Consider the following 144,179-nt stretch of genomic DNA (forward strand, 5'->3'; position numbering starts at 1 on the left):
TTAGATGTTAGGTGCAGATTCTGGCCAGACAGAAAATATGTTAGGCGCAGTATTTTCATACCTGCACAATATTTTTGTACTCCCTTCGTTCCTAAATATAAGTCTTTTTTTAGGGATTCCAATATAAACTACATACGGAGCAACATGAGTGAATCTACACTACTCTAAAATAAGTCTATATACATCCGTATATAGTTCATATAGAAATTTCTAAAAAGACTTGAATTTAGAAACGGAGGGAGTAGCATGTAACAGAGTATGATTACACTGTCAGAACTTCATGTTGATTCCCAAATGTTTAAGATGCTAACTCTTGTCTGATATGCTCATCATGTGTGGCCCTTTGTTTGATACATAATGAAAGTGGTAAAATCAAATGCGCCGCTCCGTGTTTATAAGCAAGTGTTTGCTGAAGTTAAGTAAAATGTTCGGTTAGCAGGGCCGTTGGGCAGGGAGTTGGGAGTTGGGAGTTGGGACCCATCTATTTCAGCTGTATCATGTCGTCTGTACCACTTTGTAGTGATGTCAATTATCATGTGCAATATTTTTCATATGTGCAGAATTTTGTAACAAGCACAGGATAACTGGCACGTTATTTTGATTTCCTTATGATTAGGAAGCTATTTTTTGCTTTTACTTTCTAATATGTTTCATGGCAGTGCTGCCTCTTGGTCGATAACTAACAAATGTGAAACGAACACTACATGTGTACTGTTCTGTTTCGGTGGTGATGTCAAATGGGAGTGTAATTTCCGTGTTGAACAAATTCTCAGACGGTAGCGTAAGATGATTACTGCTTACTTGTTAAAAAAATAGAAACAAGTTCAATTTAAGGACGCAAGCTACTAAAGTAGAACATCATCTGATGACCGTTGAAGAACACAAAGTACAGAACAGAACCATCCTTGTGGAATCTCATAACAGAAAGTGTGGACTGCTTGTTCCCACTTCAGAACAATCTTATAACACCGTGATGCTAGCTGGTTGCACCGTTCAAGCCTTTCCTGACCTGCTCAACGCTGTATCAAAGCAGCAAGCATGAGCGCCCCAGTTCGTGCAGATTAGTTCGCTGCCCTGCGCTTCCCGGTTCCCTCGACCTCTCAGTCCCACACGTACATGCTCAAACATGACAATACATAAGTAACGGACAATTGAACATCTAGTACAAGAAAGACTGGGTTGATCATATAGTGTATAGTGAAGCCAAACAATTAAGTACATCAAGCTAAGCTGGAAAGCTAATCCGCACGAAGAAGGGCGACATGTGCTGATGTCCCAAAAGTGTTGATACTGAAAAACTGGAAGAATTTTATAAAGGCACTCCTCTTCGGACAGGTCCATGTGCTCATATCCAAGGGTACTGGTCATCCTGACAAGGAAATCAAATGCTGAGTAGTGCTACTTTAGTGCATACTGATGGCGCTGTTAGAAAGTTGGTGAGTTCTGTTTCTAGAAGAGCTATATCCATGTTAGTCGCGAGCGTAGCCTTACGTTTGAAACCATACAAAAAAAATAAGAGTTTGTTGAAATGACACATTAACACTTAAATTGGATTCATTACTATACTGGGCCATGAAAGCAATATTGCAACTGAAAAAAAAAGTCAAGTCATCTCATCTTTGTCACAAAACAACATGGTTTGCTACATGGTCGTTTAATAAGATTGTCTTTTGTAACCTTTTGCAAGATAATATATGAAGATCTTGTTTTTGAGTGACACTTTTAGTTTCCTAAGATTTTTGTGCTGAAAGGTGGTCACGTTCAAGAGAACTTGCTCGACAAAATTGTTCCCCATTCTGATGTTGCTCCCAAGATAATGTATCATGTGTACTTGAAAACAGTTCAAGGACATAAAATGTGTGTATTACTATTAATACCCATATAATGATCAACGAATTTTTTTAATTTTGTCCTGACACCAAAAACTATTAGGCTTGTTTCAGTACAACCGTCCTCACAAACCGTATAAAGGTAGTATGGTCATTTAACCATAAAGTGTACCCACCTCTGTATATGAGTTGTAAGTATACGTACACAAACGGTCCGCCAGCCCGTCTTGGGCATGTGGCGTTGAACACATACAGTTAACGCAAACAAAAAAAAAATGCAAGAGGTGAGCATGTTTCAGTAAATGAATGAAGGAAACGTTCGCATGCACAAGATGGATGGATGATTCATTCCGTGTTCTTTGTCTGCCTAATGCACAGGTTCTCGTTGCATGAGTCACCTTGTCAGTCCTCAAAATAACTTAAATTAAACGCAAAAAAATGAGTCACGTTTCATGGAACGAACGAAACATACGCCGACTGATCCACGCATGGTTTCAATGAGTAGCTACCTGCACTCCGTTTTAAATAATAATTCAAAGAAAAACTACGTACACTGTTTTCTTTTTGATTTTCTTAATTTCATGAACATTTTGATAAATTCATGAATATTTTACAAATCCATGAACTTATTTTTTGATTTCGTAAACTTTTTTCAAATGAATGAATGTTTTTACTTTGTAAACTTTTTTCAATTTCGTAAACTACTTTGTCAAATCCGTGAAGTTTTTTTTCAAATCAACAATTTTTCATGAACCTTTTCCAATTTCATGAACTTTTTTTGTCACATTCGTTTACCTTTTTCAAATACATTATATTCAACCAGGACCCACTACTAGGGAAAGCCTAGTAGTAGCGCGGGTTTTTGGTCTACCAGTAGCGCGGGTGACCGCACTGCTGATACGGTGCTACAACTAAAGGTTAGCAATAGCGTTGATTTACCCGCGTACTGCTGTATCCACTTAGCAGTAGCGCTTCCTGCGAAAGGCGCTACTGGTAATTAGTAGTAGAGCTTCTCATTGCCCGCGCTACTACTATTATTCCATATTATATTTCTTTTTTATTTCATGTCGTATTAATACACCTTTATACAAGTTTTCATATAGTAGCAATTTAGAGATTATTTTTACATCATAATGAGTTATTACATCACTGGATGAAAGAACCGTGGACTAGTTTCAAGTGGATGGACATCCACTTGAAACTAATTCGCGGTTCTTTCACCTAATGATATCATCATCATCATCATCATCATATCATTAACAACTTATCATCATAATACATCATTGTCATATAACACCTCCTCATGATCATCATTTTCATCAATGAGACATCATATATCAAAGTGGTCACTAGTCATAATCACAACTCCTCCGCCTCATCATCGACTCTAACAAATTGTAGCACATAATAACACATTGTACCTAGGACCTACTTCTCTCTCATAGGACCTACTACCCTCTCATAGGTAAAATAGCATATATCAAGATAGGCCCTGACTCTCCATTATGGAGAATGGAGATTATCCTGTCTTCAATTCTTGCGCTTCGCACAATGTTGCTTCCAAGTAGCTCCCTACGATTGACCATACATTTTTTTTCCAATCTTTGATTGTCATGTCTTCATTGGTTTCAGAAATCCGGTATGAACATGAGTGATTCCTAGGATGACTTGGCCGTAAGTTAAAAACATCAAGGTGACCTTTCTGAAACATCAGATGAGGCACACAATCCTTCGGGATTTTCTGTTGAAAAACATAGTAATAACTTCGTAGTTAGCAATGTAGTTGAGTTTTAGTAGAATTTATGTAAAAGATGCACGGATGTCGTAATAGTAAAAAAATCTTACCATGATATCTCCGTGGATGTTACCGTAGTTCAACAAATGAACTAGTGGCACATATTGGTCATAATGTGGAGGAGTTTGATAATAGATATTGTAATTCTCAAGATCAGTTATAAATGAGATCAGATGATTTTTCTCCTGATAAGTTAATTCCGTGCCATCGGTGTAGTAGGTTCTGTCTACCATCTTCCGCACATTCTTTGAAGAATGAAAATAAGCTATCAACTATTTTGAAATAAACAATATAACTTACTTAATAACTATGTTTGAGAAACTCACATAGAGGTAGAATTGGAAGCGTATCAACAAGGACCCAAATGTCCATATTGACTTGGGCGATGTCAGCATCACCAAGATCCATGGTGACAAGCATACCCTCGTGAAAATCATACATCTTGCAAAGTGCTTCCCAATTCGGGCAACCAAAATGGGATACACTCTATTTATTGTGTAGATTTACATCAAAATCCATACCATGATGGGTCCTTAGGTGAATTTTCTTTGTTTCCATACTTTCACGATCATCAATCCATCTTCTCAAAGACATAGTGTCTTGCATGGCATGGGATAAGCTAGTCAAATTGTAAAAGACGAAAATTACACGTTGAAGTAGTAGAAGTCGTGCTTAATTACGAAAAAACACTTGTCGTCGTTGCGTACCGTTTCAACATCGAAGGTGAAAGGATCGATATGGTTGACTAGAGGGGGGGGGTGAATAGGCAACTAACAATTTTAGCTTTTCTTTAACAATTTAAACTTTGCATCAAAGTAGGTTGTCTAGATATGCAACTAGGTGAGCAACCTATATGATGCAACAAGGAGAGGAACACAAGCAAGCAAGAGATAAGAAACAAATAAGCTTCCTCAAATAAAGGCACGAGATAACCAAGAGTGGAGACGAGGATGTGTTGCCGAAGTTCCTTCCCTTTGAGAGGAAGTACGTCTCTGTTGGAGTGGTGTGGAGGCACAATGCTCCCCAAGAAGCCACTAGGGCCACCGTATTCTCCTCACGCCCTCACACAATGCGAGATGCCGTGATTCCACTATTGGTGCCCTTGAAGGCGGCGACCGAACCTTTACAAACAAGGTTGGGGCTCTCTCCACAACTTAATTGGAGGCTCCCAACAAAACCACGAAGCTTCACCACAATGGAATATGGCTCCGAGGTGACCTCAACCGTCTAGGGTGCTCAAACACCCAAGAGTAACAAAATCCACACAAGAAAGTATGGGGAAGCAAAAATCCTTTGGTGGAAGTGTAGATCTAGGTCTCCTCCTTCAATCCCTAGCAAATCAACAAGTTTGAGTGGCTAGAGAGAGAGATCGGGCAAGAGAGCTTGAGGTGCATTAATGGTGGAGTGGGAGAGGTCAAAGGTAAGAGTGGTAGGTGGGAGAAGCTCTCTTAAATACCAACCCTCTAAATGCAGCCGTTGCTGCGCTTTCAGCCCCGCAGCAGTACAACCGGTCCTTGTCCCGGTACAACCGGGACTCACGGTGTAGCTGCAGAACCCTACCAGGCGGTACAACCGGGCCACTAGGCGGTGGTACCGGTTTAAGAGAATGACCGGACCAACCACCCAGCCACCGCACAACTACCGCCTCGAAACAGAGACGAGACCGGTACTTGAGCGGTGCAAGACCGGAACAACCGCATGGCCTTGAGCTCTTGGGCGGCGAAGTTCTGAGCGGAAGAACCGCTCAGACCACCGGTGATACCGGTCTACGAGGATCGACCAGATCAACCGGGCCACCACCGCACAACTACCGCCTCGGAACAGAGACGAGACCGGTACTTGAGCGGTGCATGGCCGGAACCACCGTCCTAGCCTTTGTTGAGCAAGGTGGCGGTACCACCGCCCGGGGGCAGCGGTACAACCGCTCGGTCAAAGTAGGAGAGCGTCAAGGTCCAGCGGTACAACCGCTGTGAAGAGCAGAAACACGAAGGAAAGACAGGGGGATCTCTCTCTCACAACTGAGGAAGACAAAGGAGGGGTGAGGAAAGTGTACATGAACTGATTCCCCAGAGCTTCCTAATGAGGATTCCCTCTTGATAGTACGGGAACTCTACGACCAAAGAAAATAAAAGCGTAGAGGACACGTCTTTGATCTTTTCCTACGAGAGGCAATAGCAATCCGATGTAAGCCTAAGCATCGAGAACCTGGAACATATAGCACACGATTAGACCACAAAGGATTGTCATCATCATCCAAAACATAAAGTAGTGAAATGCCCTTTCAATCTCCCCCTTTTTGGTGGATGATGACAACAACACGATTTGCAAGAGACAAGTCAAAGAATTCTAGACGGAACTCCCCCTGAATGTGTGCCCCAATAGGAACTAGCTGTTAGAAAGCATGGGCACACTTACAGGACTAGACTCCCCCTAGATTTTATAGACTCACCACCCTGAGCACAAAAAGGAGAGACAATATAATACTTAGAGTGCAATAATAACGAAAAAGACCGACACTAAAACACGAGAAAAAGGGAAAAACCCATGCAAATCCCCGAGACCTATAGAACCCTCTCCCCCTTTGGCATCAAAACACCAAAAAGGAAAAGAGCGAAGCTAGCGTCCCAAAGCTCAGGCGTCCTCCTTTGACTCCTCGCTCGCATACGGATCCTCATCATCAGAGTCGTCATCGTCGTCGTGATCGGATTCTTCCATGGCATTGTCAGCTGCTACAAACGAGGAGGATGGCTGGGGAGGGGCTTCATCTCATCAGTCCAGGTGCTATGGGTGGAAATCCAACGCTCCTCTGGGGTGATGCTCTTCTCAGATCCACTCTGAACCGGCATGTTGAGGTGCTTCATCATTGCAATTTGGCGACGTCGTGCAAGCTTCTCATTGACATGTGCCTCATACATCTTCTTCTGGATGTCAGCCTGGAGACAAAAGGTCTTCTTCACCTTGGCAGTGAGTTTGGCCACCCACAAAGGCTTGGCCCCTAGCTCCAGCTCAAAGTCCTCATCGTTAGAAGTAACATAGACATCCTCAGGAGCATTTTCAGGGAAGCGAGGCTCGGCATGCTTCTTCTTCTTAAGGAGCTTGACCTCATGAACAGTGAGGTTGTCTGGAGACGTGAGGAGCTCTCCAGGACGACGAACAGCCCACACAGAGTTCAGAAAGCACATGACAAACGGGGCATAGATTGGGACTTTACGGTAGATGACCATGTTGTACATCTCATGCCACATCCAATTTGACACATCAAACGTTGCTCCTGTCCCCACCGTGGTCTTCATAGAAACCATCAAATCAACCAGATAACCATGAATCTCATCTTGATTGCCCACCTTGGGCAAGAGCACATTGCGGAACACTCGGTGCATGATGTCATAGACCTTCTCCAAATCCTTGGATTCTCCAATAATCCCACGGCCCCGAATGTACAGAGGGGCAAGCTTCTCCTTAAGCATGGACTCAGGAAAGTCATGAGGACGAATGCCACCCCTTCCTTCCAGACTGGTATCCTCGTACCCAATAGCATTGCAAAATGCCCTCCAGGGAACGTGAAATAGTTCATCGCGACACATGAAGGTGAGAGTGCGCACATCATCTTCCCCAAAATGAACTGTGGCATAGAACTGATGGATGAGTTGAACATCAAAGTCACAGTTGACTGACATGAGCTTGATAAGATCAAACTCCTCGCAGAGAGCCAACGCCTCACCAAAATACTCCATGTTGTTCCTCCAATGGTCAAGATCAATTGTCCACTGCTTGGCATATCTGTTCTTGTTGTGCTCAAAGAGTTCATGAACAATCCGCACTTGCATCTCATTCTGGAACTGAACGGTGGTCCAGTGGGGAGCAATGGGAACCTCATACGGATTGTTTGATCGGTAGGCTTCCCAATCCTTGGCTTTCCAACGATGCAACGACATAACCACACGTTGCTTAGCAGCTGCAGACTTTTCACGACGAGTGGGCTTGGTGGGAATCACAACTTCTTCTTCATCATCAGACACAACCGGGCGCAGGGTCCTTCGTGCCCTCTTCTTGGTCTTGCGAGGAGCAGAGCGAGAACTAGAGCCACCTGAACACACACACGAAAAGAACACACAAAAACCCAACATGAATGAGAGGATTGCACCCACCAGCAGAAAAGGAACAAGTTGCAACAACAGAGAAGATAGAACAGTGCTTTGTGGTTGATATACTCCGGTTGTACCGGATCTTCCGCCGGTAGTACCGCTCCAGCGGTTGTACCGCCCGGAGGGGCGGTAGAACCGCTGACAGTGGCACCACCAGGAAAGATAGATCTAACTGAGGCATACGAATCACACAAGTAATATTCCGAATTCTATGTGCTGCAAACAAGACAGGAGGCAACCAAAGATCTCTTCTACTCCATAGTTCAACCACTAATCGCGGAAAGTTAAGTAATGCCCTAGACAAGGAAGAACCCTAGAAAGAACTAGGAGCAAAGAACACGAGGCATTACCACCATCCATGGGAAGAGATCGGGAGGCCTCCACGGAGAGAATCCACGAAGAGCCAAGGATCTGAAGCGCGAGACGCACTCCGGGGCAGGGGTAGAGATGGCCGGCGGCTAGGGCAAAGAGAAGAGGAACGAGGATAAAGGGAAAAAGACAACCCTTTAGCCCCGTCGAGTATATATAGGCCCGTAGACACGCCCCGGTAGAACTGCTAAGGGGAGCGGTTGTACCGATCGTCTAGTGCAGACCGGTGGTTGGAGGCGATACTTCCGGTGCCTGGGAGGCAGCGGTAGTACCGGACGTAGGTTACCGTGGGTTGGGCGGTGGAACCACCCAAGCACCGATCCATTGGGAGGACACAACTCGGTACCAGCGGTAGAACCGCCCGTGATACCGGTTGTACCGCCCGACCACCTATACCCAAGCCAAGATCAAATGAGTGCAATCCGAAGGGAGGAAGAAAGAGCACAAAAGCAACACCCAAGGAGAACCCAACACAAAGAGCAAAGAAGGAACGAGAGAAAACAACACGAGGACAACAAGGCTAACTCCAACCTCTCGAAGAGAGGACGGCGGCCGAGGCGACCTATGTTTGAGTCCATTGGTATGGCACCGCGAAGAATTATCCTTGGGTCCATGACCAAAACTCGTCTTTGAAGCACAAGTACCATCAAACATGGCTAATGTGAAAGACTCGATCAATTTATGCATAATAGGGGGAGGGAGAGTTCATTGAGAGAACATCGCTCCCCCTATGTTCATGCCTACATCTAAACAAGACAACATGTTGAGTACGGTGGGGTGTGCAAGAGTTCAAGCAACATTGCTTGAATCAATGATATTTAGCTCATGCCTTAACTCGCGAAATCTTGCTTCATCCAAGGGCTTCGTGAAGATATCTGCAAGGTTATCATGAGTGTTGACATAGTTGAGCTCGATCTCTCCTTGCCTAATGTGATCCCGGATGAAGTGATACCGGATCTCAATATGCTTCGTCTTGAAGTGTTGCACCGGGTTGAGAGAGATCTTGATGGCACTTTCATTATCACACCAAAGGGGCACTTTGTCACAAATGACACCGTAATCCTTTAGGGTTTGCCTCATCCATAAGAGTTGTGCACAACAACTCCCGGCTGCAACATACTCCGCCTCGGTGGACGAGAGAGACACACAACTTTGCTTTTTGGAAGACCAACTTACCAAAGAGCAACCAAGGAATTGGCACCCTCCGGAAGTGGACTTCCTATCCACTTTGTCTCCCGCCCAATCGGAATCTGAGTACCCTACAAGCTTGAAGTTTGATCCTCTTGGATACCATAAGCCAAAGTTTGGGGTATGAGCCAAATATAGAAAGATTTGTTTGACCGCCACATAGTGACTTTCCTGAGGTGCGGCTTGAAACCGTGCACAAATTCCCACACTCAACATGATATCCGGTCTAGATGCACAAAGGTAAAGCAAGGAACCAATCATGGAGCGATATACCTTTTGATCCACCACTTTACCATTGGGATCTAAGTCAAGTTGGCACTTGGTGGGCATTGGAGTGGAAGCCGGCTTGACGTCAGTTAGTTTGAATATCTTGAGCATGTCTTGAGTGTATTTGGATTGATTGATGAAGGTTCCTTCTCTTCTTTGCTTCACTTCGAACCCTAGAAAGAACTTCAACTCTCCCATGGAGGACATCTCGAACTTTGAGGTCATGAGAGCGGCAAATTCCTCATTGAAAGCTTTGTTAGGAGAACCAAAGATAATGTCATCAACATATAATTGGCACACAAACAACTCCCCTTTGACCTTCTTAGTAAAAAGAGTGGGGTCGATTAGCCCAACTTCAAAACCACGATCTTGTAGCAATTCGGTAAGGTGGTCATACCACGCACGTGGGGCTTGTTTAAGGCCATAGAGTGCCTTATCGAGTTGATACACATGATCGGGAAGGTAGGGATCCTCGAACTCGGGGGGTTGCTTGACGTAAACCAATTCATTAATAGGACCATTAAGAAAAGCACTCTTCACATCCATTTGTTGTAACTTAAAGTTATGATGAGAAGCATATGCAATCAACATGCGAATGGATTCAAGACGAGCAACGGGAGCAAAGGTTTCACCGTAGTCGATACCCTCGACTTGGGAGTAGCCTTGTGCTACCAAACGAGCCTTGTTGCGAATGATCATCCCATGGGCATCTTGCTTGTTCTTGAATATCCACTTGGTTCCAATGACATTGTGGTTCCTCGTTGGCCTTGGCACCAATCTCCACACTTTGTTGCGCTCGAAGTTGTTGAGTTCTTCATGCATGGCATTGAGCCAATCCGGATCTTCTAGCGCCTCATAGACCTTGTGGGGTTCCACACAAGAGACAAACACGTGATGCTCACAATAATTTGCTAATTGTCTACGAGTGCTTACCCCCTTTCTTAAGCTTCCAAGCACATTCGTCATGAGATGATCCTTGGTGGAGAGCTTGGATGCAATCTTGGCGGCACGACGCTCTAATTCCTCCTCAGTGGTGAGCTGAGGAGCGGTTACTTGATCATCTTGAGCGCCGTCATGAACTTGTTCTTGATCTTGAACTTGCTCGGGGGAGAGAACTTGACCTTGGGCATCACTTGGTGTGTCAACACCGTCTTGAGTATGATCTTGCCCTTGGTCTTGTTCATGAGGTTGAGGGCCTTCACTTTGTTCTTCGGAAGCGTGTGGGCCTTGGTTTGGTGATGGCTCCACTTGAGTGGAGCATTGTCCTTCTCCTTCGGCCACAAGGGGTTCCTCAATGGGTAGGATAAAACCAACACCCATTCTTCTTATGGCTTGAGGAGGAATTTCATCACCTACATCACAAGTGCCACTTTGCTCCACTTGGGAGCCGTTATTCTCATCAAACTCCATGTTACATGTCTCCTCAATAAGTCCCGTGGATTTATTGAGGACACAGTAAGCATGAGAGTTTGTAGCATAACCAACAAATATGCCCTCATAAGCTCTAGCCTCAAATTTAGACAACCAAACACCTTTCTTGAGAATGAAACACTTACACCCGAATACCCGGAAGTACTTGAGGTTGGTCTTGTTACCGGTGAGTATCTCATATGGAGTCTTGTTCAAGCCCTTGCGGAGGTAGAGCCGATTGGATGCATGACACGCGGTGTTGATGGCTTCGGCCCAAAAGTTGTACGGAGACTTGAACTCCGCCATCATGGTCCTTGCCGCATCCATCAACATCCGGTTCTTCCTCTCCGCAAAACCGTTTTGTTGAGGGGTGTAGGGTGCGGAATATTGATGCTTGATTCCCTCATCACTAAGAAACTCATCCAAGGTGTAGTTCTTGAACTTGGTGCCATTGTCACTTCTTATTGTCAAGATCTTTGCATTGTGTTGACATTGTGCTTCATTTGCAAAGTCAACGACAGTTTGTTGGGTCTCGCTCTTCCTCTTGAAGAAATACACCCACGTGTACCTTGAGTAGTCATCCACCATCACCAAGCAATACTTCCTACCTCCAAGACTATCGAAGGATGGAGGCCCAAAGAGATCCATGTGAAGGAGCTCCAAAGGCCTCTTTGAATAAATGATAGTCGTGGGAGGGTGAGCCTTCTCATGTAGCTTTCCTTTGATACAGGCACTGCAAGCACGATCTTTAGCAAAACTAACATTCGTTAGTCGACGGACATGGTCCCCTTGAGGAGACTTTGCAAAGATCTCATATTGACATGGGCTAAACGGCGATGCCAAAGCCATCCCACATCAACTTTAGCCATTAGGCATGTCGCGGTCTTAGTGGGTCGCTCCGAAAAGTTAATCACATATAGACCGTTCTCGACATGCCCAACAAAGGCTACTTTAAAAGTCTTGCTCCACAAGAGGGCCACGGTATCGATACCAAAGAAAGTGGCAAAGCCCATGATTGCAAGTTGACGAACCAAAAGTAAATTGTATGCAAGGGACTCAACAAGCATGACCTTCTCGATCGTGAGATCATGAGAGATGACCACCTTGCCAAGTCCCAATACCTTAGAAGATGAGGCGTCACCCCACTCGACATTGGTGGGCATAGATGGAACCTTGTGCACGTCCACCACCAAGTCCTTGCTTCCGGTCATATGATTTGTAGCTCCGCTATCGAGCAACCATGATCCACCACCGGAAGCAAACACCTACAAGAGATCAATGCTTGGTTTTAGGTACCCATTTTGTAATGGGTCCTTTGATGTTAGTAACAAGGGTCTTTGGAACCCAAATAGACCATTCAATGTACTCATGAAGAGAACCAACAAATTTGGCATAAACATGCCCATCACTAGCACGGCATAACACATAAGAAGGATTAAAATCGCCAGCTTTGTTGGGAGGGGTGACATTGCCCTTCTTGACATTTTTCTTCTTCTCCTCGGAGGCACTCTCTCCCTCCTTCACAAAGGTTTGCATGAGAGGAGGAGGTTGTTTGGTCTTGTCATTCTTGTTCTTGTTCTTGGAGTCGGGCACGTACCTAACCCCTTCCTTGGCCACAACCCCCTTTTGGTTGATCAAGAGATCGTTGAGGTTCTTCTTGCCTTGTATGCAAGTTGCAAGACCTCTCTCAAGTTGTCCCTTTAGCTTAGCGTTCTCCTCAACGAGATGCACATGCTCACAACATGGGTTAGTAGCATTTGCATTATCAATTAACATCATACGAGGGAAAGTGGCTTTTTCCTTGGTTAGCTTTACTTGAAGTTGATCATGAGACTCTTTGAGGCTAGCATGAGCACCCTTCAAGACCTTGTGAGCCTTGTCAAGTAGATCAAACTCCCCTTTGAGTCTAGCAAGATCAACCTCAAGTTCGGCCTTCTCGGAATTTAGCACATGAGAAACTATGAGGACATGATCATAATATTTCTTTAACTTAGCATGATCAACATTGTGTGACTCCTCAAGAGACAAACGTAGACCACGCTCTTCCTCAAGAGCATTGGAAAGATCCGAAATCTCATCGGCATAGTCACGACTATACCCTTCCATCTTAGTGATGGTGTCTTCATGAACCTCGATCATGTCATTGGCTTCACCAAGTTGTTCCAAGAGAGAAACAAAGTGCTTCTTGGATTTTCCCTTGAGTTTGCCCATAAAGGCCTCAAACTCGTTAGCCTCCACATTAGCTCCCTCAAGTTCATTAATGCTATCCATCGGAGAAGGATGATTAATGATGGTAGTTTTGATGTTGGGGGTTACCTTGTTAGTGGCTTTAGCCATGAGGCACTTGGCGATGATGCTCTCATTGGGTGAGTCGAAGAGAGACACCCGTGACGTCGTCGCAATGGCAACGGAGGCCATGGCAACCGACTCATCATATTCATCATCGTCATCATCCTCATTGTACTCTTCTTGCACAACCAAACCCTTGGGAGGAGTCTTCCTGGTGAAGTTGTTCTTGTTGGGGAACGACTTGGCCTTGTCCTTTCGGATGAGCTTGCCACCATTGTCTTCCCTCTTCTCATACGGGCATTCCGCAACGAAATGACTCACGTTGCCACAATTGTAGCAAGTCCTTATATGTTTCTTGCCCCTCATGCCACTCGAGTTGTTTTTGCTAAAGTTTGGCCTCGAGTTTTTCTTGCTCCAAAATTGCCTTGAAGCAAGTGCCATGTGTTCATGATATGCATACTTCGTATCTTCGGGGTTGCTCTCCTCTTCTTCCTCTTCTTCTTCTTCCACGGTGAGCTTGGCCTTTAATGCAAGGTTAGGCTTCTTTGCTCGTTGAGAACGGAGCACCGCATTGTCGGCGGTCTTGTCCAAAATGCTCATGGCCACAAACTCATCCAACACTTCGCTTGAGGTCAAAGTGTGGAAGTACGGTCTTTGACGAATGACAGAGGACATGGCCTTATGATAGGGCATCATTGCCTTGAGGAATTTGCGCTTGATCCAATTGTCATCCGTGTCCTTGCTCCCGTGATGTCGTAGTGAGACCGCGAGTTTGGTTACTCTCCGGTAAAGCTCACAAGGTTCTTCATCTTCTTTCATTGCATACTCATCGGCCTCATCTTGTACCACTTCATAGTTGGAGCGTTGAATGCTTGCGCTTCCCCGGTAGAGAGAGACAACACAATGCCATGCATCTTTGGCCAAGGCGAAGGGACGAAGATGAGGTAGGTCTTCGGGTGGAATTGCATCTTGAATGATGAAGAGAGCATTCTCATTGAATTGATTGTCCGCGGCTTCTCGAGGAGTGAAGTTGCTTGGATCATGTGGATAGAAACCTTCTTCAATGATTCTCCAAAGGTTAGTGTTCACATGATTTAAATGAGGTTTAAAGCGGTAAACCCAAGAATCAAAATCCTCATTTTCCACAATCTTAGGGGGAGGACCGGCATGATTCAAATGAGTGGAAGGAACCGGTCCACCATAAACAAGTGGTGGTTCCACATGGGCAAAGATGCCAGTGCCATTCTTACCACTAGAAGAAGGAGCCTTTTCACTACTAGCTCCCCCCTTGTCGGGGATAGCATCCGTCACCTTGTTGGCAGGGTCACCCACTTTCAACAGTGCGGTGGATAGTTTAAGCCCCTCAAGAAATTTAGTAAACATGCTTTCAACTTCGGTCGTCATGGAGGTTTTCAATGTCTCCAAGGCCACATTGAACTCCTCACGAGAGACCGAGGTTCCCCCATCGCCCGTAGACGAGATCGGATTCACACCGGAGTGTTCCTCCACACCATCTACGGTATCAACCATACTCTTTGGACGGTAAAGTCCTTAATAAAGAGACGAGGCTCTGATACCAATTGAAAGGATCAGTATGGTTGACTAGAGGGGGGGGTGAATAGGCAACTAACAATTTTATCTTTTCTTTAACAATTTAAACTTTGCATCAAAGTAGGTTGTCTAGATATGCAACTAGGTGAGCAACCTATATGATGCAACAAGGAGAGGAACACAAGCAAGCAAGAGATAAGAAACAAATAAGCTTCCTCAAATAAAGGCACGAGATAACCAAGAGTGGAGACGAGGATGTGTTGCCGAAGTTCCTTCCCTTTGAGAGGAAGTACGTCTCTGTTGGAGTGGTGTGGAGGCACAATGCTCCCCAAGAAGCCACTAGGGCCACCGTATTCTCCTCACGCCCTCACACAATGCGAGATGCCGTGATTCCACTATTGGTGCCCTTGAAGGCGGCGACCGAACCTTTACAAACAAGGTTGGGGCTCTCTCCACAACTTAATTGGAGGCTCCCAACAAAATCACGAAGCTTCACCACAATGGAATATGGCTCCGAGATGACCTCAACCGTCTAGGGTGCTCAAACACCCAAGAGTAACAAAATCCACACAAGAAAGTATGGGGGAAGCAAAAATCCTTTGGTGGAAGTGTAGATCTAGGTCTCCTCCTTCAATCCCTAGCAAATCAACAAGTTTGAGTGGTTAGAGAGAGAGATCGGGCAAGAGAGCTTGAGGTGCATTAATGGTGGAGTGGAAGAGGTCAAAGGTAAGAGTGGTAGGTGGGAGAAGCTCTCTTAAATACCAACCCTCTAAATCCAGCCGTTGCTGCATTTTCAGCCCTGCAGCGGTACAACCGGTCCTTGTCCCGGTACAACCGGGACTCACGGTGTAGCTGCAGAACCCTACCAGGCGGTACAACCGGGCCACTAGGCGGTGGTACCGGTTTAAGAGAATGACCGGACCAACCGCCCAGCCACCGCACAACTACCGCCTCGAAACAGAGACGAGACCGGTACTTGAGCGGTGCAAGACCGGAACAACCGCATGGCCTTGAGCTCTTGGGCGGCGAAGTTCTGAGCGAAAGAACCGCTCAGACCACCGGTGGTACCGGTCTACGAGGATCGACCGGATCAACCGGGCCACCACCGCACAGCTACCGCCTCCGAACAGAGACGAGACCGGTACTTGAGCGGTGCATGGCTGGAACCACCGTCCTAGCCTTTGTTGAGAAAGGTGGCGGTACCACCGCCCGGAGGCAGCGGTACAACCGCTCGGTCAAAGTAGGAGAGCGTCAAGGTCCAGCAGTACAACTGCTCTATGGAGCAGTACAACCACTGGGAAGAGCAGAAACACGAAGGAAAGACAGGGGGATCTCTCTCTCACAACTGAGGAAGACAAAGGAGGGGTGAGGAAAGTGTACGTGAACTGATTCCCCAGAGCTTCCTAATGAGGATTCCCTCTTGATAGTACGGGAACTCTACAACCAAAGAAAATAAAAGCGTAGAGGACACGTCTTCGATCTTTTCCTACGAGAGGCAATAGCAATCCGATGTAAGCCTAAGCATGGAGAACCTGGAACATATAGCACACGATTAGACCACAAAGGGTTGTCATCATCATCCAAAACATAAAGTAGGGAAATGCCCTTTCAGAAGGTCTCCTGGAGCTTAATACTGAAGCATCGACCTTCTTCCAGGTGAGGCCTGTCGCATAGACCCCTGTCATCATTGCACCAGTCACACTCCCTCGGGAGACTTTTGTCGTAAGATGACGACATTTCCTAGGTTCATAATTCAAAGATTAAACTTGTACAATTAAATATATGAACTACAAAAACTAAATTAGATCATTATTATTCATCACGGGTTGATTATTGGTCTGCCTTGTCTTTTCTTGAAAACTCTCAGCTCACTTGGTGTATACATTCGACCGTTGGTGATGATCGCTCCTCCTTTCGTCCCCGAGTGCATTACACCAAAATGTCTAGCACACGGGAACGAAGGAGAAGCGACCCCCACGACAACAATCGAGATTTTTTGTCTTCTCATATATGATGGAGACTCTCCCTCACCGATTTGCGACTGTCGGTTATAGTCGTTTCTCCTCCTCCCCCTAGTGCATAACAAAGGTCTAGCACAAGGAGAAGAAGGAGAAACGGCCCCCACGACAACAGTTGGTATTCTTCTTCCTCTCTCATATATGGTGGACACACTCCCTCACTGATTTTTCGACCGTCGGTGATGGTCGTTATTCCTCCTTCCCCTAGTGCATAACAAAGGTCTAGCACAAGGAGAAGAAGGAAAAACGACCCCCACGCCAATAGTCAGGATTCTTCCTCTCTCATATATGGTGCATACTTTCTCCCTTACTCATTTGTTGACTGTCATATATGGAGCCTCGATAGACTTAAAGTCAACCTGAAATGTCGTTTAATTATCTTTCTAGAAAATCCAGACCACTCGATATTTCCTACATATTCTAGCACAAGTCATGCCAATAATCACGGAAAAATTCGGCATGACATTTGCTAAAAAAGGACATACTGAGCACTTGAAATTTGCCGGAACAGAAATTAATCAACACTCCGGCAAAACATTGTTGACTATAACTTGCAAACATGGTCGGCCACGTGGGCAAACACATATCCTATTTGAGCAACACAAGATATACATGTTTATGTCTACATTATATGAGCATTAACTTGATGATCATTGCATTTCAATGGTTGAAAATATGAACAAAAACATTTCAAAATATCTTATAGGACTCATATTGACATGAAGATTTGGCTCGTCTCACCTCGAGGTTGGAGGGGGTCGGTGACAGGGACGGCGGCGGGGGTGATGGAGGGGATTCTTGATTTATGCAAAAACAAAAACACTATAAGCTATCAACTAATAAATGCATACGCCTTGCATAGTGCTCTCCAATTTGAGCATTCAATAAGCAAAACCAAATCTTAAAATAAATTAGTATTCAAATTAGCATGCATTCAATAAGCAAAACTAAATCATCTCTTGCGTCTGTATATCGTCAAATATTATCAGTAATACATCTCGAATAGTATCATATATATAACATCACTAATACAGCTAAAACCCTAGAGAACAACGGGTATCGGTGCAGGGGGTGGACACCCAAAGAGAAGGAATCATCACATTATCATAGCTCCAATGAGATCCCTGAAGAACCTGCCAGGTATTGGATATCCTTCCCTCCAACACAACCATGTAGCGACGGACGTGCTCGTCCTCCTCGCTGACACAGTGACGTACCACCTCCGCGGGGTCCTCAAGCCTCCGCGCCGTCACTGGCCGACGCGACCGCCACCAAAGAAGGTTCGCGTCAATGATGGGTTGGCTCCTCACCAAGATGCGCCCCCGGAAGGTAGCACCTCCCAGTACCAGCCCGGCGGAGCCCAGTCGCGGACATGGCCCCTCTGATCACGCATGTCTCCTCCTTCGACTTGACGACGAGGATGCAGGATAGGCATCATCGACGTCGATGCGGGGATAATTGCTTTAACTAAAAAATAAAAACAAATGTCACATGTTCAAAATATGACATGTCCACTTCAAAACGAATCAACCTAGAATTCTGTTAAATACACCCAAAAATAAACTAGTTCTATTAATTTTCTTACTAAAAATAAACTAGTTGTATAGTTAAATTTTAATTAAACTAGTTCTATTAATTCAACTAGTTCAACTAAGCACTTACTATAAATAAAAATAAACTATTTCTTACTAAAAATAAACTAGTTCAACTAGTTCTATTAATTTTCTTACTAATTCTATTAAACACTTAGTAAAAAAGGTAAAAAATTACATTATACAATAGTAAAAAAACTATAGTAAAAACAGAAAAAATAGAGATGGAGGGAGGAGGGGGTAGGAGGAGGGAGGTGGAGGAGGGAGGAGGGGGAGGATGGCGGTGGGATCAGAGGAGGGAGGAAGGAGGGGGTGGGAGGAGGGAGGAGAGAGGAGGGGGAGGGAGCGGTGGGAGGAGGGCTGTCGGCGGAGGAGGGAGGAGGGAGGAGGGGGTGAACGGAGGAGGAGGGAGGAGAGCGCGGTGGGAGGAGGAGGGAGGGGAGGAGGAAGGAGGGAGGAGGGGGATGGAGGGAGTACTTCGGTGGAGGAGGAGCAGCGCGGCGGCGGCGGCATACGACGGGGCATGCGGGGGAGAGTGACTGAGAGGGAGAGTGAGAGGGTCGGCCGCATGGGGACGATAAGGTAGGGTTAGTAGTAGCGCGGATTCGAGAAAGGCGCTACTGCTACGGAGCATAGCAGTAGCGCTGGGTACGGATACACGCTGCTGCTAAGTGGGGCTAGCCATGTGTGCCGAGTTCAAGTTTAGCAACAACGTGTTTTGGTAATACGCGCTACTGCTCAAAGGATAGCAGTAGCGCCGTTTACTTACACGCGCTACTCCTAAGTAGCAGTAGCGCCTCATTTTGTCCACCGCTACTACTACGATGCTGTGTATAAGGTTTTCCCTAGTAGTGACCATTTGGGTCTCCCGGTAAGGCAAGTCTCAAAGCACTCTTTTTTCACCTCCACTGAACATACCCAAAAAATTTCCACTCAACGGCGACACCATGGCAAGCATGCATGCCAAGTTTGTTGGTTTCCGACATTTCATGCATTTTCTAGTGTTTTCACGGGAAAAAAAACCTAAAACACAGGCAGGACATGATGCAACACACGTTTGGTGTCTGAATTCGTTCAAAATTTGTGTGAGGGGCTATGATGGGTCTACCCACCCACTGGCAAAATTCCGGATTTTATGCATGGCACCAAGCACACCATGTACAACCTAAACCTTTGGGGTATGCCGGTCAGGCAAGTGTTGAAGCGCTTTTTTTACCTCCACCAAAGATACCCAATTCTTTTTCACACTACGGAAACATCATGGCAAGCACATATGCCAAATTTTCTTGTTTTTTCGATATTTCATGCATTTTCTATGTTCCCGTTAAAAAAACCCTAAAACACATGCCGGACGTGACGCACGAGCGTTTGGTGTCCGGATTCATTCAAATTTTGCGTGGGGGACTTCCCTGGCCATGACCACATGTTGGAAAAATTGGTGTCATTTCCTGCATGGCAAGCAATACACTATTTTTAACTGGAACCATTCGGGTCTGCCGTTGGACAAGTCTCGAAGAACTTTTTTTACCTCCACCAAAATTGGTCCAATTGTTTTTCACACAACGAAAACATCACGATAAGCATGCATGCCAAGTTTTGTTGATTTCCGACATTTCATGCATTTTCTAGGATTTTCCCATTGAAAAAACCCTAAAACACATGCCAAACGTGACGCAACGTGCGTTTGGTGTCCGAATTCGCTCAAATTTTGCATGAGGGATACCATGGGCATGCCCAGCGGCTGACAAAATTTGATGTCATTTCATGCATGGCAGCAAATTCACCATGTACAACCCAGACCTTTTGGGTATGCTGGTAGGGCAGTCTCAAAGCACTTTTTTCACCTCCACCAAATAGACCCAATTTTTTCACACAATAGAAACATCATGGCAAGCATGCATGCCATGTTTTGTTGGTTTCCGACATTTCATGTACTTTTTAGGGCTTCATGTTGAAATAACCCTACATCACAAGCCGGACGTGACGCAACTTGCGTTCGGTCTCCGAGTTTGCTCAATTTTTGCATGAGGGACTGCCGCGGGCTTGCACACATGCTGGCAGATTTTGATGTTCAACCGGGACCGTTCGGGTCTACTTGTAGGGCAAGTCTCGAAGCACTTCTTTTCTCATCTCCAAAAAATGTACCCAAATTTATCCACATAATGGCATCACCATGGCGAACATGCATACCAAGTTTCTTTCATTTCTGGAGTTCTATGCATTTTCTACAGATTACCCGGTGAAAAAACCCTAAAACACATGCCGGACGTCACACAACGTACGTTTGGTGTCCAAATTTGTTAAATTTTTGCATGGGGGACTGCCATGGGCATGCCCATATGCTCAAAAATTTTGGTACCATTTCGTGCATGGTAACAATTACGCCATGTTCAACCGGGACTGTTCGGGTCTGTTGGTAAGGCAAGTTTGAAGCACTTTTTTTCATCTCCACAAAACGTACACAATTATTTTCCACACAATGGATTCACCATGGCCAGCATGCACGCCAAGTTCCGTTTATTTCTAACATTCCATGCATTTTCTAGAGTTTTTCCGATGAAAACCCCCTAAAACATAGGGCGGACATGACACAACATGCGTTCAGTGTCTGAATTTGTCTAATTTTTAAATGGGGGACTGCCATGAGCATGCCCACTTACTGGCAAATTGTGGTGTCATTTCATGCATGGCAATAAATACACCATGTTCAACCGGGACGTTCGGGTGTACCGGTAGGGCAAGTCTCGAATCACTTTGTTTTCACCTCCACCAAAATGTACCCAATTTTTTTCCACATAATGGCATCACATGACTAGCATGCACGCCAAGTTTCTTTCATTTCTGGCATTCTATGCATTTCTATGGTTGTCTCGTGAAAAAAACCTTAAAACACATGCCGGACATGACACAACGTGTGGTTGGTGTCTGAATTTGTTCAATTTTGCGTGAGGGACCGCCATGGGCATGCCCACATGCTTGAAAAATTTGGTACCATTTCGTGCATGGGAACAACTACACCATGTTCAACTGGGACCATTCGGGTCTACAAGTAAGAAAAGTCCTGAATCACTCTTTTTCACCTCTATAAAACATACCCAATTTGTTTCCACGCAATGCCATCACCATGCCTAGCATGGAGGCCAAGTTTCGTTTATTTCTCGCATACTATGCATTTTTATGCTTTTCTCGGTGAAAAATCCCTAAAAACACAGGGCGGACGTGACACACCATGTGTTTGGTGTCCCAATTTGTTTAATTTTTGTGGGGGGCTTCCATGGGCATGCCCACATGCTAGCAAACTTTGGTGGAATTTCGTGCTTTGCAACAAAATACACCATGTTCAAGCAGGATCATTCGGGTTTGCCGGTAGGGCAAGTCTCAAAGCACGTTTTTCACCTTAACCAAACGTACCCAAATTTTTTCAACACAATGGCATCCCCATGGCCAGCATGCATGCCAATTTTCGTTCATTGGAGCGAATGATCCTGCTTCGGTGTTCGAATTCGTTCATTTTTGCATGGGAGCGGACCTACTTCGGTGTTGCGACATGGCCCAACATTGCGCATCTGTCTGGGGTGATAAGCCGCTCCTTTGTCAATGGCGTCGCCCGTGGAATGAGCATCCCAATGTGGAGCAACTTTTTGCCACAAGAGAGTCGACGACTAGGATCATCTGTCGCCGCTGTCGGATCCGGAGCTCGCCATGGAGAAGAGTAGGGGCGGCCGGGACCGAGGAGGAGGAGGGGGCGACATGCAATGGCTGGCCAGCCACAATTTTTATAGCTAAGGACTGCAGGGGGAAGGGGGTTGAAGGCGCCGCATCGTTGTGAATGCGGGGGCAGGCGGCGCGGCACGACGACTTAATGGCGGGGCGGGCGAGGAGGCATCCAGCAGCGGCACGTGAGGCGACATGTGGCACAACATCAGAAGTGGCATGACAGACGAGGTTGTAGTGGCAGGTGGCAAGGATGCAGCCGTTACTGTCGGACGATCACGTTGGACCGTCCCGCGTGCCCCGACGCGTCACTTAATACAAATATCACGGCCCTGACGCAGATGAAAATAAAAAATAAATCACAACTGCCCCCGTGGATGAAAAAGAAAACGCTTAGAACCTGTCATACTCTGCTCGCCCGTCGTAGTCGCTAGTTCAAATTTTAGTTATGAGCTCCTAAGCAGGAAGTCACAAGTTCGATTCTGCCTGCGCCACCTTTTTTGACTTTCTCAGAAACAAATCAGGGCTGACGCTGACGAAGTACAAATATGTATGGACACGTCTAGGGAGCGTTCGTTGGTTCCGTAGCGGTACCGATTGTCCTCGTAGATATGGTAAGTTTCTGTCCCCACTCTATCCAAAAAGGAAATGAGGAGATGGCAACCCCCCATGTGATGCACACAAAAACAACCCGATCCCCAGCGCCCCAGTCTGGTCCTGAACACACGTGATTCTGGCCCCCTCTTTTTCTTCTTCCTTCCTAGTCTCACGAATCATGTGATTCTGACCTCTCCTTTCTCTTCCTCCTTCCTAGTCTCACCAATCACGTGACCCACACCAACCTATCTCCAACTGCATCGCCCACCATCTTCTTCCCCACTCCAGGAACACACCATGGGAGCCTTCCCTATCCTGTCATGGAAGATTTGTCAAGGTGAAGAACAAGAAGATCCGATCTACGTAGTTTTTGAAAAGAAATTAAAATACAAGGAGAGAAGGGGAAAGGGGCATACCACGTGACATGTTCCTTCTCTTCTTCTTCACCTTGAATTCAACTTCTCCCATCCTTCTTCATGTTGACTGCAACTGCTCCCAAAATAGTTCAACCAAATTTGTGAAAAAACACACATAAAACCTCAGGAACACACAACCATGGAATTGCATATTGTGCAACTGTTGTGTTGGTTGCGACCAACTATTTCAGCTAATCCAACCAACTTTTGTTTCATATTGTGCAACTCATACACAAATACAGGAAACAAACTTACATACTGCTTTACAAAAAGAAAATGTAGCGAATATATGCCATATGTTCTGTTTTGTTGCACATAGTCTGCTAGATATATCTATAATGCAGTAAAGTTTCAGTTCAAAAGGCAAACAATGGCTAAAAAGTAAAAAAAGGCATAGTAGCAGCTTGCTTCTTGGTGATCACTTGTTCTATGCAATATTTGTTTGTTAGAAGCTCATCCACTCAACACCTGGTTGGCAGAAAAAAGAGAAGAAAAAGCAGATGTGTTACTACTTGTAAGATAGCTGATGCATGAAATAAAATTCATGAGAAGACATGGGACCATGCCATCTTGGCCAAAATTGAAAGTATCCCTTGTGTGAAACTATGGAAAAATAGAAAACATGTATGTGGCGGCAAACCTGATAACATATTAGAACTAGATAGGTTGGTGGTGTGCAACTTATAGCTCCCTTTTGTGCAACTTAAAAAAGGAATTGTGCAACTAACATAAGTAGTTTGGATTGTTTTGATACGAATAAAAGTACTTCCATATATATAACAGTGTCCATCATGTGTGCTATTTGCGCAACTGATTAGACCCATGTATGCAACTGAGAGAATTTACTTGGATGTTTTGTTTGATAAAAAAAGTGCTGCGAAAATATGATTTGTTTGTTTCAAACTCATGCTGATTTATTTGTTTGTTCCCGTTCCACTATCTTTTAGACAAAAACACATAAGCATCTATGCAACTAGCATGGGTAGTTGTGCTAGACTAGTATGCCTGGTTGTGCAACTACCATAACGAACATCTTGAATTAAAAACATGAGATGTATTCAAAAACAAAAAAGGGGAGCAAAAAGGTTTACTCACTTGTAGCTTGCCAAACACACCAGGTGCCTTCTATGTCCATCTTAATGACTCTGGCGATTAGATTGCTATCCCATGCCATTGGTTGGATGGGGCAAATGGCTTGAAATAAGGTATTTTAAAAGATGACAACTAGTATCAGGTTCATGTGCAACTATGCCTTATATGGATGCCAACTACTATAAGGTTCGTGTGCAACTACGAACTGTAAGGGAACCAACTTGAATCGATTTCGTGTATGAAAAGAAACTAGCATGCTATATGGAGCCAACTACTATGGGGTTCATGCGCAACTACAATCGCTAGAAATGCCAACAAAAAATGTGACTTTGAAAAAACAAGATAATTAAACCGCGAACTGAGTATAGCCATATTGTGCAACTTCCTCATGCTCATATCTAACTAGGGATACTACAATGGCCAAATAGTGTACTACAAAAATGACCAAATTGGATAAACTGCATGCACGGAAATTGGATGTCATGCATCTCTCTTACAGATGCCTTACTATTTCAAACACTAGTTACGCAAACCTACTGCTGATACAAAATCATGTATAGAGAAATTAGAAAAGAAATCGATATATCAACAATGGCTTGTGTTAATCAGCCACAAAACAGCCCATGGTATGCAACTTCTACATAATTTAACTGCAATCACTAGAGGAATTACATTTAGTCATGCTACTTCTTGAGCTTGCGTTGGTTTCTCCTTTGAAGAGGAAAGGCTGATGCAGCAAAGTAGAGTAAGTATTTGCCTCAATTTTGAGAACCAAGATATCAATCTAGTAGGAGACAACACACAAGTCACCGAATACCTGCACAAACAATCAAACAACTTGCACCCCATGCGATAAAGGGATTGTCAATCCCTTCACGGTTACTCACAAAAGTGAGATCTGATAGATAGATAAACGGTGAAGTAGATATTTTTGGTTTATAGATCGGAGAGTAAAAGATTGCAAAAAGAGTAGATTGGAAACTAAAATTATAGATCGGAAACATGTATGATGAAAAATAGACCCCGTGGCCATAGGTTTCACTAGAGGCTTCTCTCAAGATAGAGAATATTACGGTGGGTGAACAAATTACTGCCGAGCAATTGATAAAAAAGTGCAAAATTATGACGATATCTAAGGCAATGATCATGAATGTAGGCATCAATTCCTATGTCAAGTAGACCAAAACGATTCTGCATCTACTACTGTTACTCCACACATCAACCGCTATCCAGCATGCATCTAGACTATTAAGTTCATTAAGAACGAACTAACGCATTAAGCAAGATGACATGATGTCGAGGAATTAACTCAAGCAATATGGTGAAAACCCCGTCTTTTTATCCTCGATGGCAACAATACAATACGTGCCTCACTGTCCCTACTGTCATCGGGAAAGGACACCGCAAGATTGAATCAAAAGCTAAACACTTCTCCCATTGCAAGAAAAACCAATCTAGTTGGCCAAACCAAACCGATAGTTCGAAGAGAATTACAAAGATAACAAATCATGCATAAAAGAATTCAGAGGAGATTCAAATAATATTCATAGATAAGCTTTTCATAAAGCCAGAATTCATCGGATCTCGGCAAACACATCGCAAAAAAGTATTACATCGAATAGATCTCCAAGAACCACTACACCATGCACCAAAATTCCCTACCGGCATGTGTTGGGAAAAAGTCACCATTGCCGACCGACAATATGTCAGAAAAATTTCTAACGGACTGTGGGTCGGGAAACATCTATTCAGTTACACACTGTCGGTCGGGAATGCTATAACATATATCATCAAACAGTCGGTCGGGAAATCCTTTATGGCCCACGGACCATCGGTCGGTAAATAACGCCGACCGACATTCTGAAGCTAACTGGGCCTCGCAGGCGAACAGCCAAATTTTAGTGCCAATAAACGGCCCAACCCGCGAACATTTCCCCCCCAAAACCCAATCTCCTTCGTTCCCCTCGCACGTGCATTGGATAGCCAAATCCCTAGATTGATCTATTCGTTCTCCACACACGCCGCCAGGACTCCCGCCGATCGATCCCACACCGTCCCACTGCCGCCCCACGCCGTCCCACCGCCGCCCCATGCCGCCCTCCCTCTGTAGTGCCGCTCCACCGTCGCCCCACGCCACCCTCCCTCTGCGGCGCCGCTCCACCACCGCCCTCCCTCTGCAGCCCCACCCCACGCCGTCCTGCCCCGTCAACGTCGCCCAACACCGTCCTGTCTCTCCACCACTGGCTCCATGCCCTAGTGCTCTCTCTCTCTCCGGGCGCCTCTCTCCAACCAGCAGTAGGCGTGTGAGCATCTTGGGAAGCGGCAAGCCACCCTCCCTAGACTGACCTCCCCCATCTACAATGTCCAGCTCTCGAAGACACGCAACGGCAGCGGTAATGGTCGATGTGGCTGAGGTACAACTCTTCCCTCTCTGTCTTTACCTCTCCCCTCTCTCTCTAGGCTTTGTTGTGAGAGTGGGCTGGTGGGGAACGGGGAGCTCCGGCAGTAGGGAACGGCTACACCTCTTGCTTTTCTTCTCTAGTTTGATGTGTACTGCAGCTAGTCTCATTGTGAGATACTATGCAGGCAGAAAATGTGCTAATCAATGTACAGAGTAGAAGCAAGGTTGTAGCAATATGAACTAATTCTAGAAGTTGAGCTGTTGTATGCAAATTTTGTTTTTCCCATTGCAGTTATGTCCTTTAATTCCACCATCCCAATAGAAAGGAATTTGTAGTCATCAGTATCGAGTTTTCTTGTCTAGATGGTCTGAAGACAAATGAAGAAGAGTTTAACTATAAAGTTAATACACAAAAAGAGCGTTGAGGAGCTAAATATTGTCATGCATATGGATTGACCTTGACAACAGTATGTATTACTTCATTAAAAAGCATCATCTTGACTTTTAGAATCATGTTTCCTTTACAAACATGTAACCCGGACATACATCCAAAAAACTGGAGTCTCTGAAAATATACAACTTAACTGACCCGATGTTATACCTAACTTTCAGTAACAAAAATTTTAAACTTGAGTTTCTCTTTTGTTTACTGAAGTAGATTTTGAAGTGAAAGAAAACATGGCAGCGAGCTGTAAATATATAAAGCACAACATCTCAAAAGTTGTAGTCTACTTGTTCATCTGTCTTGTTTTTTCCACAGGTAACATAGAGGAGCACTGCGGGTAACATTGAGCCAAGAAAGAGAAGTTGTAGAATATTTGCTGCAACCACTAGGTGAGTTTCTCTTCCCCACTCAAGTCCAGAGGCCCTCCGTATGTGTGGATGTCATGAATATGTAGATATGCCTCCTCATGTTTGACAATGACTTTTATATTGTCTAATTATTTTGGTTATTAGGATTCTTGCTGCCAACGACTCAGCTTCCAGCTACGGTGCAGCGATCCCCCTCCCGTGCTTATCGCTGCATCCTCCACCAGTTGGTGAGTCAACCACAGCTTTGATCCATTTTATTTATGGTGGTATCTGCCTTTACTATGTGTACTACCATTGAATTGGTTCTATGATTCTTTGTTTCTTTTCCGCGCCAATTTATTTACAATACTTAAATTGATTCCTTGCATTCTCTGGTTTTGATATTATTCGTTCAGGATTTGGCGTTGACTTGGTAGTAACCAGTTGTAAAGCTAAGATACCATGGATAAAGGTTGGATGGATGCGCCTAGGTATAGCGCCGCATATATATTTTGTTTTGCTTATATGCTGAAACTATATATAACACACTACACATGTACACTTGCATGTAGGCATACAGAGAAGTACTTACAAGGGCTCGTCAAATTCCTAGGCTATGCATTTAATAAATCATCGGTTGAGAATAAAATCTTATGTCCTTGTGAAAACTATGTGAACTCGTACTGGAGAGAAGAGTCTGAAGTCCGTGAGCACCTGGTATGCGAGGGATTTGTAGATGGCTACAAACAGTGGATGTTTCATGGAGAACATGTCTCTTCTTCTTCCATTCCTCCAAATCTAGATGAGGGTGACGATAGGGATGAGGGCGATGATATATCTGATTTGCTAAGAGATCTTGCTGCTAGTTCAGATAAAGGGGGAGATCTTGAAGATGATTGTGGTTTAGATCAGGATGATTCTTTTCTAGAATATCTCCACAAACTTGAAGCTGATTCTAGACAAGAGCTATATCCACGCTGTAAGAATTTCTCAAAGCTTCGTTTCCTAGTGAGACTTCTTCACACCAAACTGCTTGGAGGGTAGTCTGATAGAAGTTTTGATCTGCTGTTAGATCTACTAAAAGATGCTTACCCTTAGTCCGCAATACCCGAAAACTCCAATGAAGCTAAAAAAACTAGTCCAATGCCTAGGACTTGGGTATGTTAATATCCATGCATGTGAAAATGATTGCATTCTATTTTGGAAGAACAATGCCAATGCCAATTCATGCCCAGAATGTAAGGCTTCAAGATGGAAATCTGAAAGGAAGAGTGCAGATGGGAAACGTGTCCACAAGGTTCCTAAGAAGGTTCTTCGTTACTTCCAATAAAGAAGAGGCTTCAAAGGTTGTTTGTGTGTGTTCCAGAACTGCGGCTCTCACAAGATGGCATGCAGAAGAGCGCACACAAGATGGCTTGATTAGGCATCCTAAAGATTCCCTCCTTTGGAAAGATTTTTATGAAAAAATAAAGATTTTGCAAAAGAAAGCAGTAATCTTAAGCTTGTAGTATGTGCCGATGGTTTTAATCCGTTTAGATCCATGAATCTTAGCTATAGCATTTGGCTAGTATTATTGATTCCTTATAACTTTCCACCCTGGATGATTATGAAGCAATCAAATTTCATCCTATCACTGTTGATTCCTGGCAGAAATTCTCCTGGTAGTGATATTGATTTCTATCTTGAGCCACTAGTTGATGATATGCTAGATATGTTTCTTGATGGTGTTAGGACCTATGATGCTTCAACCGGAGAGTATTTTCAGTTGCATGCTGCCATAATATGCACAATTACGGATAAACCGGGTCTTGGGTCTTTGGTTGCATGTGCTTCCTCTAGAGAAGGAGCTTGCCCTGAATGCCACTCTCAATTATGTTCTCTTAGGCTAAAAAATGGTAGCAAGACTTGCTATATGGGGCATCGTAGGTTCTTACGTGCAGATCACCCCTTGAGGTATGATACACACACATTTGGTGACATAGAACGTGGGACAGCACCTGTTCCACTTTCCGGTAGGCAAATCTTAGAGCTGACAGAAAATATGCAAACCAAGTTTGGGAAGGATCTTATAACGAAGAAGCCTAGAACTAAGAAATGCAAGAAAGGGTATCCGCTGATCATTTGGAAAAGAAAGTCTATTTGGTTTAAACTACCATATTGGAAGGATTTGAAGATGTATCATAACTTTGATATCATGCACATAGAAAAAAACATGTGTGAGAACATAGTTCACACTTTGTTGGCAGTCAATGGAAAAACCAAGGATAATATTAATTCTCGATATGACCTTCAAGCACTCAATATTAGAAAGGATCTTCAACCTATTGATCTTGATGATGATGAAGTTTTTTTTCCTCCGGCACCTTACGCAATGGAATCTGATCAGCAGAGGACATTTTGCAGAGTATTTAAAAATGCCATGTTTCCTAATGGTTATGCATCTGACATACGCCGTAATATGCATGTTAAGGAGAAAAAGATAACCGGGCTAAAGAGCCATGACAACCATGTTATTTTGTAAGACTTGCTGCCACTTGAAGTGAGAAGAACATTACTAGAAAGAGTGAGTGCGGTATTGATTCGTGTGAGTAGATTTTTCAAGCGAATGTACTCACAGGTTATTCGCATAAGTGACATGCAAAGGTTGCAGGATGAAATAGCTGAGACCTTGAGCCTTCTTGAGGCCATATTCCTCCCATCATTTTTTGATATTATGGTGCATTTGATAGTTCATCTTCCAGCACAAGCAATGATAGCTGGTCCAATACATTTTCACAGCATGTGGGCTGTAGAGAGGTATATAGGGAAGCTCAAGGACATGTCCACACCAGAAGTCATGCGGAAGGGTCAATTGTAGAGGGCTATTTGTTTGATGAGAGCTTGACATTTTGATCACACTATCTGGATGAAGAGAGTCGATTGAATTGAGCTAGGAAGGATGGAGGTTTGGATATGGAAGTTGATGATACAACTCCTTTCTTCCACAACATTGGTCGAGGGCTGGCTGGCAAGTGCATGGTGATGCTAGATAACAAAACTTGGCTACAAGCCCACATATACGTCTTGTTCAATTATGACAACATAGAACCATACCTAGAGTAAGATATCCCTACTATGTATAGCTATTAGGTTATTTCTCTCCTCCTTGTCAATTGATAAATACAACCTATATGCAGCAAACATATGGATTACCTTCCTTCTATTGGTGTTCGAAGTCATCGAGAAGTCAAGCGTGTGCATTACGAGAGCTTTCATGAGTGCTTTAAATTGCACGTAAGTGGGCATGTGACTGTCAACCTATAAGACATATAATTCCATCCCATTGTAGAGTAACAATAGCATTTCATAATCACAGGTGGCAGAGATGGGCGATGAAGCACTTCATGAGATAAAAATATTAGCTAAAGAGCCAAACTTGGTTGCTATGAAGTATAGTAGCTACACTATAAATGGGATAGACTTTCTTACACAATCATATGATGAGGGTCGGTCACTTCAGAGTAGTGGAGTAGCTCTTGTTGCACAAACCACATCCTTTGCAAAAGGAAAAGGTGACAATATTAGTGTAAGAAACAAGACCTATAATGGCATTATAAAGGAAATTCTTGAGTTGAATTATCAACATGAAGGGAAAGTAATGTTGTTCAAATGTGACTGGGTTGATAATCGTGTAGAAGATGAATGGGTGCAAACTGATCAGTTTGGAATCACTTCTGTGAATTTCAAGCATTTGTTCAATACCGGTGAGAAAATATTAGACGGGCCCTTCATATTAGCCACACAAGCAACTCAAGTTTACTATGTTGAAGATCCCATTCATGCTGAGTGGTCTACTGTTGTTGTTCCATCATTATATGACATAGAAGAATCTAAAGATGACAACGGTAATGTTTTACGTGTGACGTTGCCTGATCCATGTACTGCTATACGTGTGAGTGTTGCGGATGGATGTGTTGGTTCTGCTAGGATAGATATAGATGGACTAGTTCTTAAAGCAAGTGATATTGAAAAAAATTAAGTGTTGTGTATGATCCTCTAATGTTTTGTATTTTCAGCGATGTACTCACATAGTGTGTCTTTTGCAGGAGGAAAAATGGCAAGCGCAAACGGAAGAGCTAAACATGGTGGGGTCACGGAGGAACAACTGAAAGCGGTGGAGTATGAACTATTGAGAAGAAAGACCATTGAACAGAATAATAAACGGCTAGCAGCGATACGAGCAACAAGAGCTTCTATGCAGGAAGATATGGAAGCGAACCAAGCCCCCCAAAAGAAAAGAAAGGTATGTAGCTTCCATCACATTCATGTTCTACCTGAAGGAAGCAAATGTAGCTTGCAACACTAACCTATATATCTACGCAGGCACCCTCCAGTGCACCTGTAAGCGTGAAGAAGGACGTGTTTTGAGGTCTAGGGTATCAAAAGATCAAGATCATGTTGATCCTGAGCATCAGCCTTCCAAAGGTAGCCTAATGTCACTTGCTAGAATTGTTCATATTCTAACCTAATGTCACTTGATAGAATTGTTGTATGACTATGTTAATTTTATTGCATGAAGAGATTACTCGTGAGCTTGATGGTGATGGTAGTCAAAAGAAAGGTGGAAGAAAATTACTCGAAAGGCTAACATATATGCAAGGTTGAATCAACCCAAAATCCACATTCCACTTAATGTGGATGGCCAGCCTGTTGGGCCAGATGCAACCAAATTTGCCAATTTCATTGGTACTTTGGTGAGGAGGCATATACCACCTCAAGAGTTAGATTGGCAAGATGTTGATGTAGAGAAAAAGTTGTTAGTGTGGGAGACCTTGAAGGTAGAAATGAGCATAATTTATAACTTACACACTTTTTTAATGCCATCTAACCGAGTGTCCTGTTTTCTCTCATTTTAATAGGCATTTTATGAGCTGGACTCAATTGCTTTGAGCTTTGTTATCAACACTTCTCACAAAAAATGGAAGGATTGGAAGTCAGATTTAAAGAGGTACAAGTTTGATGCTGCGCTCACTGATGCACAACTTATGAAAAGACGTGACAACAGAATTAGTGAAGCTGACTGGAAGACCCTTATTACTTATTGGAGATCTTCGGCATTTGAAGTAAGTCATCCTGCTAATCAAAACTGTAGTATATCTTTGTAGCACACTCTGTCCTGGACATAGATAAACAAATATGCATGTAATGATTCTCAAAACACAAACAATATGTGTGATAAATCTCATTTACTTTTTGCTTGTAGTCTCGTAGTGCTATCGCCAAAAAGAATCGTGCCAATGCAGTACCTCGTACATCTGGTAGCAAGATTCATGCCAATGTTGCGAATGAAATGGTAAAAACAATTACCCCAATTATAAATGATATGCCACTGTGATTCAGTGACAATTGCATATTGAAATAAATAAATGATTGTAGGCTGTCAAACTTGGGCATGATCCTCAGAGAGATGAAGTTTATATCGAAACACATACATGCAAGAAAGGGGAAAGGAAAGGGAGTTATGTGCCACAGGCAGCAGCATACAATTGTAAGTCTCTTTTGCCATGTTTTTCAGTATTACTCAGAAATTGTACAAGTACAATTTATAGAGAAAGTAAATATCATTTTGTAGAAAGAACTCATAGAGAGTGCTGAAAAGCACCCTGAATGGAAGGACAAAAGCATTAAAGAAGGTGATCTGTTTGCACGTGTATGTGGACTGAAGGAGCCCAGGGGTCGTGTCCGTGTGTTAGGTCTAGAGCTAACACCTCAAGATTTGGGCACACCGGGTACACGGGGTAAACTGAGCACAAGAGTTCTAGTTGCAACGAAAGGGCGCTGAGAAGCTGAAAATCGCTTTAACATGCTCCAGGGGCATGTGCAACAAATGGAGGAACGAATGAACCGAATTGAATTGATGTTAGCTTCACAAGGAAGGGCATAATCTGGAAACTCCTAGCTCGCAGCATGGTTCCAATTCTCGACAAGTAATGAACTATTTTCACATCTTTTCATTGCATCATTAATCCATCTTGCATGCACTAACTCTATTTCCATATTGTTGTCTGGTAGAACTCCGGAGTTGAAGATGAGGAAGATAACGATGCCGAAGAAGATGTTGAACATGATGATGAAGATCCATTTGTTCATAGAAGAGTTGTTGCAAAGCCCCCTGCAAGAAGCTCACCAGCCCATGAAGATGAAAGCCTTGTAATCTTCACATCCTTACCTATATGTTTAAATTCTGTTTCATTTTCATGTTTCTAAAATAATCATTGATTCAAATTGGTATGGATGTGCTTCTATATGCATGGACTGGTCCTGAAACTCATGTTGCCAAGGCAACGATTATCTCAGTTGACCCAGACACTATTGTGGGCGGAGAGCCCCTTGGACCAGCAACTTATGAGGTTCTTGTCAATGTTGCTATCAGAAGGGATGCCACCATGCCTTATGAATATGATGGTTTACAAATTATCGTTGATGCTGTCACAAGGACCATTGCGTGGCCATCTAGCAAGGTAATCACCTACAATATGTGTTCTGTCCACTTATCTCAAATTGTGTGATGTGTGATACTTACTCATGATCACTTTGCTAGATGAAACCCTACAAACCAGGGGCATCTTCCTCATCCCGCCGCCAAGGTACTATAAAAGAGATGCTTCTTGGTGCTTTCTTTTGCTCAAAGTACACAAGTTGCTAAGGTACTGTCATACACCAAAAATTTATAGCATAGCCATTGTGACCCCACACATCAGCCACCAAGATACTCAAATAGCACCAGCGATGTACTAGACAACAACACATAAACTTGTAGGAGATGTACAAGTGTACAATAGTTTCTAAATTTAATTTAATTTGTGCACTAGTGATGGGAACGTAGTAATTTCAAAAAAATTCCTACGCACACGCAAGATCATGGTGATGCACAGCAACGAGAGGGGAGAGTGTTGTCTACGTACCCTCGTAGACCGGAAGCGGAAGCGTTATAACAACGCGGTTGATGTAGTCGTACGTATTCATGGCCCGATCGATCAAGCACCGAAACTATGGCACCTCCGAGTTTTTGCACACGTTCAGCTCGATGACGATTCCCGGACTCCGATCCAGCAAAGTGTCGGGGATGAGTTCCGTCAGCACGACGACGTGGTGACGATCTTGATGTTCTACCGTCGCAGGGCTTCGCCTAAGCACCACTACAATATTATCGAGGATTATGGTGGAGGGGGGCACCGCACACGGCTAAGAGATCAATGATCAATTGTTGTGTCTCTGGGGTGCCCCCTGCCCCCGCATATAAAGGAGTGGAGGAGGGGGCCGGCCAAGGAGGGTGGCGCGCCCAAGGGGGGGAGTCCAACTCCCACCGGGAGTAGGACTTCCCTTTTTCCACTACTAGGAAAAGGGCTACTAATGGCGCACCAGTTTTGCCTACTAATGACGCGTCACTGGTGCGCCATTAGTATCATGCCACTAGTATTTCTTACTAATGGCGCACCACTGGTGCACCATTACTATCTGGTATACTAATGGCGCACCACTGGTGCGCCATTAGTATAGGCCACGGTGCGCCATTAGTATAGGCCACTGGTGCACCATTAGTATAGGCCACTGGTGCGCCATTAGTGTTTTTGGATTTTGAAGGCGGGAAAATAGTAGTGGCGCACCGTCTAACCCCCACCGTGCACAATTGCTATTTTTGAATTTTGAATTTGGATCTGGATCGTGATTTTTTTGCCCATTTTTTGCTCGTTTTTTTGCTCGTTTTTGGCACGATATTATTTCAAATTTTGTTCCTGTTTTTGGATCTTGTACGTTCTTTTGCCGGAGAGGAGTTCGCCAGAGAGGAGGAGGAGGTCATCGGAGAGGCGCTCGCCTACATCGCCGGAGAGGAGGAGGAGGTCGCCGAAGAGGAGTTCACCGGAGCATCGGAGAGGAGGAAGGAGAAACCATGAGGGGATGGGAGGAGAGGAGGGAGGAGAAACCGTGAGGGGAGGGGAGGGGAGGAGAGGAGGGAGGAGAAACCGTGAGGGGAGGGGAGGGGAGGAGAGGAGGGAGGAGAAACCGTGAGGGGAGGGGAGGGGAGGAGAGGAGGAGGGTAGTATGGTGGAGGAGAGAAGGGAAGATGGAGTGGAGGAGAGGAGGAGATGGAGTGGAGGAGAGGAGGAGATGGAGTGGAGGAGAGGTGGAGTGGAGGAGAAGAATGAAGAGGTAAGGAGGAGAGGACCACGCCCAGCCATATATACGACATAGTAATGGCGCACCGCGGGCAGGTGCGCCATTACAATTTTTTTTATTTTTTTGATTTATTTTGAATTTTGAAGGCAGGAAGATACTAATGGCGCATCATGGGCAGGTGCGCCATTAGTAACTTTTTTTTTTATTTTTTGACTTATTTTGAATTTTGAAGGCGGGAAGATAGTAATGGCGCACCATGGGCAGGTGCGCCATTAGTAAGTTTGAATTTTTTTGAATTTTTTTGCCTCCCCAGATCTTAAAAGCCCCATTAAACACCATTAGTGTCAATTTCATCTTTAGCCCTTTTCCTAGTAGTGTTCCTATTAGGAGTAGGAGAGGGAAGGAAGAGGAAGGAGGGAGGAAGGAACGGGGGGGGCCCCTCCCAATTCGGATTGGGCTTGGGGGGGCGCCCCCTCCCTTGCTCCTTTCCCCTCCTTTCCACTAAGGCCCAATAAGGCCCATATACCTCCCGGGGGGGTCCGATAACCTCTCGGTGATTCGGTATTGTCCCAATCTTACCTGGAACCTTTCCGGTGTCCAAATGTAGTCGTCCAATATATCGATCTTTATGTCTCGACCATTTCGAGACTCCTCGTCAAGTCCGTGATTAGATCCGGGACTCCGAACAACCTTACATACATCAAAATATATAAACTCATAATGAAACTGTCATCGTAACGTTAAGCGTGCAGACCCTACGGGTTCGAGAACAATGTAGACATGACCGAGACACGTCTCCGGTCAATAACCAATAGCGGAACCTGGATGCTCATATTGGCTCCTACATATTCTACGAAGATCTTTATCAGTCAGACCGCATAACAACATACGTTGTTCCCTTTGTCTTCGGTATGTTACTTGCCCGAGATTCGATCGTCGGTATCTCAATACCTAGTTCAATCTCGTTACTGGCAAGTCTCTTTACTCGTTCCGTAATACATCATCTTGTAACTAACTTATTAGTTGCATTGCTTGCAAGGCTTAAGTGATGTGTATTACCGAGAGGGCCCAGAGATACCTCTCCAACAATCAGAGCGACAAATCCTAATCTCGAAATACGCCAACCCAACATGTACCTTTGGAGACACCTGTAGAGCACCTTTATAACCACCCAGTTACGTTGTGACGTTTGGTAGCACACAAAGTGTTCCTCCGGTAAACGAGAGTTGCATAATCTCATAGTCATAGGAACATGTATAAGTCATGAAGAAAGCAATAGCAACATACTAAATGATCGGGTGCTAAGCTAATGGAATGGGTCATGTCAATCACATCATTCTCCTAATGATGTGACCCCGTTAATCAAATGACAACTCATGTCTATGGTTAGGAAACATAACCATCTTCGATTAATGAGCTAGTCAAGTAGAGGCATACTAGTGACACTTTGTTTGTCTATGTATTCACACAAGTATTACGTTTCTGGTTAATACAATTCTAGCATGAATAATAAAAAATTATCATGATATAAGGAAATAAATAATAACTTTATTATTGCCTCTATGGCATATTTCCTTCAGTCTCCCACTTGTACTAGAGTCAATAATCTAGATTACACAGTAATGATTCTCACACCCATGGAGCCTTGGTGCTGATCATGTTTTGCTCGTGGAAGAGGCTTAGTCAATGGGTCTGCTACATTCAGATCCGTATGTATCTTGCAAATCTCTATGTCTCCCACCTGGACTAGATCCCGGATGGAATTGAAGCGTCTCTTGATGTGCTTGGTTCTCTTGTGAAATCTGGATTCCTTTGCAAAGGAAATTGCACCAGTATTGTCACAAAAGATTTTCATTGGACCCGATGCACTAGGTATGACACCTAGATCGGATATGAACTCCTTCATCCAGACTCCTTCGTTTGCTGCTTCCGAAGCAGCTATGTACTCCGCTTCACATGTAGATCCCACCACGACGCTTTGTTTAGAACTGCACCAACTGACAGCTCCACCGTTTAATGTAAATACGTATCTGGTTTGCGATTTAGAATCATCCGAATCAGTGTCAAAGCTTGCATCAACGTAACCATTTACGATGAGCTCTTTGTCACCTCTATGTATGAGAAACATATCCTTAGTCCTTTTCATGTATTTCAGGATGTTCTTGACCGCTGTCCAGTGATCCACTCCTGGATTACTTTGGTACCTCCCTACTAGACTTATAGCAAGGCACACATCAGGTCTGGTACACAGCATTGCATACATGATAGAGCCTATGGCTGAAGCATAGGGAACATCTTTCATTTTCTCTCTATCTTCTGCAGTGGTCGGGCATTGAGTCTTTACTCCACTTCACACCTTGTAACACAGGCAAGAATCCTTTCTTTGCTTGATCCATTTTGAACTTCTTCAAATCTTTGTCAAGGTATGTGCTTTGTGAAAGTCCAATTAAGCGTCTTGATCTATCTCTATAGATCTTAATGCCTAATATGTAAGCAGCTTCACCGAGGTCTTTCATTGAAGAACTCTTATTCAAGTATCCATTTATGCTATCCAAAAATTCTATATCATTTATGATTAGCAATATGTCATCCACATATAATATCAGAAATGCTACAGAGCTCCCACTCACTTTCTTGTAAATACAGGCTTCTCCAAAAGTCTGTACAAAACCAAATGCTTTGATCACACTATCAAAGCGTTTATTCCAACTCCGAGATGCTTGCACCAGTCCATAAATGGATCGCTGGAGCTTGCACACTTTGTTAGCTCCTTTTGGATCGACAAAACCTTCCGGCTGCATCATATACAACTCTTCTTCCAGAAATCCATTCAGGAATGCAGTTTTGACATCCATCTGCCAAATTTCATAATCATAAAATGCGGTAATTGCTAACATGATTCGGACAGACTTAAGCATCGCTACGGGTGAGAAGGTCTCATCGTAGTGAATTCCTTGAACTTGTCGAAAACCTTTTGCGACAAGTCGAGCTTTGTAGACAGTAATGTTACTGTCAGCGTCAGTCTTCTTCTTGAAGATCCATTTATTTTCAATTGCTTGCCGATCATTGGGCAAGTCAACCAAAGTCCACACTTTGTTCTCATACATGGATCCCATCTCAGATTTCATGGCTTCAAGCCATTTTGCGGAATCTGGGCTCATCGTTGCTTCTTCATAGTTTGTAGGTTCATCATTATCTAGTAGCATGACTTCTAGAACAGGATTACCGTACCACTCTGGTGCGGATCTTACTCTGGTTGATCTACGAGGTTCAGTAGTAACTTGTTCTGAAGTTTCATGATCATCATCATTAGCTTCCTCACTAATTGGTGTAGGTGTCACAGAAACCGGTTTCTGTGATGTACTACTTTCCAATAAGGGAGCAGGTACAGTTACCTCATCAAGTTCTACTTTCCTCCCACTCACTTCTTTTGGGAGAAACTCCTTCTCTAGAAAAGATCCATTCTTAGCAACAAATGTCTTGCCTTCGGATCTGTGATAGAAGGTGTACCCAACAGTCTACTTCGGGTATCCTATGAAGACACATTTCTCCGATTTGGGTTTGAGCTTATCAGGTTGAAGATTTTTCACATATGCATCGCAGCCCCAAACTTTCAGAAACGACAACTTTGGTTTCTTGCCAAACCATAATTCATAAGGCGTCGTCTCAACGGATTTTGATGGTGCCCTATTTAACGTGAATGCGGCCGTCTCTAAAGCATAACCCCAAAACGATAGCGGTAAATCTGTAAGAGACATCATAGATCGCACCATATCAAGTAAAGTACGATTACGACATTCGGACACACCATTACGCTGTGGTGTTCCGGGTGGCGTGAGTTGCGAAACTATTCCGCATTGTTTCAAATGTAAACCAAACTCGTAACTCAAATATTCTCCTCCACGATCAGATCGTAGAAACTTTATTTTCTTGTTACGATGATTTTCAACTTCACTCTGAAATTCTTTAAACTTTTCAAATGTTTCAGACTTATGTTTCATTAAGTAGATATACCCATATCTACTTAAATCATCTGTGAAGGTGAGAAAATAACGATATCCGCCACGAGCTTCAACATTCATTGGACCACATACATCTGTATGTATGATTTCCAACAAATCTGTTGCTCTCTCCATAGTACCGGAGAACGGCGTTTTAGTCATCTTGCCCATGAGGCACGGTTCGCAAATACCAAGTGATTCATAATCAAGTGGTTCCAAAAGTCCATCAGTATGGACTTTCTTCATGCGCTTTACACCAATATGACCTAAATGGCAGTGCCACAAATAAGTTGCACTATCATTATCAACTCTGCATCTTTTGGCTTCAACATTATAAATATGTGTATCACTACTATCAAGATTCATCAAAAATAGACCACTCTTCAAGGGTGCATGACCATAAAAGATATTACTCATATAAATAGAACAACCATTATTCTCTGATTTAAATGAATAACCGTCTCGCATCAAACAAGATCCAGATATAATGTTCATGCTCAACGCTGGCACCAAATAACAATTATTTAGGTCTAATACTAATCCCGATGGTAGATGTAGAGGTAGTGTGCCGACCGCGATCACATCGACTTTGGAACCATTTCCCACGCGCATCGTCACCTCGTCCTTCGCCAGTGTTCGCTTAATCCATAGTCCCTGTTTCGAGTTGCAAATATTAGCAACAGAACCAGTATCAAATACCCAGGTGCTACTGCGAGCTCTAGTAAGGTACACATCAATAACATGTATATCACATATACCTTTGTTCACCTTGCCATCCTTCTTATCCGCCAAATACTTGGGGCAGTTCCGCTTCCAGTGAACAGTCTGCTTGTAGTAGAAGCACTCAGTTTCAGGCTTAGGTCCAGACTTGGGTTTCTTCTCCTGAGCAGCAACTTGCTTGCTGTTCTTCTTGAAGTTCCCCTTCTTCTTCCCCTTGCCCTTTTTCTTGAAACTAGTGGTCTTGTTGACCATCAACACTTGATGCTCCTTCTTGATTTCTACCTACGCAGCTTTTAGCATTGCGAAGAGCTCGGGAATTGTCTTATCCATCCCTTGCATATTATAGTTCATCTCGAAGCTCTTGTAGCTAGGTGGAAGTGATTGGAGAATTATGTCAATGACGCAATGATCCGGAAGATTAACTCCCAGTTGAATCAAGTGATTATTATACCCAAACATTTTGAGTATATGCTCACTGACAGAACTGTTCTCCTCCATCTTGCAGCTATAGAACTTATTGGAGACTTCATATCTCTCAATCCGGGCATTTGCTTGAAATATTAGCTTCAACTCCTGGAACATCTCATATGCTCCATCACGTTCAAAACATCGTTGAAGACCCGGTTCTAAGCTGTAAAGCATGGCACATTGAACTATCGAGTAGTCATCAGCTTTGCTCTGCCAGACGTTCTTAACGTTGTCAGTTGCATCAGCAGCAGGCGTGGCACCCAGCGGTGCTTCCAGGACGTAATTCTTCTGTGCAGCAATGAGGATAATCCTCAAGTTACGGACCCAGTCCGTATAATTGCTACCATCATCTTTCAACTTTGCTTTCTCAAGGAACGCATTAAAATTCAACGGAACAACAGCATGGGCCATCTATCTACAATCAAACATAAACAAGCAAGATACTATCAGGTACTAAGTTCATGATAAATTTAAGTTCAATTAATCATATTACTTAAGAACTCCCACTTAGAAAGACATCCCTCTAATCTTCTAAGTGATCACGTGATCCAAATCAACTAAACCATAACCGATCATCACGTGAAATGGAGTAGTTTTCAATGGTGAACATCACTATGTTGATCATATCTACTATATGATTCACGCTCGACCTTTCGGTCTTAGTGTTCCGAGGCCATATCTGCATATGCTAGGCTCGTCAAGTTTAACCTGAGTATTCTGCGTGTGCAAAACTAGCTTGCACCCATTGTAGATGGACGTAGAGCTTATCACACCTGATCATCACGTGGTGTCTGGGCACGACAAACTTTGGCAACGGTGCATACTCAGGGAGAACACTTTTATCTTGAAATTTAGTGAGAGATCATCTTATAATGGTACCGTCAATCAAAGCAAGATAAGATGCATAAAAGATAAACATCACATGCAATCAATATAAGTGATATGATATGGCCATCATCATCTTGTGCTTGTGATCTCCATCTCCGAAGCATCGTCATGATCACCATCGTCACCGGCACGACACCTTGATCTCCATCGTAGCATCGTTCTCGTCTCGCCAATCTTATGCTTCTACGACTATCGCTACCGCTTAGTGATAAAGTAAAGCATTACAGGGCGATTGCATTGCATACAATAAAGCGACAACCACATGGCTCCTGCCAGTTGGCGATAACTTGGTTACAAAACATGATCATCTCATACAATAAAATTTAGCATCATGCCTTGACCATATCACATCAGAACATGCCCTGCAAAAACAAGTTAGACGTCCTCTACTTTGTTTGTTGCAAGTTTTACGTGGCTGCTATGGGCATAGAAAGAACCAATCTTACCTACGCATCAAAAACCACAACGATAGTTTGTCAAGTTGTTGCTATTTTAACCTTCGCAAGGACCGGGCGTAGCCACACTCGGTTCAACTAAAGTTGGAGAAACTGACACCGGCCAGCCACCTGTGTGCAAAGCACGTCGGTAGAACCAGTCTGGCGTAAGCGTACGCGTAATGTCGGTCTGGGCCGCTTCATCCAACAATACCGCCGAACCAAAGTATGACATGCTGGTAAGCAGGATGACTTATATTGCCCACAACTCACTTGTGTTCTACTCGTGCATATAACATCAACACATAAAACCGAGGCTCGGATGCCACTGATGGGAACGTAGTAATTTCAAAAAAAATTCTACGCACACGCAAGATCATGGTGATGCATAGCAACGAGAGGGGAGAGTGTTGTCTACGTACCCTCGTAGACCGGAAGCGGAAGCGTTATAACAACGTGGTTGATGTAGTCGTATGTCTTCACGGCCCGACCGATCAAGCACCGAAACTACGACACCTCCGAGTTTTTGCACACGTTCAGCTCGATGGCGATCCCCGGACTCCGATCCAGCAAAGTGTCGGGGATGAGTTCCGTCAGCACGACGGCATGGTGACGATTTTGATGTTCTACCGTCGCAGGGCTTCGCCTAAGCACCGCTACAATATTATCGAGGATTATGGTGGAGGGGGCACCGCACATGGCTAAGAGATCAATGATCAATTGTTGTGTCTCTGGGGTGCCCCCCTGCCCCCGTATATAAAGGAGTGGAGGAGGGGGCCGGCCAAGGAGGGTGGCGCGCCCAAGGGGGGAGTAGGACTCCCCCTTTTCCTATTAGGAGTAGGAGAGGGAAGGAAGAGGAAGGAGGGAGGAAGGAAAGGGGGGGCCACCCCCCCTCCCAATTCGGATTGGGCTTGGGGGGGCGCCCCCTCCCTTGCTCCTTTCCCCTCCTTTCCACTAAGGCCCAATAAGGCCCATATACCTCCCCGGGGGTTCCGATAACCTCTCGGTGATCCGGTATTGTCCCAATCTTACCTGGAACCTTTCCGGTGTCCAAATATAGTCGTCCAATATATCGATCTTTATGTCTCGACCATTTCGAGACTCCTCGTCAAGTTCGTGATCACATCCGGGACTCCGAACAACCTTCGGTACATCAAAATATATAAACTCATAATGAAACTGTCATCGTAACGTTAAGCGTGCGGACCCTACGGGTTTGAGAACAATGTAGACATGACCGAGACACGTCTCCGGTCAATAACCAATAGCGGAACCTGGATGCTCATATTGGCTCCTACATATTCTACGAAGGTCTTTATCGGTCAGACCGCATAACAACATACGTTGTTCTCTTTGTCATCGGTATGTTACTTGCCCAAGATTCGATCATCGGTATCTCAATACCTAGTTCAATCTCGTTACTGGCAAGTCTCTTTACTCGTTCCGTAATACATCATCTTGCAACTAACTTATTAGTTGCATTGCTTGCAAGGCTTAAGTGATGTGTATTACCGAGAGGGCCTAGAGATACCTCTCCGACAATCGGAGCAACAAATCCTAATCTCGAAATACGCCAACCCAACATGTACCTTTGGAGACACCTATAGAGCACCTTTATAATCACCCAGTTACGTTGTGACGTTTGGTAGCACACAAAGTGTTCTTCCGGTAAACGGGAGTTGCATAATCTCATAGTCATAGGAACATGTATAAGTCATGAAGAAAGCAATAGCAACATACTAAACGATCGGGTGCTAAGCTAATGGAATGGGTCATGTCAACCACATCATTCTCCTAATGATGTGATCCCGTTAATCAAATGACAACTCATGTCTATGGTTAGGAAACATAACCATCTTCGATTAGCGAGGTAGTCAAGTAGAGGCATACTAGTGACACTTTGTTTGTCTATGTATTCACACAAGTATTACGTTTCCGGTTAATACAATTCTAGCATGAATAATAAACATTTATCATGATATAAGGAAATAAATAATAACTTTATTATTGCCTCTAGGGCATATTTCCTTCATAATGTATATCTACTGTTATGAATATAATGGTCAGGTGCAATCCAAGTTTCGGATCTTAAAGTAGTCATACAATTTTTGTAGTTCTTCCACTAGCAATAAATTAGATTCATGTCCATATAGTACATTGTATCCTTATACCGAATCCTGATTCATGTCCATAAAGTAGTCATATAATTTTTTTATAGTTTTGCTATTTTCTGAATCCTGTTTCTAGGCTCATATATTACATTCTATCTTCTTTATTTCTCTTATTGATAACCTGATGGTTTCACAGGTTCTGGCTCTTATACCTATAAATATTTGTATGTACAGTACATATGCTTCTCTGAAATTAATGGCTTAATTTAATATAATTTGTGGCATTGACGTGCATATGTAATTCTCTAATGGTTTTATAAATATAATCGTCAGGCGCACTGCAGTCTTTTCCAGCCCAGAGAAAATAAGAAAGAAAATTTGTTGTTTTTTCTAGAAAAACTGACCATCGTGAGTCTGTACCTGAATGTGTTGCTCCCAATAATTGGCTATATGCTAAACTGCAGCCAGATGATGCATGTTGCTCATATTTCTTGATGAAATATATTCCATGGCCATCAGGCATTGATGCTCTATTATGTCTAACACAGTACAAATTCTAATTAAACATGTTGTCGCATTAAACACGCCGCCATTGATGCTTTATGCAATTATTATTTTCACCATTGTCTCTATGAATGCATGAATTCACCGGTGACTTTGTATCCTTTGTAGGTAAGACATACAAAAGGACCATGAAGGAACCATGAAGATGGCAGTTCGTGTTCGCTAGACATCTTGTGTAATGGAGAAAAACAATGTCTTTTAGGATCATTTTGTGGACCTATATGGCGGCGTCTTGTCATCTGGGTATTTTGTGTAATGGAGCAAAAAATGAATCGATGGACATGCATCTATCATTTTGTAAACCTATCGAGTGATTCGATGACTGGAACATATAAATGTTGGAAGGCTGATGAGAATGAATTACTGTTTTATCAATCTTTGGTCATGATTTATTTTTTTGTGAGTACATGCTAGTTAGTTAACTTGATTGATATTGTGCTATGATGAGAGATGCAACTTGATTGATATTGTATAAAGCAGATGAGAAATATATAACAGGTTCATATTTATTGCTCAGTTAAACTAAACGCTGACGAACTGTTGGCTGGGAAAAGAAAATAACCTCCTATTATCGGTCGGCCAAGGCTTACGCCAGGGCCAACGGAGAGTCGGTTGGTAAAAAAACAACACCATCCAATTGTCCGTCGGTAAAGATACATAGCAGAGCCAGCAGAATATTGGTCGGCAAAGATTGCACCGTCAAACAGTCAGTCGAGAAAAGTTCTAGGACAGTACCAACGGAAAATCGGTCGGTAAAAGTTCATAGTAGTGCCAAGAGATGTTTGGTCGGCAATGTCTTGTATCGCCATCCAACTGTCGGTCGACAAAGATATGTCGGTCATCAAAAGGCTATCCCGTCTGGACTTTGCCCAACAGACGCGGTCGGTCGGGAATACTCTTTCCCGACCGACTGCCTGTCGGTGGATGCTATTTTTCCGACCAACCTGTGTGTCACAGATGCAGTGCTGTCGTGTAGTGAACATCGAGGAGAACATGGTATTGAGAATTAAAGAGAGAGAAGAAGCCATCTAGCTACTAGCTATGGACCTGTAGGTCTGAAGTAAACTACTCATGCTTCATCGGAAGGGCAATAGGGTTGATGTAGAAGCCCTCGGGATCCAATCCCCCTCCAGCAGGACGCCGAAAAAGGCCCATAGATGGGATTTCAAGGGAAAAGAAGGTTGTGGCGGTGGAAAAGTGTTTTCGTGGCTCCCCCTGTTGGTTTGAGGATATATGGGAATATATAGGTGAAGAAATTAGGTCAGGAGGTGCACGAGGGGCCCACAAGGGTGGGGGTGCGCCTTCTGATGACCCACAACTATAGGGGATCAATTGTAGCTCTTTTTGATAAGTAAGAGTGTCGAACCCAACGAGGAGCAGAAGGATATGACAAGTAGTTTTCAGTAAGGTAGTGTCTGCAAGTGTTGAAATTGTAAGTAGCAGAGTAGTTTGATAGCAAGATAATTTGTAACGAGCAAGTAACGATAGTAGTAACAAAAGTGCAGCAAGGTATCCCAATCCTTTTGAGGAAAAGGACAGGCCAAAACAGTCTCTTATAATAAGCAAAGTGTTCTTGAGGGTGCATGGGAATTTCATCTAGTCACTTTCATCATGTTGGCTCGATTCGTGTTCGCTACTTTGATAATTTAATATGTGGGTGGACCGGTGCTTAGGTGCTGTTCTTACTTGAAGAAACCTCCTACTTATGATTAACCCTCCTGCAAGCATCCACAACTATGAGAAAAGTATTCAGAATAAATTCTAACCATAGCATTAAACTTTTGGATCCAATCGGTCAGTTACGGAATAGCGCATAAACTGGGGTTTAAGCTTCTGTCACTCTTGCAACCCATCATCCAATTTCTACTCCACAATGCATTCCCTTAGGCTGAAATATGGCGAAGTGTCATGTATTCAATGTTCACATGACACCACTAAGGGAATAACAACATACATACGATCAAAATATCGAACACATATCAAATTCACATGATTACTTGCAACATGATTTCTCCCGTGACCTCAAGAACAAAGGTAACTACTCACAAATGATAAACATGCTCATGATCACAGGGTTATTAAATAGCATATTGGATCTAAACATATAATCTTCCACCAAATAAACCATATAGTAATCAACTACAAGATGTAATCAACACTAGTAGTCACCCACAAGTACAAATCTATAGTTCCGGTAACAAGATTGAACACAAGAGATGAACTAATGTTCGAGAGGAGACGGTGTTGTTGAAGATGTTGATGGAGATTGCCCTCCCCAAGATGAGAGAGTTATTGGTGATGATGATGACGATGATTTCCCCCTCCGGGAGGGCAGTTCCCCTGGATGAATCGCTCCTCCGGAGGACAAAAGTGCTCCTGCCCAAGTTCTGCCTCGAGGCGGCGGCGCTTCGTCCCGAAAGTCCTCCCCTTATTTTTTCTAGGTCAAAATGACTTATATACCAAAAGATGGGCACCGGAGGTGGGCCGAGGAGGCCACAACCCCCAGGGCGCGCCAGGGGGCTCTGGCACGCCTAGGTGGGTTGTGCCCACCTGGTGGCCCCCCTCTGGTAGTTATTTGCTCCAATAATTCTCATATATTCCATAAAAAATCCCCGTGAAGTTTTAGCTTGTTTGGAGTTGTGCAGAATAGGTATCCTGGCGTAGCTTTTCCAGGTCCCGGTTTCCAGCTGCCAGAATTCTCCCCCTTGGTGTGTACCTTGCAAATTATGAGATAAAAGGCATTAGAATTACACCAAAAAGCATTATTATGGATAAAAACATCATAAATAACAGCAAGAAAACATGATGCAAAATGGACGTATCAACTCCCCCAATCTTAGACCTCGCTTGTCCTCAAGCGAAAAACCAAAATCAAAAAACATGCCCACATGCTTTGAGAGGGAGGTGTCGATAAAAACAAAATACAGACATAGAAGCATCATGTTGATTATTATAACAACAACAAAATTAAACATAGGACTTTATCATAGAACTTTCATCATATACTTCTCATGAATAAGTTTTAGTTCATCACACAATTGAAGTATAAAGCAAAAACTCTATGAGAAACCAACAAAGTATGTTTTCTGTCAACTTTGCAACTACAATTCATCATCTTTTTAGGAAGGGTCCCGTGTTGGAGCCTTTAGGCAAGTCCACATACTCAACCATCATATAGTCTTATATGATTGCTACCACTCACCTCGTACTCATGAGCAAAACGTTTCAACCAGACACATAGAATAATAGGGACTTATGGTTTTGCGTCCGAACATACTCACCTCAAGGGTGATGTAAACAATAATAACTCATGCCACCCATATTCAACTAGACATATGTGGCTAGATCTTTCCTCACCACATGATGCTTGCGAAAGGAGAAAAATAAAAAGGAATTGAGAGAAAAACTTTGACTCTTGCATAAAAGTAAAACATAGGCCCTTCGCAAAGGGAAGCAGAGGTTGCCATGCGCTTATTTGTTTGTATGCTCAATCCCTTAGTGCAAAAGAACATCACATTACATTGCTCCTTGCGTTAGCGACCTTTATTATGCAGTATGTCGCTTTTATTCTTTATCATCACAAGTTCATGCAACGCTTAATTTTCTCTTACACTAAATGATCTCACACTTTTAGAAGCAACTTTTATTGCCTTTTTACACCGATGACAACTTACTTGAGGGATCTTGCTCAACCCGTAGGTAGGTATGGTGGACACTTGAAAATAGATTTGGGTTTAAGGGTTTTTGGATGCACAAGTAGAATCTCTACTTATTGCAAATTTTTTGGTTAGCAAAGATAGGGGGCAAGCACCACATGTTAAAGGATATATGACAATATGACTTCTATGTGAATATGAACAAACATAAATCATTAAGTTGTCTTCCTTGTCCAACGTCAACAATTTTGGCATATAATATTTTGATGAGGGCTCACAATCACAAAAGATTTCCAGGATAGTATATTTATATGTGAATCTTCTCTTCCCTTATTAATTCTTCATGAGTTGCATCATTGACTAATGCTATGTTTGTCAATCTCTAATAAAATTTTCTACTTGTAGTTTTCCTTATGTGGTGCCATCACCTACCATAGGATTAGTATATAATCTTTTCTTTATTTATTTCCTTTCTTTTATTTGTTTCCTTTATTATTTCTTTTCTTTTATTTGCAACATGAAAGTAAAGAAAGCAAAAACTCATACTAAACTTTATTATATAACTTTCACACTATTACTAGGATAGATCACTAAGCAAACTCTCAAAGAAGAAAGGATCGAACTAAACTTTTATTCATCGAAAGCAAAATGATCGAACTAAAATAAGTAAAAGCAAAAAGATAGTGGGATGATACGATACCAGGGCACCACCCCCAAGCTTGGCGGAAGCCAAGGGGAGTGCCCGTACCCGATACTCAATTCTCCTTTGGTGGTGAAGATGCTGGTGGTGAAGAAGAAGAGATCTTGTCCTTGGATTTCCATGGCAGTGGTCCACCATTGTGAGAGGAAGAGTGAGTTGATTTGCTTTTGAACCTCACCTCATATTCAAAGATTTGGTTTTGAAGATCATAGATCTGGCTTTGGAGGAAGTTGATTTGCTCGTTGAGGGTGAAGATGATGTTCTTCATGGGCTTGCCATCCACCTTGAGATCACAGGAAAGGTCTGTGTGAAGGAAATATGCCCTAGAGGCAATAATAAAGTTATTATTTATTTCCTTATATCATGATAAATGTTTATTATTCATGCTAGAATTGTATTAACCAGAAACATAATACATGTGTGAATACATAGACAAACAAAGTGTCACTAGTATGCCTCTACTTGACTAGCTCGTTAATCAAAGATGGTTATGTTTCCTAACCATGAACAATGAGTTGTTATTTGATTAACGGGATCACATCATTGAGAGAATGATCTGATTGACATGACCCATTCCATTAGCTTAGCACCCGATCGTTTAGTATGTTGCTATTGCTTTCTTCATGACTTATACATGTTCCTATAACTATGAGATTATGCAACTCCCGTTTGCCGGAGGAACACTTTGTGTGCTACCAAACGTCACAACGTAACTGGGTGATTATAAAGGAGCTCTACAGGTGTCTCCAAAGGTACATGTTGGGTTGGCGTATTTCGAGATTAGGATTTGTCACTCCGATTGTCGGAGAGGTATCTCTGGGCCCTCTCGGTAATGCACATCACTTAAGCCTTGCAAGCATTACAACTAATGAGTTAGTTGCGGGATGATATATTACAGAACGAGTAAAGAGACTTGCCAGTAACGAGATTGAACTAGGTATTGGAATACCGACGATCGAATCTCGGGCAAGTAACATACCGATGACAAAGGGAACAACGTATGTTGTTATTCCGTCTGACCGATAAAGATCTTCGTAGAATATGTAGGAGCCAATATGGGCATCCAGGTCCCGCTATTGGTTATTGACCGGAGACGTGTCTCGGTCATGTCTACATTGTTCTCGAACCCGTAGGGTCCGCACGCTTAAGGTTTCGATGAAAGTTATATTATGAGTTTATGAGTTTTGATGTACCGAAGGAGTTTGGAGTCCCGGATGTGATCACGGACATGACGAGGAGTCTCGAAATGGTTGAGACGTAAAGGTTGATATATTGGAAGCCTATGTTTGGATATCGGAAGTGTTCCGGGTGAAATCGGGATTTTACCGGAGTACCGGGAGGTTACCGGAACCCCCCGGGAGCCATATGGCCCTTAATGGGCTTTAGTGGAAAGGAGAAAGGGGCAGCCCAAGGTGGCTGCGCACCTTCCCCCTCCCCTAGTCCTATTAGGACTAGGAGAAGGTGGCCGGCCCCCCTCTCCCTCTTTCCCCCTCGGGGAATCCTAGTCCAACTAGGATTGGGGGGGAGTCCTACTCCCGGAAGGAGTAGGACTCCTCCTGCGCCCTCCTCCTGGCCGGCGCCCCCCTCCCCCTTGGCTCCTTTATATACTGAGGCAGAGGCACCCCAGAAACACACAAGTTGATCCACGTGATCTATTCCTTAGCCGTGTGCGGTGCCCCCAGCCACCATAGTCCTCGATAATACTGTAGCGGAGTTTAGGCAAAGCCCTGCTGCTGTAGTACATCAAGATCGTCACCACGCCGTCGTGCTGACGGAACTCTTCCCCGACACTTTGCTGGATCGGAGTCCGGGGATCGTCATCGAGCTGAACGTGTGCTCGAACTCGGAGGTGCCGTAGTTTCGGTGCTTGATCGGTTGGATCGTGAAGACGTACGACTACTTCCTCTACGTTGCGTCAACGCTTCCGCAGTCGGTCTGCGTGGGTACGTAGACAATACTCTCCCCTCTCGTTGCTATGGATCACATGATCTTGCGTGTGTGTAGGAATTTTTTTGAAATTACTACGAAACCCAACAGTGGCATCCGAGCCTAGGTTATTTATGTTGATGTTATATGCACGAGTAGAACACAAGTGAGTTGTGGGCGATATAAGTCATACTGCCTACCAGCATGTCATACTTTGGTTCGGCGGTATTGTTGGACGAGACGACCCGGACCAACCTTACGCGTACGCTTACGCGAGACCGGTTCCCCCGATGTGCTTTGCACACAGGTGGCTTGCGGGCGACTGTCTCTCCAACTATAGTTGAACCAAGTATGGCTACGCCCGGTCCTTGCGAAGGTTAAAACGGAGTCTATTTGACAAACTATCGTTGTGGTTTTGATGCGTAGGTGAGATTGGTTCTTACTTAAGCCCGTAGCAGCCACGTAAAACTTGCAACAACAAAGTAGAGGACGTCTAACTTGTTTTTGCAGGGCATGTTGTGATGTGATATGGTCAAGGCATGATGCCGAATTTTATTGTATGAGATGATCATGTTTTGTAACCGAGTTATCGGCAACTGGCAGGAGCCATATGGTTGTCGCTTTATTGTATGCAATGAAATCGCGATGTAATGCTTTACTTTATTACTAAGTGGTAGTGATAGTCGTGGAAGCATAAGATTGGCGAGACGACAACGATGCTATGATGGAGATCAAGGTGTCGCGCCGATGATGATGGTGATCATAACGGTGCTTCGAAGATGGAGATCACAAGCACAAGATGATGATGGCCATATCATATCACTTATATTGATTGCATGTGATGTTTATCCTTTTATGCATCTTATCTTGCTTTGATTGACGGTAGCATTATAAGATGATCTCTCACTAAATTATCAAGATGTGTTCTCCCTGAGGATGCACCGTTGCCAAAGTTCGTCGTGCCCAGACACCACGTGATGATCGGGTGTGATAAGCTCTACGTCCATCTACAACGGGTGCAAGCCAGTTTTGCACACGCGGAATACTCAGGTTATACTTGACGAGCCAAGCATATACAGATATGGCCTCGGAACACGAAGACCGAAAGGTCGAGCGTGAATCATATAGTAGATATGATAAACATAGTGATGTTCACCAATGAAACTACTCCATCTCACGTGATGATCGGACATGGTTTAGTTGATTTGGATCACGTGATCACTTAGAGGATTAGAGGGATGTCTATCTAAGTGGGAGTTCTAAAGTAATATGATTAATTGAACTTAAATTTATCATGAACTTAGTCCTGGTAGTATTTTGCAAATTATGTTGTAGATCAATAGCTCGCGTTGTAGCTTCCCTGTGTTTATTTTGATGTGTTCCTAGAGAAAATTGTGTTGAAAGATGTTAGTAGCAATGATGCGGATTGGATTCGTGATCTGAGGTTTATCCTCATTGCTGCACAGAAGAATTATGTCCTTGATGCACCGCTAGGTGACAGACCTATTGCAGGAGCAGATGCAGACGTTATGAACGTTTGGCTAGCTCAATATGATGACTACTTGATAGTTTAGTGCACCATGCTTAATGGCTTAGAATCGGGACTTCAAAGACGTTTTGAACGTCATGGAGCATATGAGATGTTTCAGGAGTTGAAGTTAATATTTCATGCAAATACCCGAGTTGAGAGATATGAAGTCTCCAACAAGTTCTATAGCTAAAAGACGGAGGAGAATCGCTCAACTAGTGAGCATGTGCTCAGATTGTCTGAGTACTACAATCGCTTGAATCAAGTGGGAGTTAATCTTCCAGATAAGATAGTGATTGACAGAATTCTCTAGTCACCATCACCAAGTTAGTAGAACTTCGTGATGAACTATGATATGCAAGGGATAACGGAAACGATTCCCAAGCTCTTCGTAATGCGGAAATTGACGAAGGTAGAAATCGAGAAAAACATCAAGTGTTGATAGTAGACAAGACCACTAGTTTCAAGAAAAGGGCAGAGGGAAGAAGGGGCACTTCAAGAAGAACAGCAAGCAAGTTGTTGCTCAAGTGAAGAAGCCCAAGTCTGGTCCTAAGCCTGAGACTAAGTATTTCTACTGCAAAGGGACTGGTCACTGGAAGCGGAACTACCCCAAGTGATTGGCAGATAAGAAGGATGGCAAAGTGAACATAAGTATATTTGATATACATGTTATTGATGTGTACTTTACTAGTGTTTATAGCAACCCCTCAGTATTTGATACTAGTTCAGTTGCTAAGATTAGTAACTCGAAACGGGAGTTGCAGAATAAACAGAGACTAGTTAAGGGTGAAGTGACGATGTGTGTTGGAAGTGGTTCCAAGATTGATATGATCATCATCGCACACTCCCTATTCTTTCGGGATTAGTGTTGAACCTAAATAAGTGTTATTTGGTGTTTGCGTTGAGCATGAATATGATTTGATCATGTTTATTGTAATACGGTTATTCATTTAAGTAAGAGAATAAATTGTTTTTCTGTTTACATGAATAAAACCTTATATGGTTACACACCCAATGAAAATAGTTTGTTGGATCTCGATCGTAGTGATACACATAATCATAATATTGAAACCAAAAGATGCAAAGTTAATAATGATAGTGCAACTAATTTGTGGCACTGCCGTTTAGGTCATATTGGTGTAAAGCGCATGAAGAAACTCCATACTGATGGAATTTTGGAATCACTTGATGCTTGCGAACCATGCCTCATGGGCAAGATGACTAAGACTCCGTTCTTCGGAGCGAGCAACTGACTTATTGGAAATAATACATACTGATGTATGCGGTCCAATGAGTGTTAAGGCTCACGGCAAGTATCGTTATTTTCTGAACTTCACAGATGATTTGAGCAGATATGGGTATATCTACTTGATGAAACATAAGTCTGAAACATTTGAAAAGTTCAAAGAATTTCAGAGTGAAGTGGAAAATCATCGTGACAAGAAAATAAAGTTTCTACGATCTGATCGCGGAGACAAATATTTGAGTTACGAGTTTGGTCTTCAGTTAAAACAATGTGAAATAGTTTCACTACTCACGCCACCTGGAACACCACAGCATAATGGTGTGTCCGAACATCATAACCGTACTTTATTAGATATGGTGCGATCTATGATGTCTCATACCGATCTACCACTATCGTTTTGGGGTTATGCATTAAAGACAGCTGCATTCACGTTTAAAAGGGCACCATCTAAGTCCGTTGAGACGACACAATCTGAACTATGGTTTGGCAAGAAACCAAAGTTGTCGTTTCTTAAAGTTTGGGACTGCGATGCTTTTGTGAAAAAATTTCAACATGATAAGCTCGAACCCAAATTGGAGAAGTAAATCTTCATAGGATATCCAAAGGAAACTATTGGATACACCTTCTATCATAGATCCGAAGGCAAGACATTTGTTGCTAAATTCGGAGTTTTTCTAGAGAAGGAGTTTATCTCGAAAGAAGTGAGTGGGAGGAAAGTAGAACTTGATGAGGTAACTGTACCTGCTCCCTTATTGGAAAGTAGTTCATCATAGAAATCTGTTCCTGTGACTACTACACCAATTAGTGAGGAAGCTAATGATGATGATCATGTAACTTCAGATCAAGTTACTACCAAATCTCGTAGGTAAACCAGAATGAGATCCACACCAGAGTGGTACGGTAATCCTATTCTAGAAGTCATGTTATTAGACCATGACGAACTTGCGAACTATGAGGAAGCGATGATGCGCCCAGATTCCGCGAAATGGTTTGAGGCCATGAAATCTGAGATATGATCCATGTATGAGGACAAAGTATGGACTTTGATGGATTTGCCCGATGATCGGTAAGCCATAGAAAATAAATGGATCTTCAAGAGGAAGACGGACGCTGATAGTAGTGTTACTATCTACAAAGCTAGAATTGTCGCAAAAGGTTTTCGACAAGTTCAAGGTGTTGACTACGATGAGATTTTCTCACTCGTATCTATACTTAAGTCTGTCCGAATCATGTTAGGAATTGCCGCATTTTATGAAACCTGGCAAATGGATAAACAAAACTGCATTCCTTAATAGATTTATTAAAGAAGAGTTGTATATGATACAACCAGAAGGTTTTGTCAATCCTAAAGGTGCTAACAAAATATGCAAGCTCCAGCGATCCATCTATGGACTGGTGCAAGCATCTTGGACTTGGAATATACGCTTTGATAAGTTGATCAAAGCATATAAGTTTTATACAGACTTGCGGTGAAGCCTGTATTTACAAGAAAGTGAGTGGGAGCACTACATCATTTCTGATAAGTATATGTGTATGACATATTGTAGATCGGAAATAATCTAGAATTATTCTGCAAAGCATAAAGGAGTGTTTGAAAGCAGTTTTTCAAAGAAAGACCTCGGTAAAGCTGCTTACATATTGAGTATCAAGATCTATAGAGATAGATCAAGACGCTTGATAAGTTTTTCAATGAGTACATACCTTGACAAGATTTTGAAGTAGTTCAAAATGGAACAGTCAAAGAAAAAGTTTCTTGCCTGTGTTACAAGGTGTGAAGTTGAGTAAGACTCAAAGCCCGACCACGGCAGAAGATAGAAAGAGAATGAAAGTCATTCCCTATGCCTTAGCCATAGGTTCTATAAAGTATGCCATGCTGTGTACCAGATCTATTGTATACCCTACACTGTGTTAAGCAAGGGAGTACAATAGTGATCTAAGAGTAGATCACTAGACAGCGGTCAAAATTATCCTTAGTGGAATAAGGAAATATTTCTCAATTATGGAGGTGACAAAAAGGTTCGTCGTAAAAGGTTACGTCGATGCAAGTTTTGACACAGATCTGGATGACTCTAAGTCTCGATCTAGATACATATTGAAAGTGGGAGCAATAAGCTAGAGTAGCTCCGTGCAGGGCATTGTTGACATAGAAATTCGCAAAATACTTACGGATCTGAATGTGACAGACCCGTTGACTAAAATTATCTCACAAGCAAAACATGATCACACCTTAGTACTCTTTGGATGTTAATCACATAGCGATGTGAACTAGATTATTGACTCTAGTAAACCCTTTGGGTGTTTATCACATATCGATGTGAACTATGGGTGTTAATCACATGGTGATGTGAACTATTGCTGTTAAATCACATGGCGATGTGAACTAGATTATTGACTCTAGTGCAAGTGGGAGACTGAAGGAAATATGCCCTAGAGGCAATAATAAAGTTATTATTTATTTCCTTATATCATGATAAATGTTTATTATTCATGCTAGAATTGTATTAACCGGAAACATAATACATGTGTGAATACATAGACAAACAAAGTGTCACTAGTATGCCTCTACTTGACTAGCTCGTTAATCAAAGATGGTTATGTTTCCTATCCATGAACAATGAGTTGTTATTTGATTAACGGGATCACATCATTGAGAGAATGATCTGATTGACATGACCCATTCCATTAGCTTAGCACCCGATCGTTTAGTATGTTGCTATTGCTTTCTTCATGACTTATACATGTTCCTATAACTATGAGATTATGCAACTCCCGTTTGCCGGAGGAACACTTTGTGTGCTACCAAATGTCACAACGTAACTGGGTGATTATAAAGGAGCTCTACAGGTGTCTCCAAAGGTACATGTTGGGTTGGCATATTTTGAGATTAGGATTTGTCACTCCGATTGTCGGAGAGGTATCTCTGGGCCCTCTCGGTAATGCACATCACTTAAGCCTTGCAAGCATTGCAACTAATGAGTTAGTTGCAGGATGATATATTACAGAATGAGTAAAGAGACTTGCCGGTAACGAGATTGAACTAGGTATTGGAATACCGACGATCGAATCTCGGGCAAGTAACATACCGATGACAAAGGGAACAACGTATGTTGTTATGCGGTCTGACCGATAAAGATCTTCGTAGAATATGTAGGAGCCAATATGGGCATCCAGGACCCGCTATTGGTTATTGACCGAAGACGTGTCTCGGTCATGTCTACATTGTTCTCGAACCCGTAGGGTCCGCACGCTTAAGGTTTCAATGACAGTTATATTATGAGTTTATGAGTTTTGATGTACCGAAGGAGTTCGGAGTCCCGGATGTGATCACGGACATGACGAGGAGTCTCGAAATGGTCGAGACGTAAAGATTGATATATTGGAAGCCTATGTTTGGATATCGGAAGTGTTCCGGGTGAAATCGGGATTTTACCGGAGTACCGGGAGGTTACCGGAACCCCCCGGGAGCCATATGGCCCTTAATGGGCTTTAGTGGAAAGGAGAAAGGGGCAGCCCAAGGTGGCTGCGCACCTCCCCCCTCCCCTAGTCCTATTAGGACTAGGATAAGGTGGCCGGCCCCCTCTCCCTCTTTCCCCCTCGGGGAATCCTAGTCCAACTAGGATTGGGGGGGGAGTCCTACTCCCGGAAGGAGTAGGACTCCTCCTGCACCCTCCTCCTGGCCGGCGCCCCCTCCCCCTTGGCTCCTTTATATACTGAGGCAGAGGCACCCTAGAAACACACAAGTTGATCCACGTGATCTATTCCTTAGCCGTGTGCGGTGCCCCCAGCTACCATAGTCCTCGATAATACTGTAGCGGAGTTTAGGCGAAGCCCTGCTGCTGTAGTACATCAAGATCGTCACCACACCGTCGTGCTGACGGAACTCTTCCCCGACACTTTGCTGGATCGGAGTCCGGGGATCGTCATCGAGCTGAACGTGTGCTCGAACTCGGAGGTGCCGTAGTTTCGGTGCTTGATCGGTTGGATCGTGAAGACGTACGACTACTTCCTCTACGTTGTGTCAACGCTTCCGCAGTCGGTCTGCGTGGGTACGTAGACAACACTCTCCCCTCTCGTTGCTATGCATCACATGATCTTGCGTGTGCGTAGGAAATTTTTTGAAATTACTACGAAACCCAACACTGTGATCATGAGGTGATTGGCATTGAGCCCACGCTCCACCACCCCCTTGCACTGGAAGACATCTTGCTCCACAGCTTCGAGCCTGGCCTCCTGCTACCTCTTGAGCACTGTGTTGGTTTTCCCTTGAAGAGGAAAGGGTGGTGTAGTAAAGTAGGGTAAGTATTTCCCTCAGTTTTTTAGAACCAAGGTGTCAATCTAGTAGGAGACCACGCACGGGTCACCTCGTACCTACACAAACAAATAAGAACCTCGCAACCAACGCGATAAAGGGGTTGTCAATCCCTTCACGGCCACTTGCAAGAGTGAGATTTGCTAGAGATGATAATAATAAGATAAATTTTTTTGGTATTTTTATGATATAGATTGAAAGTAAAATATAGCAAAATAAAGTAGATTGGAAACTTGTATGATGGAAAATAGACCCCGGGGCCATAGGTTTCACTAGTGGCTTCTCTCAAGAGCATAAGTATTATGGTGGGTAAAAAAATTACTGTTGAGCAATTGATAGAAAAGTGAATAATTATGAGAATATCTAGGCATGATCATGTATATAGGCATCACGTTCGAGACAAGTAGACCGAAACGATTCTGCATCTACTACTATTACTCCACACATCGACCGCTATCCAGCATGCATCTAGAGTATTAAGGTCATAAGAACAGAGTAACGCCTTAAGCAAGATGACATGATGTTGAGGGATAAACTCATGCAATATGATATAAACCCCATCTTTTTATCCTCGATGGCAATAATACAATACGTGTCGTTTCCCTTTCTGTCACTGGGATCGAGCACCGCAAGATTGAACCCAAAGCTAAGAACTTCTCCCATTGCAAGAAAGATCAATCTAGTAGGCCAAACCATACTGATAATTCGAAGAGACTTGTAAAGATAAACCAATCATACATAAAAGAATTCAGAAAAGGTTCAAATATTGTTCATAGATAATCTGGATCATAAACCCACAATTCATCGGATCTCGACAAACACACCGCAAAAGAAGATTACATCGAATAGATGTCCAAGAGAATCGAGGAGAACTTTGTATTGAGATCCAAAGAGAGAGAACAAGCCATCTAGCTTCTAGCTATGGACCCAAAGGTCTGAATTAAACTGCTCACACATCATCGGAGGGGCCATGGAGTTGATGTAGAGGCCCTCCGTGATCAATGCCCCCTCCGGTGGAGCTCCGGAAAAGGCCCCGAGATGGGATCTCTTCGGGTACAGAATGTTGCGGCGGTGGAATTAGGTTTTCGTGGTGCTCATGGATGTTCTCGGGGTATATGGATATATATAGGAGGAAGAAGTAGGACGGTGGAGCAATGAGGGGCCCACGAGGGTGGAGGGCGCGCCCAGGGGTGGGCGTGCCCCCTGCCTCCTGGCCTCCTCGATTGATTCTTGACGTCCACTCCAAATCTCCTAGATCACGTTTGTCCCAAAAATAACGCTCCCGAAGGTTTCATTCCGTTTGGACTCCGTTTGATATTCCTTTTCGGCGAAACTCTAAAATAGGCAAAAAAACAACAATTCTGGATGGGCCTCCGGTTAATAGGTTAGTCCCAAAAATAATATAAAAGTGTAAAAATGAGCCCATTAACATCCAGAATAGATAATATAATAGCATGGAACAATCAAAAATTATAGATACGTTGGAGACGTATCACCTCCACAGTTCCCGTCCCCTTGGGACATGGCACATCGCGGAGGTGAAACACCCCCTCATGCATCTGGATGACCTGAGGGTGCTGCACCACCTCCCGCATATATGGGTTGATGACGTTCTTGAAGAACTTATCCTTGGAGGAGCTTGAAGAGGCCATGGTAGATGGGATCTGACAGAAAACAACAAGGAAAAAGAGAACAAAGGATTTCTCCGCCATACGGTGATCAACAGGTTCGCGGAGTATATAAAGATTTTTTATCTTGGAGGAAAAGTATATGGTAGAAAAACGGAGTACGGAAGGTCTCCCAGGTGGGTTGTGCTCACCAGGGGATGCTTCCTGGAATTTTATTTGTTCCCAAAATTCTAAAATATTGCAAAACTGATAAAAAATATTTTTGCAGATTTTTCGGAGTCCATTTACTTACCGTATCACGTACCTCCTTATTTTCACGATTCTAGAGTGTTCGGGAAGGACTCTTTTATGTGTTCTTCCGGTCTCATAGTTTGGATAATATTACTTTCAATATTAATAGGCGTACCTGAGATATAATGTTTTATTCGTTGCCCATTGACAACCTTCGGCTTAGTACCTTCGGAATTATTTATTTTGATGGCTCCAGACTGGTAAACCTCCTCGATGATGTATGGGCCTTCCCATTGTGAGAGGAGTTTTCCTACAAAGAATCTAAAATGGGAGTTGTACAAAAGAACATATTCTCCAACTTTAAACTCACGCTTTTGAATTCTTTTGTCATGCCATCTTTTTACTTTTTCTTTAAATAATTTTGCAGTTTGATAAGCTTGGGTTCTCCATTCATCTAATGAGCTAATATCAAATAACCTATTTTCACTAGCAAGTTTGAAATCATAATTAAGTCCTTTGACTGCCCAAAATGCTTTATGTTCTAATTCAAGAGGCAAATGACAAGCTTTTCCATTAACCATTTTATAAGGAGACATACCCATAGGATTTTTATGTGCTGTTCTATAAGCCCAAAGTGCATCATCTAATTTCTTAGACCAATTCTTCCTGGACCTATTGACAATCTTTTGCAATATTAATTTTATTTCTCTATTGCTAAGTTCAACTTCACCACTAGAATGAGGATGATAAGGTGATGCAATTCTATGGTTAACATCATACTTGGCAAGAATTTTAGGAAAAACACCATGAATAAAGTGTGAACCACCATCAGCCATTAAATATCCAGGGACTCCAAACCTTGGGAAAATAACTTCCTTAAGCATTTTAATAGAGGTGTTGTCATCAGCACTACTAGTTGGAATAACTTCTACCCATTTAGTAACATAATCAATAGCAACAAAAATATGTGTATACCCATTAGAGGAAGGAAAAGGTCCGATGTAATCAAATCTCCAACATCAAATGGTTCAACAACAAGTGAATAATTCATAGGCATTTCTTGACGCTTACCGATATTACCTATCCTTTGACATTCGTCAAAAGATAAGACGAACATAAGGGTATCTTCGAAGAGAGTAGGCCAATAAAATCCAGATTGCAATACCTTATGAGCAGTTCTATCTCCAGCATGATGCCCTCCATAAGCCTCGGAGTGACATTTTCGTAGGATTTGTCCCTGTTCGTTCTCAGGTACACAAGTCTAATAATACCATCTACTCCTTCTTTATAAAGATGTGAGTCATCCCAAAAGTAATGCCTTAAATCATAGAAGAATTTTTTCTTTTGTTGGTATGTAAAGCTAGGTGGTAAATATTTAGAAACAATGTAATTAGCATAATCAGCATGCCAAGGAGTACTATGAGAAACATTTATTGCAGGCTTGCAGCTAACTGCTCATCAGGAAAACTATCATCACTAGGTAGTGGGTCATCAAGCACATTTTCAAGCCTAGACAAATTATCAGCAACTGGGTTCTCACCTCCATTCCTATCAATGATATGTAAATCAAATTCTTGTAACAAGAGAACCCATTGAATAAGTCTAGGTTTAGCATCTTTCTTTTCCATAAGATATTTAATAGCAGCGTGGTCTGTGTGAACAGTTACTTTGGAATCAACAATATAAGGTCTAAATTTATCACAAGCAAACACAACTGCTAAGAATTCCTTTTCAGTGGTAGCATAATTTCTTTGAGCACTGTCTAGAGTTTTACTAGCATAATGAATAACATTTAGTTTCTTATCATCTCTTTGTCCTAGAACAGCACCAACAACATAATCACTAGCATCACACATAATTTCAAAAGGCAAGTTCCAATCAGGTGGTTGAATAATAGGTGCAGAAATTAAAGCATTCTTAAGTGTTTCAAAGGCTTCTAAACAATCATCATCAAAAACAAAAGGAATATCCTTCTGCAAGAGATTAGTAAGAGGCCTAGAAATTTTTGAAAAGTCTTTGATAAATCTCCTATAGAAACCAGCATGACCTAAGAAACTATGAATACCTTTTATATCTTTAGGGCATGGCATTTTCTCAATTGCATCAACCTTAGCTTTGTCCACTTCAATAGCTCTTTCAGAAATTTTATGACCCAAGACAATGCCTTCATTAACCATAAAGTGGCACGTCTCGCAAGTCAAGACAAGATTTTTTTGTTCACATCTCTACAAAACTCGATCGAGATTGCTTAAACAATCATCAAAAGACTTTCCATAAACAGAAAAGTCACCCATGGAAGCCTCAATAATATTTTCACAAAAGTCAGAGAATATAGCAGTCATACATCTTTGAAATGTAGGAGGTGCATTACATAAACCAAAAGGCATACGTCTATAAGCATAAGTTCCAAAGGGACAAGTAAAAGAGGTCTTTCCTTGATCAGGTTGAGAAATAGGTATTTGTGAAAAGCCAGAATATCCATCAAGGAAGCAAAAGTGTGTGTGCTTAGATAATCTTTCAAGCATTTGATCAATAAAAGGCAAAGGGTAATGATCTTTTCTAGTTGCTTTGTTTAATTTTCTAAAATCAATTACCATTCTATAGCCTGTGACAATTCTTTGTGGAATAAGTTCATTCTTATCAGTAGAACAATAGTTATACCTCCTTTCTTAGGAACACATTGAAAATGGCATACCCATCTACTATCAGCTATGGGATAGACTATACCGGCTTCCAGAAGTTTTAATATTTCCGTTCTTACCACTTCTTTCATCTTCGGATTTGACCGATGTTGGTGATCAACAACGGGTTTAGCATCAGGTTCCATATTAATTTTTGTGCTGACATAGAGTGGGACTAATGCCCTTTATATCATCAAGAGTATATCCAATAGCATCTCAGTACTTCCTTGGAACTTTGAATAATCTTTCTTCTTCATGTTCTGCAAGGTTATCACTAATAATAACATGATATATCTTCTTTTCATCAAGATAAGCATATTTCAAAGTGTCTGGCAATTGTTCTAATTCAAACACAGGATCACCTTTAGGTGGAGGAGGACCTCCTAGAGTTTCAATAGGCAAATTGTGTTTAAGCAGAGGACATTGTTCAAAGAAATTTTTATCTATTTCATTTCTTTCATGCATATGTAAATCATTTTCATGGTCTAGCAAATATTGTTCTAAAGGATCAGTTGGTGGTATAACAATAGAAGCAATACCAATTAATTCATCCTTACTAGGCAATACTTTCTCATGAAGATTTCTACCAAACTTGGAAAAATTAAAGTCATGAGACTCATCACCAAAGCTAACACCAACAGTTTGTTTCTTATAGTCTATCTTAGCATTAACTGTATTCAAGAGAGGTTTCTACCAAAAATAATGGGACAAAAGTCATCTTGTGGGGAACCAAGAACAAGAAAATCAGTATGGTATTTTATTTTCCCACACAAGACTTCAACAATCCCAAATGATGATATGGTGTCTCTGTTAGCTAGTTTAATAGTAACATATATTTCTTCTAACTCTGCAGGTGCTATGTCTTTCATAATGTCTTGATATAAGGTGTAAGGAATAGCACGCACACTAGCACCCATGTCACATAAACCATGACAACAGTGATCTCCTATTTTAAGTGAGATGACATGCATGCCAACGACGGGTCTATGTTTATCTTTCTTATCAGGTTTGGCAATTCTAGCAGCCTCTTCACAGAAGTAAATAACATGCCCATCCGTATTTTCTTCCAAGAGATCTTTAACCATAGCAATACTAGGTTCAACTTTAATTTTTTCATCAGGTTTAGGTGTTCTAATGTAGCTTTTGTTAACCACAGTTGAAACTTTAGCATGTTCCTTTATCCTAATAGGGAAAGCTGGCTTCTCAATATAAGCATAAGGAACGACTGGATCAACATTATAAAGTATCACTAGTAGAAAACAGGCCTATGGTCTAGGCCAGCTCAGCCCATTAGTCCCGGTTTAGTGTAGAACCGGGACCAATGTGGGCATTGGTCCCGGTTCGTGAGCCCAGGGGGCCGGCCGGGCCACGTGGGCCATTGGTCCCGGTTCGTCTGGACCTTTTGGTCCCGGTTGGTGGGACGAACCGGGACCAATGGGCCTCGCTCCTGGCCCACCACCATTGGTCCCGGTTGGTGGCTTGAACCGGGACCAAAGGCTCCCCTTTAGTCCCGGTTCATGCCACCAATCGGGACCAATGAGGTGCCTATATATACCCCCTCGCGCAAGAGCAGAGCACAGTGCTCTGTTTTTCTGGCCGAGGGGGAGAGGGCTTTGTGGTGCTCTAGCTCACCTCCTATGCACATGAGGTGTTCGATGGAATGCCCGAGCCACACTACTTAAGCTTTCTCCTCTCGAAGCTCGACCTCCAAGCTCCATTTTCCTCGAGATTTGTCTAGATTTAGAGGTCCGTCACGCCCCGTCCCCGTCTTCACCGCCGTCGATCACCCGCGCCGATCTCATCACCGACACCACCGTGGTGAGCCTCTTGTTCTTATCTTCTTTCTGAAAGGAAAAATATTCTTACTTGTATGTTTAGATAGATACTTGTATCATTTTCTTACATTTATTATTGCATCTTATATAGTGCGATGGTTTTGGTATCCGCCCCCGCCGGCCCTCGTCCTGTCTATGATTCGGATTTGGTATGTATATTATCTTTATAACTATTGGTTCATTTATTGTTTATGAAAATTATGCCGACGTACGTGACATAGATTTTATTTATCTAGGATGTATGTGAATCGGAAATGCCAACCGACCCTATTGTCGAGAGGTTAAATTTAGTTGAAGAAGAAAACAATTTGTTGAAGGAAAAAATAAAAAAAATTGAGGAGGAGAAGATGATATTGGAGTTGCATGTTGCGGATGTCGTCGATGATCACAAGATCAAGATGGATGCAATGCGCTTGAAGATTAGAAAGATTAGAAAATATGCCATTCATACCGAGGCTTGGTATCATTATGTCGTTGGATCAATTGTTACCTTGGTTGCGATTATGATCGCATTTGTTTTCGCATTGAAATGTTTTACATAGTTTCAATGTATGGTTTAATTAATTAGATGCTCTGGAGAGCTATATGTTGTTAGATGAGAACTATGTATGCACTTTGGTTTTAATGTGATGATGAACTTCTATTAATTTGGACACTTAATTATATATAATGCACGCAGATGAACCGGCAATGGATGTACGGTGACAGACACACCCGCGAGTACATTAAGGGCGTGCATGAGTTTCTCGATGCGGCTGAGGCAAACAAGCAGAATGGTTTTATGTGTTGTCCATGCACTGAATGTGGGAATATGAGGTCTTACTCTAACTGGAAAATCCTTCACTCCCACCTGCTTTACAAGGGTTTCATGCCACACTATAATGTTTGGACGAGGCACGGAGAAATAGGGGTTATGATGGAAGACGGAGAAGAAGAAGAGTACGATGACAACTATGTGCCCCCTGAATACGGTGATGCTGCAACGGGGGGAGCTGGTGAAGATCAAGAGGAACCAGACGATGTGCCCAATGATGCTGCCACGGGTGAAGTTGCTGAAGATCAAGAGGAACCAGACGATGTGCCCGATGATGATGATCTCCGCCGGGTCATTGTCGATGCAAGGACGCAATGCATTAGTCAAAAGGAGAAGCTGAAGTTCGATCGCATGTTAGAGGATCACAAAAAAGGGTTATACCCCAATTGCGAAGATGGCAACACAAAGCTCGGTACCGTACTGGAATTGCTGCAGTGGAAGGCAGAGAATGATGTGGCTAACAAAGGATTTGAGAAGCTACTGAAAATATTGAAGAAGAAGCTTCCAAAGGATAACGAATTGCCCGACAGTACATACGCACCAAAGAAGGTCGTATGCCCTCTAGGATTGGAGGTGGAGAAGATACATGCATGCCCTAATGACTGCATCCTCTACCGCGGTGCATACAAGGATCTGAACGCATGCCCGGTATGCGATGCATTGCGGTATAAGATCAGACGAGATGACCCTGGTGATGTTGACGGCGAGCCCCTCAGGAAGAGGGTTCCTGCGAAGGTGATGTGGTATGCTCCTATAATACCACGGTTGAAACGTCTGTTCAGAAACGAAGAGCATGCCAAGTTGATGCGATGGCACAGTGAGAACCGAAAGAAAGATGGGAAGTTGAGAGCACCTGCTGACGGGTCGCAGTGGAGAAAAATCGAGAGAAAGTATTGGGATGAGTTTGCAAAGGACCCAAGGAATGTATGGTTTGCTTTAAGCGCGGATGGCATTAATCCTTTCGGGGAGCAGAGCAACAATCACAGCACCTAGCCCGTGACTCTTTGTATGTATAACCTTCCTCCTTGGATGTGCATGAAGTGGAAGTTCATTATGATGCCAGTTCTCATCCAAGGCCCTAAGCAACCCGGCAACGAAATTGATGTGTACCTAAGGCCATTAGTTGAAGAAATTTTACAGCTGTGGAATGGAAACGGTGTACGTACGTGGGATGAGCACAGACAGGAGGAATTTAACCTTAAGGCGTTGCTGTTCGTGACCATCAACGATTGGCTCGCTCTCAGTAACCTTTCAGGACAGACAAACAAAGGATACAACGCATGCACGCACTGTTTAGATGACACTGAAAGTATATACCTGGACAAATGCAGGAAGAATGTGTACCTGGGCCATCGTTGATTTCTTCCGACCAACCATCAATGTCGAAAGAAAGGCAAGCATTTCAAAGGCGAGGCAGATCACCGGAAGAAGCCCGCCATGCGCACCGGTGATCACGTGCTTTCTATGGTCAATGATTTACACTACGTAATCTTTGGAAAGGGTCCCGGTGGACTAGCTGTTCCGAATGACGCTGAGGGACACGCACCCATGTGGAAGAAGAAATCTATATTTTGGGACCTACCCTACTGGAAAGACCTAGAGGTCCGCTCCTTAATCGACGTGATGCACGTGACGAAGAACCTTTGCGTGAACCTGCTAGGCTTCTTGGGCATGTATGGGAAGACAAAAGATACACCTGAGGCACGAGAGGACCTGCAACGTTTGCACGAAAAAGACGGCATGCCTCCGAAGTAGTATAAAGGTCCTGCCAGCTACGCTCTTACGAAAGAAGAGAAATAAATCTTCTTTGAATGCCTGCTCAGTATGAAGGTCACGACTGGCTTCTCGTCGAATATAAAGGGAATAATAAATATGCCAGAGAAAAAGTTTCAGAACCTAAAGTCTCATGACTGCCACGTGATTATGACGCAACTGCTTTCGGTTGCATTGAGGGGGCTTCTACCGGAAAACGTCCGATTAGCCATTGTGAAGCTATGTGCATTCCTCAATGCAATCTCTCAGAAGGTGATCGATCCAGAAATCGTACCAAGGCTAAGGAGTGATGTGGCGCAATGTCTTGTCAGTTTCGAGCTGGTGTTCCCACCATCGTTCTTCAATATCATGACGCACGTCCTAGTTCATCTAGTCGACGAGATTGTCATCCTAGGGCCCGTATTTCTACACAATATGTTCCCCTTTGAGAGGTTCATGGGAGTCCTAAAGAAATATGTCCGTAACCGCGCTAGGCCAGAAGGAAGCATCTCCATGGGCCATCAAACAGAGGATGTTATCGGGTTTTGTGTTGACTTCATTCCTGGCCTTAACAAGATAGGTCTCCCTAAATCGCGGTATGAGGGGAGACTGACTGGAAAAGGCACTCTTGGAAGAGACTCAATAATATGCAGGGACGGATATTCTTGGTCTCAAGCACACTACACAGTTCTACAGAATTCTACCTTGGTGACCCCGTATGTCGATGAACACAAGAACAGTCTGCGCTCCAAACACCCGGAGCAGTGCGATGACTGGATTACATGTGAACACATCAGGACTTTCAGCAGTTGGTTGGAAACACGTCTTAGAGGTGACAACACTGTTTGTGATGAGTTGTACTTGTTGTCCAGGCGACCATCTTTGACTGTATTGACTTACAAAGGATACGGGATAAATGGGAATACATTTTACACGATCGCCCAAGATCAAAAGAGCACCAACCAAAACAGCGGTGTCCGCTTTGATGCAGCAACCGAGAGCGGAAAGGACACATATTATGGTTACATAGTGGACATATGGGAACTTGACTACGGACCTGATTTTAAGGTCCCTTTGTTTAAGTGCAAATGGGTCAATCTGTTAGGCGGCGGGGTACAGGTAGACCCACAGTATGGAATGACAACAGTGGATCTGAAAAATCTTGGGTACACTGACGAACCGTTCGTCCTAGCCAATGATGTGGCACAGGTTATCTATGTGAAGGACATGTCTACCAAACCGGGAAAAAGAAAAGATAAGGAAGCGAATACATCATATGATGAGCCAAAGCGCCACATAGTTCTTTCAGGAAAAAGGGACATCCTGGGAGTGGACGGCAAGACAGACATGTCTGAAGATTATGAAAAGTTTCATGAAATTCCTCCCTTCAATGTCAAGGCTGACCCAAGCATCCTGATAAACAATGAAGATTATCCATGGTTACGGCGCAATAAGCAAATGACACAAGCGAAGAAAAAGTGAAGACTTTCTTCCGCAACTATTATGATGATACCATGCCAAATTTGTAACAGACGAACATGCTACCATTGTCCGTTTCGTACATGCACATGCTATGTGGGTGAAATTATGATACCATCCCAACTTTCAACTTTTTCAGAGTTCATTTGAAATGCTTTGATGTCTTATGGTTTGAAACTTTGATACTTCGAAAGTGATTGTCCATTTTGTACATGAAGTGCATCAAGTTTTTGTCGTAACCCTCTCTACTTTTTGGAACATGCTATGTGGGTGAAATGATGATACCATGCCAACTTTCAACCTTTTCAGAGTTCATTTTGAAATGCTTTCCAATTTCAGAGTCATTTAGCTCAAATAATGAATTAATAGCAAACAGAATAAACTACAAAACTTTTATGAAAATAAAAACAATCAATTAAAATATTATGTTATGATCAACTAAAATAAAACTATAATATTCTTCAATAGCAAAAAGAATATAATTTTTGTGACCTAAAATCAAACTATAAGTATTTAATTGTAAGTATAAATAAAAAATAAATAGCAAAGAAGAAAAAATTTCTAATTTTATAGTAAAGTTATTCATAAACTAGTGATTCACATAAATTTTTAAAAATTGAAATTTAAACTATTTAAAATTTAAAACTAATGGCACTAACAGAAAGTTTATAATTTTTGTGACCTAAAAGAAAAAAGAAATCACTAAAAATACTGTAAGTATTTAGTTGTAAGTAGAAATAAAAAATAAATAGAAAAAAAAATTCTATTTTTATAGTAAAGTTATTCATAAACTAGTGATTCACACAAATTTTTAAAAATTCAAATTTAAACTATTTAAAATTTAAAACTAATGGCACTAACAGAAAGTTTATAATTTTTGTGACCTAAAAGCAAAAAGAAATCACTAAAAAAACTGTAAGTATTTAGTTTTAAGTAGAAATAAAAAATAAAAAACCAAAAAAATATAGAAATAAAAAAGAAAAAACCAAAAAAATGCCTCCTACTGGGCCTCCACGGCCTAAATACGACTAGAAACCCTACATGGGCCAGGATTCAGGCCCGCAAAAGGCCCAATAGGCCCACAGGCAGTAGCAAGTTTAGGCCCGAAAGCCTGCATTAGAGAGGAGCTCGAATGGGTAGGAACACCAGCGCTTATAAACCAGTGCCGACGCCCTTCAGCTAGCGATGTGGGACTAAACTTTTGGGCTCGGGGCAGCAAAGGCCATTGGTCCCGGTTGGTGGCACCAACCGGGACTAAAGGGGGCATTGGTCCCGGTTCGTGGCACAAACCGTGACCAATGCCCCCCTTTAGTCCCGGTTGGTGCCACCAACCGGGACCAAAGGTCGCCGCTTCCCGCCCTTTGGGCTGCTGAAAATTGGCCTTTGGTCCCGGTTCGTGGCACCAACCGGGACTAAAGGGGGCATTAGTCCCGGTTTGTGCCACCAACCGGGACCAATGCTCCGTCTATATAAGCCACACTTGTGAAAATTTTGGTTCAGTTTCTTCGATCCCGCCCCGACGTCGCCGCCAGGCTGCCCCTGTGCTCGCCTCGCCGTCGCCGCCGTTGCCCCTGCCCCGCCCCCGAGCGTGCCCTGCCTCGCCGTCGTCGCCGGCCGCCCGTCCACCGCCCCCGAGCACCCCCTGCACCGCCGAGCCCATCCGCCGCCCCCGAGCACCCCCTGCGCCCCCGAGCCCGTCCGCCGCCGCCGAGTGCGCCCCGCCGTCGCCCTCGCCCTCGCCGACCCCGAGCCCGTCCTCGTCGCCGTCGCCCCCGACGCCGGCCGCCCGCGTCTCCTCCCCGATCCCTCTGGGAGAGGTAGCTACCGCCCCATCCTCCCCCCTTCTTCCTTCCCTGCTCCTTAATTTGCAAAATATTGATATGATGTAGATGTATGTATGTATGTATGTATGAGTTGGGGAGAAAGTTTATAATTTTTGTTCATATATACTGTACATGTATGTATGATGAATTTTGATATTTTTTTGTTCATATATAATGTAGATGTATATGTATGTATGGAATGATATCGATGGATGTATGTATATAGAACATTCGTAGAAAAAAATGCCCCCCTCCGGTTCACTCGGGAACACTAACTATCTCGGAGAAAAAAATGTTATCGGGGAAAAAATGTTATCGGGGTCGAGGGTCGTCGAACATGAGAGGAAGAAGAGGATAAAAAAGAAGAGGAAGAAGAAAAAAAAGAGGAGAAGAAACATTAGAGGAGCTTCTCCTCTATTCTTTCTTCTCCTCTTTTTTTTCTTCTTCTTCATCTTTTTTTTATCGGGAGGGGTCGACGGTCGCCTAGGGGTCGAGGGTGGGGGGGGGGGGGGGTCGAGAACGCCGGACATTCATGAGAGAGGCGAGGAAGAAGGGGAAGAAGAGGGAGAAGAAGAGGAGAGGAAGTCTTCTCCTCTATTCTTTATTCTCTTCTTCTTTCTTCTTCTTCTTCCTCTTTATTTTATCGGGAACGAGGGTCGTCGAGAGGTCGAGGAGTGGTAGAGGAGAAACCCTAAATAGAAAGTATCGTCGGTGTGAGATACATGTACCGTCGGTGTCGGACACTACACCCACATCCCACAAGTGGCGCGGGCTTCGATGCCCACGTCACTTGTGGGACGTGGATGTAGTGTCCGACACCGAAGGCCACATGTATCTCACACCCACGATACTTGCTAGCTATTTGGGGTTTCCACTACCGAAAAGAAGAGGAGAAATAAATAAGAAGAATAAAAAAGAAGAAAAAGAAGAGGAGAAGAAGAAAGGAATAGAGGAGAAGAAGAGAAAAATAGAATATATATTCTATTTTCTCTTTTCTCCTCTATTCCTTTCTTCTTCTCCTCTTTTTTTTCTTCTTTTTTTTCTTCAACACGTGGGGGGGGGGGGGGTCGAGAACGCCGGACATTCATGAGAGAGGCGAGGAAGAAGGGGAAGAAGAGGGAGAAGAAGAGGAGAGGAAGAAGAGGAAGTCTTCTCCTCTATTCTTTCTTCTTCTTCCTCTTTATTTTATCGGGAACGAGGGTCGTCGAGAGGTCGAGGAGCGGTAGAGGAGAAACCCTAAATAGAAAGTATCATCAGTGTGAGATACATGTACCGTCGGTGTCGGACACTACACCCACATCCCACAAGTGGCGCGGGCTTCGACGCCCACGTCACTTGTGGGACGTGGATGTAGTGTCCGACACCGAAGGCCACATGTATCTCACACCCACGATACTTGCTAGCTATTTAGGGTTTCCTCTACCGAAAAGAAGAGGAGGAATAAATAAGAAGAAGAAAAAAGAAGAAAAAGAAGAGGAGAAGAAGAAAGGAATAGTGGAGAAGAAGAGAAAATAGAATATATTCTATTTTCTCTTTTCTCCACTATTCCTTTCTTCTTCTCCTCTTTTTTTTTCTTCTTTTCTTCTTCTTCTTCTTATTCTTATTAGCTGGAAGTAGAGAGAGGTTTCCTAGTGTCAAAGTATTGAAGAAATCCATGCCTTCATCATTAGCCGGAAGTAACCAGGGCATGTTGGTACGAAGTTCTGCAAAGTTGTTCTGTAATGGAGTCCCGGATAGAATAATCCGCCTTTTGGTACGAATTCAGCAAAGGCCTTCCAAATAGCGATATTCGGAAGGCTCTTGCTGAACTTTGTACCAAAAAGCAAATTATCCTATCTGGGACTCCGTTCCAGAACAACTTTGAAGAGCTTCGTACCATCATGCACATGTTACTTTCGCCTAATGATGAAGACATGGTTTTGTTGAATCCCTTGACACTAGGCAACCTCCCGACCCCTCGGCGATCCTATCGTACATGAGAGGAAGAAGAGGATAAAAAAAGAAGAGGAAGAAGAAAAAAAAGAGGAGAAGAAAGAATAGAGGAGATCTTCTCCTCTTATTTTTCTTCTTCTTCCTCTTTTTTTTATCGGGAACGAGGGTCGTCGAGGGACATAGATGTAGTGTCGTCGTTGTCGATATATACCCCCTCCCGATAGCTTACTATGATTAGGTAGCTAGTTCTACGTTTGGCACTAATATATCCATCTGTCATGTTTGAATAATAATTGCCATGTTGTAAATATTTTTAGAAACTATGGACACCGCCCTAGACGAAGCAACAAAAGAAGCGTTGTTGAGGGACATAATCGCAGAAGGAAGTGATGCCATCTCGTTGTTTCTCAACGAAACCGACGGTCTGGAAGGAGAGGGTGAACAAGCTGGCTACGGTGACCTAATGCCGGTGCAAGAAGAAGAACATGAGGACGGCTCCGGTGACCCAATGCCGGTGCAAGAAGGAGACCGTGATGACGGCTCCGGTGACCGAACCGAGTCCGGCCAGGTATATATATTAGTTAAGCCTATGCTGACTAGCTGATTGATGCATTCATTGTTTGGGTATGTACACATATTAATTAAGTCTTTGTTCTTTTTTCTAGCCCTCCGAATCGAGCACAACTTCGGTAAAGAGACGAGGCACGAAGAAAAAGTTGAGCTCGGATGAAAAGTTTGAGATCATAGCAATCGCGCCCGACGGCCAACCTATTGAACCCCTCCGGACAAAGAGCGCATTTGTTGCTCAGTGCGGGGTTCTGGTTAGGGACAAGATCCCGATAAGCATCCAGCAATGGTTTAAGCCGGCTACAGAAGACCCTGAGGTGTCTTATGTCAATGATATGCAGAAAAATGATCTTTGGACTGAGCTGAAGTCAAATTTCACCCTACCGCCTGAGGATAATCCAGAGAACCCAGTTAAAGAGAAATTAATCAAGTCTTTTGCTCTGAAGAGGATGGCAGAACTATTCAGGAGGTGGAAGAAAGAGCTGAATAAGTTTGTCGAAAATAATGAGACACCAGAATTCAAGGGCGGATATGAGAAGATCAGAGATCACTGGCCCGCATTTGTGGCCCACAAGACATCAGAAAAGAGTAAGAAGATGTCGGCGACAAACAAGCAAAATGCTGCGAAGAAGAAGCTTCACCATCGCACGGGGTCAGGTGGCTACCTCGTAGCCCGGCCTAAGTGGTCCAAGACTGAGAATGATCTGGTTCATAAAGGGATCGAACCAGAGACAATTAACTGGCGACTTGGTTCTTCGGGGCTGGCGGAACACTGGACCCTGTAACAGGGAAGTGCATTTGGACGAACGATCAAATGGACATACCAGTCAGTAAGCTTAAGCAGTATATCGAAGCAGCGCAGGAAGGGACGTTCTTTCCAGACAGAGAGAACGACGAGCTCAGAATGGCTCTCGGGAATCCTGAGCACCCTGGACGGACACGAGGCACGCCAGGCTCCATTCCGTGGAAGGTTGGGTTTCCGGACGCAGGCGGTTACAAATCCCATGAGAGGAGGAAAAAAGTGCAGCAGACCCAAATACAGGCGCTGCAAGCAAGGGTAGACGCGATAGAGGAACGAGAAGCAAATCGTAGCAAACATACTGTCGAAGCCTCCCCCGAAGCTACCCCGCCATCTCAGCGCAGAAGCAGCGTGGCTTCCACCGAGCTGCTTCAGCTGGAGTATGCCTTGACGGCTCCTGCCAGCTATCCCGTGGATGCTATAACGAAGTCTCAAAATTGCCACCTTATGACGCAATGGATGAATTTGAAGGTCAAGGCGGCTGTTGGCTCTGTTTATCCTACTGAACCCGGCGCAACTTTTCACTGCCGGCCGATTCCAGAAGGATATGCTAGGGTGATGGTGGATGAGATAACGGAGGGATTTGAGGACCTCCAGCTTGACCACCCTACCGGTGAAGGGGAGACTCGGCTGGGGTCTGCTCTGAAGACTCCATGCCTATGGCGGAAGGAGCTCATCAACCTTCCGAACTGGACGCCAGCGCCTCCTCCTCCTCCTCCAGCGAGTCAGGGCACTCCGCCTCCACCGCCTCCTCCTCCGGCGAGTGACGATCAGGGCCCTCGGCTGGCTCCTTCTTCGGCGCGTGGCGGCACTCCGCCTCCTTCTCCGCCTGCGCCGACGCGCCCGAGCAGCCAGCCTCCTCCTTCTCCGCCTCGTCAGCAAGGGCGGAAGAGACCTGCCGCCGCTCCAGCTGCTCCGGCGCGTCGTAGTCCTTCTCCTCCGCCGCTTAAGCAAGTAAAGAAGACAACCGCTCCGTCTGCTCGGTCGGCGTCTAGCAGTACAACCAGAGGCGGGAGGACATATAGATTCAGTCCTTCTCTGAAGACTCCAGAGAAGTTACCATATGAGAGGACCCTGGAGGAGAACGCCGAGATCGCGCGAGAAGAAGTGAGGAACTTCTTTGAAGGGGTGAAAGCAAAGAAACATCCACCTACAGAGGAGAAGGTAGATCGGGTGAAAGTGAAGCGCACTCTGGCTGCCCTGACAAAACCACCGAAGTCTGATCCGCCGAAAGGAAACTATGACCGCATTATTGGAAAGGAATTTGCCGAAGCGGAGCGGTCGGGAAGTACTGTCAGTGATCAAAGGCTGAAAGAACGACGAGTCGGGAAACAAATTGCCCAGCTCGGCGAACAAGCGAAGCAATCGTGCCCCCCCGCTCAAGGTGCCTAGCCACAACGTCGATAATGATCCGAGGATGGTGCCCGGTTATAGCAATCTTGCAGATTACCTGCCCGACGAAGTACATTATGAACCCATGGAGGTGCAAATACAAAGATACGAGTATGGGAAGCCTCTCGTCAAAGATGAAAGATCTCTATCAACGATGATGCGAAGATTGCATGATTGGTACTTGAAAATCTGCAGAGACTCTGGGGGGAGGAGTACTTTGTCTGTGAAAGTTAAAAAGGAGCATGACCTCGTTGGAATTGATCTGTTGCCTGTTCCATTAGAGGAGTTCTATCAGTTTTTCAATCAATTGGCCCTCGATAAAACAACGGTCGCCTGCTACTGTCTGTAAGTAGTACTACTTCTGTCATTAAGTTTCTCTATATAGCTTAGCTCTTTCATTGCATGTATTTATAATCATCCTCACTATATTATGCAGATTGAAGATCGCCGAATTGAAGAAAAGACAAGTCGGTGATATTGGGTTCATTAACACATATCTCATAGATGCAACTCAGGTTAAACTTCATGCCGCAGCTACCGAGGCCAACTTGCTACGATCGTTCGTAATAAATCAAAACAAAGATATAATACTCTTTCCTTACAACTTCAGGTGAGTGTTACTGTCTTGTGCGTATTCGGTTTCCCTTATATATTAGTCAAGGTTATAGTAATGTAATTCATGAGTTATGCATGTGTGTGCAGTTTCCACTATATTCTCCTAGAGATTAAGCTTGATCAGGGAGTAGTAACCGTCTTGGACTCTAAACGAAAAGATCCCAAGGAGTATGCGGACATGACTGAAATCCTCAAGAAGTAAGTTAAATCGATCATTATCCACCATATCAGCAACTTTGTTCATTTCCTGATATCAAGTAATTGTTTTCTTTGTCCGGCAGGGTTTGGAGAAAATTCACCAAAACAGTTCCGGGACTGCCGAAGGAGCTGGAATTTAGACACCCGAAAGTAAGTACTATAGTAGCATGTTCCGCGCATCTCCTAGTGATTCAAGCGCTAGTTTCATCAATACCATTTAGCATTCTTGCTTATCAGTTTGATTGACCTCTATTTCTTGTAAAGTGGTTGTGGCAGGAACAAGGGAATGATTTCTGTGGATACTACATCTGCGAGTCCATCCGCCACACGACCTGTGAGCGGGGCGGGTACTCTAACGAACAATATGAAGTACGTAAATAACAACATTCACAATTTTATTTTATTACCATCATTTGTGTTGAGTTTCATTCATTTATATATATATATATGTATTGACCCCCTTCTTCAAATTAGATGATTCGGAAGTGGGATGAACTCCTAGCACCAGCTCGCATGCGAGCAATTCAAGAGGAATTGGCGGCATTCTTTCTTGACCACGTGATCCCTGAAGACGGAGAATTCTATGTGGACCCTGAGTCCGTATGATTATATTTGTAAGAGATAATTATTGTATATATGTAGCCGGTAGTGTCAAATAGATATACGAGAACTTGTTGTTCGACCAATCTCTCGGAGGAGAGGTGGTCGATATCACTTCTCTCTGTATATATGCATATATGTTCATGACGTTCTTCTGTTTCCTTCGTTTGCTTACTAGCTAGCTAGCGTGTCTAGTCCTCTCTATATACGTATGTATAGTACGTAGCGTCGACCAAGCACGGACATAACAGAGGACACTTCTCTCTATTAATTATAACTAGCTAACACAATATATGAAACACCTAAATTAACCCCCCAAAACCCCCAACCCCCCCCCCTTTCAAAAAAAACAAAAACCCCAGCCACAGAAGTGCTGACGCGTGGATGCCTATTGGTCCCGGTTGGTGCCACCAACCGGGACCAAAGGGTCTCCTGACTGGGCTCTGCGCACTGCCCACGTGGAGGGCCTTTAGTCCCGGTTCTGGATTGAACCGGGACTAAAGGGGGGAGGTATTAGTACCGACACTTTAGTCCCGGTTCCGGAACCGGGACTAAAGGCCCTTATGAACCGGGACTATAGGCCCTTTTTCTACCAGTGTATAGTTTCTTCATTAACTGGTACCGGTTCTTTAATTTCTTCTTTAATAGGTGGGTGATATTTAAACCACTTCTCCTTAGGGAGTTCAACATGAGTAGCAAAAGATTCATAAAATGAGGCTACTATCTCAGAGTCAAGTCCATATTTAGTGATAAACTTTTGAAAAGCATCGGTATACATAAAATATTAACACAATCATACTCAAGTTTAATACCTGACTCTTTGCCTTTGTTGAGTTCCCAATCTTCATAGTTGTGTTTAATTCTTTCCAAAAGATCCCACCGGAATTCAATAGTCTTCTTCATAAAGGAATCAACACAAGAAGTATCAAGCATGGTTTGATCATTACGAGAAAGCCGAGCATAAAAATTCTGGATAATAATTTCTCTTGACAGCTCATGATTGGGGCAAGAATATAACATTGACTTAAGCCTCCCCAAGCTAGAGCTATACTTTCTCCTTCACTAGCCCAAAAATTATATATATAATTCTGATCACTATGAACTAGATGCATAGGATACTTTTTTTTGGTGGAACTCCAATTTCGAACGATTCCAATTCCATGATCCAATATCATCACATAGCCTATACCATGCCAATGCTTTTCCCTTCAAAGATAAAGGGAAAACCTTCTTCATAAAATTATCTCCGGGTAAACCTGCAAGCTTAAACAATCCACAAATTTGTTCCACATATATCAAGTGCATATCAGGATGTTCGGTTGGATCTCTTGCATAAGGACTAGCTAGCAGTTTTTCAATCATACCCGAAGGAATTTCATATTCAATATTTTTTAGTAGGTGTAGTAGGTTGAGGGGTAGCTAATTGTGGTTCCTGACCAGGTGAAGATACCCCGAACAAACCCCTCAAAGGATTGTTTTCCATAGTAACAAGTAACAATAAATTTCAGCACACTATACAGATGTTTCCTTACCAAATTCCACTTACCAAAGGCGCTTCACTCCCCGGCAATGACGCCAGAAAATATCCTTGATGACCCACAAGTATAGGAAATCAATTGTAGCTCTTTTTGATAAGTAAGTGTGTCGAACCCAACGAGGAGCAGAAGGATATGACAAGGAGTTGTCAATAAGGTAGTGTCTGCAAGTGCTGAAATTGTAATTAGCAGAGTAGTTTGATAGCAAGATAATTAGTAACGAGTAAGTAATGATAGTAGTAGTAACAAAAGTGCAGCACGGTAACCCAATCCTTTTGAGGCAAAGGACAGGACAAAATGGTCTCTTATAATAAGCAAAGCGTTCTTCAGGGTGCACGGGAATTTCATCTAGTCACTTTCATCATGTTGGTTCGATTCGTGTTCGCTACTTTGATAATTTGATATGTGGGCGGACCGGTGCTTAGGTGTTGTTCTTACTTGAACAAACCTCCTACTTATGATTAACCCTCCCGCAAGCATCCGCAAGTACGAGAAAATTATTAAGAATAAATTCTAACCATAGAATTAAACTTTTGGATCCAATCGGTCCCTTACAGAATAGCGCATAAACTGGGGTTTAAGCTTCTGTCACTCTCGCAACCCATCATCTAATTGCTACTGCATAATGCATCCCCTTAGTCCCAAATATGGTGAAGTGTCATGTAGTCGACGTTCACATGACACCACTAAGGGAATAATAACATGCATACTATCAAAATATCGAACACATACCAAATTCACATGATTACTTGCAACATGCTTTCTCCCGTGACCTCAAGAACAAAGGTAACTACTCACAAATGATAAACATGCTCACGGTCAGAGGGGTATTAAATAGCATATTGGATTTGAACATATAATCTTCCACCAAATTAACCATATAGTAATCAACTGCAAGATGTAATCAACACTACTAGTCACCCACAAGTACCAACCTATAGTTCCGGTAACAAGATTGAACACAAGAGATGAACTAGAGTTTGAGAGGAGATGGTGTTGTTGACGATGTTGATGGAGATTGCCCTCCCCAAGATGGAAGAGTTGTTGGTGATGATGATGACGATGATTTCCCCTCCGGGAGGGAAGTTCCCCTGGTGGAATCGCTCCGCCGGAGGCAAAAGTGCTCCTGCCCAACTTCTGCCTCGAGGCGGCGGCGCTTCATCCCGAAAGTCCAACACCTATTTTTTTAGGTCAAAATGATTTATATACCAAAAGATAGGCACCAGAGGTGGACCTAGGAGGCCACAACCCCCGAGGGCGCGCTAGGGGGCCCTGGCGCACCTAGGTGGGTGGTGCCCACCTGGTGGCCCCCTCTGGTAGTTATTTGCTCCAACAATTCTGATATATTCCATAAAAAATTCCTGTGAATTTTCAGCTTGTTTGGAGTTGTGTAGAATAGGTAGCCTAACGTAGCTTTTCCAGGTCCAGATTTCCAGCTGCCAAAATTCTCCCCCTCGGTGTGTACCTTGCAAATTATGAGAGAAAAGGCATTAGAATTACACCAAAAACATTATTATGGATAAAAACATCATAAATAACAGTAAGAAAACATGATGCAAAATGGACATATCACCCTCCGTCTTTGTGGCCGCCTCGTGGCTCCTCTGACTTGATCTTCAAGTCTCTGGTGTGTCTTCTGGTCCAAGAAAACTCACCGTGAAGGTTTCATTCCGTTTGGACTCCGATTGGTATTCTTTTCTGTGAAACTCTAAAAGAAGGAAAAAACAGAGACTGGCACTGGGCTCTAGGTTAATAGATTAGTCCCCAAAATAATATAAAACAACATATTAATGCATATAAAACATCCAAAACAGATAATATAATAGCATGGCGCAATCAAAAATTATAGATACGGTGGAGACATATCAAGTCACAGCCACGAAAAACAAGAACAAAATCATGTAGCATACGATTAAATGCAAAAAAAACATCATTGGCAGCAAGCGCGTCATATAATCGGCAAAATGCAATCGATTGTTCACTTAACAACGATAGCAAACCAACTAAGCATCTGTGTGGTATGGAACTTATACTGATTCTTGACAAAACTACTAAAACAGTGTGTGCAATTAGACAACAATGCAAGCCAACTAAGCATACATGTATGTGCAAAAATACACCCCAGACTAAACATGCTCTATGTAGTCCACTCGACTACCTAGAGGTTCTTGTGCAACTATAGAACCTGACTGTCAACTAGGTACTGCTCTGTCTGCAACTTCACCAGACCTGTCTAAAAGCAACTAAAATTGGACACCTAAAGCAAAACGACCAGGCCTTATGCAATGCAGTCAGCCCCCCGATGACTAGCAATTCGTCGAAGTCCCATGCAAACGCAGAAACAAAGCTTCGCCCACCCCTGTGACTGACTCCTGCCGCAACCCGGAGCAACCATTGTCGCCGCAAGCGGTTCCTCATGGTCGCCGCCATGCACGGCAGCAACTCTGCATCATCCCTCCGCCCCTATGCACCCTACCGCAGCACGCGACAAAAGCTATGCATCTTCACGCCACGCCAACTGAGCAAATGTGTGTGCAACTAATCCTACCAACAAAATATCAATGTGTGTGCAACTAGACTACATTGCAGCCCACTAAGTATATGTGTAAGCAAAAGGAGACATGAGGAGGCAGTTGTGTGCTGCTGCTCTGGCTCCATGGATGGGATCTCCTCGGCGACCTACTAACCGCAGCCACAATGGATCTAGCAGTCGGACCCCAACCACTGCTATGGGCGGGCCGTGGGAACCCCTGCACCCAACTACCCCTACCAGTAGGATCTGCAACTTCGGCGGCTGCCCTGACCAACTATCCGGCAATCAATGTGCAACTTCAAAAGCATGGTTGTGCAACTGTGTTGCATCCTGCAAAACTTGTAATTCCTCTCTATGCAACTCTATGTATTTAAGTGTGCAAACTATTCTACCTTGTGTGAAACTTGTAATACCTCTTCGTGCAACTAAGCATGCCAATTTTAGCATTGTATATTATTTTCAATACAAAAAAGGTACCCAACATAACTGAGCTCTACTAGGAGTAGCCGTTCCAACGAGAGCTACCGTAACAATAAATTAAACAAGACATAGATGGATCAAAGTTGCATCAACTACAGATCAGTAGAGTTTGAAAAGTAGGATCATAAATCATACCAACAGTGACAAAAAAGCTTTAGAACTTCAACTTTTTTACAGCCATACATCACTACCAAAACAACCTTGGACCTGTTCATCTGAAGAAAATCTTTAGTTCAAGGTGACACAAGGAACATATGGTTTGGTTTAAGGGCGGATGGCATTAATCCTTTCGGGGAGCAGAGCAGCACTCACAGCACCTGGCCGGTGACTCTAAGTATATATAACCTTCCTCCTTGGATGTGCATGAAGCGGAAGTTCATTATGATGCCAGTTCTCATCCAAGGCCCTAAGCAACCCGGCAATGACATTGATGTGTACCTAAGGCCATTAGTTGAAGAACTTTTACAGCTGTGGAATGGAAACGTTGTACGTGTGTGGGATGAGCACAAACAGGTGGAATTTAACCTACACGCGTTGCTGTTTGTAACCATCAACGATTGACCCGCTCTCAGTAACCTTTCAGGATGGACAAACAAGGGATACCATGCATGCACGGACTATTTAGCTGACACCGAAAGTATATACCTGGACAAATGCAGGAATTATGTGTACCCGGTCCATCGTCGATTTCTTCGGACCAACCATCAATGTCGAAAGAAAGGCAAGCATTTCAAAGGCGAGACAGCTCACCGGAAGAAGCCCGCCATGCGTAATAGTGATCACGTACTTGCTATGGTCAATGATTTACACGTAGTCTTTGGAAAGGTCCCCGACAGACTATCTATTCTGAATGACGCTGAGGGACGCGCACCCATGTGGAAGAAGAAATCTATATTTTGGGACCTACCCTACTGGAAAGAGGTAGAGGTCCGCTCTTCAATCGACGTGATGCACATGATGAAGAACCTTTGCGTGAACCTGCTAGGCTTCTTGGGCGTGTATGGGAAGACAAAAGATACACCAGAGGCAAGGGAGGACCTGCAACATTTGCACGAAAAAGACAACATGCCTCCAAAGCAGTATGAAGGTCCTGCCAACTGCGCTCTTACCAAAGAAGAGAAGCAAATCTTCTTTGAATGTCTGCTCAGTATGAAGGTCCTAACTGGCTTCTCGTCGAATATAAAGGGAAAAATAAATATGCCAGAGAAAAAGTTCCAGAACCTGAAGTCTCATGACTGCCACGTGATTATGACGCAACTGCTTCCGGTTGCATTGAGGGGGATTCTACCCGAAAACGTACGATTAGTCATTGTGAAGCTATGTGCATTCCTCAATGCAATCTCTCAGAAGGTGATCGATCCAGAAATCATACCAAGGCTAAGGAGTGATGTGGAGCAATGTCATGTAAGTTTTGAGCTGGTGTTCCCACCATCCTTCTTCAATATCATGACACACGTCCTAGTTCATCTAGTCGACGAGATTGTCATTCTAGGCCCCATATTTCTACACAATATGTTCCCCTTTGAGAGGTTCATGGGAGTCCTAAATAAATATGTCCGTAACCGTGCTAGGCCAGAAGGAAGCATCTCCATGGGCCATCAAACAGAGGATGTCATTGGGTTTTGTGTTGACTTCATTCCTCGCCTTAAGAAGATAGGTCTCCCTATATCACGGTATGAGGGGAGACTGACTGGAAAAGGCACGCTTGGAGGGGACTCAATAATATGTAGGGACGGAGATTCTTGGTCTCAAGCACACTACACAGTTCTACAGAACTCTACCTTGGTGACCCCGTATGTCGATGAACACAAGAACAGTCTGCGCTCCAAACACCCGGAGCAGTGTGACTACTGTATTACATGTGAACACATCAGCACTTTTGGCAGTTGTTTGGAAACACGTCTCAGAGGTGACAACACTGTTTGTGATGAGTTGTACTTGTGGTCCAGGGGACCATCTTTGACTGTATTGACTTACAAAGGATACGAGATAAATGGGAATACATTTAACACGATCGCCCAAGATCAAAAGAGCACCAACCAAAACATCGGTGTCATCTTTGATGCAGCAACCAACAGGGGAAATGACACATATTATGGTTACATAGTGGACATATGGGAACTTGACTATGGACATGATTTTAAAGTCCCTTTGTTTAAGTGCAAATGGGTCAATCCGTCAGGAGGCGGGGTACAGGTACACCCATAGTACGGAATGACAATAGTGGATCTGAACAATCTTGGGTACACTGACAAACCGTTCGTCCTAGCCAATGATGTGGCGCAGGTTTTCTATGTGAAGGACATGTCTACCAAACCGAGAAAAAGAAAAGATAAGGAAGCGAACACATCATACGATGAGCCAAAGCGCCACATAGTTCTTTCAGGAAAAAGAGACATCATGGGAATGGAGGGAAATACAGACATGTCCGAAGATTATGAAAAGTTTCATGAAATTCATCCCTTTAAAGTCAAGGCTGACCCAAGCACCTTGATAAATGATGAAAATTATCCATGGTTACGGCGCAATAAGCAAAGGATACAAGCGAAGAAAAAGTGAAGACTTTTCTCTCCACGACTATTATGATGATGCCTAAACCCTAAACCCTAATCCTGATACTTCGAAAGAGATTGTCCGTTTTATACACGAAGTGCATTCAGTTTTGCCGTAACCCTCTCTACTTTTTTTGCACATGCTATGTGGGTGAAATGACCATGCCATGCCAACTTTCAACCTTTTCAGAGTTAATTCGAAATGCTTTTCAACTTTCAACCTTTGAATGGTGCATTTCGAACACACAAAAAGTCTGGAGTTCAAATAAGTTCAAAAAATGAAATCTCTTTGTAACATACGAGTTTTCATCCGAAACCCTGATACTTCTTAAGAGGTTGTCCATTTTGTAACAAAGTGCATCCAGTTTTTTCCGTAACCCTCTCTACTTTTTTGCACATGCTATGTGGGTGAAATGATGATGCCATGCCAATTTTCAACCTTTTCAGAGTTCATCTGAAGTGCTTATCAATTTCAGGGTCATTTAGCTCAAAGAATGAACTAATATAAAAAAGAATGATCTGGAAAACTTTTATGAAACTCTAATGGCAAAAATAATAAACTAAAAGAATGAACTAGAAAACTTTAATGAAACTCTAATAGAAAAAAGAATGAAATAGAAAACTTTAATGAAACTCTAAAAGCAAAAGGAATCAACTAAAAAGTTTTACAAACCTCTAGTATTGTTGAAACTAAAATTATATAAAATTTATGCAACTGAAATTATCAAAATATTTTCTGTTCAAAACATTATAAGAAAAAAAATTCATAAAGAACTTTTTTGTTAGAAACTTCAATAGCAAATCATAAATATTTCTTTTGTTAGAAACTAAAATAACGAAGACTGTTTTTGAATATAATGATAAAACACAGTAATATTAAATAGCAGGAAAAATAATCACTCCAAAATATATTTTTATACTAAAGTTAATCACAAACTTGTGATTCACATAAGTTTCAAAGTATTCAAATTGGAAAATTAATGGCACTAACAGAAAGTTTATAATTTGTATTACCTAAAATAAAAAAGAATAACTGAAAAACTAGTAAGTATTTTGCTGTAAGTAGAAAAAAATTAAATAAAACAAAAAACTGGAAAAAAATAAAAAAAATGCCGCCTACTGGGCCACCATGGCCTGCATACGACTAGAAACCCGCTAGTTGGGCCAGGATGCAGGCCCGCAGTAGGCCTAGTAGGCCCACAAGCATAGAGAGTGGATTTAGGCCTGTAAGCCTGCAGTAGAGAGGAGCTTGGAGTGGTCGGCTTGGCAGGGCTTATAAACCACTCCGAGCACCTCTCGGCTAGCGAGGTGGGACTAAACATCCCACCGCATCGCGGCAGTTCCTGTACAGGGCCTTTGGTCCCGGTTGGTGGCACCAACCGGGATGAAAGGATGCCTTTGGTCCCGGTTCGTGGCACCAACCGGGACCAATGCCCCCCTTTAGTCTCGGTTGGTGGCATCAACCGAGACCAAAGGGCTCTGCTTCCCGCCCTTTGGGCTGCTGAAAAGAGACCTTTGGTCCCGGTTGGTGGCACAAACCGGGACTAAAGGGTTGCATTGGTTCCGGTTTGTGGCACGAACCGGGACCAATGCTCCGTCTATATATACATCACTTGTGAATATTTTCGTTCAGTTCTTCGATCCTGCCCCGACGATGCCGCCAGGCTGCTGCCCCTCTGCCTCGACGTCACCGTCGTCGCCCCTGCCTCCGATGCCGTCCCGCGCTGCCCCGACACTGTCGCCGCCCCGCGCCACCCCTGCCCCGACGCCGCCGGCCCTGCCTCCTCTCGTCGCCCATTGCCACGCCCCTACCCCACCGTCGCCATCGCCGTGCCCTGCTTCCTCGTCGCTATCGCCGTCCCCGTGCCCTGCCTCCTCGTCGCCGCCCCCCTGAAGTGAGCTCATTCTCCTCGTCGTCGGGCGCCTTATCTGCATATGCATTTTCTAGCTAATTAAGTTTAGATGTGTAGTTGTAATAATTTAGATGTGTAGTTGTATTAATTTAGATGTTTAGTTGTCGTAATTTGTTCATAAAAGAATATGCAAAAGTTAGAATTTTTTTCTGTTCATAGATTTGTTGTTGATATTATTGTTGAATATGCAAATGTTTGTATGTTCATATGCAAAGAATATGTCAATTTTTTTCATAGAATTTTTATGATTTTTTTCTGTTGTAATTTTGTTCATAGAATTTTTATTTTGTTTTTTTTGACTGGGGAATTTTTATTTTGTTCATAGAATTTGTATGATTTTTTTCTGTTGTAATTTTGTTCATAGAATTTTTATGATTTTTTTGTTCATAGAATTTTCTTTGTCAATTTATGTATATGTTCATATTGTGTATGTATAGGAAAATTGTGTATGATCAAAGTCATTTATGTATATGTTCATATTTAGAAGAAATAGCAGGAGAGGAAAAAGGAAAATAAGAAGAGGAAGAAGGAGAAGAAGAAGAAGAAGAAGAAGAGAGGAAGAAGAGGAGAAATAAATAAGAAGATGAAAAAGAAGAACAAAAAAGAGGAGAAGAAGAAGAAATAGAATATTATTCCGAATATTCTATTTCTTCTTCTTCTCCTCTATTCCTTCTTCTTCTCCTCTTTTTTAATTTTTTTCTTCGATCTCCTCCTCTATTCCTTTCTTCTTCTCCTCTTTTTTTCTTCTTCTTCCTCTTCTTATTTTTTATCGGGTATGTCGTTGTCGATATACGCTCCCTCCCCGATAACTTTTAGTAAGTACTACTTAGAAAGTGTTTAATATAATTAGTTAGAGAAATAATATAACTAGTTAAACTAGTTTATTTTTAGTAAGTACTACTTTATTTTATTTATAATAAGTGCTTAGTAGTTGAACTAGTTGATTTAATAAAACTACTTTATTTTACTATAGAAGTAGTTTATTTTTAGTAATAAAATTAATAGAACTACTTTATTTTTTTAGTTCAAGCAATTATTCCCGCATCGACGTCGACGATGCATGTCCCGCATCCTCGTCGTCGACACGGCGGATGAGGCCTACTTGTTCAGAGGGGCCATGTCTGGGACTGGGCTCCGCCGGGTTGGTATTGTGAGGTGCTACCTTCCGGGGGGCGTAGGTTGGTGAGGAGCCAGCACGTCGTTGACCCGAACCTTGTTTGGTGGCGGTCGCATGGGCCAATGACGGTGCCGAGGCTTCCGGACACGCAGAGGTGGTATGTCACTGTGTCAGCAAGGAGGACGAGCACATCCGTCGCTACATGGTTGCGTTGGAGGGCAGGTTCGACAATACCTGGCAGGTTCTTCAGGGATCTCACTAGAGCTATGATCCTATGATGGTTCTTCTCTTTGGGTGTCCACCGCCCGCGCCGATACCCGTCGGGTGCTACGGTTCTAGCTAGCCGTATTAGCGATGCTATATGTATGATAGTGATAATATTCGACGATGTACGGACGCAAGAGATGATGTAGTTTTTCTTATAATTGAATGCATGCTAATTTGAATACTACCTCTACTTTGAATGCTAAAATTTGAGAGCACTATGCAAGGCCTATGCATTTGATTAGTTGATAGTTTATAGGGTTTTTAGTACATATATTTAATTGTACAACCTTAATATTTGAATTAGGAACATAGGTAATGTCGTACTCGGACGACCAAAGTCTCCCGGGGGAGTGCGACTGGTACCACGACGACCGAGGTTTGTGCGATAGGCCTCACTTGGACAAAGGTCGGCGCTTCAGCATTAAGCTCGAGGACACCTTCGATGTTGAAACATTACGCAACGAAGACAAGTATGTTTTTTCGTAATTAAGCATGACTTCAACTATTTTAACGTGTAATTTTCATCTTTTACAATTTGAGTAGTTTATCCCAAGCCATGCAAGACGCTATGTCTTGAAGAGGATGGGTTTTGAAGACGATGAAAATTTCGAAACAAAGAAAATTCACCTAAGGACCCATCATGATGTGGATTTTCAAGTAAATCAGTATAATTCTGAGAGTGTAACCCATTTTGGTTGCAAACATTGGGAAGAACTTTGCAAAATGTATGGTTTTTATGAGGGTATGCTTGTCACCATGGATCTTGCTGATCCTAACATCGACCAAGACAATATGGACATTTGGGTCCTTGTTGATACGCTTCCAATTCTACCGCTATATGAGTTTCTCAAACATAGTTATTAACTAATTTATATGGTTCATTTCAAAATAGTTGTCAGCTTATTTCCATTGACATCTAATTTTCATTGTTCAAATAATGTGCAGAACATGGTACAGAACCTACTACACCGATGGCTCTGAGTTATCTTATCAGGAGAAAAAATCATCTAGTCGCATTTTGTAGTAATCTTGAGAATTACAATATCTATAATAAAACTCCTCCACATTATGGTCAGTACGTGCCACTAGTGCACGTGTTGAACTACGGTAACATCCATGGAGATGCCATGGTAAGATTTTTTACTATTACGACATCTGTGCATCTTTTGCATAAATTCTTTTAAAACTTAACTACATTGCTAACTACGAAGTTATTACTATGTTTTTCAACAGAAAATCCTGGATGATTGGGTGCCTCATCTGATGTATCCGAATGGCCGCCTTAATGTTTTGAACATGCAGCCAGGTCTTCCTTCGAATCTCACGTGTCCATATCGAATTTCTAAAAGAAGTGGAGACATGAAAATCACAGAATGGAAAAAAATGTATGGACAGTCGTAAGGAGGTTCTTGGAAGCAAAAGGAAGCCAAGCGCAAGAATTGGAGACAGGATTATCTCCATTCTCCATAATGGAGAGTCATGACATATATTGTTTTATGCTATTTTACATTCAAGAGGGTATTTAGGTCCTACCTTGTACTGATGATCATGCGCTAAGAACAATTAAGTAGGGTTGGTTCGATGACTATGAGGATGATGATCGTATGACTTATTATTAATAAGGAGTAGAAGTTGTATGATGATGATTAGTAGGACTTGTTATTATGATGATGCATGATGCGAGCATGAAGAGTTATTATATATCAGTGGGTGAAATGAACGTGGATTTGATTGAAGTGAAGGCAACATGCATGTGGTGCATGTTGAAAGTAGTACTAATCCAAACTTGATCAAGTTAGGATTAGTATTAATTTCGACATGCACCACATATATGTTGCCTTCACTTGAATCTAAGCCACGTTTAGGCATAGCAGTAGCGTTGGTAAACCAAGCACGGAGATAAGAGGGGACACTTCTCTCTATTAGCTAGCTAATTAACACCCTAAATTAACCCCCAAAACCCCCTAAACCACCCCCCTTTAAAAAAAACAAAAACCTCAGCTCCTGCCAGCTGCTGACGCGTGGATGCCTTTTGGTCCCGGTTGGTGCCACCAACCGGGACCACATGCCCTCCTGCCTGGGCTCGCTGCAGCGGCCACATGGAGGCCCATCTGTCCCGGTTGGTGTAAGAACTGGGACTAAAGGTTTAGGGCTTTAGTAACGACCCTTTAGTCCCGGTTAGCCAAACCGGAACTAATGGGCCTTACGAACCGGGACAAATGGCCGTTTTTCTACTTGTTATAAGAAAAACAAATGCTGGCTAGTGCTACTAATTAGGTAATGCATATTGAAAGCATTGTTAGAAAGTTGGTGGGCTGGGTTTCTAGAAACCATATCCATGTTAGTCGCAGTCGGAGCGTTAATTTTTGAACCATACAAAAAATCAAGTTTCTTCAAATTACACTTACATTGGATTCATTACTATACTGGGCCACGAAACCAATATTGCAACTGAAAAAAAATGTTGAATCATCTCATCTTTGTCACGTAATAACATAATTTGCTGCATGGTTGTTTAATGGGATTTTTCTTCTGTGAAACTACTCCACTTCCATGATAATATATGAAAACCTTGTTCTTGACTGACAATTTTAGTTTGCTAAGATGTTTGTGCTGAAATGTGGTCGAGTTCGAGAGGACTTGATCGACAAAATTGTTTCCCATTCTGTTGTTGCTCACAAGATAACATAGCATGTGTATTATATTTATAAACTGTTCAACGGCATTAAAATGCGTGTATTACTATTAACACCCATATAATAATAAATGGAAAATTGTAATTTTGTCCTCACTCCAGAATGTAGTATATTGTAATGAAATTCGAAGATTAAGGAAATCTCTTAGAGGCAACGAAATTTCAGTGTTCGTTGAGAAGTGCGCTAACACCCAAAAGATTTGTAAAAATGAAGAAAACGAGGGCAAGTAAAAACACTTTCATCCAAGATATGGACGAAGACATAAAACATGTATCCTCATACCAGTTGGTAAAAATTAAAAGTTACTGAATAAAATCACAGTGAAGAAATTCACACCTGCGGAAGGTACCTAGTATCTCAAAATGTATGCAACATGAGCTGATATTGTTAGAGCATCTCCAGGATGCCTCAAAAGTCACATTTAATGACAAAACTTTTGCTTTAGGGCATCTCCAATACGGACTCTCAAACAGCCCGCATATGTTTGGACCGCGTAGCCCGGATCATAGAAGTCATCCAACACGACCCTATCATTCCGCAGGGCGGTCCGAACGCACTTTCTGGCGCAAACCAGAGACAAACGTGGGTGGCTTTGCGGGTGTCCGGACAGCACCCACACCCTCTTCTGATCACCCTGGCCCGTGCAAACCCCCTCGTCCCTAGCTCGCGTGCGTACCCACCCCGCGCCAGCTGCCCACGTTCATGTCGCTGTAGAGTGGTCGCTCCATATTGAAGCCGGCCCAGAGCAGAGGTTGTATCTCATTGCCTTCGCCATTGAAGAGACGCGCCGACCAAGGGCGCCACCCGCGACGCGTCCACCGTGTCCGTGCCTATTCAATGCTGGAGAAAGGTTACTGGATGGGACATGATGGATATCTACCATTTTCGTTCAATGCCACGCCCGTCCATACGCCGCCATTAAGCAGGCTCGATGGCCAAGAAACCCACTCCGACACTGCGCATTGACGCATCCGGATGCCCAGCCTCACCAGAATCCGCTATTTAAAGGCGGCCACACCGAGCTAACTCCATGCCACAACACAAACCACTCCATGATACGTCTCCAACATATCTATAATTTTTGATTGTTCCATGCTATATTATATCCTGTTTTGGACATTATTGGGCTTTATTATAAACTTTTATATTATTTTTAGGACTAACCTATTAACCGGAGGCCCTGCCCAGAATTGCTGTTTTTGTCTATTTTAGGGTTTTGGCAGAAAAAGAATATCAAACGGAGTGCAAACGGAATGAAACCTTCGGGAACGTGATTTTCGGAACGAACATGATCCAGAGGACTTGGACCCTATGTCAAGCAATCAACGAGGAAGGCACGAGGTAGGGGGCACGCCTACCCCCCAGGCGCGCCCTCCACCCTCGTGGGGCCCACGTTGCTCCACCGACGTACTCCTTCCTCCTATATATACCTACGTACCCCCAAACTACCAGATACGGAGCCAAACCCTAATTCCACCACCATAACTTTCTGTATCCACGAGATCCCGTCTTGGGGCCTTTTTCGGAGCTCCGCCGGAGGGGGTATCGATCATGGAGGGCTTCTACATCAACACCATGGCCTCTCTGATGAAGTGTGAGTAGTTTACTTTAGACCTACGGGTCCATAGTTATTAGTTAGATGGATCCTTCTCTCTTTTTGGATCTCAATACAAAGTTCTCCCCCTCTCTTGTGGAGATCTATTCAATGTAATCTTCTTTTGCGGTGTGTTTGTTGAGATCGTTGAATTGTGGGTTTATGATCAAGTTTATCGATGAACAATATTTGAATCTTCTATGAACAATCTTTGCAAGTCTCTTCGAATTATCAGTTTGATTTGGCCTACTAGATTGATCTTTCTTGCAGTGGGAGAAGTGCTTAGCTTTGGGTTCAATCTTGCGGTGTCCTTTCCTAGTGAAAGTAGGGGCAGCAAGGCACGTACTGTATTGTTGCCATCGAGGATAACAAGATGGGGTTTATATCATATTGCATGAGTTTATCCCTCTACATCATGTCATCTTGCTTAAAGCGTTACTCTGTTCTCTTGAACTTAATACTCTAGATGCATGCTGGATAGCGGTCGATGTGTGGAGTAATAGTAGTAGATGCAGGCAGGAGTCGGTCTACTTGTCTCGGATGTGATGCCTATATATATACATGATCATACCTAGATATTCTCATAACTATGCTCAATTCTGTCAATTGCTCAACAATAATTTGTTCACCCACCGTAATAATTATGCTCTCGAGAGAAGCCTCTAGTGAAACCTATGGCCCCCGGGTCTATTTTCCATCATATTAATCTTCCAATGCTTAGTTATTTCCTTTGCCATTTATTTTACTTGCATCTTTATTTCTCTTTATCATAAAAATACCAAAAATATCATCTTATCATATCTAACAGATCTCACTCTCGTAGGTGACCGTGAAGGGATTGACAACCCCTTTATTGCGTTGGTTGTGAGGAGTTTATTTGCTTGTGTAGGTGCGAGGGACTCGTGCGTGGCCTCCTACTGGATTGGTACCTTGGTTCTCAAAAACTGAGGGAAATACTTACGCTGCTCTACTGCATCACCCTTTCCTCTTCAAGGGAAAACCAATGCAGTATTCAAGAGGTAGCAAGAAGGATTTCTGGCACCATTGCCGGGGAGGTTCGCGCAAGACAAGTCAAGATTTCACTCCCGACAATGAGCCATTTCTGGCGCCGTTGCCGGAGAGTCTACGCAAAAGTCAACATACCAAGTACCCATCACAAATCCTTCTCTCCCGCATTACATTATTTGCCATTTGCCTCTCGTTTTCCTCTCCCCCACTTCACCCTTGCCATTTATTTGCCTTCTCTCTCTCCATCCTCCCTCTCTTTCTCTATTCGCCTATTTTTTTCCGTTTCTTGTTTGCTTGTGTGTCGGATTGCTTGCTTGTCACGATGGCTCAAGATAATACCAAATTGTGTGACTTTACCAATACCAACAACAATGATTTTATTAGCACTCTGATTGCTTCTCTCACCGATGCTGAATCTTGTGAAATTAATGCTGCTTTACTGAATCTTGTCATGAAAGATCCGTTTTCCGGCCTTCCTAGTGAAGGTGCCGCTACCCATCTAAACAACTTCGTTGATTTGTGTGATATGCAAAAGAAGAAAGATGTGGACAATGATATTGTTAAATTGAAGCTATTTCCTTTTTCACTTAGAGATCATGCTAAAGCTTGGTTTTCGTCTTTGCCTAAAAATAGTATTGATTCGTGGAATAAGTGCAAAGATGCTTTTATCTCTAAGTATTTTCTTCCCGCTAAGATCATCTCTCTTATAAATGATATTATGAGTTTTAAGCAACTTGATCATGAACATGTTGCACAAGCTTGGGAGAGGTTGAAATTAATGATACGTTATTGCCGTACACATGGTTTCAATTTGTGGATGATAATAGAAAAAATTTATGCTGGATTAAATTTTACTTCTAGAAATCTTTTAGATTCGGCCACGGGAGGCATTTTTATGGAAATCACTTTAGGAGAAGCTACTAAACTCCTAGATAATATTATGGTTAATTATTCTCAATGGCACGCTGAAAGATCTACTAATAAGAAAGTGCATGCGATAGAAGAAATTAATGTTTTGACTGGTAAGATGGATGAACTTATGAAATTATTTGCTAATAAAAGTGTTTCTTCTGATCCTAATGATATTCCTTTGTCTACTTTGATTGAGAATAATAATGAATCTTTGGATGTGAATTTTGGTGGTAGGAATAATTTTGGTAACAACGCGTATAGAGGAAACTTTAATCCTAGGCCGTATCCTAGTAATTCCTCTAATAATTATCGTAATTCCTACAACAATTCTTATGGTAATTTTAATAAGATACCCTCTGATTTTGAATCTAATATTAAATAAGTTATTACCTCACAAAAGAATTTCAATGCTTTGATTGAAGAAAAATTGCTTAAGATTGATGAGTTGGCTAGGAACGTTGATAGAATTTATCTTGATGTTGATTCTTTGAAACTTAGATCTATTCCTCCTAAGCATGATATCAATGAGTCTCTCAAAGCCATGAGAATTTCCATTTATAAGTGCAAAGAAAGAACCGCTAGGATGCGTGCTAAGAAAGATTGCTTTATAAAAGCGTGTTCTTCTAGTTTTCATGATAATAAAGATGAAGATCTAAAAGTTATTGATGTGTCCCCTATTAAATATTTGTTTTGTAATATGAATCTTGATAATGGTGGGACTGAATATGATCCACTTTTAACTAGAAGGCATTCCAAAAATTCGGAGTCTTTAGATCTTGATGCTAAAGTTGTTAAAAGTGGGATTGAAGAAGTCAAGACTTTAAATATTAATGAACCCACTATTTTGGACTACAAGGAATTTAATTATGATAATTCCTCTTTGATAGATTGTATTTCCTTGTTGCAATCCGTGCTAAATTCTCCTCATGCTTATAGTCAAAATAAAGCCTTTACCAAACATATCGTTGATGCTTTGATGCAATCTTATGAAGAAAAACTTGAGTTGGAAGTTTCTATCCCTAGAAAACTTTATGATGAGTGGGAACCTACTATTAAAATTAATATTAAATATCATGAGTGCTATGCTTTTTGTGATTTGGGTGCTAGTGTTTCCACGATTCCAAACACTTTGTGTGATTTGCTAGGTTTTCGTGATTTTGATGATTACTCTTTAAACTTGCACCTTGCGGATTGCACTATTAAGAAACCTATGGGAATAATTAATGTTGTTCTTATTGTTGCAAATAGGAATTATGTGCCCATGGATTTTATTGTTCTTGACATTGATTGCAATCCTTCTTGTCCTATTATTGTTGGTATACCTTTCCTTAGAACGATTGGTGTAATTATTGATATGAAGGAAGGGAATATTAGATTCCAATTTCCGGTAAGGAAAGGCATGGAACACTTCCATAGAAACAAAATTAAATTACCTTATGAATATATTAGGAGAGCCACTTATGGATTGCCTTCCAAAGATGTCAATACCTAGATCTATCTTTGCTTTCATGCCTAGCTAGGGGCGTTAAATGATAACGCTTGTTGGGAGGCAACCCAATTTTATTTTTATTCCTTGCTTTTTGCTCCTGTTTAGTAATAAATAATTTATCTAGCCTCTGATTTGGTTGTGTTTTTTGTGTTTAATTAGTGTTTGTGCCAAGTAGAACCGTTGGGAAGACTTGGGGAAAGTCTTTTTAATCTTGCTGTAAAAAACAGAAACTTTAGCGCTCACGAGAACTGCTGCCATTTTTATTTGGAAAGAGATATTTAGTTAATTATTTTTGCAGATATTTAATAGATAAATTACTCACGTCCAGCAATTTATTTTAGAATTTTTGGGGTTCCATATCTTGCGTTAGCTACAGATTACTATAGACTGATCTGTTTTTGACAGATTCGGGTTTCCCTGTGTTGTTTGCTTATTTTGATGAATCTATGGCTACTAAAAAGTTTATAAACCATATAGAAGTTGGAATACAGTAGGTTTAACACAAATATAAATAAATAATGAGTTCATTACAATACCTTGAAGTGGTGTTTTGTTTTCTTTTGCTAACGGTGCTCACGAGATTATCTACTTTAAGTTTTGTGTTGTGAAGTTTTAATGTTATGGGTAAAGATTTGATGGATTATGGAACAAGGAGTGGCAAGAGCCTAAGCTTGGGGATGCCCATGGAACCCCAAGATAATCTAAGGACACCTAAAAGACAAAGCTTGGGGATGCTCCGGCAGGCATCCCCTCTTTCGTCTACTTCTATCAGTAACTTTACTTGGAGCTATATTTTTATTTACCACATGATATGTGTTTTTCTTGGAGCGTCTTGTATTATTTGAGTCTTTATTTGTTAGTTTTCCACAATCATCATTGATTCACACACCTTTTTGAGGGAGACACTCATGATTCGGAAATTGTTAGAATACTCTATGTGTTTCACTTATATCTTTTAAGTTTTATAGTTTTTGCTCTAGTGCTTCACTTATATCTTTTAGAGCACGTTGGTAGATTTGTTTTATAGAAACCATTGTTCTCTCATCCTTCACTTAGATTATTTTGGGAGTCCTACAAAATAGCATTGTAATTTGCTTTAATTATGTTAGGCATTCAAGATTAATAATAAAATTTTCTTATGAGTGTGTTGAATACTATGAGAAGTTTGAAACTTGATAATTGTTTTGAGATATGAATATGGTGATATTAGAGTCGTGCTAGTTGAGTATTTGTGAATTTGTGAAATACTTGTGTTAAAGTTTTTGATTTCCATAGCATGCACGCATGGTGAACCGTTATGTTAAGAAGTCGGAGCATGCTGTATATATTGATTGTCCTCCTTATGAGTGGCGGTCGGGGACGACCGATGGACTTTTCCTACCAATCTATCCCCCTAGGAGCATGCGCGTAATATTTTGCTTTGATAACTTGTAGATTTTTGCAATAAGTATATGAGTTTTTTAGAGTCCATGGATTATACGCACTCTCACCCTTCCACCATTGCTAGCCTCTCTAATACCGCGCACCTTTCGACAGTATAATACACCCACCATATACCTTCCTCAAAACAGCCACCATACCTACCTATCATGGCATTTCCATAGCCATTCCGAGATATATTTCCATGCAACTTTCCACCGTTCCATTTACTATGACACGCTCCATCATTGTCATATTGCTTCGCATGATCATGTACTAAAGCCACCGTTCACAATTCTTTCATACATGTCACTCTTGATTCATTGCATATCCCGGTACACCGCCGGAGGCGTTCACATAGAGTCATGGTTTGTTCTAAGTATTGAGTTGTAAGTAAATAAAAAACTGTGATGATCATCATTTTTAGAGCATTGTCCCAAGTGAGGAAAGGATGATCGAGACTATGATTCCCCCACAAGTCGGGATGAGACTCCGGATTAAATAAAAAAAGAGGCCATTAAAAAAGGGAGAAAAGGTCCAAATAAAAAAATGAGAGAAAAAGAGAGAAGGGACAATGCACTACAAAAAAAGACACATCCGTGACATTTTGGGCCAAACGAATTTTTTTTCTGTCATACATATGACACTTCTATGACGATAATTGTGACAAAACCCGGTATCATCATAGATGTGGTGGGCTCCTACTTCTATGACAAAAAATCATGACAGAAAATGGGCTTTTCGTCCTGGGCGGGCCGGAGACGTAGCTGCATGACATTCTTTGGGCCGTCCATGACGGAAAAAACCGTGGTAGAAGCGAGGGGGAGGAAAATTTCGGGGAGTTCCCGGTTACGGTGGGAGGTCGGGGGCCGAGCGATGTGCGTTTCTCTCGTACACGTACGCGCGTGTGCGCGAGGCGTTGGCTCTAACTGAACCCGAGCGAGGCGTTGGGCTCTAACTGAACCCGAGTGATTGCACTACAGGCTACGCATTACTGAACCCGAGCGATCAATCGATGGCTGTTAACTGAACCCGATCGAGCGATTCCTTCGCTACTGCTGCTAACTGAAGCCGATCGATGCCTCTGGATGAACAGTTTCTGGTGGGGGTGGATGAACAGGACCCCGTGGTATTGCCTCTGGATGAATAGGACCCCGATCGATCGAGCCGGTTGGGGCTGGATGAACAGGACCCCGTGGAGGGCTGGATGAACAGGACCACCCCGTGGAGGGCAGGATGAACAGGAGACGGTGGAGGGCAGGATGAACAGTAGCCCGTGGAGGGGTGTTTGAACAGGAGCCCGTGGAGAGGGCTGGTTGAACAGTAACCGGTGGAGTAGCGCGCGGTGGAGGCTGGATGAACAGGAGCCCATGGATGAACAGTCGCAGGTGGAGGCTAGAGGAGGTCGACGGTGGATGAACAGTAGCTCGTGGAGCCTGGAGGGGGTCGACGGTGGAGTTGAACAGTATCCCGTGGAGTCCCGTTTTGCGGTACGCCACACCCCTCCTGATGAACAGGACACCCGTTTCGACCGTAGCGCTCAAACACAAGTCCGTTTCGTCCGTTTTGTGGTACGCCACACCCCTCCCGATCAACAGGACCCCCGTTTCGACCATAGGAGGTCCGTTTCCTCCGTTTTGCGGTACGCCAGACCCCTCCAGATGAACAAGATCCCGTTTCGAATGTGGCCGGTCGAACACAAGGCCGTTTCCTCCGTTCCGCGGTACGCCAGGCCTCGTTTCCATCGCCTGTTCCGTCCAAGCCCCCCCCCCCGATGAACACGACGCATTCCGTTGCCTCCCTGGCGACGACGCTGTTTCTCCGTTCCAACCCAGCCATGTACACGAGCCCTGGCCATACGTATGCGCGAGTAGGCGTTCGAGACCCCGCCCGTATGTACACATATGTGGCCGTATTTTCTTTTTTGCACCCTGGCCGCTGTACGTATGTGTACATGCTACGTGCACGCCTCTAGTACGACACGTGCACGCCTCTACTACGACACGTGCGCGCCTCTACATCGACCAGTATGTACGTACACGTTCGTGACCAGAATGACAACGCTACGTACGCTTCGACCAGGTGGGTCCCGACTGTCAGGCACTTCCTTGCCTGCGAAGATGTAGCTGGTGGGTCCCAGCAGTCAGGGGGCAAATCATTTTTTTGCTCGGACGCACTTCCTTGCATGCGAAGATGTAGCTGGTGGGTCCCAGCAGTCAGGGGGAAACATTTTATTCGCGAAATACAGTGGCCCGTCCGGTGGGTCCCAGCTGTCAGGTGGAGGAATTATTATTTTGCACGTAATAAGGAGGCACTTCCTTGCTGCGGCCGTGGACCCAGCTGTCAGCCTCTCCACGTACAGTCCATGTCCTATGGAAGTCGTTCCTTGACCACGTTGACCACGCCGCGCCGAGAGCACCAGGGCGGTGGACGACGGCGAGGCCTAGGAAGGGGACAACACGGAGGCATGGAAGACTCGGGAGTTTTTTCCCACGCGGAGGGGAGTACGACTATACGAGGGTTTACTGGTTCGTCTGCCGTCGCCGGAGAATAACAGCAGGTGTGGGTAAGTAGAGGGATGGCTAGGCCAGCGATGGGAGTACGGTCGGGCGGTGAGGCCTGCGCGGCAGCATAGCCGGCCGCGAGGAGGAGGGAGCAGGCTGTCCCTCTGGCGCTTGTTTGAGCGGCTGGAGCAGGAAGAGCAGAGATTGAAGAAGCACGACGGCCGTTGGATGGACATCCAATAGTCAGTGCTTGTGCGTCCAACTTTTTTAAGGAAAGCCTCAAATCTGTGGAAAACAGCATAAAGCCCATCTGCCATTATTTCTAATAATTTACAGCCCATTTGCTAATTCTTAAAGTTTTTTTTGGAGCCCATATTCTTTTTGTTAGCATTACAGCCCATATTGTGGTCATGGTTAAAAAATTAATGAAATTTTGCATATTTCGTTGCGGTTCGAACTGTTTTTAATCCCGAAATTTCGACTCACATTCAATCTAATTTTAAAAATAAATGTATATCAATATAAAATCCAACAAGTTCTCCACGCATAAAAATTAATGTAATTTAAAATCTTGAAATGAAAAAAAGATATTTTAAACTAATTGCCAGTTTGATGTGTTTTAAAAATGTACAGCCCATTTCTCATTACTGATGGGCCATTTTCTCGGCCAGCCGAATGAAGCTCTCCTCGTCTTGAAATATTTGCAGCCCAACAGGCCTGACAAAGCAACTTACTTGGCAAATCACAAAAAAACTGGGCTCTGGCCGTGGACCCAGCTGTCAGCCTCTCCACATACAATACTCTTTCGATGGAAGTCGGTCGTTGACCAAATTGACCACGTCGCGCCGAGAGCACCAAGGCGGTGAACAACGGTGAGGCCTAGGAAGGGGACAACGCGGAGCTGGGGAAGACTCGGCAGTGGATGCCCACGCGGAGAGGAGTACGAGGGTTCACTGGTTCGGCTGCGGCGTGAGGCTGCCGTCGCCGCAGAATAACAGGGGGTGTGGGTGAGTAGAGGGATAGCATGGGCCAGCGGTGGGAGTAGTAGGGGGCGGTGAGGCCTCCACGGCATCACAGCCGGCCACGAGAGGCAGGAGCACGCGGCACGACTGGTGCAGCTTTGGGCGGCTGGAGCAAGAAGACCAGAGGTTGAAGAAGCACTACGGCCGTTGGATGGACATCGTACGGTCACTTGAACTAGAATCGTTCATATTGACTAAGTTGACAAAGCCCTCCATCCTCGTCAACTTAGTAGGCCCACAAGTCAGCCTCCCACCAGGTTGGGTCCCAGCTAGCAGGGGGAGTATTCATTTTTCTGTGCGTAATAAGGAGGCACTTCCGGTGGGTCTGAGCTGACAGCGGGGGGGGGAACGTTTTTTTCGTGAAATACTATGGTTCGTCCGGTGGGTCCCAGCAGTCAGGGGCAAACGTTTTTTTTGCGAAATACGGTGGCCCATCCGGTGGGTCCCAGCAGTCAGGGGGGAAATGTTTTTTCCGCAAAATACTGGTGTCCCGTCCGGTGGGTCCCTGCTGTCAGGTGGAGGAATAATTATTTTGCGCGTAGTAAGGAGGCACTTCCTTGCGGCTGTCGTGGACCCAACTGTCAACCTCTCCACGTACAGTACTCTTCCGATGGAAGTCGGTCGTTGACCACATTGACCATGCCGCGCCGAGAGCACCACGGAGGTGGACGACGGCGAGGCCTAGGAAGGGGACGACGCGGAGCTGGGGAAGACGCGACAGTGGATGCCCACGCGGAGAGGAGTACGAGGGTTCACTGGTTCGGCTGCGGTGTGAGGCTGCCGTCGCCGCAGAGTAACAGGGGGAGTGGGTGAGTGGAGGGATGGCCTGGCCAGCGGTGGGAGTAGTATGGGGACGGTGAGGCCTCCACGGCAACACAGCCGGCCACGGGAGTCAGGAGCATGCGGCACGACCGGCGCTGCTTTGGGCGGCTGGGGCAAGAAGACCAGAGGTTGAAGAAGCACTACGGCCGTTGGATGGACATCATTGACCACGCCGCGCCGAGAGCACCAGGGCGGTGGACGACGACGAGGCTTACGAAGGGAACGACACGGAGCCGGGGAAGACACGGCAGTGGCTGCCCACGCGGTGGAGAGTACGAGGGTTGTCTGGTTCGGCTACCATCGCTGGAAAATAACAGGAGGTGTGGGTGAGTAGAGGGATAGACAGGCCAGGGATGCGAGTATGATGGGGCCGTGAGGCCTTCCCGACAGCACTGCCGACCACGGGAGGCGGGAGCAGGCGGTTCCGACGGCGCTGGTTTGGGCGGCTGGGTCAGGAAGATCAGAGACTGAAGAAGCACGATTGCCGTTAGATTGACATATAATGGTCTTACGCCGGTAGAGTCGATTGTTGACTAAGTTTCTTTTTGAGAAACCTTGTGTACGCATGAACTTAGTAGGCCCACAAGTCAGCCTCCAAATCTGTGGCAGACAACATAAAGCCCATTTGCTATTTTTTATAATTTGCAGCCCATTTGCTAATTCTTAAGTAATTTATTACAGCCCATTTTCTGCCCAGGACCACGGTCAAAAAGTCCAACCTTATTTTGCATATTTCGGTGGAGTCCGAACTGTTGTAATCCCGAAATGATAAACATTTTTTTAAGAATTTATTGATTTGCCAAAAAATCGTTTTGTTTTTGTAAGTAAATAAGACGTGGGACAATTTAGTTGGTTTAAGGGAAAACCAGTGGTAAAAAAATCAGCGCTGGGTGGGAAAAACAACAAAAATAAGGATGTAAATATGAAAAGGGAATTTTATGTGTTTTCAATATAATGATAGGTGTATATGAACTAGTAAAACTATAGGTAGATATTAGAAAACGGATGTAGGACATGCGTTTCAAGAGGAAAATAGAACTGGGCTGTGTGTTTGATTCAGTAAAAAAACTGCCTGCGGATGTTGTAAGACAAAATATAACTAATGCTGGCGGGCCAGAGGCCAGTAGATACCTACTGGATCTTTGTGCCCCGTTGTCGTCATGGGCTGAGCCTATTAAAAACAAAACAACCCTGGGCAATCTACAACCCAGTTGAAACTTGCTCGACCTGGAAAAAAATATACGTGCTCAATAAACGAGAGAATTCTTCAAGTATAGACTGATAACTGGGATGCAACACGGATATTGTTTTTTTATCGTGATAATAAGTGCATGCACTTGTTTCGAAAAAATTGGAGAACTGGGAATTCGAACGGCGGGTGCTTATGCTACCCATCAAATAAAAATCAGGTGCCTGAAAATCCATTTCGAAACAAACGATTCAGCTTTATATCCATGTCGACCCTCGGCATGATGGTTGGAAGCAAATGCAAGTTCATACCAAAAGATCGTTAACAACAATATCAACTTGCGGACGACAAGGTAGTACAACTACCAATACCAAACTAACTTATAATCTTTTTACTCCTGGCCCTAGTGTTCGTCTGGTAGAAAATCTTGCAGAGGACCAGCTCCCGCTCCTTCTCTTGCTCCAGGTCCATGAGGTGGTACAGGTGCATCACCCGGTTGGTCCTCTGCTGGTGAAAGTTCTTATTGGTGTGCACCACCAGAACCTTTTTTGCTGCCCGTCTACCGGCCGTTGACCATCACCGGCAAGGTATTGCCAGTCTTGTGCCACATCGCGTGCATGCCGCACTCCGACTGTATCTTGCGACGCTTCCAGGCGCCCCTTTTGAACGCCCTGGAATTGTGCTGGAAGAAATGCTTCCTTAGGCCACTCAGTGTGATACCTGCAGTATTGTGGAATACAGGTTTTAGTGTACCTAGTTGGCATTTTCATAACATCTTTGGCATGTTGCAGTCACTTGTTTCACTTTTTATTAACTGTCAAATTGTAATTGCTTCACCAGGTCTGCGTCTAAAAAGAAAAATAGAGCTATAAACAAAGGAATATGTTTGTGCAAGTAGACAGCCGATCAGTGTCTTACCTGGAAGTTTCTCAGGTTGGGTGTAACATATGCCATGCTCCCTGTCGATGGTTGGTATGAACAAATCGATGAGAGACTGAAATCTCGCGCTGTCAACACTCACTTTGGCCTCAAGGTGCTCGATCAGCTCCTGATCCGTGGGATCGAACTTGACGCCAGCCGGCAGCACGGGCCAATCCTTCTTCGACTTGCATCGGTAACTCCAGTTATATGGTACTCAATGTATGATCAATCGACTATTTTAAGTGAATGATGAAAGATTTCGACAGATAAGTGGTACTCCAAATCTGAAGTCCAGAATACCCGAACACCCTGCCGGGATTCTTGTGTCACCTCACGCGCAGCGTGTTGTCACGTCAATTCAATGTGTGGACATGATGAATAATTTGACCGACGTATACTAGTACTGCTACTATACTACTTACTAGTCGTATTTAGTGTCACGATTTATACATAGGTTTAACTAACAAGTACGCACTTGAAGCCTAACTGATATATATATATATATATGGCTTCTGCACAGCATCTCCATCATCATTATTAGTACATCCTACGCAGATGAGTTAGGATGCACTTGATCACAGGAAGGTATCTATCCTTCAAACCAGAGGAGTGCTTCAAACTAACAACAGTACATAATATCCAACAAAAGAGGGTCGTGCTACAGCAGCAGAATACATGGCTCAGTCTAGATATCAGCACGAATCAAGTTGTGCATATTTGTTGTTGGCATGAACCACATCGCCGCATGTCGGGTTTGCAAAAGCCATCCATCGCATGGAAGCTTGATGCCTTTCACACACTGAAGATTATCTGGCAACAAGTTGTGTCGACGAATCTCTGGATATGGCGATTCATGAAACCCATGGTATGATGTGTAAACACAGCCTCCCCTCGCGAATGGAAGTTGCATAGCACAGTAATCATCGCCGGTGATATGATCGATGATTGGTTGGATGATCGGATAATTGAGCCCGAGGAACAAGGAGTGGTTGCCGAGGCTGTAAATCCGCCTCCAGTTGAATACGCCTGGCCCAACGGAGCTGGGATCTTTCTCGAACATGAAGCAGCCATAGCCATCAATGTCACGAACGCCCCACGCATTGTACTGCATGTGGTTTGATGTAATGGTTTGGTCAATTTGGTACGTGCGAATGAGCATCAAATGACTGCCGTCAGCTGAACGAGCGATAAACCACCACCCATTGGCTGGTATGATTCCAGGTCCTGGAATCATGAAGGCCAGCGCATTTGTGTCTGCCGCAACAATTCAAATTGGAGACCAAAAGGACAAAAATAAATAATCATGTTCAGAGTATGTGTGGAATTAAAATTATTATAACAGTGACACATATCATAGACAGAGAATTGCAATGCCGTGGTCATAATCATACCCCAAGTTAAAAAAATAAGCCAATGGCTTTCATATTCTTGCAATATGTCATGGTTCAAACATCATGTAACAATGAGAGGAAAACAGTTATGACAGCGCCTACTCATATTCTACCATAGCACTTAGTACTACTGTTCTCATATCAACTCTAAGCAATAACATGCGTTGTTATAAAAACCTTGTAAATGAGAGTAACATATAGCAATCATGATGTTATGCTCATAATATGTATTCTAACAATCATTAGATGCCAATTGTTCTCATATCAACTCTAACAATAACATGTGTGGTCATAAAAATCTAGGAAATGAGAGGAACATATAGCAATGATGTGGTTATAGACATGCTATGCATTCTAAATTTGTAACAAATGAACAGGCAGTCGTATTCATAAGGTAAAGATGAGATAAGATAGAACAATTACACGATGATAGATTCCACCAATGTAGGTAGCCAATCTGTGCGTCGACCGCGTAAACGATGCCATCGTGCACTATAGCATCAGACAGAAATGTTTCCTCAATAGGATTGATGATGAGCCATAACCATGTATGGCGACCGGATTCCAGATAGACTAATCCCTTGTTGAACAAGGCAATGAGCTTGTAATCCATGTAGTCTTCTGATGGCGTGGGCACTTCGCAGATTACAACTTTCTGCAAACAGAGGTCGAGCCAAAAGCTTGACGCGTCTCGTGCGTAATAGGAAGGAGTGTCTGGCGGGCCGCGAGGCTCGATGGCGGCGGTATCCAATGATGGAAGGGTGATCTCTCGCTGGGTGTAGATATCCACGAGACGCCACAGACTACCAGTGTGGTGGATGAGGACGATCCAGTTGGCCTTAATGCCCGCCCAGTAGTGGCCGCGCATGAAGGACAGGTGGACGGGTAGTGGTAGCATGTCGAGGGGCACCACGGCAACCTCCGTAGGATCGTCAAGTCAGTGTCTGGGCCACCTGCGAGGATCAGGCATCAGCAAGCAGGGTGTCTTGAAAAGAGCTGGCCGGTTGCAGACGAGTAGACGGTACAAAGACACCGAGCATGCGGCCAGACGGACGGTGCTGAGTAGGTCCATACGACTATAGATCTGCTCCAAGAGAACATCGGGGAGGGAATTCCAATCGCAGCTCTGCATGTCAGTCGGTTCTGCCATTGGGGTTTTCGATTCCTGCAAGCCAGTGGGGAAGTGGATTCGGGCGGGCGAGCGAAGAAGCTTCTCCTCGTGTGGCCGAGCAGTGAGCAGGGGGATATGGTACGTGCGAGCTACCAAGGAAGATGGTGTGGGCGGGCGAGCAGCGAGCGGGGGTAAATGGTGTGCGGCCGACGATGGGGAAGAGAGGAGGAAGAAGAAGAGAGGAGGAAGAAGAGTGGAAGACGGGGAAGAAAGTGCATTCAATCTCAGTTCTACTACTCCCTCCGTCCAGGTGTGTAAGTCACCTTAGAAAACCAAATAATCCCAAAACACTTAGGCACCGTACATTAACTCCCTTCTCGTTTTTTGTTTTGTGGCATATCAACCAATAAGATATGTGGGATGTGCATGCTTTCAATGACATGAGACTACCAAACATAACCGACTGATTTAGTAACACCAACACACTGGTTCAGCTTATTAATTACGTGTCCCATCTGCTGCAGTGTGTATTGTCACTTCACTGCGAAGACTAGTTGAATAGTTCTCTCTGACTGAGATGGGGAATAAATGGATCGCGAGGACTTCCTTTCTACAGTATCCCTATGCTTCTACGCTCACTTCACTCATTTTGCTCCGTACCTAGTCACTTGTTGAAATCTATAGCCAAATGGACATGTCAATAGGAGGGAGTAAGCCCCATGCATGCATGCATGCAACATGCAACACTCACACGTACACATGGATGCACGCAACACTCACGCACCCATGCGGCACACAGCACATGACGCAACACACACGCTCACGCTCAAGTGCTCAACCTACTCCCTACGTCCGTGAAAGACTATACATTTAGATATTTACACATTGACCAGGGCATAATTAACGCCCAAAAGTAGCAGACTTATGTGTGCATGCGACCATTGAGATACGAAGATTAAATGAAGGCCGTTGCATGCTATAATTAAGGATAGACATGTAGCCTATACCTACAGCACAAGTTGGTGCATTACTCAATCAATATCGATTTAGATTAAAGGCTAAACACATTGGAAGTGTAGATGTACATCATGTAGTACACTCTTTGTTGGAAGACCGAGGGAGGACACGTGCATGCACTCACATACACAGCCAGGGCGGTTCGCACGCAAGGGTTGGACTCGTGTCGCGCCTGCATAAAGTTTTGTTTAACTGATTTCTTTGCTCTGCCAACTAATAGGTGGGACCCAGAAACGAGGTGACAATTTTACCAGTCAACAAAGTGCCACGTCGACTATGTGGCCGGTCAGTAGGGTGCAATACGGTGCTCTACGATGAGCTAGTGATCGTATAATCGCCGCAAAATTATATATAGTGACCGTAAAGAGCGTATTATTACATACGTTGACCGCCAGTGTATTTTTCTCGTTTCAAATTAAGCCATATTAATCGGAAAGGACGTAGTATGTACTACTACTACTGGTACTAGTACTGCTTTGATGTGTCCCGTCAACTCGCCGAACGAGGAGAAGCTTGCTTACTATGCCTCTCCCTCGCCCATGCGTGCGGTGGTTCGCAGGACGAGGAGAGGGTTTTGACTACAGCGCCCTCTCCCTCTCCCTCTCCCTCGCCCTCGCGGTGGACGTGCAGCAGTTCAATCGGTGTCAGATTGCCAAAGCATATTGTACTGTAGTATCATCATTGTTGGACCTTCCGAAGAGGCGAAGAGCCAAGTGCAAGGTTCACACGAGTACGAACTGTTGAACCTCCCGAAGAGGCAAAGAGCCAAGTGCAAGGTTTTATAGGAGTTGTCGTCCTAGTACAACTATAGCGAACGATGCTACTGTATGATGCCGCCACATCACATATATCCAAAGCTGTGCCACCTTTTTTTCAAAGAGCGTGTTGGAGCCCGTGCAACAACCACACAAGTTTCACGTACACATAACACATTTACTAGTAGTAAAATCTAAAGGACAAATGCCAGTATGCCACACAAGTTCATCTCCAACTCATGTGATAAATTTGTGCACGACTAGTCTACATATATTCACATCGCTACCGTTCACAATTACCGTACTCCACATACACGTTATAGATGGGCTACATGTCCTCCTCCAGGTTCCAGTCCCAGGTGTTCTTCATGGATGGCACGATCCATAGCGGTGGGCAACAGGAATCATTGTCGTAGCTTTCTAGTCCGGTTCCACACGATGGAGACTCATCCAAGCTGAAGCAGCATAAATCAGGGATAGCGTGTCCCAGAATGTCGTTCATTCGGCGGTGCGCACTGAAGACACAACCATGCTTCATGAACGGCAGGCCTTCCGTGTCGTGCACGGAAGGTGGCATCCGCTTCACAATGGGGTAGCTGTTCCTCGGCACCCACGTAGCATCATGGGGGTCGAACTCGGTGCCGTTCATCTGGTACACATGGCATCCTAGATACGGACACATGGTGACATACATAGTCAAGGTCCATGCATAATAATGTTGTGCTCAAATGTGGCGGTCAGTAATACTGTGCAGCCAATAGTACTACTCCGGTATAGAGGAAGTAAAATAACCGGCTTATTATATATAGCCACTCTTGGCTACATGGATGAGATAGTAAGACATGGAAAAACAAAAATGGTGGCAGCTAGTGGGTTCAAGTCTTCAAGGGCCTAGCTAGCTATACGCGTCCTCCAAGGTAAAAAGTACTCCTACTAGTACTACAAAGTATACTACTAGTACAACAATGAAAGGGAAGGCGAGAGGGTTAAAAAATGGAATACCTGGGTAGATGGTGACGGTCCGATCGTGGTAGATTATGTGACCATGTTGCACATCAGTGGTACCATGGGTAACGACTGCTAAGATAGTTGATCCCAATATGCCAAAGTCAGCTACAAGGTTCCAGGTTAGACCGAATCGCGGATGCAAATGCACATCCAGGATCGGCGATCTTATTTTGATCGGGGGATGACTGGTCCCTGCAAAATAATGAGTACCGTTAGGGATGAAAATGATGGTTTGTGCATTCCGTTTGTAATCTCCCATACCGTAGGATGTGAACCAGATGAAACAAGTCCCATGGCTTGTCACCGCGAAGATGCGGCCTAGATGGCGCATGGCGTCTTCGAACGTGTAGGGGTACAAATCTGTCGCCGCCAACATGCGCCAGCCTCTGCCGTTACTGCCTCCTGCATTGATGGAAATCCTTATGTCGAACACCGCGATGAGATAGTAATCGTCGTGGCCGCGTCGCTTTGTCGGCGGGTCCGCAATTGCTATGTTCTTCAATCTCATGTAGGCATCATCATACGTATTCTTGCCCAGCCAGTCCGAAAGGCCGATCCCAATGGTGGAGAAGGGGTCTACCGGAACGGCCGCACTGCTATGGATGTTATGCAAAATGATGGTCGTATCCGGCTGGAGGTATGCAAGTCAATCTTCGTTGGCACTGACCCAGACCTATATATAATACGGTGGGCAGCGGAGAAATTATGGGATGGAAATGGAATAACTATGTACTACGTGATCAAACTCCATTACTGACCTGCTCATCGGACAAAATCCGACTACCTCTCAACGTCGGCAACTCTAGAGGAGTCAACGTGCAACCATGTCCAGGGAGCGGTGGACTGTTTGAAGGATTGTTCCATAGAAGAACCTTCTCCTCGAGGATGCATGGAAGACCAACAAGCATGGCCTGTTTAAACAGCATCTTGAAAAAGTTGGTGCAGGAAGCACCGAGTCTTGCGGCGGTGAGGACGTCGGAGCGGCGTGCGATTGCTCCCACAAGATCATCCTCCAAAGTCTCCCAGCCCTGACGAGGAGGAGAACCGCCTGGCGAATCCATGGGAGCAGCGACTAACTGCCTTCTCTTTGGGGGAAGGGGAACTGGCGAGGAGGAGATAAGAGCGTAGTAACGGCAGAGCCTCGTCCCTTCCAACTGTAGATCGTTCCTCAGCGGAGGGGTGAGGCTGTTATTTACTAGTACTCCCTCCGATTCTTTTTACTCTGCACATAAGAGCAGACCCGGATACCAAGGCAGGGGCTCGCTGCATGCTTTCTGGATAGAAATACCCCTGGCGCATGAATGGGAGGAGTTAACAGCTATAAATGCCCCATGCAGCCCATTGGCTGTCCGCCTGCGTTCTCCTCTCTCTGCATACTGCGTGGATCACTACGGGAAACAGGAGATTTGCCGTCAGTACTTCCTTTGCCGTCAGCATTTCGTCGGGACAGACGGCAAAGAAAGGGTTTGCCGTCATCAGTAGACGACAAAGAAAAAGTAATGGCAAAATAGACTTTGCCGTCTGTCTTTTATATTACAGACGGCAAAGAGTAGATTTTGCCGTCTGTAAAAATAAATACAGATGGCAAAGAGCTTTGTCGTATGCCTTTTTTATTTTAGATGGCAAAGAGCTGACTTTGCCGTCTGTAATATAAAACGTATACGGCAAAAAACTTTGCCGTCTGTGATTTTATTAACATACGGCAAAGTGCTTACTTTGCCGTCTGTAAATAGAACCACAGACGGCAAAGAGAAAACACAAGTCCACGGATCGATCACGCGGATCGCTGACATGGCTAAATCTCCTCCACACATCCCCACGAAGCAAAACCCACTAGCCCCACGTCCCACGCCCTCTCTCCACCTTATCCACCTGACACCCCCACGCCCCCACCACTCATCCCTCTCGTACGTATCTCTCTCTCTCTCTCGATCTGGAGGACACCAGCACCCGCGGCCACCTCTCCTCCCGGCCTCTGCCTCGCCGGCCACGGCCTTGCTCGATGTCCCCAACCCCATCGCCCCCACCGGCCGCTGGCCTCGGCTCCGTCTCCCCCACCGGTCGCTGGCCTCGGCTCCGTTCCCCGTCGCCCCTGCCTACTTCGGCCCCGGCGCCGTCCCCCGTCGCCCCCGCCTACCCCCGGCCGCACGGGCAGTGAGCATGGCGGACGCGCGGGCGACGAGCATGGAAGACCCGCGGGTAGCGCAGGCGCGCGGCGGCTCGTCCCTCTCGCGCGCGGCGGTCTCATCCCTTGGGCACGCGGCGGCCTCGTCCCTCTGGCGTGCGGCGACCTCGTCCCTCGAGCATGGCGCGCATTGGCCGCCCGACGCTGCACTGGCGCGCGGTGGTGCCCCCCTCTCTCTCTCCAGGAGCCAGCGAGCTCGAGCACGGCCGGGCGGTGGTGCAGATTACCAGGGTCGGCCAAGCGGCGCAGGAGAGCGTGGTTGTCCGGTGGCACGGCGAGTAGGGTCGGGCGAGCGGCGCGGTGAGCAGCGCGAGGCGGCGGTAGTGGTGTCCCTGTGGTATTGTCCCTGGCGAGAAGGACGGTCGGCGGTGAAGAACCTGTTGCTGTGATGGAGGACTTGATTGCTTTTCATTTTTAGTTTCTAGGGGTCCTTGTGTAAATTTTGAGGACACTTCTGTAACTTCTTCTCTGTAAGCACCGACGATGAATGCAACACAGCAAGGTCGTGTCAAATCCAAAATCTCCGTGAGCTAAACCTTTTTTGGTTTGTTGTTCGTGTGTCCGGCGAGATGCTCTTCTCAGATGTCACTTTTTTTAAAAGAAATGAAAAACTAAAAGAAATGAAAAATAATCTTTGTCGTCTGTACTATAGTCTGGATGACGGCAAAGCACACGTTTTGACTGGCGGCAAAGAACACGTTTTTTGCCATCTGTTATTTTTGTGGCAGATGGCAAAACTATATTGACTGACGGCAAAATCTTTGCCGTCATTTCGGCAAAAGGCTGATGGCAAAGTATTCTTTGCCGGCTAATCTTTGCCGTCTGACTTTGCCGTCTGGAATTAGGTCTTTGCCGTCTGTAATCCACAAACGGCAAATTATCTGTTTCCTGTAGTAGATGTCTCCCTCTCTCTCAGATGACTGCATGCGGTGGCGCTGGCCTATGAAAAGCTCACGTGGAGATAGCAATCTTCTCTCCAGAAGTGATTTTTTTGAAAGAAAGGCATTATGGAACGTTATGGGATTGCATTATACTGGAAATAATAGCACTAGTAAGAAAATTTTTGGCACTAGGTAGCAGTTTTTGGCGTGGATTAAGAAATTTTGGGTATGCTTTTGCCATTTTTTGTACACGCCAACCAGTGTCAAAAAACGTCTTACATTATGTGACGGAGGAGTACGTACTTGTACTGTAGCAGTACTAGTACTACTTTTCTCAACTAGTAGTGCGATGTACTATACTTCTAGTCTAGTCTAGTCTAGTATAGTGCACCAGTTTTGAACTCTCGAATCTCAGGGCCAAGGAGCTACAGTTGGAAGTGGAGGGTACTACTATTCTCTAGAACCATCGCTGTACTATCAATGCAGGGGAAGTACACCTGCGTAGTGGCCTAGTGGGTACTCTCGGAGCTCTATTCAGCCGCTCCTCTCACATAGCTGGCCTACTCAGCCGCTCCTCTCACGCACACACTAGCAGCCTGTTTATCAGCGACGGTTACTGCGAGGGCAGAACATTTGAGTTATTTGATACAGCGAGACTAGGCTTTTCGCTTCCATTTGTGGAGGTGTAATGGATCTCATTGAACTTTGTTAGTAGTTCCTTCTTTATGAATGAGATGAAGCAAAGCTTTTGCCTCCGTTTAAAAAAACAAGGCAAGAGGAATTTCTTTTATACTAGAGCAGATAATGGAGTGAAGTCCATACATGCAACGCAACAAGCTATAGAGTAGTAGTAGAGCACTTTACGTACGGAGCTATATTGCACAGTTCCCAATGCCCCGCCAGGCTTTTCCGGCTCCTCGGGCTTAATTGGGAGGCGCTAGTTTAAATATGCTACTAGCTGGGAGCTGCAAGCGAGGAGCGGCTAGGGTGAGCACGCGAGCCACGGGATGCTGGGAAGGAAAACCCGTTCATGTGGCTAGGTTGTCCAGTGCACCCAGATTGTGGGGCCGCACGTCCGTTTCACTTCAAAACTCAAACTACCCGTGTAAAATATTGGCTCGCAGCGAAGTGTAGTAGTACTATTTTTTTTAAAAGGCCGCCGTGCGTTCGGCCGGGATCGAACCCACAAAACGAGGTATACACTCCCGCGACCACTAGTAGTACTCGTTGGAGTACAACGCAGCCTAGAATCGCCTTTTGTCGCTACTAGTACGTACATTGTTCCTTACAAGAAACCCCTAAGAGCATGGTTAATAGTATAGCCAGCTGCCGGCTATAAGCTAGTGCCATGTCATCTACAGCCCATCTTATAGCCAACATGTAGTAGTAGTTTATTTCTTATAGCCCACTGACTCAGCTCTATTGTACTTGCTCTAATAATGCAAGAAACCACTAAAATGCCAAGAAACTACTACCACTTGCATACGTGGCAAACTTAAGATAAGACTACCTTATCAACCATTGAACATGCTCTTACCAACAAAAATCCTCGAGTGACCTCCTACCTCCGGCCCGTCCACCTAGTCATCCTCGGCCATGGGACGCAGCTACCGCCGCCGGCAGAAGGCGAGGTCAAAACCGCCGGCGGTGCGGAGCTCATGTTGCGGCAGCTCGGATGCCAGCTCCGTCCGGCGCTCGCGGCCGCTAGCTAGCCAAGATAGCTCCGTCCAGTTGCTTTTCTGCAAGGTTTGCTAGCTAGATTGGCAAGGCAGCGCGGCGGCTTGCTCGCGCGCGCCGCGCTAAGGCCAGCCATTTGGCTCGAGCGAAGGCCAGCGTGGCGGCTTGCTTGCTCGTGAGTCACGCTCGGGCCAGCCTGCCAACCCGTGCGGAGGCCAGCGCGGCGTCCGGCCCGTCCGGCGGAGCGGTGGCCAACTCGCTCATCACCGGCGCCACCGACGAACACGCATCAGTACTGTTTGAAGTAATGTTCAGGAAAAACAATGATTTGAGGGGGAATAACAGGATAGAAGGTCAGATGTGGGTCCCTCGTGTCAACCGTCAAACAAAATGTGTTGGTTTAAGCTGCCTCGTCAGCACGGACATGTGGGCCAACCCTGTCATAAATGGGTTTAAACGAACCTAATCGGTAGGAGTACTAGGTAGTTTTTGGCGTGGATTAAGAAATTTTGGGTATGTTTTTGCTATTTTTTGTACAATAGATACCTCCTAGGGCTGGTTGAAAGTTGTAGTTTTTTGTTAAATACTCTACATATTGTAAGTAGGAGTGAAAGTTAAGCTTTGGAAGCCAATAAGCAAGGCTAGTTACATAGTGCATATGTGTATATGATTGAAAGTAAATATCAACCATGAGTGACTAATATCTTGATGGAAAACTCGAAACTATGGAATACTAGGAAAAGAAATGCACGGTTGGAAATACTAGCAATGTTCATGCCCGTTGCAACGAATCATAATTAGAATAATACTTATTCACAAACTTGGTACAAAACACTCTAATTTGATATACATATGTCACTAGAGATATATTATGTTTCAATTAGAATATATTCCTTGGGCTGTTTTGGTGAGGTCAGGGAGGGATGTGGTTGGTTTTAAGATACTAATTATGAGTTTTTCTGAAAATTGGCAAACAAGTGGGATGTTGGTGAGAAAAGGCAACAACTTACCTCATAATCGTTAGACGTAGATCTAATGGTCAGAAACGACGGATGGCAGACACACCAGCATCACCAACTTAGTCTTGTGTAGGAGTACTAGCAAGATCCGTGCATTGCACGGAACATCAAGATGCATTTTTTTATAAAACACTTGTTCTGATTGACCCTTACAGGAGTAATTCCATGTGTAAAAACTAATGATATCTCGAGAAATATGAGATAAGGTGAAGAGGATTGGGGTGTGGTGGTGGTTGGTGGTCGAACTGATTGGAGGCCTGGGGATTAACGACGCCGGCAGCGGCCACCAGCCCAGTTTGTTCGAGAGGCTTCCTTTCTTAATTGCTCAACAATGAGGTTTGTTGGAGATAAGGATGAACGAGGGAAGGCCTTGTCTGCAAATGTGGAGAGGGGTGCGGGTATCTTTTAGTTTAATTTCCATCCGTCAGATATAGATCGGACGGTCTATATTGGAAGATGGCACACGTACCATCATCACCAACTCAGTTTTTTATAAGCGAAGAAATATAAGTATGGAGATACAAACGTATTATCGATACTTGCTTCCGTAAACTAGCATCTACATTCTGTTCAATGCCTCGGCATGTGGGCCCTTATCACAATGACTTCTCGACTGTGTAAAACGAAGATTTTCCCGTCGCCGACAAGGAGGGGGTTACGGCGGCGCGCTTTTTGGCTTGCTCTACTCCTAGTAGTCATACTAGGTGGTCTAAGCACATGTAGATTTATTATTTTTCACGTCTCGTGTTCACCGTACTGCCACGACTGTTCATGAATAGACGGTAAGTTATTCATGGGGAAACCCTTATTGAGTGTGTTTGCGAGAGAGAGAGAGAGAGTGTGCGTGTGTGATATGAATAGATTCTTTGTGTCTATGTGTGTGGAGGATAGAGAGAGACATGTACATGGGGCTTTGTGTTGTGTAACGTGGAGACACATATACATAATTAGAGAGTGAGTGTGTGAGATACACATGCAGACATGAGGAGAGATGAGGATCCAGGTAAATGGGTGTTTGTGCGTGTTTGTGTGTGTTTGTGCACGCGTTTGTGTGTGAGAGGGAGAGAGTGTATGTGGAGTAGAGAGACCACTGATGATGTAAACCTAGTATAAGTGAAGGGGGAATGGTGTGACATGTGTAGTAGTGAGATAGCATGGGTGCGGGCGGGGGGAGCAGACTATTTGGAAGAGACATCGAGTGTGTGGGGGGAGAGAGGTGTGAGAGCGAGAGAAAGAGAGAGCTAGCGCCGGAGAGAGAAAGAGAGAGAGAGAGAGAGGAAGAGAGGGGGCGAGAGGGGTCGTTTGTGTCCATAAATGGCGTATAGATAGGGAGACAATGTTGATTTTTTCCGAAATTGGCCTAGGAACGGAGAGGCAAGGGAAGCGAGTCATCGTGTGTGTGATAGGGACTTCATGAGAGAGCTAGAATAGATGGTGTAGAGAACAATGTGCGAAATCGAGAACGATTATACATTAGGGAGCTATGCAAAGAGTCACGACATATATGTATACAACGAAGGAGCTGGGGCGGGTCCGCATGTGGGCGAGATAGAAAGAGGAGAGTGCTGCACAAGGAGACAAAGTGTGCTTGTTTGCAGTGGGGGTGGTGTGTGAGGTGAGTGCGCGAGAACCACATAAACAGGGAGATAGACGTTTGGGGGCGACGTTTTGTGTGTATGGGAAATATACACTCTACATAGTGTGTGTGCTTGGGTAAGAGAGATAGCGGGAGACCTAGAGAGTGAGGGAAGAGATGTGTGCATGCCCGAGAGACAAAGTGATAGAGACCTATGTTGGGGTCCGGACTTTACAAGAGAGAGGGGTGTTAATGTGCTCGTGTGTTGGTGTTTGGGGGAGAGAACGACTTCTCTCTGTGTGTGTGTGTGTGGTAGGGGGGGGGGTTGACTTCAGATAAAGAGTGAAGTGTCTATATTTGTGGGACTTTAGCATAATTGAGATATTGTGCACTCATGGTTGATCAATTTGTTTCACAGTTTGTACTATGAGATAATGATACTTTTGAACATGCGTGATATACCTTGATGTACCAGAATTACAAACCTAAGATTGGAATTTTGGAATTCGACTCCATCATTAGATTTTGTAATTCATTTAAACCGAGGTACATTTTCTAAGCCGGGATTTCGTGATCTCAAATTCATATATCAAACCTAGAGATATACACATACGGGCATGTTCAAACTTTATAATCATCCACTTTATTCATACACATACACATTTTTGCTTTTGTCATCATATTTAGGATAAACACATTTGGAATTTCATTTGAATTGGACAGTATGATGGTATTTGCTTGTAGTAGCTCAATGATCCATATTTGAATTGAATGGACAATCTAAGTTTCGAGTTGGAGACATTGATTTTCAGAACTTGCACATTTTTTTGCATGCAAAACAAACAAATTGTCGGCCATGATATCATAGTCGGCCGTACGAGAGCAAAATACTTATAATTTTAGGTGCCAAAAGCTTTCAAACTTCCCGCTCACATCGAAATATCACGCGCTCGAAAGTTTAACCCTGCGATATTCCTGTTTTACCCCTGCCACATGAACGGAAAAGGGCTGCTTTGGTAACTCCATTGTTTTCCCCTCTTTGCCCCCAACATTCTTCCCCAGAGCCCCTCCCCTTCCCCTCCCCGACCCCCCCAACCACGGCAAGCCGCCGAATCTAGTCCTCCGCCGCAGCGGTGGACCTCACACCCCGCCGGATCTACCTTCCGCACCCTGGAACCCCCAACTACCAACTCACCACTTCACCGGAGCCGCTTCAGCGACTGGCTTGTCCACTGCTCCAGATCTCCTTGACCGCCATCATGGTCCACCACACCGGATCTTCTTAACCGGCGCCCTCGTCCACCACAGCGTAGTCCCTTCACTGACTCCCTCGTCCACCCCTTTGCTGGCCCTTGGATATCACTCACCCAATCCACGTCTACTAGCATAGCTTGGCATAATAAGCAAACGTAGAAATAACTCCCAAGGGTTTGATAATAAACGGGTAATAGGTACTACCTCATCTACTTCCCATCCCACAATTTAATTAGATCCTAATCATGCAATGTGTGAGGATTGATCTAATGCAATAAAACTGGGTAGTAGGAAAGGTATGATCAAAGTGTTACTTGCCTTGTTGATGATCCGGGAAACCTAGCGATTCGAAGTAAGACGCGGCACACTCCGGGTACTCTATCGCAAACAACAAACAGGCATACAATAAGTACTCATCTAATGCATTGGTAAAACTCAAATAAGAGATATAACCAGAAGGTTCAACTTAAGAACTCCGGTTTGCAAAAAGAATCAAATCGAACGAAGCAACGAAAGTCAAACGGCAAAAGAAAACAACTTCATTCTACTAATCTGGATCAAGGGCAAATTTTACAGTAGCAAAAACTTGTTTAAGTTGACTAAACGGATAGAGGGTTTCGAGACGAAACTCTAGGCGCTTGAATCGCCTGATTCTGATAAACGAGTGAAAAGTTATACTAAAAAGAAAATCGGATCAGGAATCGCGATCAGAAAAATTGCGGATTTAATCCGAGAAAAAGAAAAACGACAAACGATCGCTAGAACGAACGAACGGACGAACGCTCGCTATTTAAATAAATCGGAAAACCAATCTATTTAAAAAAACGAACCTAAAGAAAAAAACCGACGGAAAAATCAAACGGTTTTTCGAAAAAAAATAAAAAAACGGCGCGGAAATCGAGGCGGCGGCGTCCGGCGGCGGGGCGGCGCGGCGCGGCGGCGGCGGCTTGGGGCGGCTTGGGGCGGCTGGGCCGGGGCTAGTGTTTCGGCTGGGCCTCCCCCGGCTATATATTGCCTAACAGGCCAGGAGTACTAGTCGGACACGACCCTAGGTCGGTTCATTTTTTTAATATTACGCGCAGAAGAAAAATAAAAATAAATACTAAATGGACTCCAAAAATTCCGAAATAGATTTTTACGGGCTTCTAAAATCAAGCCGCACTAGGTGAATATTTATTTGGGGCCTAAATGCAATTTTGAAAAACACACATTTTTCCTAAATTCAAATAAAATAACGAAAAACTCCGAAATAAAATCTTATTTGATTTTATTATTAAATGCTCAATATTTCTTTATTTTGGGAAAGTCATTTTATTCCCTGTCTTATATTTTTGTAATAGAAATAATTGATGAAAAAATAATTAAAATCAAATGATCCTATCTTCAAAATTTGAGAAAACTCAAATATGAAAATAACGAAATCCCCAACTCTCTCTGTGGGTCCTTGAGTTGCGTAGAATTTCTAGGATCAAAACCAAAAGCAAAATAAAATATTATATGCATTGATGATCTAATGTATAACATTCCAAATTGAAAATTTGGGATGTTACAAACCCACCCCCCTTAAGATGAATCTCGCCCTCGAGATTCGGGTTGGCTAGCAAATAGGTGAGGGTGGTCCTTGAGGAAATCTTCCTCTCGCTCCCAGGTGGCTTCATCCTCCGTGTGGTTGCTCCATTGAACTTTGCAAAACTTGATAACCTTGCTGCGAGTGACTCGGCTGGCAAACTCGAGGATCTTAATTGGTTTCTCCTCATAGGTCAAATCGTTATCCAACTGAATTGTTTCCAATGGCACTGTGTCTCTCAAGGGTATGTCAGCCATCTCAGCGTGACACTTCTTCAACTGGGAAACGTGGAACACATCATGAACTCCTGACAATCCTTCTGGCAATTCCAACTTGTAGGCCACTTCTCCCATACGCTCCAAAACTCGATATGGTCCTACAAATCGTGGCGCTAATTTTCCCTTAACTCCAAAACGCTTTGTTCCCCGAAGTGGAGATACTCGAAGATAAGCTCTATCTCCAACTTTGTAAACTGTCTCCTTCCGTTTAGAATCTGCATAACTCTTCTGTCTGGACTGGGCTATCTTGAGCCTATCGCGAATCAACTTCACCTTCTGTTCAGACACTTTAATCAAGTCAAGTCCAAACAACTGGCGATCTCCAACTTTGTCCCACGACAACGGTGTCCTGCACCTCCTTCCGTACAAGGCTCCGAAAGGGGCCATCTTTAAACTGGTTAGGTAACTGTTGTTGTAAGAGAACTCTGCATATGGCAAATTATCGTCCCAACTAGATCCATAAACTACCGCACAAGCTCTCAACATATCCTCCAAAATCTGATTGACTCTCTCGGTCTGTCCATCTGTCTGTGGATCAAAAGATGTACTGAATTCTAGCCTAGTACCCAAGGTTTCATGCAACTGCTTCCAGAACTTTGAGGTAAACTGAGTTCCTCTATCTGATACGATACTCCTCGAAAATCCATGCAAACATACGATCCTGGTCATGTATATCTTTGCCAACTTAGCACTGGTATAGGTAGTCTTCACTAGAATGAAATGAGCTACCTTCGTCAATCGATCAACTACAACCAAAATCAAGTCATAGCATGAACGAGTTCTGGGCAATCCCGTGATAAAATCCATGCCTAACTTATCCCACTTCCATTCGGGTATCGACAATGGTTGTAACAATCCTGCTGGCTTCTGATGCTCTGCCTTTACTCTCTGACACACAACACAAACTGCTACATACTCCGCAATATCCTTCTTCATTCCAGTCCACCAGAAAATATCCTTCAAATCAAAATACATCTTGGTATTTCCTGGGTGAATCGAATATGGTGAATCGTGTGCCTCTTGCAGAATCAACTTCCTAATCTCCGGGTCATTGGGCACATAAACACGGTCTTCAAACCAGAGGGTGTCGTGTTCATCCTTACGAAATCCTTTAGCCTTTCCTTTTCTTATTTTCTCCTTTATAGAGGAAATCTCCTTGTCGGTCCTTTGGGCTTCTCTGATCCTATCCATCAAGGTTGACTGAATCTCCAATGCTGCTACATAGCCTCTCGGAACTATTTCCACACATAGTTCACGAAGATTTTCCGCTAACTCCCTTGGTATTTCTCCCGTCATTATTGTATTGACATGGCTCTTACGGCTTAATGTGTCTGCTACTACATTAGCCTTTCCGGGATGATAATGCAATATCATATCATAATCCTTGATGAGCTCCAACCATCTCCTTTGTCTGAGGTTTAACTCCTTCTGTGTGAAGATGTATTTCAAACTCTTATGATCCATGTACACCTCACAATGGTTTCCAATGAGGAAATGTCTCCATGTTTTCAATGCATGCACTACGGCTGCTAACTCTAAATCATGCCTAGCATAATTCAACTCATGAGGTTTCAGTTGTCTTCAGGCATATGAAACAACTCTCCCTTCCTGCATAAGCACTGGTCCAAGTCCTCGACGTGAAGCGTCGCAATACACCTCATAGTCCTTGGTTTGGTCTGGGAAAATCAATACTGGTGAGGTAACTAAACGTTTCTTCAACTCCTGGAAACTAGCCTCACATTCCTCAGTCCATTTGAACTTGGTATCCTTCTTCAACAACTCAGTCATAGGCTTCGCAATCTTTGAGAAATTCTCAATAAATCTCCGGTAGTATCCTGCGAGTCCAAGAAAACTCCGTATCTCTCCAACCATGGTCGGTGCTTCCCATTTGGTCATGGTATCAACTTTAGCGAGATCTACTGCTATTCCTTCTCTGGATATAACGTGTCCGAGGAATCCTACTTCCTTCACCCAAAACTCACATTTGCTGAACTTGGCATATAATTGATGTTCTCTGAGCTTTCCAAGTACCAAACGCAAATGCTCCTTATGCTCCTCTTCATTCTTCGAGTAAACCAGGATATCATCAATGAACACCACGACGAACTTATCCAAGAACTCCATAAACACTTTGTTCATCATGTTCATAAAATACGCAGGTGCGCTAGTCAGACCAAATGACATAACGGTATACTCGTACAACCCATACCTGGTGGTAAAAGTTGTCTTAGGAATATCCTATTCTCGAATCTTCAACTGGTGGTATCCTGATCGCAAGTCGATCTTGGAAAATACCTTAGCTCCTTGCAATCGATCAAACCGATCGTTGATCATTGGTAGTGGGTACTTGTTCTTGATCGTAACTTCATTTAATCCTCGATAATCAACAACCATCCTTAACGATCCATCCTTCTTCTCCACTAGAAGTACTGGCGATCCCCAAAGTGAAGAACTTGGGCGAATATATCCTTTATCCAGTAACTCCTTAATCTGCTTCTTAATTTCCACCAAATCCTTTGCTAGCATCCTATATGGTCTCTTTGATATTGGCCCTGTGCCTGGCAATAGCTCAATCAAAAACTCAATATCTCTATCCGGTGGCATGCCTGGCAACTCTTCTGGAAATACTTCAGGGAAATCCCTTACCACTGGTACTTCCTCCTGCACAACTCCTGTTAAGCAATTTACTTGTGTCCTCTTTGGCACATGTCGGGATACATACTTGATCCTTCTCCCTTCTGGTGTGGTAAGCAAAATTGACTTACTCGCACATTCAATATTCCCTTCATACTTTGACAACCAATCCATGCCTAATATCACATCCAATCCTTGGGATTCCAATACTATTAGATCTGAGGGAAAAACATAGTTACCAATCCTTAATGGTAACCGATCACACCATCGACTAGCCATATACTCTGCTACAGGCGAGGTTACTAACATGGGTGACCTAAGGGCTTGGGTTGACAGGTTATACTTATCCACAAATCCCCTTGAGATGTATGAATGCGATGCGCCAGTATCAAAAACAACGAGTGCAGTAAATGACTTAACCAAAAACTTACCTATTACTGCATCAGGCTGAGCTTCAACCTCCTCCACGTTAACGTGGTTCACCTGTCCCCTGTTGAAAGGGTTCGGCTTCTTCCCAGAGCTTCCATTGCCATTTCCATTTTGTAATTCAGGACATTCATTGGCATAATGTCCGGTCTTCGAACAGTTAAAGCAAGTGACTTGGCTTAGGTCCTTCTTAGCTGGGGTTGATGGGTTGGTGCGATTTTGGCCGTTGCTTCCTCCATTCCCATTACCATTCCTGGTGCCATTGTGATTGTGCGAGCTACCTCCTCCATGGGTATGCTGAAAATGTCCTCCCGGTCTAGGGGTAAAACGTGGCTTCTGCTGAGCTCCTGAATTGTATTTTCCTTGTCCATACTTTCTCTTGCGATTTTCAATTTGCTGCTGCTTGCCTTCAATCATAAGAGCACGATCTACCAACTCCTGGTAGTTGTTGAAGGTTGCTACCATCAACTGCATGCTCAACTCATCATTCAGTCCTTCTAGAAACTTCTCCTGCTTCGTTGCATCCGTAGTGACGTCATCTGGGGCATAACGTGCTAACTTACTAAAGTCCTCCACATACTGGCCAACTGTCCATCCTCCTTGGCGCAAGTTGTGAAACTCACGCTTCTTCATGGCCATAGCTCCTACTGAAACATGGGCAGTACGAAAAGCCTGCTGAAACTGGTCCCATGTGATAGTGTCAACAGGGAAAGTGGCTGTGAAATTCTCCCACCATGATGTTGCGGGTCCCTCAAGCTGATGTGCGGCAAACTTCACCTTCTCCGCATCCGTGCACCCTGTTGTGGTCAACTCTCTAGCTGTCTTGCGTAGCCAATCATCTGCTACTATCGGCTCGGTGCTACTGGAAAACACAGGCGGATTCAGCCTAAGAAAACGTGCTAAGTGATCAACAGGTGGTGGTGGGTTGTTGTTGTTGTTGTTGTTGTTCCCCTGATTCTAATTCTGGACTAGCAACTGCATCAATGTGTTCTGCTGCTGGATCAACTGGGTGAGCTCCGGTGGAAAGGCAAATCCGGGGTCACGTCTCGGAGGCATCTGAGGGTTTAGAAAAGATGAGATGTAAGAATAGAGGGGGTCTAAAGAGAAAACACTACCCATATGCACATGAGGCAAAAGCAAACAATTCACTTCATTCAATCAAACAAGGGCATACAATCGATCTAACTATCGCAAAAGTGCTCGGACTACTATATTTACATGGTGGACTACTACTACTGATAAGGTGGTCTACTAGAAATATTCTTTGGTTGCAGACTCCATGATATCTGCTCTAGCTTCATCAACATAGTCATCATCGCTACTATCTGGATACGAATCGGTGTCGTCGATGATGATGTAGTCTTCCGAGCGAATCTCCTTGGGTTCTTCATCTTCATCTACTAGTGTAGGGTCTCCCATAAATATCCCGATCTTCATTGTTAAGTCGGCATTCTTGCCCACCAATACTTCAATTTCTTCTTCATAATCTTCACGTGTAGCCTTGAGTTCTTCCTCCAGTTCCTTGATTCTTGTCCTTGCCTTCTTCAGATCTATCATGTCGGCGCACATCTGGTTCTCCTGTTGTCGAATGTGTTGGTTTAACTCCTGGATAAAAGCTGCAATTGATCTATCCTTTCTGGTGCTGATCATCTCCCAGTGCTCATCTCGGCGCCCACAAATCTGGTAGATAGTATCCTTGAGATCATTGCGGTAGACTTCTCCAATGCGTCCCATGGCGATGTGAGCTGCCATGCTCTTTCCTAGACTCAAAGTTGGTGCATCAAAAGAAAACTCTATGGGCTCAGTGACTGGCATGAACGTTCTCCCTGGAACTTGAAGTTGAATCATCCAGCGCTCTTCTTCAGGTAAAGTGGCGCTGTAGGTTCTGGTGAAGCTTGGTACTCCTATATTCAGGTATCTAGTAACTTCCTTCAAGTGTCGTCCAAAGGGTGTATCTTCATCCGGTTGCGTGAACTTGTTCCTTGCATCCGCCATCCTAGAATAGTAGAAAAGATGAGGAGTCATAAGAGAAGAGGGTGAATAGTGTTCTAGGTCTTTAGCTTAGTGGTCGTGTCCTACAATCAGCGTGTGCTCTGATACCATCTCTATAGCGACCAGACCTCAAACAGTCTGATCTCTGTGCTCCGGTGTCATCCCTGGATCAGTAATGCAGACACCACACAATACTCGGAGGATTTATAACAGAGTAGCAATCCCACACTTATTACATCGAGTGTCTCCATAGAGAACTTAATACAATAAATATGGCTTAAGGCCATCTAATAACGATAACAGCGAAAGGCTTGGAAGATAAGTGAGTCCATCAACTCCAATGGCATCACTGAGTATAGAACCACGACCTAAACTCCTTAGTCGTCGTCTGAAAAGTCTGCAAAATTAACATTGCAGCCCGAAACGGGTCAGCACATGGAATATGCTGGTAAGGTAACACATGGAGAATAATGGAATGAAACAGCTATACTATATGCATATTTGGCTGGTGGAAAGCTCTATGGTTACGGTTTTGCGTAAAGCCAATTTTTCCCTACTACAAAGGAATAAATTTAATTACTATCATGGTGGTTGTTAAACATTAAGAATGGTTGATAGCATTCTCAATCCCAATTAAGCATCATCATTAAACAAAACCCAACAAAATTAATTTAGAGTAACATGTTGAGATTCACATGATACTCCAGGTACTAGATACTCAATATGTCCATAACCGGGGACACGGCTAACCATGATTAGTTTATTACACTCTGCAGAGGTTTGCGCACTTTTCCCCACAAGACTCGATCGCCTCCGTTTGGTTTCTCGCACCACATGGTGTTTGAGAAGACGGATGACCGAGACATAGTCTTTCAGAAGCACTAGCACCTTAAGATCGGGTAGACCGTACCACCTACATCTCCTACATCTGCTAGTCTACCACTGTAAGAGTTCGCATGACTTAGTCAACTATGCTAGAGCCCATAATAGCTTGTGGCTGCACACGGAAGTTTCTAGTATGAATATTCTCATGATCCCTTTGAGCCTGGGTGGCGGTCCAAAAGAAAACAGGCAAGTCCTGGAATACCCAGGTGCCCCAATCCACCCAGATGTGTGTTTAAGTTGCCACCTTAGATAAACCATTAATTAACAAACTCACATCTGTCATGGATATCACTCACCCAATCCACGTCTACTAGCATAGCATGGCATAATAAGCAAACATAGAAGTAACTCCCAAGGGTTTGATAATAAACGGTTAATAGGTACTACCTCATCTACTTCCCATCCCACAATTTAATTAATTATATCCTAATCATGCAATGTGTGAGGATTGATCTAATGCAATAAAACTGGGTAGTAGGAAAGGTATGATCAAAGTGTTACTTGCCTTGCTGATGATCCGGGAAACCTAGCGATTCGAAGTAACACGCAGCGCACTTCGGGTACTCTATCGCAAACAACAAACAGGCATACAATAAGTACTCATCTAATGCATGGGTAAAACTCAAATAAGAGATCTAACCAGAAGGTTCAACTTAAGAACTATGGTTTGCAAAAAGAATCAAATCGAACGAAGCAACGAAAGTCAAACGGCGAAAGAAAACAACTTTGTTCTACTAACCTGGATCTAGGGCAAATTTTAGAGTAGAAAAAACTTGTTTAAGTTGATTAAACGGATAGAGGGTTTCGAGACGAAACTCTAGGCGCTTGAATCGCCTGATTCTGATAAACGAGCGAAAAGTTATACTAAAAAGAAAATCGGATCAGGAATCGCGATCAGAAAAATCGCGGATTTAATCCGAGAAAAAGAAAAACGACGAACGTTCGCTAGAACAAACGAACGAACGAACACTCGCTATTTAAATAAATCGGAAAACCGATCTATTTAAAAAAACCGAACCTAAAGAAAAAACCAACGGAAAAACCAAACGGTTTTTCGAAAAAAATATATATAAAAAACGGCGCAGATATCGAGGCGGTGGCGGACCTCGGGCGGCGTGCGGCGGCGTCCGGCGGCAGGGCGGCGCGGCGCGGCGGAGCGGCGGCGGCTTGGGGCGGCTGGGGCGGGGCAAGGGTTTCGGCTGGGCCTCCCCCGGCTATATATAGCCTAACGGGCCGGGAGTCCTAGTCGGACACGGCCCTAGGTCGGTTCGTTTTTTTTAAATATTACGCACAGAAGAAAAATAAAAAGAAATACTAAACGGACTCCAGAAATTCCGAAATAGATTTTCACGGGCTTCTAAAATCAAGCCGCACAAGGTGAACATTTATTTGGGGCCTAAATGCAATTTTGAAAAACACACATTTTTCCTAAATTCAAATAAAATAACGAAAAACTCCGAAATAAAATCATATTTGATTTTATTATTAAATCCTCAATATTTCTTTATTTTGGGAAAGTCATTTTATTCCCTCTCTCATATTTTTGTAATAGAAATAATTGATGAAAAATAATTAAAATCAAATGATCCTATCTTCAAAATTTGAGAAAACTCAAATATGAAAATAACGAAATCCCCAACTCTCTCCGTGGGTCCTTGAGTTGCGTAGAATTTCTAGGATCAAAACCAAAACCAAAATAACATATGATATGCATTGATGATCTAATGTATAACATTCCAAATTGAAAATTTGGGATGTTACAATTACTCCATAGATTGATCTTGGTGATGCGTATAAAATTTTAAATTTCTGCTACGATCCCCAACAGTGGCATCATGAGCTAGGTCTATGCGTAGTTTCTTTGCACGAGTAGAACACAAAGCAGTTGTGGGCGTCGATTTTGTCAATCTTATCTTGATTCAGCGGCATCGTGGGACGAAGCGGCCCGGACCGACCTTACACGTACTCTTACGTGAGACTGGTTCCACCGACTGACATGCACTAGTTGCATAAGGTGGCTAGCGGGTGTCTATCTCTCCCACTTTAGTCGGATCGGATTCGATGAAAAGGGTCCTTATGAAGGGTAAATAGAAATTGGCATATCACGTTGTGGTTTTGGCGTAGGTAAGAAACGTTCTTGCTAGAAACCTATAGCAGCCACGTAAAAACTTGCAACAACAATTAGAGGACGTCTAACTTGTTTTTGCAGCATATGCCTTGTGATGTGATATGGCCAAAAGGATGTGATGAATGATATATGTGATGTATGAGATTGATCATGTTCTTGTAATAGGAATCACGACTTGCATGTCGATGAGTATGACAACCGGCAGGAGCCATAGGAGTTGTCTTAATTTATTTATGACCTGCGTGTCAACATAAACGTCATGTAATTACTTTACTTTATTGCTAAAGCGTTAGCCATAGTAGTAGAAGTAATAGATGACAAGACAACTTCAAGAAGACACGATGATGGAGATCATGGTGTCATGCCAGTGACAACGATGATCATGGAGCCCCAAAGATGGAGATCAAAAGGAGCAAAATGATATTGGCCATATCATGTCACTATTTGATTGCATGTGATGGTTATCATGTTTTACATCTTATTTGCTCAGAACGACGGTAGCTTAAATAAGATGATCCCTCACAAAAATTTCAAGAAAAGTGTTCCCCCTAACTGTGCACCGTTGCGAAGGTTCGTTGTTTCGAAGCACCACGTGATGATCGGGTGTGATAGATTCTAACGTTCGAATACAATGGGTGTTGACGAGCCTAGCATGTACAGACATGGCCTCGGGACAGATGCGAAACACTTAGGTTGACTTGACGAGCCTAGCATGTACAGACATGACCTCGGAACACGGAAGACCGAAAGGTCGAACATGAGTCGTATAGAAGATACGATCAACATGAGATGTTCACCGTTGATGACTAGTTCGTCTCACGTGATGATCGGACACGGCCTAGTCGATTCGGATCATGTTTCACTTAGATGACTAGAGGGATGTCTATCTGAGTGGGAGTTCATTAAATAATTTGATTAGATGAACTCAATTATCATGAACATAGTCTAAATTGTCTTTGCAAATATGTTGTAGATAAATAGCTCACGTTGTAGCTCCCTGTTTCAATACGTTCCGAGAGAAAGATTAAGTTGAAAGATATTGTAAGCAATGATGCGGACTAGGTCCGTAGTCCAAGGAGTGTCCTCACTGCTACGTAGAAGGCTTACGTCTTTGATGCACCGCTCGATGTGCAAACCCCTACAACGTCGTCTGTGGATGTTGTGAACACCTGACAGACACATTCTGATGACTACATGATAGTTTAGTGCACCATACTTTACGGCTTAGAATCGGGATTCCAATGATGTTTTGAACGCCATAAGACATATGAGATGTTCCAAGAGCTGAAATTGGGATTTCAGGCTCATGCCCGTGTTGAGAGGTATGAGACCTCTGACAAGTTCTTTTTCCAACAAGATGGAGGAGAATAGCTCAGCTAGTGAGCATGTGCTCAGAATGTTTGGGTGCTACAATCACTTAAATCAAGTGGGAGTTAAACTTCCAGATAAGATAGTGATTGATAGAGTTCTCTAGCCACTATCACTAAGCTACTAGATCTTCGTGATGAACTATGACATGCAAGGGATGGAGTTGATCCCGAAGCGGTTCGCGGTGCTTAAGACCGCAAAAGGTAGAAATCAAGAAGGAGCATCAAGTGTTGATGGTTTAACAAGACCACTGGTTTCAAGAAGGGCAAGGGCTAGAAGGGAAACTTCATGGATGGCAAACCAGTTGCCGCTCCAGTGAAGGAACCCAAGGTTGAATCCAAACCCGAGACTAAGTGCTTCTATTGTAAGGGGAACGGGCACTGGTAGCGGAATTACCCCAAATGCATGGTAGATAAGAAGGCTGGAAACTTCAACAAAGTATATACGTGTTATTAATGTGTACCTCACTAGTACTCCTGGTAGCACCTGGGTATTGGATACCGGTTCAGTTGCTATTATTGGTGACATGAAGCAAAAGCTATGGACTAAACGGAGACTAGCTAAGGGCGAGGTGATGATGTGTGTTGGAAGTGTTTCCAAAGTTGATAAGATCACCATCGCACGCTCCATCTGCCTTCGGGATTAGTAGCTGTTTACCGAAGCCTACTTTGCCGGAGCCTTTTGCCGTCCGCGGCTGACGGCAAAGGCCTTTGCCGTCCGCCGTTCAGGCCTTTGCCGTCCGCCGTGGTAGACGGCAAAGTAGCTGATTCCTGTAGTGTTGAACCTAGATAAATGTTATCAGGTGTCTACGTTGAGCATGAATATGATTAGATCATGTTCATTGCAATACGGTTATTCATTTAAATTAGAGAATAATGGTTATTCTGTTTACATGAATAATACCTTTCATGGTCATGCACCCTATGTGAATGGTTCATTGAATCTCGGTCATGGTAATACAAATGTTCACGCCAAAAGATGTAGAGTTAATAATGATAGTACCACTTTCTTGTGGCACTGCCGCTTAGGTCATATTGGCGTAAGATGCATGAAGAAACTCCATGTCGATGGATGTTTGGAGTCACTTGATTTTGAATCGCTTGACACATGCGAGCCATGCCTCATGGGCAGGATGACTAAGACCCCGTTTTCAGGTAAAATAAAATGGGCAAGTGACTTGTTGGAAATCATACATGCTGATGCGTGTGATCCAATGAGAATTGAAGCGTGCGGTGGATATTGCTATTTTCTCATCTTCACTGACGATTTGAGTAGATATAAGTATATTTACTTAATGAAGCACAAGTCTGAAACGTTTAAAAGATCAAGCGATTTCAGAGTGAAGTTAAGAACCATCATAACAAGAAGATCAAATTCCTACGATCTGATCGATAAGAATTTCTGAGTTATGAGTTTGGCAATAAATAAAGACATTGTGGAATTGTTTCACAGCTGAAGCCACCTGGAACACCACAGGGTAATGGTGTGTCCGGACGTCTAATCGAACCTTATGAGATATGGTGTGATCTATGATGTCTCTTACCGATCTACCGCTATTATTTTGAGGCTATGCATTAGAGACAGCTGCATTCACTTTAGATTGGACACCATATAGAGACGATGCCGTATGAACATTGGTTTAGCAAGAAACCAAAGTTGTCGTTTCTTAATGTTTGGGGCTGCGATGCTTAAGGGTTCAGCCGGAGAAGCTCGAACCCAAAGCGGACAAACACATCTTCATAGGATACCCAAAGGTGACAGTTGGGTACACCTTCTATCTCAGATCCGAGGGCAAATTGTTTGTCGCCAAGAACGGGTCCTTTCGCGAGAAGGTGTTTCTCTCGAAAGAATTAAGTGGGAGGAAGATAGAACTTGATGAGGTTGTCGAACCTTTACTTCAACCAGAGAGTGATGCAACACAGAAAGATATATTCTGTGGCGCCTACGTCTATTGAAGAGAAAGTTAATGATAGTGATCATGAAGCTTCGGATCAAGTTGCTATCGAACCTCATAGGTCGACAAGGATATGTACTACTCTTGAGTGGTACGGTAATCCTGTCTCAGATATCATGTTGTTGGACAACAATTAACCTACGAGCTATGGAGAAGCGATGGTGGGCCCGTATTCCGACAAATGGTTAGAAGCCATGAAATCCGAGATAGGATCCATATATCAGAACAAAGTATGGACTTTGGTGGACTTGCCCGATGATCGGCAAGCCATTGAGATAAATTGATCTTTAAGAAGAAGACGGACGTGGGCGGTAATGTTACCGTCTATGAAGCTCGACTTGTGGGAAAGAGTCTTTTCACATGTTCAAGGAGTTGACTACGATGAGAATTTCTCACCCGTAGCGATGCTTAAGTCCGTCGGAATAATGTTAGCATTAGCTGTATTTTTCGATTATGAAATCTTACAGATGGATGTCAAAACAAGTTTTCTTACCAGTTTTCATAAGAAAAATTGTATGTGATACAATAAAAGGTTTTGTCGATCCTAAGGATGCTAAAAGGTATGCTGGCTCCAGCAATCCTTCTATGGACTAGAGCAAGCATCTCGGAATCGGAATATATGTTTTGATGGAGTGATCAAAGCTTTTAGATTTATAAAATGTTTGCTAGAAACTTGTATTTACAAGAAAGTGAGTGGGAGCACTACAACATTTCTGATAAGTATATGTGGATGACATATTGTTGATCCAAAATCATGTAGAATTTCTGGAAAGCATAAACGGTTGTTTGAAGGGTGTTTTTCAAAGGAAGACCTGGATAAAGTTGCTTACATATTCGGCATCAAGATCTATAGAGATAGATCAAGACGCCTGATGATACTTTCAAAGAACGCACACCTTGACATGTTTTTGAAGGAATTCAAAATAGATCAGTCAAAGAAGGGGTTCTCACCTGAGTTGTAAGGTGTGAAGCTGAGTAAGACTCAAAGCTTGACCACGGCAGAAGAAAAAGGAAGGACGAAGGTCGTCCCCTATGCTCTTTTCATAGGCTCTATACGGTATGCCATGCTGAGTACCGCACCTGATGTGTGCCTTGCCACATGTCTGGCAAGAGGGTACAAAGGTGATCTAGGACTGGATCACCAGATAGCGGTCAAAATTATCCTTAGAGGAATAAGGAAATGTTTCTCGGTTATGGAGGTGATAAAGAGTTCAACGTAAAGAGTTACGTCGATGCAAGCTTAACACCTATCCGGATAGCTCTGAGTAGAGATACCGGATACGTATAATGGAGCAACAATTTGGAATAGCTCCAAGTGGAACGTGGTAGCAGCATCTACGATATGACATAAAGTTTTGCGAAATACACAGGGATCTGAATATGGCAAGACCCGTTGACTACAACCTCTCTCACAAGCATAACATGATCAAACCCAAAAATCATTGAGTGTTAATCACATAGTGATGTGAACTAGATTATTGAGTCTAGTAAACTCTTTGGATGTTGGTCACATGTCGATGTGACCTGTGAGTGTTAATCACATGACGATGTGAACTAGATTATTGACTCTAGTGCAAGTGGGAGACTGTTGGAAATATGCCCTAGAGGCAATAATAAATTAGTTATTATTATATTATATTTCATTATTCATGATAATCGTTTATTATCCATGCTAGAATTGTATTGATAGGAAACTCAGATACATGTGTGGATACATAGACAACACCATGTCCCTAGTAAGCCTCTAGTTGACTAGGTCGTTGATCAATAGATGGTTACGGTTTCCTGACCATGGACGTTGGATATCGTTGATAACGGGATCACATCATTAGGAGAATGATGTGATGGACAAGACCCAATCCTAAGCCTAGCACAAGATCGTGTAGTTCGTTTGCTAAAGCTTTTCTAATGTCAAGTATCATTTCCTTAGACCATGAGATTGTGCAAATCCCGGATACCGTAGGAGTGCGTTGGGTGTGACAAACGTCACAACGTAACTGGGTGGCTATAAAGGTACACTACAGGTATCTCCGAAAGTGTCTGTTGGGTTGGCACGAATCGAGACTGGGATTTGTCACTCCGTGTAACGGAGAGGTATCTCTGGGCCCACTCGGTAGGACATCATCATAATGTTCACAATGTGACCAAGGAGTTGATCACGGGATGATGTGTTACGGAACGATTAAAGAGACTTGCGGGTAATGAGATTGAACAAGGTATCGGGATACCGACGATCGAATCTCGGGCAAGTACAATACCGCTGGACAAAGGGAATTGAATACGGGATTGATTGAATCCTCGACATCGTGCTTCATCCAATGAGATCATCGTGGAACATGTGGGAGCCAACATGGGTATCCAGATCCCGCTATTGGTTATTCGCCGGAGAGTTGTCTCGGTCATGTCTGCATGGTTCCCGAACCCGTAGGGTCTACACACTTAAGGTTCGATGACGCTAGGGTTATTAGGAAGACTTGTATGTGATTATCGAATGTTGTTCGGAGTCCCGGATGAGATCCCGGACGTCACGATGAGTTCCGGAATGGTCCGGAGGTAAAGATTTATATATGGAAAGTTGTTGTTCGGGTTCCGGGAAAAGTTCGGTTTTTTCCGGTATTGTACCAGGAAGCTTTCGGAAGGTTCCGGAGGATTCCGGAGGGGTCCGGAGGTCCGGAAAATGTTCCACCACGTCCAATACAGCATCATGGGCTGTAGAGGGGCGCCCTAACCTTAATGGGCCAAGGGCATCAGCCCCCCCAAGGCCCATGCGCATGGGAGAGGGGAAACCCTAAGGGGGAGGGCCTCCACTCGACTTGGGAGGCACTCCTCCCCCCTTGGCCGCCGCCCCAACCCTAGATGGGATCTAGGGGGGCCGGCCCCCCTCTCCCCCAACCTATAAATAGTGGAGGGGTGGGAGGGCGGCCACACCCTTGAACCTGGCGCAGCCCTCCCTCCTCCTACCTTCTCCTCCTCCTCCATGGTGCTTGGCGAAGGCCTGCCGGAGAACCACAAGCTCGTCCACCACCACGCCGTCGTGCTGTTGGACTTCTTCCTCAACCTCTCCCTCCTCCTTGCTGGATCAAGGCGTGGGAGACATCTCCATTCCGTACGTGTGTTGAACGCGGAGGTGTCGTCCATTCGGCGCTAGGATCATCGGTGATTTGGATCACGACGAGTACGACTCCATCAACCCCGTTCACTTGAACGCTTCCGCTGAGCAATCTACAAGGGTATGTAGATGCACTCTCCTTCCCCTTGTTGCTAGATTACTCCATAGATTGATCTTGGTGATGCGTAGAAAATTTTAAATTTCTGCTACGATCCCCAACAATGTTGTGGTCTATGTATTCACACATGTTCCGGTTAATACAATTATAGAATGAACAATAGACAATTATCATGAACAAGGAAATATAATAATAACCATTTTATTATTGCCTCTAGGGCATATTTCCAACACCTCTCAACATTGACCCTATAGACGATAACTCCATGGCCGCTGACCTTGCTACCGATATCTTGTCCTTCCCGCAAACCTATCTTGGGCTCCCCCTTTCTCCCCACAAACTGCCCCCATCCGCCTTTCAACCAGTCATTGACCACTATGACATGTACCTTGCCGGCTGGTGTGCACTCCACCCCACTCGTGGTAGAAAACTTGTCCTACTCTCTGCGGTCCTAGACATCCTCCCCACCTACTTCATGTTATGTTTCTCCCTTCCTATCTAGGTTCTGGAAGCTATAGACAAACGTAGACAGACTTTTTTCTTTTCCAACGATGATACCTGTTCAGGAGCTAAATGCCTGGTCTGTTGGGATAAAGTGTGTACTCCGAGAGAGGTCGGCGGTCTAGGGGTTAAGAACCTTCACGAGCAAAAAATTTGTCTACTCCTGAAATTTTCTTACAAATTTTTACACATTATGTCACAATACTTACGCCTTCGGATACGTCCATTTTGCATCATGCTTTTATATCAATATTTATTGCATTATGGCTTGTTATTACACATTATGTCACAATACTTATGCCTATTCTCTCTTATTTTACAAGGTTTACATGAAGAGGGAGAATGCTGAAAGCTGGGATTCTAGGCTAGAAAAGGAGCAAATATTAGAGACCTATTCTGCACAGCTCCAAAAGTCCTGAAACTTCACGAAAGCTATTTCTAGAATATATAAAAAATATTGAGCGCAATAAGTTCCAGAGGAGGGCCACACACTAGTAGAAAAAGGGGCTTTTGTCCCGGTTGGTAAGGCCCTTTAGTCCCGGTTTACCAACCGGGACTAAAGGAAATTTTATGAATTTTTTTTTCAAATTTTTTTATTTTTTTTATTTTCAAATTTCTGAATTATTTTAACCTCTAGTGTGTAATCACCACCCCTCATCACTGCTCAATTTATCCTCTAATCACCCCTCATCACTCCTCAATTTATCCTCTAATCACCCCTCATCATTCCAAATCATCTAACTTCCCGAACGGTCACCCATCCTCCCACTCCCCCAGCTTGAGCACGCTTAACTTCCGGGTTCTATTCTCTCTCATTTCCAAGTCTGCACTTGTTGTTTTCCTGACAATAGTAAGATGTCAATCCTATTAACCTTCATGAATTTTGCTTGAGCATGAAGTGACACGTTTCAATGTTTGAGTTTGAAACTATTGTTTTAAAAAACAATAATTATTTAGTAACACAAATATTTCTTGAATAATTAGTTTGACCACAGTTTGACCAGATTTGACCAAAATTCAAAATAACTGAAATAATTATTTAGTAGCACTAATATTCTAGAATAATTAGTTTGACCATTATTTAGTAACACTAATATTCTAGAATAATTATTTCAATTTTTTCCACTCTAGATCTTAAAAGCCCCGTAACTTTTTTCTGTTAGTTTTTTGAGGATTTTGAAAATGTTTAACGGGGTTCCCCCGGTTAAATTCGGATGTAACTTTTCGAGTAGATGATTTTTCATATAAAAAACTTTTTAATCCGAGTTCGTATGCAAAAGTTATGCCCATTTTACTAAATTCCAGAGAAATTTTGCAAATAAAGTCAAAATTCATATTTGTAAATTTTCCCAACAACTAGACCACATATCACATGGGAAACTTAATTTTTTTTAATTTTTTGACATTTCCATCATTTTCTTTTGTTTTTTCTAAAACAGAAAAGGCGGTCCACAGGGGGGAGAGTTTGAAAATGGGACCTTTAGTACCGGTTCGTGCCATGAACCGGTACTAATGCCTCAAAACCCATTAGTACCGGTTGGTGGCACCAACCGGTACTAAAGGTCTAACCTTTAGTCCCGGTTGGTGCCACCAGGTACTAATGGGCATCGCACCCTTTAGTCCCGGTTCGTGGCACGAACCGGGACTAAAGGGCCCAGGTGAACCGGGACTAATGCCTTAGCCGCACAAACCGGGATAAATGGCTCACATTAGCCCGGTTCTTGACTGAACCGGGACTAATGTGAAAACTGCCCTGGACCAAAGCCCTGTTTTCTACTAGTGCACCCTGGCCACGAGGGTGGGGGGCGCACCCTACCCCCCTGGGCACGCCCCCGCGTTGTGGGCCCCCTGGTGGCCCTCTCATGCCCATCTCCTGCTATATGGAGTCTTTCGTCGAGGAAAAAATCATAAGCAAGATTTCGGGACGAGACTCCGCCGCCACGAGGCGGAACCTTGGCAGAACCAATCTAGGGCTCCAGCGAAGCTGTTCTGCCGGGAAAACTTCCCTCCGGGAGGGGGAAATCATCACCATCGTCATCACCAACGATCCTCTCATAGGGAGGGGGTCAATCGCCATCAACATCTTCACCAGCACCATCTCATCTCAAGACCTAGTTCATCTCTTGTATCCAAACCTCAGATTGGTACCTGTGGGTTCCTAGTAGTGTTGATTACTCCTTGTAGTTGATGCTAGTTGGTTTACTTGGTGGAAGATCATATGTTCAGATCCATTATGCATATCAATACCCCCCTGATTATGAACATGAATATGCTATGTGAGTAGTTACGTTTGTTCCTGAGGACATGGGAGAAGTCTTGCTATTAGTAGTGATGTGAATTTGGTATTCGCTCGATATTTTGATGAGATGTATGTTGTCATCCCTCTAGTGGTGTCATGTGAACGTCGACTACATGACACTTCACCATTGTTTGGGCCTAGAGGGAGGCATTGGGAAGTAATAAGTAGATGATGGGTTGCTAGAGTGACAGAAGCTTAAACCCTAGTTTATGCGTTGCTTTGTAAGGGGCTGATTTGGATCCATATGTTTCATGCTATGGTTAGGTTTACCTTAATACTTCTGTTGTAGTTGTGGATGCTTGCAATTAGGGGTTAATCATAAGTGGGATGTTTGTCCAAGTAAGTATAGCACCCAAGCACCAGCCCACCCACATATCAAATTATCAAAGTACCGAACGCGAATCATATGATCACGATGAAAACTAGCTTGACGATAATTACCATGTGTCCTCGGGAGCGCTTTCCTTCATATAAGAGTTTGTCCAGGCTTGTCCTTTGCTACAAAAAGGATTGGGCCATCTGGCTGCACTTTATTTACACTTGTTACTTGTTGCTCGTTACCAATTACCTTATCACAAAACTATCTATTACCTATAATTTCAGTGCTTGCAGAGAATACCTTGCTGAAAACCGCTTATCATTTCCTTCTGCTCCTCGTTGGGTTCGACACTCTTACTTATCGAAAGTACGACGATAGATCCCCTATACTTGTGGGTCATCAAGACTCTTTGATGGCGCCGTTGCCGGGGAGTGAAGCGCCTTTGGTAGGTGGAATTTGGTAAGGAAAAATTTATATAGTGTGCTGAAATTTACTGTCACTTGTTACTATGGGAAGTATTCCTTTGAGGGGCTTGTTTGGGGTATCTTCACCCCGACCGGTAGAGCAAATAGTTTCTCCTCAATCTACTGAACCCACTGAAAATGAAAATGTTTACTTTGAAATTCCTTTGGGTATGATAGAGAAACTGCTAGCTAATCCTTTTGCAGGAGATGGAACATTGCATCCCGACTTACACTTAATCTATGTGGTTGAAGTTTGTGGATTATTTAAGCTTGCAGCTATGCCTGATGATGTTATCAAGAAGAAGGTTTTCCCATTATCTTTGAATGGAGATGCATTGACATGGTATAGGCTATGTGATGATATGGGATCATGGGACTACAAACGGTTGAAATTGGACTTCCATCAGAAGTTTTATCCTATGCATCTTGTTCATCATGATCGTAATTATATATATAATTTTTGGCCTCGTGAAGGAGAAACCATCGCTCAAGCTTGGCGGAGGCTTAAGTCAATGTTATACTCATGCCCCAATCATGAGCTCTCAAGAGAAATGATTATTCAAATTTTTTATTCTCGGCTTTCTGACAACAATCGCTCCATGCTCGATACTTCTTGTGCTGGTTCCTTCATGATGAAGACTATTCAGTACAAATGGAATTTATTGGAGAGAATTAAACGCAACTCTGAAGATTGGGATCTCGACGAAGGTAAAGAGTCAGGTATAACACCTAAGTTTGATTGTTTTAAATCTTTTATGGATACCGATGTTTTCCATAAATTTAGCACTAAATATGGACTTGACTTTGAGATAGTAGCTTCTCTCTGTGAATCCTTTGCTACTCATGTTGATCTCCCTAAGGAGAAGTGGTTTAAATATAATCCTCCCATTGAAGTAAAAGTAGTTGCACCTATTAAAGTTGAAGAAAAGACTATCACTTATAATGATCATGTTGTTCCTACTGCTTATGTTGAGAAACCACCTCTCCCTGTTAGAATAAAGAGTCATGCTAAAGCTTCAACTGTGGTCAACAAAAGTAATATTAAGACACCTAAACCCCCTGAGCCAATTAAAGTTGAACCTAAAATTGCTATGGTTAAAGATCTCTTGGCCGATAATATTGATGGACATGTTATTTACTTCTGTGATGAAGCTGCTAGAATCACTAGACCTGATGCTAAAAATAAACACAGACCTATTGTAGGCATGCCTATTATTTCTATTAAAATAGGAGATCATTGTTATCATGGCTTATGTGATATGGGTGCTGGTGCTAGTGCAATACCTATTCCCTTATACAAAGAAATTATGCATGATATTGCACCAGCTGAGATAGAAGATATCGATGTTACCATTAAGCTTGCCAATAGAGATACTATTTCACCCATTGGGATTGTTAGAGATGTTGAAGTCTCTTGTGGGAAGGTTAAATATCCTGCTGATTTTCTTGTTCTTGGTTCCCCACAAGATAGCTTTTTTCCCATTATATTTGGTAGACCCTTCTTAAATACTGTCAATGCTAAGATAGACTGCAATAAGGATATTGTTTCTGTTGGTTTAGGGGATATGTCTCATGAGTTTAATTTTGCTAAATTTCCTAGACAACCCCATGATAAAGAATTGCCTAGTAAAGATAAATTTATTGGTCTAGCTTCTATTGTCGTGCCTCCTACTGATCCATTAGAAAAATATTTGCTAGACCATGAAAATGGTATGTTCATGAATGAAAGAAGGGAAATAGATGAAGTATTATTTAAACAGGGACCTATTCTGAAATGCAATTTGCCTATTGAAATCCTAGGGGATCCTCCTCCACCCATGGGTGATCTTGTGTTTGAGCTTAAACCATTACATGATACTCTTAAATATGCTTATCTGGATGAAAAGAAGATATATCATGTTGTCATTAGTGCTAACCTTTCAGAGAAGGAGGAAGAGAAATTATTGAAAACTCTGAAGAAGCACCATGCTGCTATTGGATATACTCTTGATGATCTTAAGGGCATTAATCCCACTTTATGCCAACACAAAATAAATTTGGAGAAAGAAGCCAAACTAGTTATTGATCACCAACGACGACTGAATCCTAAAATGAAAGAAGTGGTAAGAAAGGAAAAATTAAAGCTTCTTGAGGCAGGTATAATTTATCCCGTTGCCGATAGTCAGTTGGTAAGTCCTGCCCATTGTGTTCCTAAGAAGGAAGGTATTACTATTGTTCCTAATGATAAAGATGAATTGATTCCGCAAAGAATTATTACAGGTTATAGGATGGTAATTGTTTTCTGCAAATTAAATAAGGCTACTAAAAAAGATCATTACCCTTTGCCTTTTATTGATAAAATGCTAGAAAGATTATCCAAACATACACATTTTTGCTTTCTAGATGGTTACTCTGGCTTCTCTCAAATACCCGTGTCAGCTGATGATCAATCAAAGACCACTTTTACTTGCCCTTTCGGTACTTTTGCTTATAGACGTATGCGTTTCGGTTTATGTAATGCACCCGCTACCTTTCAAAGATGCATGATGGCTATATTCTCTCACTTTTGTGAAAAGATATGTGAGGTTTTCATGGACGATTTCTCCGTTTATGGATCCTCTTTTAATGATTGCTTAGGCAACCTTGATCGAGTTTTGCAGAGATGTGAAGAAACTAATCTTGTCTTGAATTGGGAGAAGTGCCACTTTATGATTAATGAAGGTATTGTCTTGGGGCATAAATTTTCTGAAAAGGTATTGAAGTTGACAAAGCTAAAGTTGATGCTATTGAAAAGATGCCATGTCCTGAGGACATTAAAGTTATAAGAAGCTTCCTCGGTCACGCCGGTTTTTATAGGAGGTTCATTAAGGACTTCTCAAAAATTTCTCGGCCTCTAACTAATCTATTACAAAAAGATATTCATTTTGTCTTCGATGATGATTGTGTAGAAGCATTTGAAATACTTAAGAAAGCATTGATTTCTGCACCTATTGTTCAGCCACCTGATTGGAATTTACCCTTTGAAATTATGTGTGATGCTAGTGATTATGTTGTAGGTGTTGTTCTAGGGCAAAGAGTTGATAAGAAATTAAATGTTATTCAATATGCTAGTAAAACTCTAGACAATGCCCAGAGAAATTATGCTACTACTGAAAAAGAATTATTAGCAGTTGTATTTGCTTGTGATAAGTTCAGACCTTATATTGTTGATTCTAAAGTAACTATTCACACCGATCACGCTGCTATTAAATACCTTATGTAAAAGAAAGGTGCTAAACCTAGACTTATTAGATGGGTTCTCTTGCTACAAGAATTTGATTTGCATATTATTGATAGAAAGGGAGCTGAGAACCCTGTTGCAGACAACTTGTCTAGGTTAGAAAATGTTCTTGATGACCCACTACCTATTGATGATAGCTTTCCTGATGAACAATTAAATTTCATAAATGCTTCTCGTACTGCTCCATGGTATGCTGATTATGCTAATTATATTGTTGCTAAATTTATACCACCTAGTTTCACATACCAGCAAAAGAAAAAATTTCTTCTGTGATTTAAGACAGTACTTTTGGGATGACCCACATCTTTATAAAGGAGTAGATGGTATTATTATACGTTGTGTACCTGAGCATGAACAGGAACATATCATACGCAAGTGTCTCTTCGAGGCTTATGGAGGACACCATGCTGGAGATAGAACTGCACACAAGGTATTGCAATCTGGTTTCTATTGGCCTACTCTCTTCAAGGATGCCCGTAAGTTTGTCTTGTCTTGTGATGAATGTCAAAGAATTGCTAATATTACTAGACGTCAAGAAATGCCTATGAATTATTCACTTGTTATTGAACCATTTGATGTTTGGGGCTTCGATTATATGGGAACTTTTCCTTCCTCTAACGGCTATACACATATTTTAGTTGTTGTTGATTACGTTACTAAGTGGGTAGAAGCTATTACAACTAGTAGTGCTGATCATAACACCTCTATTAAGATGCTTAAAGAAGTTATTTTTCCAAGGTTTGGAGTCCCTAGATATTTAATGACTGATGGTGGTTCAAATTTTATTCATGGTGCCTTTCGTAAAATGCTCGCTAAGTATGACGTTAATCATAGAATTGCATCTCCTTATCATCCACAGTCAAGTGATCAAGTAGAATTGAGTAACAAAGAGCTCAAATTAATTTTGCAAAAGACTGTTAATAGATCTAGAAAGAATTGGTCCAAGAAACTTGATGATGCATTATGGACCTATAGAACTGCATATAAAAATCCTATGGGTATGTCTCCGTATAAAATGGTTTATGGTAAAGCATGTCACTTACCTCTTGAATTAGAACATAAGGCATATTGGGCTAATAAAGAGCTCAACTATGACTTCAAACTTGCCGGTGAGAAGAGGTTATTTGACATTAGCTCACTTGACGAATGGAGAACCTAGGCTTATGAAAATGCGAAGCTGTTTAAAGAAAAAGTTAAAAGATGGCATGACAAAAGGTTACAAAAGCGTGAGTTTAGTGTAGGTGATTATATATTGCTACACAACTCTCGTTTAAGATTGTTTGCAGGAAAACTCCCCTCTAAATGGGAAGGTCCTTACGTTATCGAGGAATTCTATCGTTCCGGTACCATAAAAATCAACAACTTCGAAGGAACAAATATGAATGTGGTGAATGATGAAAGAATTAAACATTATATCTCAGGTAATCCTATTAATGTTGAAACTAATATCATTGAAACCGTAACCCCGGAGGAATACATAAGGGACACTTTCCAGAACGCTTCAGACTCCGAAAAGGAATAGGTATGTCGTACGGTAAGTAAACCGACTCCAAAATAGTTCTAATGGCAATTTTTCTCCATTTTGGAATATTTAGAAAAAAAGGAAAATAAGAAGCAGACCGGAAAGGACACTGAAAGTGCGAGTTCTTGACTAGAGGGGGTGAATAGGCGATTTTTATGAAAGTCTTCAAATCATGGAAGTTTCGAAGACAAACGATAGAAATGAACCTATTAACATGCAGCGGAAGGTAGAGTAAACTAGGCAAGACATAGTCAAGTATTCAATGAAGTGAAAGAACGAAGAATATTAGCAGCTAGGCAGTATGGATCAGGATGAAAGATAGTATGAAGCCAATCAGAACAAGTAGTCACACAGTGAAGTCAAACAGATAATGCAAGCAGGCAATGACTTCACAAAGAGAAACTGTAAGTAAAGAGAAGGAAGAGATAGAATCACTCTGGTAAGTCTTCAAGGTAGACTTCCAAACCTTCACAGACTTCAGTCATCAGCAATCCACAATGACTCTTGGATGCTCAGAACATGATGCCTAACCGGCTGGAGGATTCAAAGTCCTCAAGTGTAACAAGTCTTCAGATCACACGGACAGAAAGACTTTAGTGATGCCAAACACTCTTTGGGCTCTAGGTGTTTTGGGCTATGTCCTCGCAAGGATTTCTCTCTCTCAAATGCTTCGGAGGTGGGTTTCTCTCAAACGACAAAAGCCATGCACTAACTCTGAACAGCCACCAGTTTATGGTGTAGGGGGTGGGCTATTTACAGCCACTAGGCAACGCGACCTTATTTGTCCGAAATGACCCTGGGTCACTAAGGAACTGACACGTGTTCCAACGGTCAGATTTCAAACACACGCGGCGTCTTGACTTAGGCTACAAGTAAAGCTGACTCATCCATCTCTGGACAAGATTTGCTCTCATAGTCTTCGCTCGAAGACTTAGGATTTGGTTGAGCATCACTTTACTCACTCTGACTTTGTTCACTTGGACCCCACTTAACAGTACGGTGGTTCCTATGACTCAACATAGAAGAAAATGAAACTACGAAACAACTATGTCTTCGCGCTCCAAAGACTTCATGCGATGTCTTCTCATGTCATAGTCTTCAATGTGAATATCTTCACATACCACCATTATCTTCAATGTCTTCACACATTTTTAGGGGTCATCTCCGGTAGGTAAACCGAATCAATGATGGACTACTACTTGTGTTATCCTGCAATTCTGACAAACACATTAGTCCCTCAACCAGGTTTGTCGTCAATACTCCAAAACCAACTAGGGGTGGCACTAGATGCACTTACAATCCCCCCTTTTTGGTGATTGATGACAAACTGGTTGAAGTTTTCAACGGGGACAAAAGTATGTGAAATTGGAAAGGATTGAGGTATTGTCTTCGTAAGTAGGAAAAAGGCTCCCCCTGAAGATGTGCATATAAGTATTTTGCTTTCGAATGCAAATGCACGTGGTAGGTTGTACTTGTGGAGATCCTCTTTAACTTATGAAGACAATTCATCATGCATGAAAAGATATAACGAAGATAATGACATGCATAATCATCGCATCACATAGTTAACAGAAAAAGTAGCAGACGACCATCAAGTTTAAGTGTTACAACTCAAAGAACCAAATGTATCAAAAGCGAGAGTTGTAAGCACTTTGCAAATGTAGCAAAAGTATAGCAACCACCCATATGGACCTGCTTGAAGACTATCAACTCATATGCTTCTCCCCCTTTTGTCAGTAAGGACCAAAAAGGTTTGAAGACATAGTGCTTCTACTCATTTCCATGAGGAGTAGGTGAAGCAGCGGGGTCTTCGTTGAGGTTTGGTGGTGCAGAAGAACTTGGTGCAGTGTTGATACGCGCCAAAGTTGGAGGTGGTGAAGTAGCATCATCTTGGTCATCAATGACTCTGGCATTACCAGTTGCAGCTGAGGAGGAATAGTCAGAGTGAGGGAGTCCGACGCAAGTGAGCGTTCCGGGGAGGAGTGGAATCAAACTTGAATCTCTCCGTGAAGCCATCCTGTTGAAGATCATCTTCAGAGCTCAGCAAAGTCAGACTCTTCCACGACCAACTACAGGTTTCATGAGTGACAAATGCATTCTTGGTGGCAAGGCTGCAAATGCGATTGACATCCACCAAGAGGATTTGCATTTGACGCTTGAGCCAGTCGTGATGCTTATCATGTTTTTGATGCAAGGCGACGAGAAGCTCTCGGTCATTGAGAACACGAGATCGCTTCCTAGGCCTTTGAGCAATAGTGCTTTCAGTGGCTTCAGTATGGGCACAGTGAGGTGCACGTGTATTGCCAGCCAAAGGATAAACACGAGTGATGGCCTGAACTCCTTCAATGGGTTGAGTGAAACTTTGACGGTCGATGTTGTGAAGATAAATTGGATCATTGGTAGGCTCTTGGTATATGGCTTCGACAGACAGATCAACCTATGGCAAGAATATGAGATGATTGCATGCAGAAGGCTGATAGTTGATAGCAGAGTGAAGCTTGATGAGGCGCATTACCCATGGAGCATAAAACTTCAGACCAAATATGTCAGTGCCAGATGCAGCCAATTGCCTGATGAAGAAGTCTTGAGCATTGAAACTAATGCCATTGAAGATATAGAAAACCAATGTCGTCATTGCTCCTTCAAGCTTCACTGCAGGAGAATGTCCTTTGACAGGCCAGAGAGTTCTCCTGATAATATGATAAATAGTGTGGGGCAGATACTCTAGGTCTTCAACAAAGAACTCCTTTGGATATTCGGCGTCTTGTGGCAGTGGCTTCATCATGCTCAGCATTTGGCTCATGTTTGGCTCTGGCTTCTGGAAGATGCTCTCCAAAGCATTTTGGTGCAGCTGACAACCTGGTTCATAGTGTTCACCAGGAGTGGGCAGGGCAGTAAGCTCAATGATATCTTGGGCTTTGGCTTCATGGTGTACATCGCCTGCCATCCACTCAAGGACCCAGGTCTTCGGATCCCTGTTGTAGCCGCGA

The 144,179-nt window shown here is 43.5% G+C and overlaps 2 pseudogenes; both read left to right on the plus strand.

The window, feature by feature from the left end:
* The first annotated feature begins 28,682 nt into the window (after window positions 1-28,682).
* On the plus strand, window positions 28,683-30,357 carry LOC147972747 (uncharacterized; annotated as a pseudogene).
* A 1,201-nt stretch (window positions 30,358-31,558) lies between these two features.
* LOC125529660 (uncharacterized) lies at window positions 31,559-85,518 on the plus strand (annotated as a pseudogene).
* The last annotated feature ends 58,661 nt before the right edge of the window (window positions 85,519-144,179 follow it).

This window comes from Triticum urartu, chromosome 5A (assembly GCF_056163025.1).
Source record: "Triticum urartu cultivar PI428250 chromosome 5A, HENAU_Tu73, whole genome shotgun sequence".
In the NCBI taxonomy this organism is placed as follows: domain Eukaryota; kingdom Viridiplantae; phylum Streptophyta; class Magnoliopsida; order Poales; family Poaceae; genus Triticum; species Triticum urartu.